We start from the raw sequence: 117,148 nt of genomic DNA on the forward strand, positions 1-117,148 counted from the left end.
TTCTTTTAACTGATGGGCTGTCTCAGACCCCCCACATTGCAAAGGTTAAAAGAAAATTATTTTTATTTGTTTTTGTATTGGGTAAAATTGGGTAAACACAACGATGGTTCGTTATGAACCTTTGGGTCATGTGACCCGAAGGCAGCACGAGGGTTAAATTAGCCTCTCTATCTGTCCTCTCCCCTCCCATCTCTCCTTCCCCCCTCCCCTCCCCTCCCATCGCTCCCCTCCCATCTCTCCCTCCCCTCCCATCGCTCCCCTCCCATCTCTCCCCTCCCATCTCTCCCTCCCCTCCCATCGCTCCCCTCCCATCTCTCCCTCCCCTCCCATCTCTCCCTCCCATCGCTCCCCTCCCCTCCCATCTCTCTCTTCTCCCCCCACTCTGGGTCTTTTTTCCCCCTTTACCTTTCTCTTCCCCCTGCTCTCTCCATCTCCCCGCCTGCTCCCACCCCTTCACTCTATTTTTCCCTCCCCTCCTCCCTCCCTCCCCTCTCCCCTCCTCCCTCCCTCCACCCCCCTTCTCCCAGAGGTATTTCCCCACCCTTTCTTCCAGGTAAGACTACTCTAATCAGTGTTATCTAATTGTAGGGATTAGTCAGGTCATTATTCCCATATGACTCCCTCTCCTTGAGTAAGGCTGATTAAGGGTGGAGGAGAGGGCCGCATTGTACATGCGAGGTGTGTCGCCGTGCGTTTGGTAACGGGAAAGACAAACACACACATCCGCGCGCATAAACACACAAACACACACTCCTAGAGAAGTGGATGGGGAGAGGCATTGTGAGTCCAATGAGATGATATAGTGAGCTGGTGGTTTTAAACGGAGTTACCTTCTTCAGTTCCTCATAGAGCCACACTCATGTTTGACTGTAGGGAATGACCTGGCCATTGGTTTCTGTATTCTGCGACCTGTGTAGACAAACACAAAATAGGGGCTTAATAATGTTTTCGTCACTTTAGGAACTCAAACCCACATTTAAGTATAACGACTGGTTTTGGGTTGTTTCGTTTTTTGGGGGGGAAATAATGAAATAACCATTTAACACAAATTTTATGAGGAGACATTAATCGTTAGTTTGACTATTCCATATCCTTCATGCTGGTGTCTGCAAAACTGAGGAACAGATTTGTGGTGTTGTTTTGTAGATTTTAGATGGCAGAACCAGATTATGGGGAAATGCTTGCTTTTCGTTGTTTTGTAATATTTTGGAATAATGAAATAATGCTAAAACACAAAAAACGAGCCAACGACTCATTCATTTGTTGTTAGATGGTTCCATATTATGCATGCTGGTACACGCGCATAAAATAAGACAAAGAGCCAGGGTGAGGTAGCTCCAGTGTGTGTTAATACATGCCAATGCAAACAAGGCCAAGTGGGGAGACGGGTTTACAGGTGCCAGCATTTAGGATATGGAACAAACGATAATTGTCACGTTACACTATTTGTGTTTGTGTTACTTTATCATTCCAAAGAAAACTAAACAAACTAAACATTCAAAAACAAACCGTTATACTTCGGCTAAATGCGGGTTTCAGTTCCTAAACGCGGATGAAACAATATTCCGTCCCTATATTGTGTTGTCAAGGCCTACGAGTTGAAAAATACAAAAACAAATGTAATACACGAAAAGGGGGGAAGTGTGGCCTGCTATGCTACACTTTTAGACCATATTTATTGTCCTTTCTCAGGATCATCTCATCTGTCATTATGTGCATATGTAGGCTACACTAGGCTATGACAAACACTTTGTTCTTCACATCTCATGTTTGTGTCTAAAGTAGGGTTAATACGGCAAATGCGTAGTACGAGTTGAAGACGGCTTGGTGAAAATAAACCATTGGCTAACTGTAGCTCTTTTATGTTAATCGATGTGGGCTTTCTGTAATATTGATAGTGATTAACGTGAATGTTCCCTTTCTACCTGTCACCACTTAGAAACCGTACACGTGTTGTTTATTGCCGCTGTTTCTTGGTAAAGTCGATAACATCAATTCATTTTCAGAGAAAAAACGGGTTGTCAATCTCAAAGGATATCTATCGAAACAGCCATATGTTGCTCTATCTCGTGTATCTGTGAAATGAGACCTAAACGCAATAATTAGAGGAAACGTACCAGAACTATTCAGCGCCACCTTAACTGCTTCCCTCTGTCGAAAAGTGTCTACCCACTCTGCGATTGGCGGAGAGGGTGACTCGTTTCAACCAATGAACAGCGATTTGTCCCACGTTGGATCCTGACATCATAGGAAAAACAGCCCAATCCTGACTTGGATGGCCGATGACTGGCTGCGGGCGATGGAGAGGGAGTTGAGGAGTCTGGGGATTGTGGGCATTGAAGTTCCAATTATTCTGCACACTCCCCTTCACCGACTCCTGCTGTCAGTCACGCTACATAAATGCTCAGTAAATTTTGCCGTTAATTTCAATCTCACTATTCCTGCTACTACAATCAAACTGAGGGGGGTCAACGTCCCACACGTGCTCACATTCTGAATAAGACGACTCCTGAGAACAGAACATGGCTCAATTTTCAAATTTGGGTTTTATTTCAAGCGTCGCAATAAGATCTAATGATGCACATCTAATGATGCATATTTTTTGAATCTTGAATCTGATTATTTCAAACCCAGTACGGGAGCGGATGCTATGCCCATATGTGACCAACTTTAAGGAGCCATATTTGAGGTTCTTGTGTGTTTTTTTACGCTGGATGCTTGAGACCAAGCTTCAAATCTGTCCCTGTTTGAGACATCTGTTACACACATACACACACCAACACACACCAACACACACATACACACAAACACACACACACTAACACACACAAACACACACAAACACACACATACACACACATACACTGTAGCGGGGTTTGCTCGTTTAAGATTAGCAATACTTAATTTATAATAAAGTATGTAGTTCTTGGGGGCACCACCTCTTATTGTTAAAGGGATAGAGGAAACCTTATTGAATAATATTTAAATAATAGCCTTCGTAATAATCAGTCTAATCTTAAGGAATGAATTCGTTCTAAGAGTAGAGCCAATCGTAACATCAGTGAACACGCACGTCAAAATATCTTTACAATGAATTTATTCAAGTAAGGTAAACAGATCTTATGAAAAGTTGGATTATGGGTTTGATATGAGAGATTGGTTTCAATGAACAGAATGAAATGGTCTAGCTTAAAGAAAGGCAGAAATTGTACAGTCAGTGATTACATCCTTACAAATCATAAACAGAGCTCACGCCAATGCCATGTCGAGGAGGAAAGAGCGTTAGCCATAGTTACGTTTGATCAGGGGTTGATCAATGATGTTGAGGGCGGTTTGCGCCAAAGGTCCATTTGAAGAATCTGAAGTCACAGCGCGGCTGCGCTGGGTCATGTGACTGAGTCTGCGGGATCTCAGTGAAGTCGCATTTGGAATTGCGTTTTTGGTTCTCCTGTTGAAACGTCCCGATAGTGACGCGTTCACTATGAAGTTGAATCTCAGGAGAAGCTTGGCGACGTCCTTTGGAACGCCAATCCTGATGGCGTTCATGCCATGGTCGGTTTCGCTGGAGTCAGAGATTGATGGTCATCTTAGGGCTTTATACAGTTCGAGGGAGGACCCGTCTGGGGTCAGATGTGGATTGGGGGAAGCTGGGTTCTCAACTCCCCCCTCCTTCCTTCACACCTACCAAAGGTGTGATCTGATCTTTGGCTGGTTCATTCGATGGTTCAAATATTGTTCTGGACATCTTGGTACAGTTACAAAATATAGTTGAATGATTGTTTTATTATGATAGCTTCGTGTAGATACCAAGAATGACGTGGTTATCTTTCAGGAAGAAGGAGTTGTTACTAGAATCAAGATTTCAGTGAACACAACATTAAAACAAAGTAACAAACATAACACAAATATCCCTCTCATAATTCTCCACCTTGTACTCTTGTGGTAAAGGTGAAGTCTCAAGACTTTCCTCAAAAGTTCTGATCAAGGTATGTTCTTTGTTCAAATCGCCGCCGAAACGGATAGCAAATGGTCGCTGGAGACGTGTTGTCTAAATCAGGCCCTTTGAAGCTTGCAAGCTAGCAGGAGGGCTGATTAGGTAGATTGGGGAGGCCCCCCCCCCCCATTCTATGGTTCCTTTGCATCGGCGTTTGGTGGGTAATCAGCATACTGAGGGTGTCACAAGGGCTGATTCTGATGTGATTGAATCACTCTTCAGGTGTGGCAAGATGTTGGCTCCGTGTGGTCTTGTGGACCTCACTACATCCCCCCGGATGTCAACTTTCATAGACCGTCGTCGATGAAACTGTTGACATGAAGACAAGAGAAGAAAGACCACAGCAGCGTAACAGCATGTCACCCCCCCTCCCCAGACATTGGCATGGCTATGAGTGATTAAGCTATGACATGACATAGGAAAAAGGTTGAGAGGAAATTATTGAAACAAAAAGAGGCACTTGAAGTGGCTTACAATGGCCGTAGCAATTGAAGCTTTGTGACTAGGGGTCTAGATGAGGGAAAAGTTGTCGGCTTTCCAATCTTTTTAAATCAAACTAGTTTCAATAAACTCATTTAGGTTATGGTTACAATTGACTGCCAAAGACGTATACAAATAACAAATAAAGGTACAAGGTAATTATAGTACATACTTTACACAATTATAGTTACTAAGTAGCTTCTTGAAGTCAACGTAACTAAACCACATTGATGAACTGCATCTAATAATGTAACTTTAGTTTGGCAACCACTGTTATTTTAAAACACAGTTAGCTGTGGGAATAGTCAATGCTCTTTTCGACAAGCTATCGTGGCGGCATAATAGGTTACGTGTAGAAACTGCATTGTTTAGTTGCTTCTAAACAAAAGTCCTTCAGGACTAAGCACTACTGTCTGTTTCCCTGAACTAGACATGTGCACCAACGTATTAGTTGGTTGGTTAATTCACTTAACCAAATAGCTACACTATTAAAATAGAGGCTATAGTAAAGGCTCTTATGCTACTTTCCGTGAAGAGCTGGCCGAGGCAGATTACAACGTAAATGTCGGGGCAGCGGTGTTTCTGAGCACGCGCGTACCTCCGGTCAAACCTAGCCGCTTCCTTTGAGCTAGCTGGTCCCACACACACACTAGCAGCTATTTCACGAAAAACAATTGAATACGCACACAGCCACTGTAGCCCAGGCACAGTAGTATTAAATACATGGTGCTACATACAGTTAGAGCTCGCTCTATTTTAACAGTTCGTTTCACAAAAGTTACGATTGCTCATTTCAATCTATCTTAGCCTCACACGGGGCACCATTATGTAGCGGGGTTTGCTCGTTTAAGATTAGCAATACTTAATTTATAATAAAGTATGTAGTTCTTGGGGGCACCACCTCTTATTGTTAAAGGGATAGAGGAAACCTTATTGAATAATATTTAAATAATAGCCTTCGTAATAATCAGTCTAATCTTAAGGAATGAATTCGTTCTAAGAGTAGAGCCAATCGTAACATCAGTGAACACGCACGTCAAAATATCTTTACAATGAATTTATTCAAGTAAGGTAAACAGATCTTATGAAAAGTTGGATTATGGGTTTGATATGAGAGATTGGTTTCAATGAACAGAATGAAATGGTCTAGCTTAAAGAAAGGCAGAAATTGTACAGTCAGTGATTACATCCTTACAAATCATAAACAGAGCTCACGCCAATGCCATGTCGAGGAGGAAAGAGCGTTAGCCATAGTTACGTTTGATCAGGGGTTGATCAATGATGTTGAGGGCGGTTTGCGCCAAAGGTCCATTTGAAGAATCTGAAGTCACAGCGCGGCTGCGCTGGGTCATGTGACTGAGTCTGCGGGATCTCAGTGAAGTCGCATTTGGAATTGCGTTTTTGGTTCTCCTGTTGAAACGTCCCGATAGTGACGCGTTCACTATGAAGTTGAATCTCAGGAGAAGCTTGGCGACGTCCTTTGGAACGCCAATCCTGATGGCGTTCATGCCATGGTCGGTTTCGCTGGAGTCAGAGATTGATGGTCATCTTAGGGCTTTATACAGTTCGAGGGAGGACCCGTCTGGGGTCAGATGTGGATTGGGGGAAGCTGGGTTCTCAACTCCCCCCTCCTTCCTTCACACCTACCAAAGGTGTGATCTGATCTTTGGCTGGTTCATTCGATGGTTCAAATATTGTTCTGGACATCTTGGTACAGTTACAAAATATAGTTGAATGATTGTTTTATTATGATAGCTTCGTGTAGATACCAAGAATGACGTGGTTATCTTTCAGGAAGAAGGAGTTGTTACTAGAATCAAGATTTCAGTGAACACAACATTAAAACAAAGTAACAAACATAACACAAATATCCCTCTCATAATTCTCCACCTTGTACTCTTGTGGTAAAGGTGAAGTCTCAAGACTTTCCTCAAAAGTTCTGATCAAGGTATGTTCTTTGTTCAAATCGCCGCCGAAACGGATAGCAAATGGTCGCTGGAGACGTGTTGTCTAAATCAGGCCCTTTGAAGCTTGCAAGCTAGCAGGAGGGCTGATTAGGTAGATTGGGGAGGCCCCCCCCCCATTCTATGGTTCCTTTGCATCGGCGTTTGGTGGGTAATCAGCATACTGAGGGTGTCACAAGGGCTGATTCTGATGTGATTGAATCACTCTTCAGGTGTGGCAAGATGTTGGCTCCGTGTGGTCTTGTGGACCTCACTACAACACACACGTACACACACAAACACACACACACATACACACGTACACACACATACACACACACACCAACACACACGTACACACACAAACACACACAAACACACACATACACACAAACACACACATACACACACGTACACACACAAACACACACACACGTACACACACGTACACACACAAACACACACAAACACACACGTACACACACGTACACACACATACACACACAGACACACCCATACACACACGTACACACACGGACACACACATACACACACGGACACCAACACACACACCTGATTCGTGCACATGCATATCCTCATCTACTCTTCCTCTCTCTTTCCTGCGCTCTCTCTCAAACACATCAAGTCTCTCTCCCCTTATCTCACTCTCTTCTCTCTCTCTCTCTATTTCTTTTTACACACACACACATACACACTGGTTCTCCCTCTCTCTCACTCTCTCTCACACCACACATACACAAACACTCTTGTCAGGGAGCATTGATCGGTCAGATGGATGGGATCAATTCCCTGATTGTGTGTTGGCCACCTCTGGCCTTGCACCTCACTGTCCATACAGTCACACACCTCTCTCTCTCTCTCTCTCTCTCTCTCCCTCACCTGGGACGTCTGTATCGAGGCTGTGTGAAGGTCTAGAGGCGTCTAAGCACACCTGTACTGGTAGGTCTGTTTACAGATCCATTATAATAAGGCCGTAGCCATGGAGTCAACATTGGGGGGGCCAAATGACATTTGTTATGATCATTTCGGACAGCGTGAGTGGTTGCCTGTCGTAGCGTAGCACATTTATATTTTTATATCATGTATTGGGGGGGGACATTTTGACCAGATTTGAATATTGAGGGGGATGTGTCCCCCCCAATATGTATTATGATTACAGCCTTGCATTATAAGGGAACTGGCCAAGAGGACTGTATCCAGCAGTTATGCTATAACAGAGCCCGCACCAAATTAGACACTTTTTTTTTATACATACGGGAATTCAACGGTGTGCAATGGGAGGCAAAGACAGAGAGAGAGAGATAGATAGATGGATATAAAATACCATTTGTAATATGTGTACAAGCACGTTTACCTGTCTTGTGTCATGAGTTCTACATGACCTCTGACCCTTCGGTGTAAACATGCGGGTCTCTGGATGTGTTGCAGTGTGTTTTTACGGGGTGAACCTTACTTCCTGTCTGTGTGCTCAGTCATGTGGGAGACTCATTCAGTCACACAGAGCCATAATTAGATTTATCCCACTTGTATCCAGCTGGATTTGGAGGTCGGCTTTTCAAAGTTTAGCTTGTATTTCAAAATATGTGGGTGTGTGGGTGGCAGAATATGTGTGTGTTTGTGGCGCGGCGGAGGGGTGTTGGTCGGGGGGGGGGGGGGTGGTTGGGGTGCAGAACGCGTGGGTGTGTGTGTGGGTGGGTTGCAGGGCAACACCTTGGGGGTGTGTGTGTGAGAATGAGTTTGAATGAGTGGTACTATTCACAGATTCATGCCATGTGTTGCTGTCTTAATCCATGATATCTCCTTTCTGGCATGCTCTGAAAGCCAAATTGTGCTAGATAAAGACTTGCAACGTGGAGGGAATGATCCAGAAACATCCACCCCAGAGATATATGTGTGGGGTACATATACGAACGTGTGTGGATATACAAGCTCTTTCTCTAGTGTGTGAGTGAGTCATGTCGTCGACAGAGAGCTTGTTCTACATGCGATGCTGCGGTACTTTCCTCAGGGCTGTATGCTGCACTGTGATCAGGGCTGCTTGGCTAAAGCCAATTGTGTGACTAATTGGGATTCAAGCAGCAGTGGGGGATAAGCGCGGCTCTGTGTGGCTGTGAGAGGGGCGCTAGGGGAAGGGGAAGTTTCACATAGGGGAGTCAGGTGGCTGAGCGGTGAGGGAGTCGGGCTAGTAATCCGAAGGTTGCCAGTTCGATTCCCGGTCATGCCAAATGACGTTGTGTCCTTGGGCAAGGCACTTCACCCTACTTGCCTCGGGGGAATGTACCTGTACTTACTGTAAGTCGCTCTGGATAAGAGCGTCTGCTAAATGACTAAATGTAAATGAGACGGAACCACCCGGAACCCACATCTGCGTGCTAGCGGACACACCCGCTCGAAAAGCCTTCTAGAACGTTCTCGAAGGTGCGCATTGTGACATGTACGAGGGGTCTGGCACACTGCGTGTAAACTTCTGCTGTCGTCAACTGTAATTAATACAAAGATGTGATGATATTTGCCATGTAATTCTCTTTTTTTTCCAGTGAAGGGATTACTCTAAATGTCTTCTGTGTTTCTACATCTCAGTCAATTCAGTGTTTTTGCTTCTCTCTGTCTTTCAGTATCACACTAGGAGGTATTATGTAAGTGTAAAACGGACTGGCAGGGATCCTTATGACCAGATGCAGTGAAAGAGAGAGAGATGAGAGGAAGAGAGAGATGAGAGGAAGAGAGAGAGATGATAGTGGAGAGGGATAGCAAGAGACAGAGAGAGGAGAGAGAGAAGAGAGAGATGAGAGAGAGAAGAGAGAGATGATAGAGGAGAGGGATAGCAAGAGATAGAGAGAGGAGAGAGAGAGAGCGAGATGAGAGAGGAAAGAGGAGAGACAGAAAAAAGAGAGAGGGAAACAGAGAGAAAGAGAGAAAGGAGAGAGAGGGAAGTGTGTGTGTGTGTGGGGGGGGGGGTGGTGGTGCTGTATACTGCGTATACATGTGTACGTGTGTGTATGTGTGTGTGTGTGCTGTGTATACATGTGTGCCTGCTGGCTGAGAGGCAGACGGTGGATGTCAATGTTGAAAAATTCATGATGCCATGTTTAGAGAATCCTGGGGGAATCTCTGTTGTTTAACTGGCCCAAACAGCTGGGCTCGGCTGAACAAGAGCGTAAAGTGTGTGTGTAGGTGTGGGTTTAGGTGTGTGTGGCTTGTGTATGTTTGTGTACAAGGGTGAATGTTTGTGTGTACGCTTGAGCACGCATCCGTGTGAGTATGCGTGTGTGTGTGTGTGTTTGTACGTGACCGCAAAACTAATCAGTCAGAAGTCTTTTCCCCGCACCATGAGTGTGTTCGGCTAGGCACACTCTATTGAAAAAGGCCAAGTTACATGAGAAAACAGAACACTTTCAACACATGATTCAGGGGCTGCTGTGCAATAGGTAATGGAAACTGGCCTTGGATACTTCAGAATATCACCATATTTTCTTTCATTTCAGTGGTATTAATCCAACTAGTCTTCTTCAGAAGAATATCCCCACAACAACATGAAGTAACAGAGTTTAGAATATTTTCCTCAAATACGTCCTTTCACTTTTGAGTGGAAGGTCTAAGTCAATGAGATAGTTAGCTAAAGAAACTCGTTGAACCAGATGAAGGAAAAATGAGATTTTTTCACCCTGATGATGTTCATGTCTGTAGTCAGAGTTTCTCAGAGTTCATCTTGAGACCAGAGGTTGACCCCAGACAGGCTAACACACACACACACACACACGCACACACACACAAGTAACAGACACACAAGAAACACACAAAAATACACACACACAACCCCAAACGGTCTTATCTTCTATTTTCATAAACAGAACATTCCAGTTCTGACTCGTTTTCAGTGAATGGAACAACAGCTCAGTCAATTGAAAGATAGAGAAGGTGATAAATGAATGATGTGTAACTCTTCCCTACGTCTCTCTCTTTCCCTCTCCCCCACCCTTTACACCCACACACACACAGTCACGCAAACACACAAACTCACTACACGCAAACACCCCCACACACACACACACAGCTGTGGAACGGTCTGGCTGGCTTGGCAGAGTGCCTGGGCCATGTCATGCCAATTAAGTTTAGCAGCTAAAAGTCTTCCATCTGGGACACCCGCCCGTTACCGACAACATTAACCCTTCCCTGAACACACACACAGACATTCACGGACAGACACGCACACCCGCAACACACACCCAGGCGTCTGTCATCAACCTCCACCTTGACATTCCTCCCAAACGAGTCCTCGTCGTCCTCGTCAAACAGAAGGGGAAGGGAGAGTGTCTTTCAGAGAGGAGGGGAGAGATGTGCAGAGACCTCCCAAACTCGCCCAGGAGGAGGGGAGGAGGGAAGGAGGAGTGGAGAGGAGGAGGGAAGGACGAAGAGGGGAGAGGAGGAGGAGGGGAGGAGGAGGAGGAGGGGAGAGGAGGAGGTGAGAGGAGAGGAGGAGGGGAGAGGACGAGGCAAGAGGAGAAAGGAAGGAGGAGGAGGGAAGGAGGAGGAGGGGAGAGGAGGAGGGGAGAGGAGGAGGGATGGAGGAGGAGGAGGGAAAGCAGGAAGCAGAACATAGCAACAGCTACATCGTTTGGTCAAATGACACCATCTGCTGGATGGCTGAGACATCATGGTTATAATGCAGCGCAGGGAGGGGGAGGGTGTGTGTGTGGGGTGTGTGTATGTGTGTGTGTGTTGGGGGTGGGGTGGTCTGAGGCAGAAATGCTGCCTCGGCGAGGCTGAAACCATTTAGTATTTTAGAAGCAGAACTGATGAGTGAAGTCAATAAATAATACGCTTCAGTACCTCCTGCACTCATCAGCCATCAGTGTGAACTGGAGTTCTGCCCTGGCTCAGCCAGCTGGGGTCGGAGCCCCAGCCAGGGCTCTGCTGGCTCTGGAGTTCCCTCACTAGGGGTTGGGGGTGGGGTCCTGGGGGGACGTGTCACTTCCTGCTCCACTCGCAGGTCGTCAGAGTGGGACGCAGCCGACGACTTCACCTTCACGGGATATCACGTGCTGACATGCACCTCCACATCTCTGACCCCGCCCCCACAGCCCTCCCCCCGCCCCCCTGCCCCTCCCCCCCGCCTAAGCCCTGTGTTCCCCACCCAGGGTGAGGCGCCAGTCTGACACCTCTCCCCCACAGCACCCCCCCCCCCCCCAACCCTTACACCCCCCCATCTCCCCCCTCCTCTCTCAAACCCCTGTTCACACACCTGGCCCCAACCTACAGGGCTGGTCTCCAGGGGCTGGGTGAACTCGCAACTCTCCCAACTCTCTCTCTCCCTCACACACACACACTTTCTCTCTCCCTCTCTCTCTCCTTCCCCATCTCTCACTCCACTCCCACCCACACAGGCAAACACACACACACACACACAGACACACACACACTGGGGGATTTGTTGCGCTCCACTAAGTTCTATCAAAAGAGTTAATTTATTTGTACAAACAATTAAAAACAGTATTAACCCTCGTGCTGCCTTCGGGTCACATGACCCAAAGGTTCACAACGAACCATCGTTGTGTTTATCCAATTTCACCCAATACAAAAACAAATACAAATAATTTTCTTTTAACCATTGCAATGTGGGGGGTCTGAGACAGCCCGACAGTTAAAAGAAAATGCTTCACTTTGTTTTTGTATGAGGTAAATTTGTCGCAATACGACAGTGGGTCACAATGACTGATGGGTCAGAATGACCCGAAGATAACACAAGGGTTAAGATCGGTCTTGAAAACCCTGTGCAAGAGGAGCAACAAGCCATTAGAGACGTATGCTAAGTCCCTCTGTTAAATGAACTTAGCAGATCTAACTAGCAGATATATTCGGTAATGAATCTAGCAGGCTCCTGGTACCACCCCTCTCTCCCCGCGGTACCCTTCCCTCCCCCTCTCTCAATCTGCTATACCTCTTCCCCCACTCTCTCCCCCATCCTCCTCTCCCTGACCCCTGCACTCTCCCTGACCCCCTCCCTCTCCTCTCTTGCCATCCTCCTCTGCCAGTCTTTCTTGTGCCCTTGTAAGAGTTGTCAGGGGGAGAGAGAGGACGTCAGTCAGCAGCTGTGGTCTGTCTCTATAAACTATTCCGTGAGGCCCACAGCTAAACCCTGTGTGTGTGTGAGTGTGTTCGTGTGTGTGTATGGCTGTATAATCACAGAGTTCAAGAGCCACAGTGGGGGTTTTAAAGGGAAACGGCAGGCGGCGGTGGCGTTGGCAGACACAGACAGGGTCCGCCACCGCCCAGAGGACAGACGACCACACTGGCAGTGCAAACAGACCGCAGCCCGACCGCACCACGACCACGACCACAACCACTCGCCACACTCCCCCACAGCCCTCAGACGTCCCCAGACTGCAGGGGCAGCGCCGGGGCGGAGGAACTCCGCGCCGTGCAGCCGCCGTGTCGCTCCAATCCGTCATGTCTTCTTCTCTTTCTCTCTTCCTGGGCTTCCGTCCTTCCTCTCCGAGGGAAGAGAGGGGGAGGGAGGTGGGGAAGGAGAGAGAGGAGGAGGGAGGGGAGGTGGGGAAGGAGAGAGAGGAGGAGGGAGAGTTGGAGGGAGGTAGAGAAGGAGAGAGAGAAGGAGGGAGGGAGGTAGAGAAGGAGAGAGAGAAGGAGGGAGAGTAGAAGGGAAGGGTGCATGTGCTAGTGTTGGCCAGGGGCCGTAGAGGGCTGCGTGACAGACTGGAGAGGAGCCAAGCCGGAGAGACTTCTGCATTAGCATCATCCTGGGTGTTTACTGCCATAACAACCAGCCCATTATCTTGTCATTGGCACTCATGGAGAGACAGGAGAACAGGAGAAGAAACACAGAGGTAGGGAGAGAGACAGAGGGAGAGAGAGAGAGGGGCGGTCGGATGAGATAGACAGATAGGTAGATGGAGAGATGGAGAGATGTAAGGGTAGACAGAGATAAGGGGAGAGACACCGAGAAGGAGAGAGCCTTGTGAAAAAAGAAAAAAAGAGTGAGAGACAGAAGAGAGAGAGAAAGAGAGAGAAAGAGAGAGAGAGAAAGAGAGAGAGAGAGAGAGAGAGAGAGAGAGAGAGAGAGAGGGCACTATTGTACTTGTAGCCTGAGGCGTTTCCAGACTTCAGAGCCGTGATGGATAGAGGTTGTAAACGGATGAATAAGTGATGAGGATCAGGATGAAAGTGCTTTCCAGAAACAGCGTAGCCAGTCAGACAGACCCAGGCACGCGGGACCAGCCGAAGTCCCAGTGCCCTGACCCTCAGCACAGCCTCGCTGGCCAGCGGCGGCCCCAGACTCCCAGGGACCCGGGCCTACCTCGACCCGGCCCCACCAGGCCTGCCTTGACCCGGCCCCACCGGGCCCCCACTGGAGTCAGAGCATGTCTGTCAGACAGTCAGTGGGAGGGAGGGAAAGAGAGAGAGGCAGGGAGGGAGAAAAGGAGAGAAGGGGGGGGATGAGGGGAGGATACGGGAAGGAAGGGGTGAGGGGGGGCGGGGATAGGAGGGGAGGGAGGCATGCTACAAATAGAGCTAGGAGGGGGAGAGTGCTCGCTAAATGAATTTGGCTCTCAGCAAGGGAGAGCCTACTCCACTGTGCCAGCAGTGTGTGTGTGTGTGTATTTGTCTGTGCGTGTTTGTTTGTTTCGTGTGTTGTTTTGTTGTTTTGTGCGTTTGTTCTCGCATGCGTGTGTGCAAAGCCGTAGGTGTGTGTGAGACGGAGAGAGAGAGACAGGCAGAGGGGGGAGTGGGAGGAGGGAGCGAGGGGTGGGGCGAGGTGGATTGATGGCGGAGTGTTGTAGCTGTGCTGTCACCGGGATTGGAAGTGACAGGCCGGAAACATCCCAGACAGCCAGGGAGAAGACCTCCTCCACCTCCTCCTCTCTCATCGCCTCGATATCCTCGGCACCTCCTCGTCTTCTATTCTTCCTCCTTCACCTCCCTCCGCTTCGCTATTCCCTCTGCCTCGTCTGTCTGACAACTTCTCGTCTCCCCATCCATCTATCTCCTCCTCCTCTCCCTCCTCAGAGAGAACGAGAGGGGGATGAAGAGGAAAAGACGGGTGGGGTGGGGGTGGGAGAGAAGAGTGAGAAGGTGAGAAGGAATTGAAAAGGGAGAGTGGGTCGTGAGAGACGGGAGGGCCAGAGTAAGGGAAGGGAGAGGAAGGATGGAAACAGAAAGAGAGACGTTTGTGTGTTTCACGACACGCTGTAATGTTCCTTAGTTCTGATCTCACGACGCTCAATCATCAACACAGCTGCTGCAAATCCCAGAGCAAGACATGGACAAGCCTGTCCTTTCCTGCAACACACACACACACACACGGCCTAGCACACAGCCCGCAAAACCGACACACAAAAACGCACAACCGACACATGCATTACCAACACACACGCACTTCACAAAGACACACCATCTCTCTTTATTCCCTTCTCCCACACACACGCGCACACACACACAGTGACAGGAGGGCCAGCGGTGGAGCCAGCAGAGATATGCAGAGGAAGACAAGATGAGAGACACAGACAGGGTTGTCCCAGGGTGGATCTATGTAAGCATCTGCATTAGTCTGAGCTGTGTCAACACTGACTCCTCTGGCAGGAGAGGGGCCATGCAAACACCCCCTCTACCTCTACACACACACACACACACGCACCCGCCTGAGACTGAACATCAGGGGAGGAACACAGAGCGAGAGGAAGGAAATGGATGAGAGAGATTGACAGGAGAAATGTGAGGGTGCGTGCTTGTGTTTGCGTATGCGTGGGCGAAAGAGGAGAGAGAGACAGAGAGGGAGGGCGAGAGAGAGGGAGGGCGAGAGAGAGAGAGAGAGGGAGTTTAGTGCGGAGGAGAAGAAAGAGGGGGGGGAAGGAATGAAGATAAATATTGCGACGTTTCAGATTTTTTTTTAAAAGAGGACGAGAAAGAGAGATAGACCGGTAAAGAAAAGGAAGACAGTAAAAAGGAGGGAGAGTGGCAGTGAGGGAATGACAAGGAGAAGAGACCGACAGGAGGGGGAGGAGGAAGGAGGGAGGATGGATGGAGAGGCGGGGGGGGGGGTGAGGAGGAAGGGAGGATGGAGAGGCAGACAGAGATTGACAGCCTCCGTTCCCCGGGACAGATGAATAAAACAGCACAGCATGTATTGTCCCTGCCAGAGAGAGAGGGAGAGATGGAGAGGGGTGGTGGAGAGACAGAGAGGGAGAGATGGATGGGGGGGGGTTGAGAGAGAGAGGGAGAGAGGGATTGAGAGCGGAAGGGAGACAAGGGGAAAGAGAGAGACGGAGATGGAGAGAGAGGGGGAGGGAGAATGCGTCTCCATAATCAAGCCGTGAAGGGGAGCAGGGGAGAGGGAGGGGGGGGGGGAGCAGGGGAGAGGGAGGGGGAAGCAGCCACATCTCTGAATGAGTCAATCATGATTAATCAAGACGCCTCTCGCTCTCCGTTTAGACACCACGCGCACACGCACGCGTGCACACACACGCACACACCCTCTCTCCTCCTCCGAGCAGGAACACACAACATCCCTGCTCTCGCTCCGCAGCGCCTCTCCTCCCCAACGGACTTCCATGTTTTCTTAAAGGGTACGGTGTGTGTATGTTTGGTCTTTCCTTAAACATCCCCATTCATGTGCAATCTGAACCACGTTCATAGACTCAAACCTACCTTACAGGGTGAGTGAATGGAGGGGGCCTCACCACATCAGTGTATCTCCGAGGAGCTTGTATCCTGCCACAGAAAATAGGGCACTTTCATATTTATTTAAGTGCCGGGCTCAGATCCAGAGTTCTACTGGGGAGAGACGCAGACGGAGAGAGCTGAGGAAGAAGGTAGCAACCGCAGAAGCGCTGAGGTTTCTCACACACACGAGGACACTGCCATTCAACACAGAAGTGTGTTGGTACTGTGCTGTGCGTGTAGTGTGATGAAACTGCGTGTGCAACAGTGTTTCTGCACGAGAAAGAAAGAGCAAAAGTTGCGGTTTCACGCTCGATGAGGACAAACGAAAAGGAACGAAGGGTCCGTTTCCTGTGTGGTCACGGTTCTCTCACAGCTAACGTAAACGACGCAAGGAGTAATCTGCTAATTAGGAGTCACAGTGCTGTCATCTCCTGTACAGTATGTCTAAATATTAGGAGACCTACAGTGGAGGTGCATAAGAACAGATCACGGAAATGTAGCCCGCAGTTTGGACATAGGTTGGCGTTTTCAATCATTTTATTATTATGATTATTTTTTTATTTTTTTAAACAACACTTCCTCCTTGTGGATTGACCATGAACTACAGGGGCCTTGGTAAACTGCCTGTGCATGGACTATGGGACAGCACTGCAACTCAAGATGTTGAAGCTTGTTCCTGGAAATCTCCTTTTTGATTATGCCACGTATTTGAATTTACAATTACTAATCAACCGCTATCCCTGTTAAATTTTAGGCCATGGTTCAGAGGATTGCGTTCAAAGGATCACAAATGACAAGCTCTTGATTTGATTGACTTTATTTGTAAGGCACCTTAAGTACTTCCTTACTGCAGAACATTTCATGTATTTATAGTAAATGTATCGTTACTTTTTATATTTCACCTTTTTGTTTAAATGAAGCTATGATTTCATGACACAAAACATTTTTTTTTTTTTTTTTTGCCAAAGTACACACTTTAGGTTTTACATTATACACAAAATAAGTATTTAAAAAAAGACCTTTACAAAGCTCAAAATGCTTACAATGCTTCACGCTAGGATCATGGCAAGAAGGACAAGCATTAGGATGGGGGTAGGGGGCGGGGCTTAGAGGAGGGGGCAGGGCTTACAGGAGGGGAGGGAGGGGGGGTCAGAGGAGGGGAGGGATTGGGGGGGGATAATAGTTGACGTACTGCAGTTCCTCTGGTGTGTCATAAGTACTGTAGGACAAGAGCACAAAAACCACCCAGGACTGAAACAGAAGATGCAGCAATTTACACATAAAAGCTTTATATGTAGAACTGTTTACACAGACTGGCCCTCCACTACCAAAACAAACACGTAGAAATCATCTGGATCTGAATCTTTAAACGGCCTAACTCTCATTCTATTTCATAGCGGTAATATATATATAAAAAAAACAACAAAAAAAACAAGTGCATCGATCACAGAAAATGTCGGACCAAACTTTTCAAAAAATGTTCTCTGCTAACAGAACGAAGAGTCCCCCCCTCCCACTGACTAGCCGCCCCAGTCTCTACTGTCACCATGGAAACAGCCGTCTACCCGGCCCGGTTCCCCGGTAGCGGGTCAGACTGGAGGACGACCAGCGGGCCGTAACCCCCGGCGACCGCGCTGTTCAGACTCATTGCGCGCTGGCCGCAGACGACTCGTCCAGCGTTCACCTTCTAGACAGTTTCAGTTCTACACACCCTCACAGTGTATACCAGCAAACACGTAGAGAAGAATGTTGGCTATAACATGTGTTTGGGGGGGGGGGGGGTCGTCATGGGAAACGGCTATCATCACATGCTGTATTCACAGGGCGTCACGAAATCAACGGTCGGCCGAAAAAAATTAAATGATACTTAACACACCAATCCCTTTCCTCCTCCCAGACTCACACCAACAATCACAGTCTTTAACCACGAGCCACCAAACACTTCTACCATCACCATAGTCATCATTATCATCATCACCACCCACAGTTTCCATATCACATCTACCTGTCCGTTCTGGCCTAAGGGGTCGTTCTGTTTGAATCTCACAGAGCCATCGTCTTACGGGCAGGCAGACCATCTCCCCCATCTCCCCCAGCTCCACAGGGGAGGGGGGGGGGTGGAGGGGCAATGTCATCCTGTTATTTTACAGACACAGGAGGCCATTTGTGCTTCAATTTACAGGAATAAAATCATTTGGCGGTGGACAGTAACCACACCAAATAGAGGAGAGCGTTTGTGTACATATTCTACACGTACACATACACACACAAAATAAAATCCTGCTCGGCCAAATGATGAAGATTTGGGGCGAGTTTTCTACATCGGGCATTCAGTCTTCCTCTCCTCTGACCTACAGCAGACAGCTTGCTTCCTAAAATAGCCGGGACGCCTCGCGCTCGGCAACATGACTCAGACGACGACACAGAGCCGCTCTCTGAAACACACTCCTCGCCCTCTACTGGTCGACAGGGGGAACTGCGCCCCCTGCCCCTCCTTCCTCCCCCTGGCCAGATGCAGAGCGTGATATGAGGGCACTTTCCAGAGGAGAGAGGACACCACCCCCCGTGTTATCTCTACGTTTAGATGGGGGGGGGGACGGTGGGCCTTTCAGGTGAGGTGCTGCAAAGCTCAGTACCTCAGCAGGATGGATAAGGATCAAGGAGCTATGGAGGGGAGGGAGGTGAATTTGTTTTGTGGACTGATAGCAAAATCTGGGAGAGAAACGGCTTCGAAGCGACGGCAAGAAAAGGGGATTTCTTCTCGTTTTCGCCTTTAGAAACTTCGATTTCTATTATCTCTCGATATCTAGACGTCTTCTTCCAAGAAAATGACCCTGCTTTTCTCGCCGGGTCAAAAGCCAGCGCTAGCGCGTTGCTACGTAAGAGCGCAGCTTCACATCGTATCTGAAGGGGGCTGTTTCTCTCTCTAGGGCTGAGAGGGTCTCAACACAGCGGTGGCGGTCTTGGCTACCTAGCATAAACGTTGGGAACGTCCTTTGGAAACAGTTTACATTTTCAAAAGAACAAAGGGGGGGGGGGGGGGAGGAGGAAATGCATGTAGTCTCATTCAAGCTGTGTGAGCCAAACCACACAACTTTATTTAACCCAAAAACCAGACAGAGGATTTAAGACCTACCACCAAAATCTACCAGCAGCTTGTCTGCTAGTAGCTGCTAAGAAATGTAATGCTCTCATGCGAAATCGGACACAAATGTCAAGCTCTCATTAACCTACGGGCTTGCGAGCTAATTTTGTGCAATAAATCAACTGCCGGGTTTCTTAGCCCCTATAAGACTGTTGATAACATTGTTTAGTTAATTAACCCACTCAAGCTATGTGACATTCATACTCATAGACTGACCCTATAAGAGCGTGAGAAAAAGGGAGAGCGAGCCTGTGAGAGAGAGAGAGACAGAGAGAGAGAGAGAGCGAGCCTGTGAGAGAGAGAGAGAGAGAGCGAGCCTGTGAGAGAGAGAGCGAGAGAGCGAGAGAGCGAGAGAGCGAGAGAGAGAGAGAGAGAGAGAAAGAGGTCCATCATAAGAAAATAAAACCCAAATATCAAAAAGCTTACTGACAGACAGAAACAATCACATACACAAATGAATTATTTCAAGAAAAAAAAAAAGATTGTTATATTAAAAAGAATCAACACTGTACACAATTCTGAGTATGTGAAATGATGGCAACAGCATTGGATAGGGAGAGAAAAAGAGAGAGAGAAGGGGAGAGGGAGAAACAGAGAGAGAAGAAAAAGAGAGAAAAACAGAGCGAAAGATTTAAAGACCGAAAAAAAAGAGAGAGAGAACCAAAGAAAAGTGTAAACCAAGCGCCGGTGAACTTCAGGGAGCTTGAGAGGGGTGAGCGGGAGAGAACAGGAGTCCAGTAACCCCAGCTGTTCCATGCTGCCCAATCTGGAGGTTCTGATGGGGGGGGGGGGGGGGGGGGGCAGACTGAGCGCTGGGAGGGAGGGAGGAGAGGAGGGCAGGGAGAGAGGGGAGCGCTAGTCGGACTTGTCCCCATCCTCCTCGCGGTGGCTGTCGGCCCCCTCGCGGGACGCCTTTTCCTCCTTGGCCAGCTGGGCCTGGGATGCCAGGATGGAGGAGAGGGAGAAGAGCCCGGAGGAGGAGGTGACGGCCGGCAGGCTGGGCTGGCTCAAGCCCAGGGGCAGGGGGGTCATGGGCAGGGCCAGACCCTGGAGCTGAGACAGCTGGTGAGCCTGGAGCTGCTGCTGCGGGCAACACACACACACGCAGCTCAAACACAGGTAAGAGGTACACACACACACACACACACACACAGAGTAGAGATACACACACAGTAGGAGTGGGCAAATCGGCAATCAGTCAACTTTAGTATTTTGACACAGAGGACATTCAAGTGGTCTGAGCTTTGCCCTGAGCTGCTAAAACAAACTCAAAAGATAACTCAACTATTACACCTTTGAGGGAGCTTTTTGTACATTAATTGCAATTGTAGAAAATACAACTTTTTTGTGGACCGGCAAACTGGCTAGTGAATGTTCAGAGGAGGGTCGGCCATCTTGTTTAGCTCTGGTTTCCCTTATCAAGTAGAAAAGCAACTGTTTACAGACTTGGGATGTGATGTGTGCATGCGCAGGATGTACGCATTCTCTAGCTTCATTGCCCACCATGATTTCTCATTTTAAATAAACACGAGGACAGAAGAAAAAAAGGATTGACGGTATCATTCGCGTTTACCGATATATACGTATCAATGACCCAAAAATCTATGTTGGAATCGGAGTGACGATAAAATATCGCAGAAAGAAATAATCGCGATACTGAACCATATCGATTCCCCCCCTCCATCTCTAACACATGGAGGTACAGTACACACAAACTGTACATTATATAACATATACAACTGGTGTCTGGAGTTACCCCATGGGGGGCACCAGACATGCATGGGGCCCCCAGAGAGGGCTGGGGGCCCCAAGACAGAGTGGCCCCTGGGGTCTGGAAGAGGAGTAGCTTACCCTGATGATGGAGTTCATCTCTGGAGGGGTGACCTGCTTGGCCCGCTCGATGGCCCCCAGGACCTGCTGCTGGTGCTGGGGAACAGAAACACCCCGAGGGGGGTTAGATCCATACTCCAACACTGACCCTCCAGGGTCTTCACCCATTCAGTTAACACCACCACCACCACCTCTCCCATTCTAAGATTCCCCCTGATGCAGAATCAATGATCCCGCCCCCCCCTGCCCTCCAGGGTTGTCATAAGGGGGGGGGGGGGGTGTAATCAGTTCAGGGATGGTCCATCATCTCAGCTCACACATGAGTTATGGCTGGATGTATTGGTAGTGGGAGGTGAGAGAGGGAGGGGGAGAGAGAGAGAGGGGAAGGGAGGGTGGAGGAGAGGGTGATTAAGGCACCGACACGGGTCGAGAGAAGGAGAGGGGGGAAAAAGGGGGGGTGGGGTGGGGGAGGGGAGGGTCAGATGAGAATGATCTCATTCCAGGCAGAGGGGGTTGGTAATGGTGTTTAGGTAGGGGGGGAGGGGGTTGGGCTGGGGGGGGGGGTGTTTACCTCCTGGGACAGGTAGGGGAGGACTTGAGCGCATATCCCGTTCAATCTCTTCACAATCTCTGCCTGCGGAGGGAGAGAGGAGGGGAAGGGGGAGGGAGAGAGGAGGGGAAGGGGGAGGGAGAGAGAGAGGGAAGCACAGAACATTAGCCTCATTCAACTCCCTCCACGAACACACAATTTCAAACCCATCGACACACCGGCACACACAGCCACGGGGACACAGGCAGGCATTGAGCTACACACACACACGCTCAGGCGTGGAGCCACACACACACACACAACCGTATCACATCACATTGGGAAAGGTATTACCATAACCAACTCATATATGCAAATCTGTGGTAATTGAGTTAGTTTCTAATTCCGGGTGATGTGAGAGAAGAGGTCTCCTCTCGCTCATTGCTCATGCAGGGCACGGCTCAGATGAACGCTCCCCTTCTCATCTCTCCATCATTAGAAAGACTACCTGACACCAGCGCTCTCTCAGTTAATACCTCTCTGTTCTACTGACACTACACTGCCTCTCTTCTCTGGATGGGCTAGGCTTAACCACACACACACACACACACACACACACAGGTAACGCGCGCGCACACACACTTGCTCACAACGTACTCGCCGAGCACACAGCCCCTTCACAGACGCGCACCCTCACAGTCACACAAAAGTACAATGGAGGGAAATGAAAGAAACAGGAGAGAGAGAGACAAAGAGAGAGAGTGAAAGAGATTGAGATGGAGAGAGATAAAGGGAAAGAAAGAGAGAGCGAGAGAGAGAGAGACACTGTACGAAACGGATGAAAAACAAGGAGACAAAGACACTGCAACAACAAAAAACCCAATTCAATACATCCCCGGTCCAATCCTGCACTAAACTGTCTCCAGATCCCCTGCTGGAGGGGCCAGACAACATCCATGGATAGATGGAGAGATAGCGGGAGGGAGGGAGGGAGAGAGAGAGAGGGAGGGGAGCTGGCTGTACACAAAGCCCAGACTTGAATGCTGCTCGACACTCGTTTCTACACATCCCCTTCAATTTCAACTCTCTAATGGAACTAGCGTTCATCTGAACCCACTCACACGGCAACGCACACCCACACGCCGTAAACACATGCACGCGCAACCCATACACGGCAACACCACAAAAAAAACACATGCCCACACACCAACGCACAGACACACCAATACAGAAACACACCAACTCCGACACACACACACACACACTCCTCGCCTCTGAATTTCTAAATATTTCATCCCTGTCAGATAAAGGAAGGGGGGGGTGGGGGTGTGCGTGTGATGAATTGTGCTCATGAGGCTGAGCGCGGCTGTGTGCGAGTGTGTGTGTGTATGCGCGCCTCCATTTTTCACTGCGTGTGCAGGTCTCCCAGTATGGCTGTCAGCATCGAGCCGTCAATCTTCCCCCGGAGCCGGCAGCGCCAGACGAGGTCAGAGATAAGGCCGGGCCCGCGGAGGCCCATCGCTCTCCTTCAGCAGCCTGGGCATAAATTACTCCCCTGGCCCCAGCCCCGCTCCCTGATCTATGGGCACCGGGCTCCGGAGCAGCCCCCTGACAGCAGGCCCCTGACAGAGGCCCCTGTCCTGTGTGGATGGTGTGGGGCTAAACCTGGAGCTGTTAGCTGGGCCGGGGCAGGGTGATGAGAACATGTGTTCAGACGGCCGGTGTTGGAGGAGGGCAGATGAGGGTCTCTTACCTGCTTATGCATCTCTATGTTCAGCCCGTAGGACATCTCATAGTACTGGAAAACAAGCAGAGATGAGCCGTTACAATACTGAGACGACGATCACACCATGTGCATGGCTTGTGTGGTGTGTGTGTGTGCGTATGTGTGCATCTTAGAGTAAGTGCATATGGTGTGTGTGTGTTAGTGGGTGTAAGTGTGTGTGTGTGTGTGTGTGTGTATGGTGTGTGCTGTGTAAATGAGACAGCCACCAGCTAAGCCTGTTAATCACCCACTCTGTCTGTAGGGGCATGACTCTGCCACTGTAAAACAAACAACACTGAGATCTCTCTCTCACACGCACGCACGCACACAGACACACACACGCGCACGCACAGGGGTATGAGAGGAAGAGGGAGAGAGACTATCCAAACGGCACGTCCCTAAAGCAATTACAGCGCCGGGGAAATGGAGGTGCGAGCGTTCACTGGCGGCGGAGAGGGGGAACACGATAGGCTATTAGAGGGGGGGCGGGGTGGGGGGGGGGGGCGGGGTCGGGGCGGGCCCTGCCGATGGAGACGCGAGCCGAGCGTCACAGATTAGATGAGATTACGCCAGTCAACGGATCAATTAGAGGCAGAATATCAGACAGCTACACGGGCCTCACCAGAGACAATGAGATTAGTTGAGAGGTGGAGCGTGTGTGAGGGAGTGTGTGAGGGAGTGTGTGCGTGTGCGTGTGCAGGAGGGTGGGGGAGCGGGAGGGCACTCGACACAAAAGGACCAGAGATGAGGAGAGAGACAGAGAGAGGAGGGCGAGAGACAGCCGCAACAACCGCACATGAAGGAGAGAGTGAAAGACAGAAAAGGAAAGAGTGAGTGAGTGAGTGAGAGAGAGGCAGAGCGAGAGAGAGAGGCAGAGCGAGAGAGAGCGAGAGCGAGAGCGAGAGCGAGAGCGAGAGCGAGAGAGAGAGAGAGAGAGAGAGGGGTTAGAGAATGAAGAAGTGTGCCAGAAAGCAGGGGAGATGGAGAATAAGAGACAAAAGGTAGAGAGACTTTATCTATGTCACAATAACACACACACACACACACACACTCTCACCATGATATAATGGCGCTGCATCTCTGACTTCTCGCTGGCCAGCTTGTCACACTCCAGCTTCAGACTGTGGAGGGGGAGAGAGGGGGGAGGGAGGGAGAGAGAGGGGGGAGAGGGGGAGAGAGAGGGGGGAGGGAGAGAGAGAGAGAGGGAAGAGAGAGGGGGGGGGGTGAGAGAGAGACGACAACCTTGTTACAATCTCCGGAGGAGCGTTCACCTTCTGAGAAGACGAGGACGAACACTCCACCATCATCCTCCTCCTCTCACCCTCATCATCCTCTCCTCCCCCACCAGGTGTCCTTCCGGGAAGGACTGTCATTCGGAATAACTCTGGTGTGGGAGGGAGGGCGGAGGAGCAGGGCAAACGAGGGAGAGAGAGACAGAGAGAGGGCGAGAGAGACACAGAGAGAGAGACAGAGAGACAGGGAGAGAGACAGAGAGCGAGAGAGAGAGAGACAGAGAGAGAGACAGAGAGAGAGACAGAGAGAAAGACAGAGAGAAAGACAGTGAGAGAGAGACAGAGAGAGAGAGAGACAGAGAGAGAGAGAGAGACAGAGAGAGAGACAGAGAGAGACAGAGAGAGAGACAGAGAGACAGAGAGAGAGACAGAGAGAGAGACAGAGAGAGAGAGACAGAGAGACATAGACATGGCATGTTTAAATATAGTGTGTGAGTGTGCAGTTATTCAGTGACTCCTTACAGCCATTAGCTGTAATCATGTCACGCGGCGCGCCGCTGATGCCACGCGAGGTGACAGGACAAAGGAGGCCGTGTCAGCGCTGTCACACCGCTTGTCACAAACCAGGGGACTCGGGCGTTCCCTGCGCTTCCACGGCCGCCGTCGCCCCGGGAGACGAGCCGATGAACGCAGATACGAGCCGGGGGAGCGGTCCTGGCGAGGGGGGGGGGGGGGAACGTCAGGAAACGGCGGTTGGATGTTCTGCGGGACGGAGCGTGCGGCGCGATTAAGAGCAGGGTTGGTGGGAGTCGCGGCGTGGCCACCGGCCGCAGGCGGCCTAACGTCGGGGGGGCCAATCAGGACGAGCGGTGGAGAGGCCGCCCAGGTGAGGAGATCAGAGAGTAACGACCTCATTGTCATTCTACGACTCTTCCCCCGTTTTTACCCAGACCAAACCAGGTGCCCAGGGGGAGAGCTGGATAGAACCACATCCCCCCCTGACCTCCTCTCTCTCTCTACCCCTCTCCTCTCCCTCTCTATCAATCTCTCCCTGCTCCCTCGCCATCTCCATCTCTCCATCTCTCTATCTCTCAGCCTGCAGCCTCCACTTATCCAAATCGCTCTCTTCCCTCAAAAAAAAAAAAAAAAAAAAAAAGGGGGTCTCTGGAAGCAGCCAGACCCACATACATATGTTGCCGTTGTCATGGCGACTGGCCTCCCCGCTGCCTGCCTACCTGAGCCGTAGCGGGGGGGGGGGGGGGGGGGGTCGGCTTTGTGGGGCTGTGATTGGCTGAGGCAGCCCTCCGCCTCCCCCCTCCCCCCCCCGGCTCACAGGAGCTCTCAAACGACACTTTGATGGAGTTTTATTGCTGCTCCTTCCGCCTCTAAATCGCTCCTGCTGTCATCTTTATTTTGATTTATGTATTCCCTGATCTATTTATGCATGTGAGGGGGGCGGGAGCGACAGTTACAACGTTGGCTGCGGCGCTCAGGAGCCCGCCCGCCCGCTTCCTGTGAGAAGCCTGAACACAGCCTCCTACAAAGCCCTGTGTCCCTCTCCAGTGCTGCAGACATCGTCAGGCTGCGCCAGACAAAAAGGTATTCTCTCAACTGCCGAGCCTTCTGAAGGAGGAGGAGGGGGGGGTTAAACGACAGGCAGGGCCACCGCCGCCCTGGGAATCACACACCAATGGCCTGGCGGCCGTGCTGCAACCACGGAGACAGTTGTCAGACCAGCGGGGGGGTTCAAACACGGCCCCCTTCCCTCCCTCCCTCCCTCCTCTTTCATCTGGCTCCGAGGTGCAGGGGGGAGTAACCTAACCCTCTACAGGTGGAGGGGGGGGGGCCTGTGGAAGGCCCGCTTCAAAACCCAAGACGCCAAACAGGAAATGACTCCCACTGATGAAAACGCCTCCAAATGGCCCACGAGGCAGCGAAAGGAATCAAACGGAGCGATTGGAATCTGGATTTTTCAAGCACTAAATTAATTACCAGGTCCCTGACGAGGACATACTTGTTGGGTTCTGGCTTTGTAAAATAAAAATATATATATATCTACTCAAGGACCGCCGTTAATACGACGGTTAGAAACAGCTGGTTTCTGCCTCATAGGAGAGATGCAGGGTTCCAAGTGGATCAAGTCTGTTCCCAAAATAGAGCCCCCCCCAAAAAAACTGTCCCACTTTCATCTCCTTGTCTTCCCAACTGACAACTACAAGGTGTCAGGAAGTGTCTTTTTTCAGGCGTGTGGAGAGACGGTTCACTCTCCATTGCCCTTGCGTCTTTCCTCACAGACATCGGACAAAGTGCTTTTCTCTGTATCGAACCACACGCGTTCGGTTATCGGTCGTGTACAAATTTGTCCAGTTGCGTGGGCCTGCCCTGTGTGTGATAGTTGTGTTGTTATGGATCAGGTTGTCAAGGGTTCAACCGTTACTCCCTTAGATCAGCATGCTGTCTGAGGATGAGGGTTAGGGTAAGGGAGGGGGTTAGGTTGAGGATGAGGGAGGGGGTGAGGATGAGGGAGGGGGTGAGGGTTAGGATGAGGGAGGGGGTTAAGATGAGGGAGGGGGTTAGGTTGAGGATTAGGGTAAGGGAGGGGGTTAGGTTGAGGATGAGGGAGGGGGTGAGGATGAGGGAGGGGGTGAGGGTTAGGATGAGGGAGGGGGTTAAGATGAGGGAGGGGGTTAGGTTGAGGATTAGGGTAAGGGAGGGGGTTAGGTTGAGGATTAGGGTAAGGGAGGGGGTTAGGTTGAGGATGAGGAAGTGGGTTAGGGTGAGGCCCTACCTATGGTACTGTGCTTGGAGAAACTGGAACTCATCCTTGATCCGGTCACACGAGTCGGAGGTCGTGAATTTCAGCTGCTGCGATGAAGCCTGGATCAGGAAGAGAGAGAGACACACACACAGAGGAGGAAAGGTCAGACACGTGTCCATGACATTGAACACCTTCGTATTCCGTACATGTTTATGGTATACAACTTCCTGCCACAGTCGATTCCTTGTTTGTGCGAGCTTGCATGGCGAATAAACCCATTTCCGATTCCGATTCCAGTTGGAAAAGACGACAAACATTCGTCAAGTCGGCGGTTTGGATTCACCCCTAAAGATGGCGGTGGACGGCTGTGCCCGCAGAGACAGCCACACACCGCCTCAGCACAGCTCAACAGAGGCCAAATCTGGTTAGATATTTCAGCACGCGGGCAGAAAGCCTCCACTTGGGTCTGACAACAGGAAGTATCTGATCGCCACTTTTATGGAAAGTGCTCAGAGCGGGAAAGAAGGATGTGTCACACTGCCACAGCGGACACTGTTACAAAAGAAAGCACTTTCCAAACGGCTGTTATTAAAACAATAACAGTCCCTTTGGTCCATCCTAGCGAGTTGGCAGTCAGGATTCTCCTCTTAAGCACTGCAACTTCTTTTTTTTCCTTTACGTTATCAGTCCAAACGGCCATGATAAAACCAGTGCAAACAGCAGTGGACGAGACAGAGTTTGTGTCAACACAAGACACTTAGAGGGAGGCAGGCAGACAGGGAGGGAGGCATGCAGAGAGGCAGTCAGGGAGGGAGGGAAGAGGGGGTGAGGCAGGGTGGAGGGGGAGGCAGGGTGGCATGCAGAGAAGCAGGCACGCAGGGAGGGTGGAGTGGGGGTGGCAGGGTGGAGGGGGAGGCATGCAGGGAGGGAGGCATATAGATAAGCTGGCTGGCTGGCTGACTGACTGACTGTTCCGTACTCCAGCATGACTGCTCCAGCTGAACCATGGAGCCAGCCTGCGGGTAGCCTCCTGCGCTGGGAGGGGAAGTGATTTCCTCCCTATGTAGCACAGCATGCTAACGTTTAAAATACCAAAGGTTCCCTGAGTCAATAGCCTCAGGTGGAGCGCACTCTACTGCAGAGACAGACAGGGGGGGGGGAGGGGGGGGTAGAGGGGGAGGGGGTGTAGAGGAGAGAGAAAATAAACAAAGAGGTGAGGGGAGAGGGATGGAGAGAAGAATTATAAAATGAAGAGGGTGGATAGAGAGACAAAGAGAGAGAGGGAATACTGAAAGAGGGAAGAAAAAAGAGGGCGAGAGCAATTAGAGGGAGGAAGGGAGAGAGAGAGGAAGAGAGAGAGAGAACGAAAGAGAGGAACAGAGAGAGAGAACGAGAGAGAGAGGGGGTAGGGGCCATGCTGCCTGGCCTCTCTGAGCGACCCTCCACCCCAGCACTGGCTCCCAGACCCTGGCCCTAGACAGCTCCAGGGCCCCAGAAGCATGTGTTCCACCCTGGCACTAACACGCCCGTTTCAAACCATCCCATCACTGCGGTTCGTTGAATCATCGCTGTTTAGCTCTGTCTGGGCAGACTACATCTGTGCTCGCGCTAGTCCAGGACGCCAGCTAAAGCTGCAGACCTAAGCATGACGTGTCTGGTTCCCAAGCATCGCTACTGAGATGTCCGTTTGTTCCTATAGTTACCTGACTACTGTTTCCTGCCAGTAGACTTGTGCTGACCAGAACTAGCTTGGCTGTGGGGCTTTGGAGGCTAAGGCAGATGGATGCACATAATGTTAATGAAATACAGCTGCAACACAGTGACACGTGCCATCTGGTGTGACAGAGGCAAGTGCCTGCACTCTGTGTGAGTGTAAAATTGTGTGTGTGTGAGAAATAAAGGGGAGGGGGCCTGCGTGCGTGCGTGTGTGTGAAGAACCACGTCACGATGCAGGGCAAGATAAGCCACCATAATACGCTCCGTTACCAGAACAACGAACACACAGTCACTGCCATGAATCGTACACATGCATGTGTGAGCCCACACACACACAGCTCCAAGATGTAGGACAATCTCTAATTTGATTCTGCCCCATTCCTTTGAGATGCAATTAAGAGCATTAAAAAGGTTTGAGCGCTGGTGGGCTGATTGAGACAGTCTTCAGTGAATAAATGGGATTCATCGTTTCAGTAAATTGCTGCCCCCCCCCTTCCCCCTCCCCCTCCTCGATTTGGAGAAGAAATCTCAGTGTTCAATCCATGTGAAATCTAGTACAAACCATAATGTCCATCTTAAATAAGGATTACTCTCCAAATCCTGTGTTTCTGCTTTGCGGATCACACTACAAAAGGCGGGTGGAAGACTGGGAGATTACTGCGTGTGTGTGTGTGTGAGATTCTACTGCTTCTCTCTCACTCACTCACACCATCATTGGGCATCATCTGAAAACATCCTAGACTAAATCCTGCCTCAGGGAACAGCAGCGCTACGAAGCAAGGACCAACTGTTTACATCTCTAACTAAAGGGAGTGTGTGTGTGTCTGTGTGTGTGTCTGTGTGTGTGTGTCTGTGTGTGTGTGTGTCTGTCTGTGTGTGTGGTAAGAGATTGAAATCGGTGCTGGGCGTTCTAATCATTTACTAATGACAGGATGTTATCAAGCTCCTTAACTGAAGGCAGAGGATTAACAACACCCACAAAGACAGTATTTTCTTTCTGCCTCCTTATTATAACCCAGCAGACCCAAATCAAATCAAACGCTTTTCAGCAATACAGCGCTTTTCAGCACACACACACACACACACACACACACACACATCAGGTAGGACACTATTGATATACTGCTACAGTGGAATCCACCTAAATATCCCATCTCAGTAAGCTGTAGTAGCCCTGCTAACACAAGGGCCCAGGCCAACACAGGGCCCAGGCCAACACAAGGACCATGGCTTACACAAGAACCATGGCTAACACAGGGGCCAGGCCAACACAAGGACCATGGCTAACACAAGAACCATGGCTAACACAGGGGCCAAGCTAACACAAGGGGCCAGGCCAACACAAGGACCATGGCTTACACAAGAACCATGGCTAACACAGGGGCCAGGCCAACACAAGGACCATGGCTAACACAAGAACCATGGCTAACACAAGGGCCCAGGGGCTAACATTAAGGCCATGCTAGCACAAACAGGGTGCTAGGATCAGGCTAACACAGAGGCCATGCTAACGCTAAGGACAGCCCGGGCAAGCTGCTAGAAAAGGCTGTGTAGAAACTTGAATTGCGTCTCGAGCGCCTGACAAGGTTTTTCGCTACAGCACAGGGAATCTAATCCTGTTTGGGCCAGGAATTTGATTTTGATTGTTATCTCCCCGGACCAGCGCAGGGCTTACCCTCATTCTGAGACAGTGTTATCCTCCGCCCTGAGCCCAGCTGATTTGACCTTGTTAAGATGCTTTAAAAGGGATTACGCTGCTTCTCTCACTTCCAGTGAAGTGCGCTTGCAAACACAAGCTTGGCTTCCCTGCCCAGCGGAACACGGGCCAAGCCTGGAAGTCACAACACACACACACACAGCTGTAATTGAGGGCATGCCGACACACACAAAACACACACATACACTCAAAACACACACATACACCCGACACATAAACAGACACATGAGACCGTAGCGGAGAGAAGGGGGGGGGGGAAATGCGAGTGGCTGCGAGGCGAGAGGAAATGGGCAATTTGTCAGAGAGAAGGGAGAGTGGTGAGGGCGACAGAGCTGTAGGTTTGGAAACCATGGCGCAGATTAAAACTGGCCGAGTCGAGGGGGCTGTGAGATTACAGAGAACGCGGTTGTGTTGGTGATTGATGCCTTGTTGTAAAAAAAACCCAAGGTTGTTACTTACAAACGTCCAGAGGGAGGCAAAAGGAGGGTGGACTCCCAAGGTTTCACGAAACTAGTAAGTGGACAAAGAAAGCAGACCTGATGCTCACGTTGACAGGGAGTCCCTCCTTAACCCTTGTTCTGTCTGGTAAACAAGGGCGTAGTGTAGGGACGCTAGCTGGCGAGCTAGCTACTTGGCTAAGCTAACAGCCCAAACTAACTGATTCAGTTTCAAGCCGGTTCTGTGTCTCAAACTGTAGTTTATTGGCAACAATAATCCGCGCCGAAAGGTTTTGGTCTCACGTTACGTGTTTGATATTTGCAGTTGGACCGGTTCCTGCGGTCGCTGTCTCAGACACGGAGAGACCTCTACGATTAGCGTTAGGCTACACTGACCAGTCTGGTAGTGAAAGATACAGCATCTTGAATAACACCCGTGATGACAGCATCCTTCAGAAGGGATAACACAGAGTTAATGTAAAAAAAAATCTTGAAATGAAAGTACAAGCATGTTTTTTTGTTTGTTTTTTTTAACTTTTTTTTCTCCAAAAATGTCTTTAAAAAAAAAAAGGGAAAAAAGATCGGTAGGGAAGTAGATGTGTGTGTGGGACTAGGTGTGTGTGGGACTAGGTATGTGTGGGGGACTAGGTGTGTGTGTGTGTGTGTGTAGTGTAAGAGCTGTAAGAGCTAACCGCAGCCCTGAGTGAGTGAGGACCACTGTGGATCTCCAGGTCTGAATGATGCAGCAGGATGAGGCGTTTAGTTGTCCCAGGCTCTTTCTCCTGCCCCCCCCCCCCCCCCACAGTCTCCAGGAGAGAGGACAGCTAATTCTCTTGTCTGGCCTCTGCAGTAGTGCTGTTCTGGCAGGTCTGGGGCCTGGGTTGGGGTTGGCCAATCAAACGCTCCCCTGCCAAGGCGCTTTGTTCCAGCCCAGCGCCCTGCTCAGGGGTGCGGTTGCCCCCCCCTTTGCCTCCCTCGGCGCCCCTCCTGAATACTGATGCTGCCGCTCCACTTCTGCTCCCCCCCTGCTTGCGCACACACACCCCTCCTCTCGCTCCCACACACACACACACTCAATTTGCTTGTGCCCTCTTTAACACGCACACATTTTTCACCATCCCCACTCTCACTCTCTACACGCCATCCTCTGCTTTGTCCTTTACACACACACACACACACACACACACACGGAATAATGTATACAGACAACAAAAGGCCATCCCACACAAACAAGGCAGGCAATCATTTATGAATTCATAAAAACCAGGCATGTAAACCCACCCCCACACACATCCCCCAACACAAACTGGCTCTCGCTCAGACATCCAAACAAGGCAGTAGATGCGAGCCTGTAACAAGTGTCTACAAATCGTAAAGCCCCTCCCCTCCTCGTTTCCACACAAGCAACCCCCACCTCATGTGGACTGCAGAGAGAAGCGGCGGCCATGTTGCTCCAAACCATGGCAAAACACAGAGCTGGAGGGTGGAGCAACTTTGTGAGCTCTAAACCTCAGCATGAACCCAGAGAGGAAGGGAAAGGGCAGTGTGTCTGTGTGTGTACACACAAGAGCAAATGTTCTACCGTGTGTGTGTAATAGGGGCTTGGAAAGTGTCCCAACCCCCCCAACCCTGTAGCATTTTTGATAATCAGCCAGTGTGGCCCTCTGCGAAAATCAATATCACCTGTGACCCATGGCCTCTGTTCAGCCCCTCAACGGGGCAGCCCCCCCCCCACGGTGTGTGTGTGTGTGCTCGCGTGTGTGTGAATGTGTGTGCTCGGGTGTGTGTGTTAGAGAGAGGGGGGGGGGCTGTGTTTGTCATGGTAATGAGCTGCCCTGCCCTTAACGACCCAGACATCTGTTGGCCTGTGTGTGTGTCAAGCTCCACATTCAATTTGTTCCCCAGAAACAAAAAACAGATAAGACCCTCGAGGCCAGTAAGGATGTGTGTGTGTGTGCGCGCGCTGGCACACACGCAAGAGCGTATAAAAAAAATAAAAAAAACTATTTGCCCATGTTATGGTTACCGACTGAGGGTTTTTGTTGGGTTTCCCCTGATGCAAAATTTTTTATCTCGGTAATCACTCTTAAAAGGGTGGTCGATGTAAGCTACGAGAGAAGGTGAAGGGTGTGTGTGTGCGTGCCACTCCGCGCACGTGTGTGTGTGTGTAATAGAGCGATTGAGCGGGGGCGGGAGGGAGTTTGTTTAATGGGCGAGACAAGGGACTGTGGGGATTAGGGCCCCCCCCTCCCCCCCCCTCCCCTCCCCCCCTCCCTCCCCCTCCCCTCCCCCCCTCAGCTGGAGGCTGGAGAGAAAAGGCCGGGGGCCGTTCTGTTAATTCAAGTGGGCTTAATAATGCCTGTGCCCCCTCTGCCCCCGGCCCCCTGGCCTCCATCAGATCTGGGAGGAAACGCATGATAAAGAGAGACAAGGAGGGGGAGGGGGGAGTGTGTGTGTGTTCTTACAACCTGTGGACATGGACGTAGCTATAAAAAAAAAAAAAAAAGGTTCCGTCTTCCAAACCGCACATGTTCCTGCTAACTCTGGCACCATTCCTCTGCTCCTTCCCAGGCAGCGACAGCTTTGTTGATTACTTGGATTAATCAACAACAAACAAACAATATGGGCAAAGGAAAACCATCTGGGTCAAACACGAGAGCAACTAACCAAATGAAGCTTTGTTTAAAGCCACTGGCCGTTCCCAACACACAAGCACGTTCTGCCCACTGGAAGATTACTGTGCAAACATTCTAGTAAATGGTTTGTAAAGGTCATACAGCCACGTCAGCTGTTTATCTGTGCCAGTCACAATGTGTATGCAGTAAACCTGCTCACACTAGGTGCAGCCAGTCCGAACAGGCTGGAAGAACCGCCCGACTGTTTATTTTTTTTAAACACATCATACATGTTAAACATCAGCTTTCCGTTCGAAGGACAGAAGGCGTCACTTGTGTTCCCGGGGGGCCCTTCTCAGATGGGAATATTCAAAGATATTCTATGAGGGACTGGACACACACACACACACACACACCTCGACATGCTGCGTGCGCCCCCCCTCAATATGTGAAGAGTGAGCAGGGAATGATCCATCTCCTGTCAGCTCACCATCCTGGAGGTTCTACTCTGTAACGCTCATATCTATGGCTGTCACCCCACTCCTAGCCCAGGGCTCATGGCAGCAGAGCCAGCAGTACAGGGGGGGTTCTGATGGGGGGCGGGGGGAGGAGCAGAGACGACTCAACTGCTTATTCTGGGGATGTTGAAATAACTGCTGCAAGCTCTTGCAAAGCGTCGCACTAAATCCATAATCCCCGTTTTTAATCCTGTGTGTTGGGTCTTAATACTCCAATCAAGTAGCATAAGGGCACTCAATTGGATTAGAAAATAAGGTGGGGGGGTATAGAAAAAAATTACAAACCCAAAAGATGAGCATAAATGTTCAGGGTTTCACCTTGGGAAAGGGTGAGGGTCTGGTGAGGAGTCTGGAGGGTCTGGATGCTGAGCATTCGAGAGCCCAGCCCAGACTCACCCCAGAGCCCAGCCCAGACTCACCCCAGAGCCCAGCCCAGACTCACCCCAGAGCCCAGCCCAGACTCACCCCAGAGCCCAGCCCAGACTCACCCCAGAGCCCAGCCCAGACTCACCCCAGAGCCCAGCCCAGACTCATCCACTCCCTCACACGTCCCCTGGGGTGATGAACACCTCCAGAATAATGACAGCCTTGCATTGACATGAATATGGATGTTTTAGTCTCGGTATCTGAAGCCTGGCACTGGGTACTTTGTCACACTTTCACATTCTCCCCTCCGCCCCCCAGATCAAACCGGCCAAAACAACTCGTTCATAATTTTTTTTCACCAATTCATGAGAAAGGAAAGAGGGTTCTGGGTAAGTCATTAGTTGATTTGAGGCTTATCCTCTGAGATAAGAGTACCCGTTCGTGGTTGTGATTAGAGATGAGGAGGGGGGGTCCACATTCCAGCATGTGGACCCCCCCCCCTCCTCATCAGCATGTGGACGGGGTTTGAGAGGAAATCTGGGTGAGGTTGGAGGCAGTTAGATCTCTTGCACCACAATTAGGAGCCCTTCTCCTTTTTCTGTGCCGCACACTGATGAGGTGTGAAGTGGACGGGAACCTCAGAGGCTGGGCTCTCAGCCTCGAGGCCGCCTACCTCACGGCCTCCTCCAGAGCCCAGCCAGGCTCTCTCCAAGGGCACACCATTCTCACCCCCATTCATGTCACCAGACATTCAGGCTCAGGTCTGAGCAAACACAACTGTTCCCCTCCTTCTGTGTCTGGAAACAGCGTTAAATTGTTGCTATGGAGAGACGGCACCGTGGCAACATAATAGTCTTGAAATTGTGTTTACCCACATACAACTCCAAGCTTTCTTTTTTCTTCCTTTTACATCACGACCCCCCCCCCCCCACACACACACACACACACACACACACACAGGTGCAAAACGACAACACTGTCCTCCCAGGCGACATTGTTGGTTGCGAAGCAAAGGATATTTTAAAACGGCAGGTTAAATTACACCTGCATATACAAAATGTGTGGGTTTCATCCAATGGCCATGGGGTTGGGAATGTTTACCCTAGATACATGAAAGCCACTGGACTAGAGTTTCTGTAACCATGGAAACGGGAGATTTAGGGGAAAGAGACCAGATGCAGGCCTTGAGACAGAAACCCACCTTGTTTCTAGGCACGGTCAAATCCTCCTAGACTTATGCTGAAGCCTTGCCAATGCAGATGCAAGCCACAAGAACTACATACATCATCTCAGATACAAGCAAGTCACGTCACATTGCTTTGTTGATAAAAATTAATATGTAATAACAAATACTAGTGATTTAGAGGTGCTTTTGAATTCAGAATTTGAAGTTGCACCAACAAATAAAGTTACAAAGGGATGGTCTGCATTGAATGTCGACAAATCCATCCCAAAATGCACAGATCACAGAAATTTTACTAATTCATGCGTAGGTCAACTTTACTTCTGGACTAATCTGAATGTGGCATAGACGATCTTTGGCCTTGCATTTGGTTAAGCCTATGTCTAAATTTAATAGGACAATACCATTATTTTACAATTCGATAATGATGCAATCCACAAATAAATTCAACTATTGCTAATAGTGCATCTTTCTTGTGACGATAAAGTCATAGTGCATTGTTCTCGATGGGTAAACACGTCAGAAAATAATTTAAGATTTTGATCAGCATTTTCTTGTAAACCCAGATGTGCCTGGAAGGTACGCCATTCAAGAATTCTGCAGGTGGGTCCTTTCAAAAGTAGTTAACTTGTTTATTAGTTGCATACATGCAATTAACATGAATATTAAATTCACTTACTGAATGTCTGGATTGTGGAAACATCATGTCAATTCCTTGTTTATTGTTTTCCTTTCCAAATACGATGAATGAGTCAGGCCCTTGAACGCTGGCTTGTGACGGTCCTCTTTGTCCGCAGCTAGCTAGCAAAAACGCAACCTACCCAAATCAAAAAACACACGAGCTGGCCAGATTGCTAAAAAGCTACTTGTACTGTTAGCTCTCGTCTCATGCAGACGGGGAAAGCGGCGCTCTGATTTTGGTCGATTAAGATTAGTTAAGAATGTCTTGTCCAAGTGACGTTAAACAATTAAACATAGATGCAATGTTAGTCAGCTAACTACCTGCTCGAATCCCGTTGCAAGCACTTTGTTGATGAACTGCGAACGTCAAACACACAAATGGCCCGTGCTAGCTAATTCTTCAAAGGATGTCGTCGCTCAAAACGATTCATTACTGTTGCTAGCTTTCAGCTAGCTATGCATGTTAGGTAATTTAAATCCGAATGACAGTAATAGCTAACGTTAACTCTGATTTAGTCGATCGAGGCTCACTTAGTGGGCTATAAAGCCAATGACAGAGAGCTAAATCTATGCTAGCGCTGTGTCAAAAAACCCTGCTAACACACCACGAAGCATCAGAATAAAAAAAGCTTGATTCTCAAAAATAACAAAATGTCTCCGGATTCGCTGAAGTTGATAGCCGCTTCTTCCTAACAAATAAAATAGCTGGCTAGTTACCTCGTGATATTACACAAATAAACGAAGCAGAATATAAACTAGTCTGAGGCTCAAAAAAGCAAATCATATATAGCTAAATTTAAGCTAAATAGAAACACCCGTAGCTGTCAAATGTTGTGCTATGTTCCTCGTTGAACAGTCAGTCGGTGGTGCCTGGTTGTGAAGAGGCAGGCAGTCCATTCCTAGGGTAGGCGCAACGTCACAAAACGCCCCACATAGAAAAGCGACCACAAAGATTTTCAAGCAAACGTCTCCTCTATGCATAGCATTTCTATCTGACCTTGTACATGTACCATCGCCGTACTTATCCTGGAACAAAGTAGCTAGCGCCTCTCGTGGAACAGTGAGGCACTTTATAATTCGACCCAAAACCTCAAAACTCATCAGTGTGATCTAAGATAATCGATATATCTTTCTTATGGATATCGGTAACTGCCCATTTATGACTAGGACATCCATTAGTTGGGCATTCTTGCATGCACTTGGAAAAAATGGTGGTATCAGAGCAAAATGGAAATAAGTCAGACAAGACAGTATAGGAACAAATTTTATTCCAATTTAAAACAGAAAATATATTCAAAGTAGAAGGCTATGAAATCCATTTCATGTTTGAATGAGGTTCAGGCAACAGTGGTTGAAATGAAACATACAAAAGAGAAATATGGCTAAAATACTGTAAATCAATTACCATTAGGACCCCTGCAAGAGGGCTTTGCTTTAATACAATTTTCACCCACCTACCCTTCCTCCCCACCTAAACAAACGCATGCAATTAAAATGACATATCTTTTTAAAAACAGCAGTTCATAAATTTTAAATACAGAATAAAATTGTCCTTTTTTCATTTATATATCGTAATCACATACTTAGTGTTTATTTGTTTTAAAAATTGGACCATGAAATACACAAGTCCTTTTTATGATTTTCACAACATTGGCACTTGTTAAGAGTCTCTACAAAGAAAGAGGATTGGCACACTCATTATTGTACATAATTTACATTTGGTTTACTTAAAAAAAGAAACAAAAAACAAAATGCATTACTTTCAATGTATACATCACTACACAATGTTTATTTCAACCTCTTATTTAAAATAAATCATAAGTGGTCCTAAATACATGTGTTCAGGTAATGTCAGCCTTAAAAACAAATTTAATAAACAAACAAAAAAAGATGCAAATATAGCTTCTATATTTCTATGCATCCATTGCATTAGAATGGACCTCAAGCATTTACCATCAAAAGTGTATACACGTCTCATAGTAGCTTGAATCGAAATGTAAGTTGCATGAATGCAGGGCTGTCCATTGCCACAGGGTTAGGTTCAGTGCATTGATCCAGGAACAGAATGACAGAAGGGTTAAGAGGACAGTGGACATTCTAGAACACCATTATCAACCGTGGACATTCTAGAACACCATTATCAACCTTGGACATTTTAGAACACCATTATCAACCGTGGACATTCTAGAACACCATTATCAACCGTGGACATTCTAGAACACCATTATCAACCGTGGACATTCTAGAACACCAATATCAACCGTGGACATTCTAGAACACCATTATCAACCGTCCATCCATTCAACGTTTTCTCAGTACCTTCAGTTAGCAAGCAATATATATATCGAATAAATAAAGCTGAAGTTTTTTGAAAAACAGGCTTCATTTCAACGCAAGGGACCTTTGCGGAAGATGGGAGGGAACAGGCCATGCTCTTAGATCTACGGGCCTGTCCTCGGTAGTGCATCCTGTAGACAATCAATGCTGTACTGGTGTAAATGCCAGAGTGTGGACAATACTCTCAACAGCCACTGTTGTATGTTGTAGTGTTTACGGGGGGGGGGGGGGGGGGGGGACCTTATGTTACGAGTCGCTCTCCATAGCCCACAGGCCCTATATACAGAACATAAAGACACCGGCCAAATACATCTTCCTTGGCAGGTCTGTCTTTCAGCCAAGCAATCATCGACCATCAAACACCCGTCTCCATCCCTTTTGGCATTACCTTTTATCCACCAGCCACACACGATATGCAAAGTAAATATCGAGCTGTTTTAGTTTTTTTGTTGTTTTATTTTTACAATAACTCCACTACAATTAAAAAGAATCAAGCCCTCCCTGTCTTTTATCTAAGACCATGAGGTGGTCTACCATGGAAACTTTCCTGACCAGGGGATGGAAACACAACCGTTACTGACCGCAAAGTAGAACCAAGTGGACGAGGACATCATGGATGAGATGACTGGCAGGCTGGTAGGGTACCTGGGACACTAGAGATGGACTGTGGCATATGGATGAGCTAACCTCTACTTATGTTGCATTAATAGTCTTCCAGCCCCATCACAGAGGTGGCATCTGCATGGATTCTTAAGGATTTAATACGACAGGTGTTGACATGTCTAACCGATCCTGTTCTTTGAAATCAATGTTGGGGAGTGCACAGGTAAACCGTTCTGGAAACAAGGGAGTCTAAAGATTCCATATTTCTCGTCTCAAAGCGGACTGCTCACAAATTCAAATCATCCAAAAATGTATGCGTGCCTGCACACCCGACTGGCCTTCGAACCTGTGCGCCTATATTCTCTAACCCCAGACGAGCCAGCCTAAAGCTTCCGGCCCAACCTCAACACACCCCAGTTTCCTGATTCAACACTCGCTAGAATTGCACCTTTTTGCTCCTTTTGTCACGCACAAAGTACTTTCATTCCATATCAAATTTAGCTAGTAGTAGCCCTTGTTATGAAGTTATGACAACCCACCTGAATTACATACACAAAAAATTATGACATATTGTGAGCTTTGGAATCTTAAGAATAACTATCAAGCAGGAGACAAAGTATGGGATTATAACCAAGACCCAACAGAAGTCCTTGAATTACAAAATGCAAGCATAGACCAGTAAAAATGTAACCACTGATATATTTTTTTGTCTGTTTTCTTTTTCCTTCATTTGCATAAAGCAACACCCTTAAATAAAAACTCATCTTTTCCATTCTCAAGCAAATTCATAACTGATATAACTACATATACAGTAAAATAAAAATATCAGCCCATGACTGTTTTTCTCCTCCCCCTACCAGCAGTGCAGAATCTCTCCTTAACGGGAGATAACAGAAAGACGTCCAGACTATTAAAATCACCCATGAATCTGATCCATAAATTAGTTTGAACAAATATATACTTCTGTTTACTTTGCCCGTTTCAAAATATTAGAAAATAATATATCCGATCACTCATTAAGAACTGCTGGGCCATTTTGTGACTTGGGCCAGCCGGCAGCAATTAATCACTAACTATTGCTCTATAATATTACATTTCTGTCATCTTCAAAACACATTTATCACGTTTTTCCTTCAAAGAAAACAAAGAAGAAGCTACAGAATCACAGTACAAAATAAATCTTGTAATTCATTAGAAAATTATGAGTGGCAAAATTAAATGTAAAACTGATTGCTAAGCAGTATGTGAACCAATATTTTAAAAGAAATTACTACTAAACAGCACACAAACGTACACATTTGGCTTCAGTGATCCATCATTTTTTTTCTTCTTCAAACGCGTCGGATTGTTCGTCATATCTGCAGATTTAGGGAGGAGCGTCGGAAAACCGCTAACTTGATTGTATTTACAGAAAACAAAAACAGATTTTTTTTTTTTTTTTTAATTTGGCAAGTCTTAACAGCAACAGATAACATCGAATGAGATCCAGAGAGACGTGTCGTCTGCGTCTTCTGAGTTCATATTAAAATACCAATGTGAGGAGGACGGAGGAGGAGATAAGCAGAAGAACCATCGGGACTCTGGGAAACGTTGCAAATCGGAAAGATTCCATCTTGTTCATTCTGGAGAACATTTAGATTCAATTTACATAGGAATTCCGAAAACGGCAACGTAATCGAAGAATGAAAAAAACATCTTTCATAAACGCAGATCAATATGGGGCCTACTTCTTCTTTTCCTGCCTCCTTTTGTGTGTGAGGTTCCACTTGATTGACGCTCAAACACAGTTACATTCACCAAAGTGACTCGACGCTGGGGTGAGGTGAGGAAACAGCTCCGCCCTCCGCCCCCCTGGAGAGTCACGTTGCTCGCCGCGGCCGCTGACATACTCTGTAGTGCTGTACACCCAAATAATTACCCAGAATCCCTTGCGGCGTGGCAGGGCCACAGCCCCCCACCCTGACCCGCAGACCAGAGGCATGCGGGAGGCGGGACAGTCTGGCTTCCCTCCAGCTCGTCTCTCCTTCAAATTAAAACCCACCAGGATCAAAGCTGCCCACCCCCAAGGGTCTCACTCCTGGCCCCCCAGCGCACCAGCGACGCCCTGCCAATCAGCCCTCCGCCTCCCTCCCCCTCTTCCTGTCAGACTGGTCAGGGCCAGGTCTGGGGACAGGCAGAGGCAGGGCAGCCCCTGGTCAGGGCCAGGTCTGGGGACAGGCAGAGGCAGGGCAGCCCCTGGTCAGGGCCAGGTCTGGGGACAGGCAGAGGCAGGGCAGCCCCTGGTCAGGGCCAGGTCTGGGGACAGGCAGAGGCAGGGCAGCCCCTGGTCAGGGCCAGGTCTGGGGACAGGCAGAGGCAGGGCAGCCCCTGGTCAGGTGGGCTGTCAGGAGACCAGGGAGAGGGCAGGAGGGTCTACGGGGAGGGACAGGGGATGGAGAAAAAACAACAACTCACCCAACCCGTCAAGAACAATAAAAGAACAAGAGGCTAGAAGATGATGGGGGCTGGATGATGGGGGCTGGATGAAAGGTGTTGGACGGTGTGTGGGTATGTTGAGTGCGTGCGCGTGTGTGGACTGTAGTGCCTTGTACGTAGATTTCTCTCTCTATATATATATATATATACACATATATATGTATATATATGCCAGTGTGTGTGTTTGTTGTGTGCTTGTGCACTCTGTGCTGTCTGCGGCCCAGGGTTCCTCCCCTCCTCAGACCAAGTTGTACCCCCTCCTCTCCTCCTCAGACCAGGTTGTACCCCCTCCTCTCCTCCTCAGACCAGGTTGTACTCCTTCAGGTTGAGCTGCAGGATGGTGTCCTTGACAGCGGCGAACACAAAGCGGATGTTCTCGGTGTCCGTGGCGCAGGTGAAGTGGGAGTAGATGATCTTGTCGCTGTCGGGGTTCAGGTCCACGAACATCTTCAGGATGAACTCCCGGCCTGCCTGAGCATCTCTCTGGGGCCCTACAACACACACAAACAAACACACAGATGTGTATGGAAACACACACGTATAAGGCAAGACACATGATTTTACAACATGAAGCGATTCCAGAATACCCAACTTCTGAGTGCATGTATAATACTGTAACAACTCTGATCTGAACCTGAGCAAAATACTTTTTTCACACAAATCAACAACAATGGTCATTCAGTCTATGCGTTGATGCCAGGTCTCGGAACTCGTTTTAACCAATCGCATTTACATTTACATTTAGTCATTTAGCAGACGCTCTTATCCAGAGCGACTTACAGTAAGTACAGGGACATTCCCCCGAGGCAAGTAGGGTGAAGTGCCTTGCCCAAGGACACAACGTCATTTTTCACAGCCGGGGAATCGAACCCGCAACCTTCTGATTACTAGGCCGATTCCCTAACCGCTCAGCCACCTGACCCACTGACGCATTTCTGCGTACTCGGTTGCAAGTAAACCTTCCTGCCACTAGATGTCCCTGTGCACTCACATTACCCCAGCAACAACACATTCAGCCCACACATCTCCAAACCTTCCCCAGTGTTCAAATTGAGGACACACACCATGCTCGCAGAGTCAGGTGGCTGAGTGGTTAGGGAAATTGGGCTAGTAATCTGAAGGTTGCCAGTTCGATTCCCGGCCGTGCTAAATGACGTTGTGTCCTTGGGCAAGGCACTTCACCCTACTTGCCTTGGGGAGAATGTCCCTGTACTTACTGTAAGTCGCTTTGAATAAGAGCGTCTGCTAAATGACTAAATGTAAATGCTCACAGATTCAAATGGTCTTCATCAAGAAAGGTCAGTATTTTGGCATTAATACTACCGCAGAATATTTTTCCAATGTTGCTACTTACAGACACCTCTATAATTATCGGTATTGAGCTGGTCTCCATGTTTAAATATTGGTGTAATAATGCCTTGGTTCCCAATTTTTTTTTTGAAGGTTTTGGGACAGTCCAAGGACTCACCATCAAACTCAGGGAAGTAGTCCACCAGATGAGAGTAGACGATCTTCTCCTCAAGGAGGTCTTTCTTGTTGAGGAAGAGAATCACAGAGGAGTTCTGAAACCAGGGATACGTGATGATGGTCCGAAACAGAGCCTTGCTCTCCTCCATCCGGTTCTGTCCGGTCAGGAAGGGGGGGGGGGGGGGGAGAGAGAGAGAGAGAGAGAGAGAGAGAGTGTGTGGAAATACCGAAAGAGAGCACGAGAGAGAGAGAGAGAGAGAGAGAGAGAGAAAGAGAGAGAGAGAGAGAGAGAGGGACAGAGAGAAGACGAGGTCATACAGAGTGCATTTGGTGAACTGTAGATTTTCACTTTTAGAGTCAGGTTGTTAATTCACGTGTGCTGGGCAAGCTAAATCAAGTGTGCAGAGAGAATGAGGTGTCTGGACTCTGGTCTCGAGATCCTAACTAGCTCTCTGATGTGAGCAGGGAGATGCAGAATATCCCGACTTATCCTGGCAGCTAGGCCCACTTTATAAAACCCTGTCATATGACAAACCGGAATGTTTGTTGTCCTGGAGCGAACATGAACAGGCTTATCTTATTATGCCTAATTTCATCTGTCAAAGGGTTGCTAGAAACCAAGAAACTAGCTCTCTGCTTAGGGAAATACATCTTGAAAACTTTCAACACAAACAAGACGGAAAGTGCGTCTCTGTGTCTGCGTCTCTGTGTCTGCGTCTCTGTGTCTGCGTCTCTGTGTCTGCGTCTCTGTGTCTGCGTCTCTGTGTCTGCGTCTCTGTGTCTGCGTCTCTGTGTCTGCGTCTCTGTGTCTGCGTCTCTGTGTCTGCGTCTCTGTGTCTGCGTCTCTGTGTGTGTGTGTGTGAGTCTCTGTGTGTGTGTGTGAGAGTCTCTGTGTGTGTGTGTGAGAGTCTCTGTGTGTGTGTGTGAGAGTCTCTGTGTGTGTGTGTGTGTGAGAGTCTCTGTGTGTGTGTGTGTGTGAGAGTCTCTGTGTGTGTGTGTGTGTGAGAGTCTCTGTGTGTGTGTGTGTCACCTCGTTGTCAGACTCCACCAGGACCTGGTCGTACTCGCTCAGCGCCACCAGGAACATGATGGAGGTGACGTTCTCGAAGCAGTGGATCCACTTCCTCCTCTCCGACCTCTGACCCCCCACATCCACCATCCTGGGAGGAGAGATGACCATGCAGGAAGAGGGAGGGGCTAAAGACTCAGGTTTAACACTCATCTGCCACCTATACGGTGTTGTTCCATTTCTTAACAAGGGAACTGGGGATTACATAAACTACAGTAGAACTCCTAGGGAAACATCCGGCAATGCAACCCGCACCCGCACCCACACCACAGGCAGACAAGACGAGAAGTCAATCTTCTCAGACCGTGCCTAAGGACAACCCCAGATCGTGGCTCTCCAAGAATCTAAATGGTTATACAAGCCGAAAAACGGGCAAACAATTGAGTAATTCATGGTGCGTTCAGATTGACGTCCATCCTGTCTGCCTGGAGACGTAGAAAGCATCAGTGCGTAGAAGCGTTTGGCTCGAGGCAGCATGAAAGGGAAAGAGAAGGAAGGAACGCAAATGTTCATTTGCACATTTACAGCTCAAAACACCAATCGAAACCCACGACTAAATGTCCTGCGCGGTTACTGCAACTTGTACACAAGGATTGCAGGCGGAACCGCATACAACTGCACTCGCAAGCCGCCGGCCCTTTTATCTGACCCATCATACGGCCGATGCAACATCCTGCATACTTCCTGTTTGGCCTGGGCGCTTCTTACACACCAAGGCACCAAATCCCAGTCAACATGACAGGGAAAAGCCCCAAGCGTGAATCAGAGACAGCACGGGGGGGGGGGGGAGACTTTCCCTTCCCTACTAAGTGGATGCAGGTGTGCTGGAAGGGCCTGATCCTTGACACGTTCGGCCTCGTGGGGGAAAGCACCTCTGAGAGGAGCTAGAGGAGAGCAGCCGTGAGGGGTGCCAGGGCTGACGACATCCTAAAACCGGAATCAACTCCCAGGGCTGCATCTGGGCTGGCGTAGAGGGGCAGTGGATGGGACTGGGTCTCAGGGGAAGAGGGGCAGCGGATGGGACTGGGTCTCAGGGGAAGAGGGGCAGCGGATGGGACTGGGTCTCAGGGGAAGAGGGGCAGTGGATGGGACTGGGTCTCAGGGGAAGAGGGGCAGTGGATGGGACTGGGTCTCAGGGGAAGAGGGGCAGCGGATGGGACTGGGTCTCAGGGGAAGAGGGGCAGCGGATGGGACTGGGTCTCAGGGGAAGAGGGGCAGTGGATGGGACTGGGTCTCAGGGGAAGAGGGGCAGTGGATGGGACTGGGTCTCAGGGGAAGAGGGGCAGTGGATGGGACTGGGTCTCAGGGGAAGAGGGGCAGTGGATGGGACTGGGTCTCAGGGGAAGAGGGGCAGTGGATGGGACTGGGTCTCAGGGGAAGTGGATGATGGAGGAGGAGGATGAGAGGAAAAATGGTTTGCGAAGACGTAAAGAGGAGAGGCTCTCTTCTGACGGACTTCAGACCAGGCCAGCTCGCGTCTGCTCGGGCCACACACACACACACATCTCATCTGGGATCATCAGTCAACTTTGACCTCCATCCCTATCCTCGCAGACTGGACCCCCAAAAAAATGACCGTCGACCACGCACGCTGCCCAGGAACCGTCGGTAAAAAAAAAGAAGACACATTTCTGCAAGATCACGCAAAGAGAAGCAGACATTGTGAGGTGTCTCTTCCCCTCAGAGCATCCATCTACATCCAGCCACGTCCTGCCTCTCCCTCTACACAGCAAAGGGGGTCCTGATGAGGGCGGGGGGGGAGGGTCCTCCTGGTTTTGCCTGCGTGAAATAAATCTGTCAGCCCAGGTCCCTCTTCCTCCAGCAGGGACGAGTGACCTGGTTTCCAGGACAGGCGGCTCCTGGAACGGAAAGACCCCAAAGAGACGACGCCTTCTACTACTTCAAAAAGGCAATTAGGAGGACAGAGCTGATGGGAGACGTGCTCTGTGAAAGGGGCTGTCGTCTACAGCTGTCTCCCAGGCAGCCAGCCACCTCACACACACACACACACAGCCTGTAGTCTGTCATTAAGAGAAAACCTCCAGCATCACAAAGTCTCTTTCCAAAACGGAAGGCCACAATCCCCTCGTTCCCTCTAGCTGCCATGTTCCTTTCGCGGGGTTCTCCGTACGTTCACTCTAGAACACGAGAACGTGTCTGCAGTGGAGGTGGATGCCTGGGAGCAAGCAGTGATTCACACCCCAGGTCACCTAGCGGGTTCAGCAGCTGCGGAGCGCTGGGGTCCTCTCCAGTCCAACCTTCCTGTGAGCCGCCAGTTATTTGTAGAGCCGCCGAGCGTAGGAGGGGTGACACACTGGCTTCCTATCGATCGGCACTCTTTTGTAAATCGCACTCTCGTTCTCCAGGCTCCCTCTGTCTCCCTCGGATTCCTCTCCCTCTCTCCCTTGGATTCCTCTCCCTCTCTCCCTCTCTCCCTCTCTCCCTCTCTCCCTCTCTCCCTCTCTCTCTCTGTCTCTCTGTCTCTCTCTCTTTCTCTCTGCAGGAAAACGACAGGCGCTGTGTGCTGCATCCTGGCGACATGAGCGCCGGTTTTCCCTCCCCGTGCCTGGTCCTGGGGGCTCCCCTCGCCTCCTCCGTCCTCCTCCTGTTAGTCTTCCTCCTACTCATCCCCCTCTCTCCCTCTCTCCCTCTCTCCCTCCGCCCTCTCCACTGGTCTTGAATAACCACACGCACACCGCCGATCTGCTTTGCTGTATAGTTTTGAACCGCGTCTAGCAAAAAAGGGGCCGAGTCTACAGAACGCCATCGTTTCTCGTTGCAGAAAAAACACACACACTGGGAGAAATGTCAGATCTGCCCGGTTCACTTCAGAACGCCGTCAAATCGAGCTGCCAGCCAATCCGGGAGCCGTCTGGGGCTGAGGGTCGGCGACATGGTTTCTGTCATCACAACAAACGGTTCACATGGACAGAGATGGGAGGGGGAGGACACACTGGGGGGGAAGTTAGTCAAAGAGAAGTTCTCTTCTACCTGAAAATGATGCTTTGCAAGTCGAAAGGGTACTCTATAATCCCTGTGGTGGGGATGCGAACCCTAAGCACATCCTGCTGGGTCGGCAGGTAGGACGACTCGGCGATACGCTCCAGATCACTAAGGTAGCTGGAGACAGGGAGAGACAGGGATGACAACAAGAGAGGGAGGAAGAGAGAGAGAAAGAGAGAGAGTAAAGCATGTCAGCTGGTAACCCCCCTGGAAGAAGTCCTGTGGGCCCTAGCAGGAGAGCTCGTTCCTGAGGGCTCTGGAGGTGCTGTGGGCCCTAACAGGAGAGCTCGTTCCTGAGGGCTCTGGAGGTGGGTTGCCCCCGCGTCTCTCTCAGAAGGTTAGTACAGTCCCTGACGGCAGCTTTATGAGACTCGATGTGAACAATCGTCCGATCTTTACAAACCTCATCCCCCCTCGGAATGGACCCCCAAATGGAACAATCCATGTTCTAGAACCCGGAGCTCGGTTACAGTTGTGTGTGTGTGTGTTCTAGTCTGTCGTCTCATACAGCGTGCCGTCAGGGCTCTGTGCAGAGCGGAGGTGGCGGGGAGACAGCGGCATCGACGAGGGCAGCGGCGGCAAGGGGGCGGAGCCTCACACCAGTACCTGAAGATTATAGTCTCCAGGTCAAAAGGGTACTCAATGATGCCGGTAGTGGGGACTCGAACCCGCAGCACGTCCTGCTGCGTGGGCACGTACCCCGCAGTCGCTATGCGCTCTAAATCACTAAGGTAACTGTGGAATGAAGGGGGGGGGGGGGGGGTAGAGGTGACACCCATGCTAGATGCTGGACAATCACACACACACACACACACACGGACAGCAGTTTCAAGCTAATCAAGACCCTAACACATTTACAATTGAGCTAGCACGACGACCTGTACATTTAAAACGCAGACATTGCTGTTGTTGAGCTATACTCCTTTCATACAAGATATCACGTCGGTGCATTCAGGTACAGTTTCATGGGTTAGCTCAAAGACATTGGAGAGTCCGAAAGAAAGTTGGTTTTTGGCCCCTCTCTCTCTCCACGCGTCTGGGTGTACGTACTATTTGGTGGAGTCGGACAGCTGGTATTCCCTCCTGCGGTCGTAGGCTTCCTGGATGCCAGGGTCTGTCCAGAGCATCTTTATTGCACTGATGTAGGGCTGGTCGAACGAAGACACCTTCTCCACGTCCACCTCGCGCACCAGCAGTGCGTTGGGCTAGAGACAGCAGGGGGGGATGGGGCAGACAGCAGGGGGGGATGGGGCAGACAGCAGGGGGGGATGGGGCAGACAGCAGGGGGGGATGGGGCAGACAGCAGGGGGGGATGGGGCAGACAGCAGGGGGGGATGGGGCAGACAGCAGGGGGGGATGGGGCAGACAGCAGGGGGGGATGGGGCAGACAGCAGGGGGGGATGGGGCAGACAGCAGGGGGGGGATGGGGCAGACAGCAGGGGGGGGATGGGGCAGACAGCAGGGGGGGATGGGGCAGACAGCAGGGGGGGATGGGGCAGACAGCAGGGGGGGATGGGGCAGACAGCAGGGGGGGATGGGGCAGACAGCAGGGGGGGATGGGGCAGACAGCAGGGGGGGATGGGGCAGACAGCAGGGGGGGATGGGGCAGACAGCAGGGGGGGATGGGGCAGACAGCAGGGGGGGATGGGGCAGACAGCAGGGGGGGATGGGGCAGGGGAACAGGAGAACAGCTCAAAATGTGACGTTTAACTGCGTTAACCACAAGCTGCGTTATTTTGTTCAATCGCAAAGACTCGCTGAAATCGCAAAGACTCGCTGAAATCGCAAAGACTCGCTGAAATAAGCCAGCTATGCTTCGTCGTTTCCCGGACGATGCATGAGACCCTGTCTTGAGACCGTCCTGATCCAGTTTCCAGATTCAAAAGAGGCCTCGTTTCAGCATGTGCCCTGCCCTAAGCTCCTGGACTGAGTATATTGGAGAAGCAGTCCATTATAATTTTATGGCTTGGTTTACAACCGGTTTTACGGTCTGTTTGAATATGGTTTGCATTTGATGATGCGAACGTATAAGCTTTGACTGGACAATTGGGCGCCGAGATTGCCTGGCCTGCCAGAAAGGAAGGGAATTCAGACAATTCAAGGCAGTACGATAAAAGGTTAGTACCCTCTTATGTAGGGGGGGGGGGGGGGGGGGGGTATCAACATTTTTTATTTATTTTTTGGTCCAAAAATTGACAGCTTAAGCTGGTACGCTCACCTTGTTCTGTTCGTACTTGAACTGGATGTTGAGGTTCTCGGTGGCGCGGATCATGGACTGCATGGAGGTGAAGATGTTCTGGTAGACCAGCTTGGTGAAGCTGCGCTTGTCCTCGTCCGTATAGCCCGTCCCATGGATGATACGCATCTGCTTGATGAAGGTGCTCTTGCCACTCTCACCCGTGCCTGAGTTAGGGTAATACTACTGATTAGCTGTGTCTAGGCTTGGACAATACTTGTGGTTAGCTGTGTCGTCTTGGCCAATACTACATTTACATTTAGTCATTTAGCAGACGCTCTTATCCATAGCGACTTACAGTAAGTACAGGGACATTCCCCCCGAGGCAAGTAGAGTGAAGTGCCTTGCCCAAGGACACGTCATTTGACACGGCCGGGAATCGAACCAGCGACCTTCTGATTACTAGCCCGATTCTCTAACCGCTCAGCCACTCAATACGAGCGGTTAGCTGTCTAGTCTTGGACAATACGAGCGGTTAGCTGTGTCTAGGCTTGGACAATACGAGCGGTTAGCTGTGTCTAGTCTTGGACAATACTAGCGGTTAGCTGTGTATAGTCTTGGACAATACGAGCGGTTAGCTGTGTCTAGTCTTGGACAATACGAGCGGTTAGCTGTGTCTAGTCTTGGACAATACGAGCGGTTAGCTGTGTCTAGTCTTGGACAATACGAGCGGTTAGCTGTGTCTAGTCTTGGACAATACGAGCGGTTAGCTGTGTCTAGTCTTGGACAATACGAGCGGTTAGCTGCGTCTAGTCTTGGACAATACTAGCGGTTATCTGTGTCTAGGCTTGGGCAATACTTGTGGTAAGCTGTGTCTAGTCTTGGACAATACTTGTGGTTATTTGTGTCTAGTCTTGGACCATTAGACATTATGGAGTACTCTATCGTGTTAATTTCCTGAATGACAACGGAAAACGCTTGAAAAGTAGCCTCAGCCTAGCCCCCACATGTTTTGAAACCTTAGTCAGGTTCTACCATGGTACAGTCAGGGAGAGATAGGGAGCAGGCTCTTCGATCCCCCGGCCTTTCTAGCATGACTTCTGCATTTCCAGATGCTTCGGACCACACACATACAGCAGTAACAATCAAGGGAAACGTCATATGGATTACTCTCCACCCACCCTTAAATACCCACGCCAAAACAGCTAGATGGCACTACCTGTCCATGATTCTGGAACTTCCTGAACCCTTTTCCAGTCAGTACCCTTTCCTTGTCCTCCTCTCACCCTACCCCCTCCTCCCTCCCTGGGCTGAGTACTATCCGCTCTCTGTGTTTGCTCTCCAGCCTTGGCACACATGCCAGGGCTGGAGAGCTGCATGAAACGTTGCGTAACGCGTGTTTTCCCCCGTCGCTGTGGACCTGCCTGCTGTGAGACGCCTGCCTTCTTTTAAACCTAGACAACCTACAGAGAGGTAGAGCGGAGGGGAGGGAGGGACCTACTGTACGTTCGGACGACGCTAGTCAGGAGAACCGCTCACGTTCCGAAAAATGCCGCCTACACATTCTGGAATTAAAGTGACACGCTTCGAAAAAAGCTTTGTGCTAGGTCGCTCCCGAAAGAGTCCTGAGCGTGTCTCTTCCGAGGGCCGAGCTGCATCTCGTCCTGCATCGTGTACTGGGTCTGATCTACTCTAGGGGTCGTCGCAACAGACACGTCTTTGTCTGTCTGTGGGGGATCACAAGAAGAGGGCTGGAAAGCAGACATCCATCTAGTCTGTGTGATGGCTAAGCATATCAGTGCTACTTTTCTTGCTGAAACTGCATGGATGAGTGCCTATACTCCCCCCCCCCTCCCCCCCTCCCTCCCTCCCTCCCCCTCAAGAGACTAGCTCTGAAAAGGAGGTCAGGCAAGACTGAGAGAGTTTCCTTCAGTCCGACATCAATGAGCGGAGGCCACAATTAAGCGAGGGCCAGACACGGCCCTGGAGAGAGGGCTCTCATTGTCTCCCTCTGAAGGAACAAAGAGGAGACACGTCCATCAGCCCTGGAGGAAGCCCCCACACGGGAGGGGGGGGGGGGGGGGCAAGGACACAAGGTCATTATTGCCATATCAGGTACAGTATGTATGTGTGTATACTCTGTGTTTGTGTGTGTGTGTCTGTGCGTGCAGTCACAGGCAAGCACTGGGTCAGTCATGAGAAATCAATGCAGGCAGCCAGAGGGGTTCCAGTATTTTCCAGGGAACCCATCGACAAACACACAACCAGCTCGGTTAGGGTCTACCCCACCTTGGAAGAAACGATCCGTGGTGGCACAGCGCTATCCTGTCCTTCACGGAAAAACACATTACGTTGGTATACGGGCAGGCTATAGCTTGGGGGAGGCGCGAGCATGTGTGTGTGCACGCGAGAGAGGGGGTGTGTGGGTGGGCATGTTGGTTTCCATGGCAACTCCTCTATCGTTTCTCCAGGAGAATACCGACAGACAACTGGACCCATCCCCGAAAGACGCAGCCCTAGTGTGTGCGTCATTCAACTGACGAAACCGTTGCATGTTTTGATCCTGCTCTTGACCCAACCGACATCGGTAAACAACTCTTACCTCTACCTTTAACTCTTACCGGTTAAAATGGTACAGTCCGGCAAAGGGGAAACGAACCACACACACCCTGGTCTTTTCTGGATCATTCTTAACAACCACTAGCCCTGCTTAGAACGACCAAACTAAAAAAACATTATAAACACATTTCCATTTTAGCCGGGCCGGTGACCGGTGGTGTGTCGTTTCTCCGAATGTGGACGGCAACCTGAGCGAGCCGTCGGTTTCCTTCCCTCTCTCTCCTGCTCTCCTCGCCTTCTCCCGCTCTCTCTCTCGCCCCCTCAGGGCACCCGGTGTGACAAAGTAGAGGAGCTAGGCCCCCTTTTTTGTAAATGATTCTCTATCTGCTATGCGGAAGCCAGCTCAGCAGAGACACACCGGCCACAGCGCTCGGTCCTGCGGCTTCTCCAGGTGCGGCGGCGAGTCGCTCCGGAGAGAGACCCCACCTCCGCGCCGCTCGGAGGGATGTGTGTTTGTGCGTTTCGCCCCCCGGGGGGCGCTGTGATGGTGGACAAGCCCGCTAGCCCAGTCCACAGACATTAAATTCTTCCTTCATTAATTTCCCGTGACCCTGTCACAAGATGGACCCCCACCCCCACCTCCCCTCCCCCCCTGGCTGTGTGTTGGGGGCGGAGCCTGGCCCAGCCTGCTTCCTGTTCTTCCACACAGCAGACTGGGCAGGCTGTGTGGGCTGCACACGGGCTCCCTCACCACCTGTTGCCACGGCGCCTCCTCCAGCCAAGAATATCCACGGTGTTGTTAAGATTTTTTTTCACAGGTTTTCCTTTGAACAATAAAGAAGGACAATCTAGGTAGATCTGTCTCTCTGCCTGCCTGCCTGCCTCTCTGCACCTGAATTGTAGGTTCAGTAGTAGGTTTCCTGACTGTGATGGAAGGAGAGGTCTGTGTGTGTTTGTGTGTGGAGGCTGACCGAACATCCATCTCTACAGCGACAAATTCTCGATTCCAGTTCAGAAAACATTCTCTGAATTATTTTCCCTTCTACAGGACTTCAATATCCATTTAATCATTTTGCCTATTTTGGTTCCCATCTAATCTAAACCCCTGTACTGCACTTGTCCAATATTCCACACTGGGAGAAGTTCTGGAGTTTTCAACCCTTCCTTGGGAGTAATCCAATTATTATTAAAAGTGTAACTTCTCACTTTTCCTCAGATATTTGCTGTATCTAAAAAGGTATTCACCCAGACATTTTCTAAAGATTTATTTTATACCGGCTGCTCTGAAGCTGAAACCTCAAGACTTAAACACACATCACGGAGTCTGACTTTGTAGGTCAGTCTTCATGCATGTCGCCCTCGGTGCAGAGGCCTTGCTTGTGTATCATAACACCCCGGAACAGCCATCATCACCCCCCAAATCCTCCCTCCAACACAGGCTAGGCCGCCCCCTGAGATCCAGCCTCGTATGGGGACATTACTACAGAGCAATATCCTGCTGATCCTGATGGTGAGCCGAGCAAAAGGTTGCAGGTTCGAATCCCCCCTCCGCACATCAGCACATTGTTACTGCTGACATGCTTGGGAGTGACGGGGGGGGGGTTAAAGCTCTCCACAGGCACAGACTGTCACATAACTGCCGAAACTCTGGGTGTGTCAACATTAGATGGTGTTTGCTCAACCAACAGAACAGATAAGGTTAGAACCACGAGTGTCGCTACACTGACACGGTCAACCGATCCACAACTTCGACACGTTATCGCAAATCAGCCGACAAGTTTTAAATATATCAATCCGCTCGCTTTGGCGGTCTAGCCTGGCGGTTCACCTTTACGAGGCTCCTGGAAAGCGCTCTGTGGCGCATGGAAATCCTGTGGCTTCCCACCGATTTGCATGCCGATATAACCAGACCCCACATGCAAAACGCAGCCTTTGTCTCGCGTAGCACCAGTCAGTCAACAAGAACGGCGGCACGGAGGTGTTGGCGGTGAATGACGATACACCTCTAGAAGGAAAACAATTCTCCTTCCTCTTAACTTTCTGTATCTATACATTTAGTGAGTGTATCTAGTGGGTACACACACACGCAGTAGAGAGAAGATAGGTTTGGGTCCAGGACCAGACCACCGTCTGCAGACAGCGAGAAGTTGGGGGATCCGTTCTGGGTTCGAACCTCGCAGACCCCGTGCACACAGGGGCACCTGAGGGCGACATCACATGCGGTCACCTCAGTCAAAGTGTCCTGCGAGCCACAGCCCTGTGTGTGGTGTGTGGGCGTGTGGCGCTTCTAAGAAAACAGGCGGACTCTTGAGAAATCCCTGGATGTAATGTCATCCCCAATTCAGGCGTGTGGATTTGTCGACAAGCAAAGCCGTGCAGATCAAGACTGAAACCGAAAGCAAAAACCACCAGATTGTTCCACCAGGACCAGCCAGAAAGGATCACCCAACCAGTCTTGCGAATGAACGGGCCCATGGGGTCAAAGTGTAACGTCTCAAAAGCCTTTTAGAGCTTGGTGTGGGGCGAGGCAACAGCTTCCATCGAAAAAGGCGCAAAAGTGCACCACTGCTAACTTCACTAGCTCATTCACAGCTATAAATGTCTAGATGATCAGGTGAAATTGATTTATTTCCGGTCCAAATGATGCGTGACAGATAGCTCCACCCATTAGAGGAAAGATGGGGATATGAATCATTGCAAGTGAGAGCCAACTGTGGCTACACGCAAATCAAACGCACATGGTGTAGCTGGAGTGGATGGGAAAACCCATAGCCGCATGTAGGTCTAGGCTATATAACATTGATTCGACGAAATAATTGACAGCGAGGCACCATAAACCAAACGATAGGTCAGATGCCCCGAACAGCCCCGCCGAAGATTTTCTAGGAAAACGGGGTAAGCTGACAAGTGATTAGTCATCGGATGTACCGATGTACTGTAGGTGTCCGGGTAAGGGTGCAGTAACAAAGGGCTAGCATGTTTGTCGCAGGGAAAACATCTTGAGCGCGAGCTACATCGGAGATATTTGGGTGTGCCGAAAACCAAACACACAATCCACACCACCTGACCTTGTGGTGAGCATCTCAACAAAGCCCAGCTTGTAATATATGTATTAGGCAAGAGAGGCAGCAAGCGTGCAAAACAAAAAGGAATTAAACGCCATGTTTTGTCAAGGTAAATATTGGCTTAGAATTGAGTATGTTTTTCCTGCGCACACTGGCCTAGACTGAGCGTGTGTTCAAGGTGTCATCACCAGGGCAAGGGATAATTAGGACTTGGTTTACTGGATACAACCAACACCAACCAGGAAGTAAAACACTGCCACATTTACACATTAAAGACAGTGAAACTGTGGGTAAGGAGTGCACAGTTCAGACAGCATTTCAGTAGTTTCAGTAGCCAATTAATGCTCTGCATTTCACCCGGCACAGTGTAACAATGATTTAAAAAATGTATTTATAAAAAATATTAAAAAATACGATTAAACCAGTTTAATCTCAGATCTCTCAGATGCAGGAAGCATTGATCGGGGTGTTCCTGGAGGGGAGACAGGAGATCAGGATGTTTGTGGAAAAGGCACAGATGACTGACTCTTCAGGACACAGCGTTCTGCTAACAGGCTAGGCCGACACGCACGGCCTTCCCTCCCTCTCTTCCTTCCCTCCCTCTCTTCCTTCCCTCCCTCTCTTCCTTCCCTCCCTCTCTTCCTTCCCTCCCTCTCTTCCTTCCCTCCTTCCCTCCTCCAGCAGGCCCACTACCACAGTTGCATCAGCTGGTAGGCTTAATCACATTAGGCCCAAATTACTATCACATTTCAACTCCCAGGAAATTTCACTTTAGGACAGCCATCAAGCAAGCTCCCAGTGAAGGCTAATCTTGTAGATGTTTTCAGTTTTCTTTTTCCTTCTTCTCAGCGGAGATCTCCACACAATGGCCAATTGTATCGTGGCAGTGCTTAGGCTACTGGTGTTGTCTGAGGACCCTGTAAGAGGTGTAGTAGCTTGTGTTCAGCACTCAGGCCAAGGCCACGCACAGAAAACCAGCTGCAAAACTAAATTGATTACAAAGTCTGAGCAAGACTGGAAGCAAGTTTGCACCTGGATTAAAACAGGAGGCGCTGGCTAAAGAAACAAACACCACGTTAACACAACTGCGCTGTCCTAAAGAGCTTCAACGTGAACTGATCCTTAAATAAAAAAGTAATTTGTGCGTTTTGGAATTGAGATACATGATCTCTTCCAACTTCAGAATCAAACCTAACAGAAAGCATTCCATAGGAGCGGATGACATTGTGGATTCTCCCTTTAATAATAATTTACAATAATAAGAGAGTCACAAGGCCATTATGAATTTACTGACGTATGAACCAGAGTAAGGTAGAAAAACAGGTGTCCTAAATAGTGACCACATGTCAAACTATGGTTCGCCAAGTAGCCTAATATCTTCCTACACTACCTGACCAAAATCTTGTTTGATAATCCAGGTTATCCAGATTAAGGCCTATCGTTTTAATTCATTTAAGTAAGGCTCGCTCACAAATCTAATTACCACTATAAACCAATTAACATGTGCAACTCAAGATCAACATAGAATCCCTTTGAAAGCTCCAAACAGTAACTTCTAGTCGATGGGTCTGAACTCCTAGACACACCCACCATCTTCAGTCAAATCTATCAATCTACTCCTCAAGCCTCCTCACTTGGCACAGCTACCCAGCTATGTTTGACAGCAGCCATTCGCTTAACCTACTGCAGCTAAGGCTAGGTTATATGAATTACAATAAACTTAATTTTAATAGTGTACAATTTAGGTTTGCATGTGCAGTCAAATGAAACGGTGGTCTGAATCTGCCACTATTCTCTTGTGTTATTACTGGCACTTTGCTTGGAGTGCATCGAATCATTATAGGGCAGCAGTCTTTTTGATGAATGTGAACTGTGTGTATTCGTGGGCCTGCATGCTACATCCATTATTTAATCTCATTGTTTCATTTAAGATAATGCATGTACCAGAGCAACGAGGTACCTTACCCAACAGAAGCAGTTTCAGCTCCCTCCTTGCATCTCTCTTGTCTCGGCGAAGCTGCTTATCGATCTCAGCGTTGATTCGTTTTGACTCCTTCGCCTCCTCACTCAAGCAACAAGCCATCATGGATTCTAAAGTCATCACCGCAAAATGTAAAAGCCCGATTTACATAGGGAAAACACCAAAAAAAACACTGCCAAATGAAAAGCTAGCCAAAGGTGATCAAAAAAATAAAGAATCGCTTGAGCGACGCTACAGGGGCTAAGTTTGGCCTACCCTGCAGACGCGAGCTGTCACTCAATCTGACAGGTTGCGTGCAAATCTTGCGAACTACCTGGCTGCATACATTTGCAACCAAACCGGGACAACGCAAACAACAATCCAGAAAGCACAAATATATTTATTGCCAGTCGTCCGGACTGGCTGTCATTATTCTCAGCTAACAAGCTTCCAAAGCTAGTAACCCTAACGTTACAAGTTACAGTAGCTAGCAAGCTATTGTTGAACAATTGATCTGCTCTTTAGGGTATCTAACCCTGGCACTTGTCCAACGTATTAAATCTGTCGTGTACTTATCTACTGCTGCATTGCTAGCAGCGTATGTCCCAAAAATGACAGGACAAAGTTGCGTGCCACAACATCTGTACAGCCCTCCGTGCTAGCTGTGCCTAGCCGCCCCAAAACCAGGACTGAAAAGCTTTAACTACCGTTAATGACAATGAACGCCTGTCAAATTGTCCATCAGCCAGCGGACCAAAGTACTGGTGCTAGCTGACCAGCAGGCTCGTTTTATTACGTTACACCCCAAACTAGAATTTGTGCAACAAGTTGTTAGCTCCTCCGGCGGGGAAAAACACTTTAGCCTGATCCTTTCTGGCAAGCAATACTGACCTGGCCAGTTATTAGCCTGGTAGTCCGTGAGACTGGCTAGGCAGGCTGTTTAATGTTAGCCACATTGATAGTCAGCTAGCTAGCTAACGCAGCTAACGAAACGCCCCATTTGCTCCAACCACGACAGCCAATATTCTCCGAAAACGTTGAAAATGTCAAATCATCCAAAACAAATAAAAACCCAGCTGACATCGAATGGGCCTTTTCTGTTGGTGCGTTTATCGCCCCTTTTAATTTTTTCCTGGTGATCGCGCGTCACCCTCTTCAGCCCCCGGTGTGTGATACACACACTACCCTGTTGATGCTGGCAACTGTAGGGAACCAGTGACTGACAACGGGAAGGCAAATAAAAACCTAGCATGAGGTAGGATTAAAACCCAATGGCTGTGGTAATTCGTTTAGATGTCAAAGCCGGCCCTCAGTTTTGCCGGTTTGGCACTGAATGCAGTCAATGTAGGGCTGCTGAACGCACTATTTAGACCTCACCACGTGATGACCAATTACTCTTTTGAACCAAAACGAGTCCATTTCTGGGCGGGATTTACACTAAGAAAAACTGGTTGAACCAAGTTCGGTAGAGCGGCCATCACACACTCCGTTTGGAGGCGTGACAACAACCACAGAATGGACAAATTTGAATGGACAACGCCCATCCCCTGTCAAATGTCTTCAACTACTTCACTCACAAATTCACTTACTGTGGTGTAGGGATATACACACGAGTGGATTTAGTTTGTCTTACTCTTCAGACTATGCCAAAATGTAGAATGTTTAAAAGTGTGTCCAGTCTAGTTAATATCTATAACCAGTAAAATCCTACCATATTTCCTACAACGATACTTTCGTCCGAGGCAAATCGACCGTACACATCCATGCCCAAGGGCAATCCTTTCCTCTTAACTAGTTGTGTTCAGTAAGAAAATAAGCATGACTTGTCAAATAAATTCCTTGGAAACATTGGTTATGTCACTCCTAATTTAGTTGAGTAGTGCGACGCCGTGTGGAGTATAATGGTAACTGCAAGGCATAGTAATTTAGTTCAAATCACACATGGCTGCCATTCAGGGCCAGTTTAGAAAATAATTCAGACTGTCCTTACACAAAAACATATTAAACGTTCACACACATCAATGGACTCTATTGTACTCTATTGTATTCTGCTCTAGGCTTCTTGTTCTCCTCTCCCTTCTCCCCCTCTCCTTCTCTCTCATATCCTCTCATTTCACTTCACGTGTTAATTTTGTTTTATGAAATGTTGAAAAAATGATTACTTCTTTTTGAAACTTCACGTGTGGGGAAAAAAAGTTTTGAAAGGTTGAAACAATATTTTTGAAAATAAAAAAAGTTTCGAATGGTAAAATATTTTCATCAATTATTTCAGTTTGCATCATTGATTAACTTGATAAGGACTCTGCTATACTCTACTCCGCTCTAGGCTGTTCTCTTCTCCTTCCTCCTATCCACCTCTCCTCTCCCCTCGGGTATGTTTGGGATTTCAAACAAACTTGTGATTAAACGCATTGTTTGGGCATTGTAATCTCTTCATTCATCACCAACTCTTGTTACAGTCTGGGTGGACTCCACTCAAAGGGTGTGGTTGAAGACAGGTAAAGCAACACGAGTCTGTAATAAAATTGGATGTAATTACATTGTCAAACAAGAGGTCGCTTCAACGTAATTTCTCTCTCGCTAAACTATCAGCTAGTTTCAGTGTCCCAGACTAAGGTAGCCTACGTTTATTTATTTATTTGCAGTTGATTATTTGAATTCATGCCATAAAACAATAAAATAAGACACAATCGTGCGCAGGTTTAACCGCATGAGGGAGTTTCGGTTGAGTGTTCTGATTAATCATTTACATTGTTCAATCTCCAAAGACGGAGAACCTTGTTGAAGTGGGAAGATTTCCTCTTCCTCTCAGTTCCCAGAATTTCAGTTGTCGCTGATAATTGCACTTCAGGCGTTGCTTCTTATAAGCGCTCACCACTGGCAATGGCTTATCACTACTGGTTCCTAATTTCCTGTATTTGGCAGAAATAGGGGACTTTCCTGTTGATGTCAATCCCCACCCCCTCTTCATATCTCTCTCTCTCTCTCTCTCTCTCTCTCTCTCTCTCTCTCTCTCTCTCTCTCTCTCTCTCTCTCTCTCTCTCTCTCTCTCTCTCTCTCTCTCTCTCTCTCTCTCTCTCTCTCTCTCTCTCTCTCTCTCTGTCACACACACGACCTCTAGCTCTCTCTTTCTCGTTCTCTCATAAACATATAGTCTATATAAGTCACGAGATAGCCGATATATCTCACTCTCTCATTCACTCCCCCTCCCTTTCTCGGCAATGGTGCACTCCACCTTGTTCCCATGGCAATACGGAGCTCAGGCAATCTTAATATCTGAGACTTGTTGGCGAGACCATGAAAGCCTGGACAAACCGGTTCTCCTGGCCGAGACAAAAGATTGACACCCATAGAGTGGGAGACAGGGACAGCAGCGACAAGTACCTGTTGTGCTCTTCATATCTTTTTGAACAAACTTTTCTCGATTTAGTTGGCCTATATGAGTCTGAGACGGAAATATTATAAGTAGGAGACATATTGCCAAGTAAAAAAATTAAAATAAACTCCTACAGGCATTCACCAATTCACCAACCATTTGATCTCTCAATCCATCTTTGTATTCGTTCATTAAACCCTAGATTGAATCATACATTTAAACGAGTCATACGTTGAGTTCTAATGTTAGTCTCACTTGTGAAATGTATAGATATGAAGCACGAGGCTTTGAAATAGACTCCAGCGTGCCTCGAGGGAATGAGCCTCCGTCGAAACTTTATACGCAGCTCAGCGCGCTCTCTCTCTCTCTCAGGGCGCATTCCATTCACTGAGTGCGTTTTCACAAAAGTGCATACCCAGCATAGTCCACAGAAGACGTAAAAGACTTTCACGGGGATCGGTATAGGCGATTTTTTGGGGGACAAAGTATCCACCGATCAACTGATCGAAGGCGAAGACTGTTGTGCACTTTTACAACCTAATGCAGGTGAATGAACTGAATGAGGAGAAAAGGATCACTTGTCAATATGATGTAACTCATCGTTCACAAGGCGTGTGACACATTCAAGGTAATTTGTTATCGATATTTAAATAGCATAGGCTATATACATTTTTGTATAATAACTTTGTGCTTCAACGTTTTTCAAAAAGCTTTATATAACCTGTGTGAAACGTTGCCCTAAGAAAGCTAATTAAGACTAGTTTTTTATTAATATCAAACCTATATGCTTTTTGTGAGGAACCTTTTATATCCAAGTCTGTAGTTAACATCCTTCAATCTTATGTTTCCGACAACAGATGGGAATTTCCAGATGACAACAAAGATTTAGTTGGATAACTCACGCGTCGAACGTGGGCCTTATGAAGAACCTAACAAGAAACATTCCCAATAAGCATTCATAATATATAAACGGATTATTCATAAACAAACTCAATCAATCGTAGTTTGTCATGGAGGGCTGCTGGTCATGGTGTCACCGAACCTGCGTCTGTTGCCTAACTGAAGAGGAGAGAGGGACCATCGCTGTTGACAAGGAAATTCAGAGGATACTGCGACAGCAAAAGCAGAGAGAGAGAAAGGAAATCAAAGTTCTTCTACTCGGTCAGTTCTGTTGACTTTCTGTTGATTTATTTTACTCTACAAACAGAATGTCACTCTTCACTGTCATGGCACCGCGAATAGCTGTTGGACACTTTGGAAACGCCTTAGGCCTATGTTAAATGTTCAGATGATATGAGGATGACGTTCAAATATCCTATTATCATTGAGACAATGAACCTGTGCTTGAAACCTGACCTTTTCTTGAAAAGTAATTAAGGAATGTGGGAAGTATCCATTGCTTATGTCATTAGTTTATGACAAATAAGCATGACATGTGTCAACATGCATGCCGAGAAGGAGGTAGAGTGAGAGGGGGGAGAGAGAGAGAGAGAGAGAGAGGAGAGAGAGAGAGAGAGAGAGAGAGAGAGAGAGAGAGAGAGAGAGAGAGAGAGAGAGAACCTGGCTTATTCGGCTATATGCCTTGTAAATTAGCCTTGCTATACATTTTGCAGGTTGGCTTGGATGAACCAGTTGATGTTTTACTCAGACAACAATACAGACGTTCCTCATCTTCAGCAACAGCTGATGAAACCGATTGCAAAAATGACTACAGATTACACATTGGCTTTGTGTGGTATCCAGTCAGCGGTCAGCTTCTTAGACGGTCACTGTCCGTGTGAGGCAACACAGGAAGAGTCTGTCCCACAGCTGAAGCTTTTGTAGTTGTGTAACCGTGACCTACTTTTAACTTCATTAATTATTCCATTCCATTATTCCAACCTGCTTGTACTTTAACTTGTTGTAAACGACAACAAAAAAAAACGTGAAACTTGGCACAGTTCGCTAACATCAATAACTTTAATGGCCAATGGCGATGAGCTCTATCTTATTTCCTGCATGCATCAAGCTCATGTATTCTCACGGGGAATTAACGTTTGAATCGTTTAGCAGCGGCCTTCATCCAAAGCGAGAGACAAGGAGTGCAGCTGGTTTTGTTGCACGATAAGAGTCGGTCATGTTGTCTCTGTTGTCCCGGCATCTTCAGGCACGGGAGAGAGCGGGAAGACCACCTTCATCCGCCAGATGAGGATCATCCACGGCAGGGGCTTCTCCGAGGAAGAGAGACGGGCCTTCGCCAAACTCATCTTCCAGAATATCTTCACGGCCGTCAAGGCCATGACGGGCGCCATGACCACGCTCAAGATACCCTACTCCAACAAGGAGAACGAGGTCAGGACGAGGTCACGGCGACACGTCGATGTCACAGTCTGACCGATGAATTGTCCGATTGTCCGATGAACCGTGCATTGTCGTACGGTCAACCCGTTAGGCATCACAGTGCAACCACAGTGATTCAAACAGCAAATCCAGTTCTTGGAAGTGCAGTACGTGACAACGAGCCTGCGTTTGTGTGTGTGTTTGTGTGTGTCTCTCCTCTCAGATGTATGCTAAGTGGGTCCAGGATGTGGACACGGTGCAGGTCACCCAGCTGGACCGGGGCTATGCGGACGCCATTCGACACCTCTGGGCTGACGCTGGCCTCCGGGCCTGCTACGGGCGCCGCAGCGAGTACCAGCTCCTGGACTCCACAGAGTAGTAAGGACTCGCTGTTCACACCCTCCAAGCACTAGCTTTCTTAAAAAGAAAAACACACACAAAAACATCTGAAAGTGGCTGTGGTTTTATTCGTGGTTGTATTTGTGAATTCTGTGAGGTGTTTGTCTTACGGACTGGATTAGACTTTGGTTAGACAGCGTTTTAAAGTTTACCTTCATAAAAACTGAACTTGTTCTAGATTCGGTATTCTGTGGAATGTAGCCCAGGGTGGTTTCGTCTGCCTGGTAACTCACCAGGGAGGGTTCAGCGGAGAGGTCAGGGCACGGTAGAAAAGCTAGCTGGCTGACGTAAACCTGTTTTTGTTGACGCTTGTGGAGATACCTAGTTCACACTAGCCCAAACCTAGCCCAGAGATTTTCTTGTCGGGAGGTTAGGAAAGGCTGGGAACATAGAAAGGATGCATCCCAATGTTTCCCTGTCTTTTGACCACAAGGAGGAGCTGGTTGTCAACAGATGTAGCTTCCAGATTCCAGTCATGTTGCAGTCTAAGGTCGATAGAAGATTCTAGTTACACAAACTACTCTTCTACTTTGTAGGTGTAACCAGAACGACCGCTGGATGGAGTTCTGTTTGCAGACCCTTCAGCAATCCTTCAAATTCACGTCTGTCTGTCTGTCTTTCTGCCTGTCTGTTTGTCTGTCTGTCTGTCTGTCTGTGTGTGTGTCTGTGTGTGTGTGTCTGTCTCTCTGTCTGTGCTGTTCTTCCTCTGTATACCCAGCTCCACTATTTACCCAGATAAGACAGAGTCAGTCAACATTCAATTAATGAGAGGTTCTGTCAACAGGGCCCAGGGAAAATGATCCTGACACATGTGATAAGGAAGTCATCCCTCTCTCTCCTCCAAAGACACTCTGCCTCAGCTCGCTCGCCCCGCAGAGCACAAGCACAGCTAACTCCCTGACAATGACGTGTCTATCACACTGTGTTACAATCAATTCCACATACAGACCATAAGGAGAGGAGCTGACGGTGGTGGACCAGCGGTTGATACCCAACGTTTGAGTAGTCTCTTCCTGGTTTTTCTCCTGATTACTCACTGTCCTACCCAACCTCCCTCCCTCCCCCCTCCTCTCCCCTCCCCCTTCCTCTCCTCCCCCCCCCCCATCCCTCAGCTACATGAATAATCTAGATCGTCTGGCGGCGCAGGACTACATCCCCACTGCTCAGGACGTGCTACGGGTCCGCTTCCCTACCACCGGTATCCACGACTACGCCTTCAACGTGAAGGCCATCACCCTCAGGTGACTGGAGCGACTGCGGCCCCCCGGGTGGGGGGGGGGCCTTGTTGTTCGTCTCCCGACAAGTTGCCCCGTGTTAACAGGAACGATCCAGCTGAGTTCAGGTGCTGGGTTGTTTTCAGGACTGCTGTTAGGGGTGGACCGCAGTCCCCTCTGTGCAATCAGCCCCACGGTGACCAGCAGGGTGCGGTGGGGCGCGTAAACCATGGGGTGCTAATTGAAGTTCTCCAGAGCCAAATATATTTGCATGAGGACTTGTGAGACTAGGTTGGGGGTGTGGGGGAGGGGGGGCGAGGGAGGAGGGGAGAGAGGTGAGGAGGGAGGGGAGAGAGGTGAGGAGGGGAGAGAGGTGAGGAGGGAGGGGAGAGAGGTGAGGAGGGGAGAGAGGTGAGGAGGGAGGGGAGAGAGGTGAGGAGGGAGGGGAGAGAGGTGAGGAGGGAGGGGAGAGAGGTGAGGAGGGAGGGGAGAGAGGTGAGGAGGGAGGGGAGAGAGGTGAGGAGGGGAGAGAGGTGAGGAGGGAGGGGAGAGAGGTGAGGAGGGGAGAGAGGTGAGGAGGGGAGAGAGGTGAGGAGGGGAGAGAGGTGAGGAGGGCTGTGTGCAGAGGCTGGTGGCAGCTTCACAGTGTTAGCTGCACTCCTCAGCCAGACACTGCTCATTACACACCCTGACCAGCTGCCTCCTTGAAAACCAGGACACAGCAAACCACTGTGGTACAAATACCTTGCTGATAAAGGGCATGTGTGTCAGTGTGCGTGTGTGTGTTTATTAGTACTGTGTGTGTGTGCCTGTGTGCATGTGTGTGTGTGTGAGAGAGAAAGAGAGAGAGGGATTGCGCGGAGGGGGGGCGGATATAGTGTGTGTGTCTCAGTTATTTTCAACCCAATGCCCCCCCCCTCCCCTAACAGGATTGTGGATGTGGGTGGACAGAAGTCAGAGAGGCGGAAGTGGATCCACTGTTTTGAGAATGTCACGTCTCTCATCTTCTTGGCCTCCCTCAGCGAATACGACCAGGTCCTGGAGGAGAGAGACACTGATGTAAGAACCTGTATCTCTACCTGCCTGTCTGTCTGTCTGTCTGTTTATATGCCTGCCTGCCTGCCTGCCTGCCTGCCTTCCTTCCTTCCTTCCTGTCTGCCTGTCTGCCTGTCTGCCTGTCTGGCTATCTGTTTATCTGTCTGTCTGTTTATCTGTCTGTCTAGCTCACCTTGAACCCTGTCTCCCTGAAGCCAGACAGTTTCAAGTTTGCAGATCTTTACTACCCCCAAGCAGATCTCACTAAGCCGGTTATCTCTTCTGGCCACTTCTAAGTCCCTCAGAATTCATTAACCTCCATTCCCCCCCCCCCCCCCCTCCTTGTCCCTGACTGTCACCCATCCTCCTCTATCCACCAAACCATGTCCCTTTTCTCTATCTCTTGCTCTGCCTCTCTCTCTCTCTCTCTCTCTCTCTCTCTCTCTCTCTCTCTCTCTCTCTCTCTCTCTCTCTCTGTCTCTCTCTCTCTCTCTCTCCCTCTCCCTCTCCCTCTCCCTCTCCCTCCCTCTCTCTCTCTCTCTCTCTCTCTCCCTCTCAGAACCGGATGGAGGAGAGCCTGGCTCTGTTCCACACCACCATCCACTCCCCCTGGTTCCTCAACACCTCCATCATCCTCTTCCTTAACAAGACGGACATCCTGGCCGACAAGGTCCAGACGTCGGACCTGCACAAGTACTTCCCCGGTTTCTCAGGTACGGAGGGTTCTCAGTTAGGGAGGGTTCTCAGGTACGGAGGGTTCTCAGTTAGGGAGGGTTCTCAAGTACGGAGGGTTCTCAGGTAGGGAAGGTTCTCAGGTACGGAGGGTTCTCAGGTACGGAGGGTTCTCAGGTACGGAGGGTTCTTCGGGTACGGAGGGTTCTCAGGTAGGGAGGGTTCTCAGGTACGGAGGGTTCTCAGGTACGGAGGGTTCTCAGCTAGGGAGGGTTCTCAGGTACGGAGGGTTCTCAGGTACGGAGGTTTCTCAGGTAGGGAGGGTTCTCAGGTACGGAGGGTTCTCAGGTACGGAGGGTTCTCAGCTAGGGAGGGTTCTCAGGTACGGAGGGTTCTCAGGTACGGAGGTTTCTCAGGTAGGGAGGGTTCTCAGGTAGGGAGGGTTCTCAGGTAGGGAGGGTTCTCAGGTACGGAGGGTTCTCAGGTACGGTGGGTTCTTAGGTACGGTGGGTTCTCAGGTAGGGAGGGTTCTCAGGTACGGTGGGTTCTCAGGTAGGGAGGGTTCTCAGGTACGGTGGGTTCTCAGGTAGGGAGGGTTCTCAGGTACGGTGGGTTCTCAGGTAGGGAGGGTTCTCAGGTACGGTGGGTTCTCAGGTAGGGAGGGTTCTCAGGTACGGTGGGTTCTCAGGTAGGGAGGGTTCTCAGGTAGGGAGGGTTCTCAGGTACGGAGGGTTCTCAGGTAGGGAGGGTTCTCAGGTACGGTGGGTTCTCAGGTAGGGAGGGTTCTCAGGTACGGTGGGTTCTCAGGTAGGGAGGGTTCTCAGGTAGGGAGGGTTCTCAGCTAGGGAGGGTTCTCAGGTACGGAGGTTTCTCAGGTAGGGAGGGTTCTCAGGTACGGTGGGTTCTCAGGTAGGGAGGGTGGGAGGGCTGGCAGGGCTGAGGGGGGAGGGGGGAGCCTCCACACTAACACCATGACAAAGACACCCGGCACCATGATGAGCACTGGAAAGGCACTTTCTGAGTCACATGGTACACATCATTCTGTTTGGCTTTTAAATGACTCGGATCGCCAGGTATAAAAAAAACTAAAAAACAACCTCGAACTAGTGATGAGAGTTGTGACATCTAGGGTATGTTTGATACGCGTCACCATGCCAGCCGTCGACAACAACATGACGGTTCTGAGTGTCTAATTGATTCCATCTCCTCAGAGGTGCACCGCTGGGCCACGTACCCGGCTAATGATCCCCCTGCACTCATGTGGAAGATTGTGCAGCCCCAGACTCTGCCTCCCCCATGCTCCTCTCCACAGCTTCACTGTCACACCCCCAACCCCCCCCCCCCACCCCCCCACCACCCCCAGTTACCCATGGCAACCATAAATACCCTGCTCTTTGCATGGCCGAGCCTTCAGTCAGGGCGTCTGTGGAGTGTGACGGGAGGGAAGGGGATGGGATGGGGACATGGAAACTAACCGGGAGATTGTTGGCATGCTGGTCCCATGCCTGGCCACAGCCTGCAGAAACTCTGGCCTCTGTGGTGGCGGTGCGTGTTGGGACGGCTATTGTGGCGTGGGGACATTTCTCCTTTCACTCACGCACACGCCAACATACAAACCACACGTAGACGTTCTCCTAATCCGCCTCTCTTCTCTTCCCGTCGCCTCGAACCTCGACCCCACCCCCCTCCCTGACCCCACGCAGGCAAGAGACGCGACGCGGAGGACGCCAAGACGTACGTCCGCAAGATGTATGAGCAGCAGGCGCAGAGCCGGGAGAAGAGGGAGAAGAGCAAGACCCTGTACCCCCACTTCACCTGCGCCACGGACACCAACAACATCCGCAAGGTGTTCAGCGACGTCAAGGACACCGTGCTGCTCAAGTCCCTCACGGACTACGGCGTGATCTGAGGGGGGGAGACGCCAGGCGGGGGGGGGGGGGGGGGGACGGTGACAGAGGGGAGGGGCTTGTGAGTGTGTGTGTGTCACACTCCTCCACCTCCACCTCTGGGCCCGTAGAGCCTCTCCTCCACTCGGGGCTGGAGAGACACGCCCCCACCCCTCCTCTCCTCCACTCGGGGCTGGAGAGACACGCCCCCACCCCTCCTCTCCTCCACTCGGGGCTGGAGAGACACGCCCCCACCCCTCCTCTCCTCCACTCGGGGCTGGAGAGACACGCCCCCACCCCTCCTCTCCTCCACTCGGGGCTGGAGAGACACGCCCCCACCCCTCCTCTCCTCCACTCGGCACTCGGGGCTGGAGAGACACGCCCCCACCCCTCCTCTCCTCCACTCGGGGCTGGAGAGACACGCCCCCACCCCTCCTCTCCTCCTTTCTCCGCTTTGGTGGGGAGGACTTCTGGACATCAGACCTGGGTGGAGCCACCCTGGACGGGGGGTCTGGTGAAGGGGGGCCCCCCACCCCCCTCCTCCACCCGGCCTGTTTAGTGCACCTAGTCCTCTTCGTTCGCTTGGCATCTTACTTTGACCACGGACATCGTAATGAACTGGACCAGAGATGTCTAAGGAGCTGACGTATGGGAGTAGTCCTGGACCTATATGAATAGTCCTGGACCTATATGATTAGTCCTGGATATATGAATAGTCCTGGATATATGAAATAGTCCTGGATCTTTATGAATAGTCCTGGATCTATATGAATAGTCCTGGATCTATATGAATAGTCCTGGATCTATGAAATAGTCCTGGACCTAAGGGAATAGCGATTGATCTAAGTGGAGAGAAATATGGAACCTGACCTCTCCTCTGTCCTGGGTGTGGAGTCCTGCATAACCTGACCTCTCCTCTGTCCTGGGTGTGGAGTCCTGCATAACCTGACCTCTCCTCTGTCCTGGGTGTGGAGTCCTGCATAACCTGACCTCTCCTCTGTCCTGGGTGTGGAGTCCTGCAGAACCTGACCTCTCCTCTGTCCTGGGTGTGGAGTGCTGCAGAACCTGACCTCTCCTCTGTCCTGGGTGTGGAGTCCTGCAGAAACTGACCTCTCCTCTGTCCTGGGTGTGGAGTCCTGCAGAAACTGACCTCTCCTCTGTCCTGGGTGTGGAGTCCTGCAGAAACTGACCTCTCCTCTGTCCTGGGTGTGGAGTCCTGCAGAACCTGACCTCTCCTCTGTCCTGGGTGTGGAGTCCTGCATAACCTGACCTCTCCTCTGTCCTGGGTGTGGAGTCCTGCAGAACCTGACCTCTCCTCTGTCCTGGGTGTGGAGTCCTGCAGAACCTGACCTCTCCTCTGTCCTGGGTGTGGAGTCCTGCATAACCTGACCTCTCCTCTGTCCTGGGTGTGGAGTCCTGCAGAACCTGACCTCTCCTCTGTCCTGGGTGTGGAGTCCTGCAGAACCTGACCTCTCCTCTGTCCTGGGTGTGGAGTCCTGCAGAACCTGACCTCTCCTCTGTCCTGGGTGTGGAGTCCTGCAGAACCTGACCTCTCCTCTGTCCTGGGTGTGGAGTCCTGCAGAACCTGACCTCTCCTCTGTCCTGGGTGTGGAGTCCTGCAGAACCTGACCTCTCCTCTGTCCTGGGTGTGGAGTCCTGCAGAACCTGACCTCTCCTCTGTCCTGGGTGTGGAGTCCTGCAGAACCTGACCTCTCCTCTGTCCTGGGTGTGGAGTCCTGCAGAACCTGACCTCTCCTCTGTCCTGGGTGTGGAGTCCTGCAGAACCTGACCTCTCCTCTGTCCTGGGTGTGGAGTCCTGCAGAAGCTGTCTTGAATGCGGAACGTTGCACTTCCACATGTCTACTGCTACGGTCTGATACGAGTTTGACTTGGGAGGATTTTATAGAAACAAATCTGAAATTTTACTTTGAATGTACTTCCCCTGATGGGTGGTTCTAGTGTGACAGTAGAAGACTTTGGAGAAGGTGTTATATAATCTGTGTGGTGACGCTAGCAGGTGTGAAACTGGTAGCGCTGGGATCCCAAAGCACCACTGATTGTTTCTAATTGCCTGGTGAGGTGATGTAGAGGTGTAACTGAGGTTGGAATTTCACCCAAACATGTTTATTCTTCAACCCAGCAGCCAATGAGACACCTGCAAGGGTTTCGCTCATACATAAAACCTGAAGGGTCGTTTTTGACCATGGATGCAGCACACTGCCATCTTACATTTTCATCCTTCTTAGCCCCTTGGTCTTAGGGTAATCTTTTCCTGTGTTTTCCCATGTCACGATAAAACCCGTATCGAGGCTTCAACCTCGAACAGATGAGAGTGTTCAAGACCAGCCGAGTGCCAGGTTAATGCTAGCTGCTGGGCCTGCTGTTCAAGATGAAATATAATAAAATATCTCATTAAATTCCCAGGACCCAATTAAGGGTGCAATTAGGAGGCTGAGGGAACTGTGCAAATGAAAGAACGGCATTGTGGGAGGTACAAGCCTCGAACTGATAGCTTCAAATCAACGGGAGGGAGGGAGGGATTGATGAAAAAAAAAAAGCAAATCTATTTTTGAAAAGAGGGCAGTTGCTGTTTCAGCCCTCTCTGTGGGGCGTTGATGTTTCAGATTGTTGGACGAATGGGAGAAAAAATAGAACACCGTTTCCAGGCAACATTATGCTAACGACACATCTTTATTTATCATCGGTTTTACCTGTTAGGTTTCCCACTCTCATCTCTCACATATTTATGTCAGATCAGTGTTTTGATTAGTGGGTCATGAACCATTTACAAGCTTGGTAAGATGTATTTGTCGTGAAGCGGATTTTCTGTCTAAAATTAAAAGTGTAATATCTATTTGACACATGATAATATTGATGTTAGCTGTCTGTGCGTCACATGGCAGTTGGACACGCCATCCAATTATATTTCATTTTGCATCTCCCCTGAGATCTTGTTCTGTAGTGCCTGTTTGTATTCAAGTTCCAAAAAAAAACTTTTGATACCTTTGAAATACACACAGAAAAGAGTACTCTGAAGTGGTTGTACTTTGATCATTCAATTTCTTGTGTCTTTTTTCCTCTTGGAAATAAGACTCACCTGCTGTTATGTTGATATGGCTGTGTGCTACATGTAGACTGCAACCTTTACACAGTATAATCCAGGGCATTGGGATACCTCTTTTTTGGTGAATCTCTGATACTTTTAAAAACTGTGGTCAGATGTGGGAAAATATTTTCAAAGGATAATAAATCACATTTTTTTTCATGTTTTACTCGACTATTTTGTTCCAGTGTTGTGCTTCAAGCACTGTTTTTTACAGGAAGATGTCCTATTTAAATGAATACATTTTTCTGTTCAGTGTCTTCCTTGAGTTTGCTAAAGAAACATCCCAGAATGCATTGCGAGGTGACTGCCCTACTCTTTTTGCTCATTTTATTCTCAGCTTGACAGGAAGTTAAAAGAGGATTTTCATTGGAATATGTGGTGTGTGCTCAAGGCACAGCTGAAACAGCAGCTAGATGAGTCAGGTCTGCCGAGTTGAGCACAATGTATCACTAAACGTTTTTGTCAATACCAAGCAAGATTGATCGGATTCCATACAGGTGAGATCTAGAACAAGTTTGTCAAGAAGAACTCGTTGCTCGCCGATTGTGTGTGTTTGTTCGTGTCTTATATTCCAACCCAGGCACACACAGCCCTGCCTTTTCAAAAGAGTCAAACTTGGACACGTTTCGCATACCTCTAGTTGTCTAAATAAAGAGATGATGGATGGATCGGCTCCTTTGCACACTAACCGCTGCAGTGTACATATTGACTAGTTGTTCTCTAAAACATCTGGCAGTGAATCGCGTTTTGACGTCAATGTTCCTGCCTGGGTGACATTTACCGTGAGTAATTTGTCTTCAGAAGGGCCTCTCTGTACCAGAAGGGAACTGTTGAACACTGAGGATTCTCTGAAGTGATCTCATACATACAGTCACACATGACGTGATTTACGTCTGAAACAACATGCAGTCTTGCATGCAGTTGTTCTCTCCCTCTCCCTCCCTCCCTCCCTCCCTCCCTCCCTCCCTCCCTCCCTCCCTCCCTCCCTCCCTCCCTCCCTCTCTCTCTCTCTCTCTCTCTCTCTCTCTCTCTCTCTCTCTCTCTCTCTCTCTCTCTCTCTCTCTCTCTCTCTCTCTCTCTCTCTCTCTCTCTCTCTCTCTCTCTCTCTCTCTCTCTCTCTCTCTCTCTCTCTCTCTCTCTCTCTCTCTCTCTCTCTCTCTCTCTCTCTCCCTCTCCCTCTCCCTCTCCTCTCCCTCTCCCTCTCCCTCTCCCTCTCCCTCTCCCTCTCCCTCTCCGCTCTCCCTCTCCCTCTCCCTCTCCCTCTCCCTCTCTCCCTCTCTCTCTCTCTTGCTCTCTCTTTCTCTCCCTCTCTTGCTCTCTCTGAGCTAAGACTGAGCAAACATGAAGGAAATTCCTGTCTGTTTTCGAAAGGTGTGGGAGCTCCAAACTGGTAGGGTATGCTTCCAGAACACACTGCAGGAAGGCTAGTGCTTCCAGAACACACTGCAGGAAGGCTAGCTAGGTTGCCAGGCGTCGGCGTGTGGAGAGAGGAGAGGCTAGCTGTGGCTGTTTGAGATTGTCTACTTGCTGCCTCTCTCTGTGCATGTGTGTGGGTGTGTGTGTATGTGTGTGTGTGTGTGTGAGTGCTGTGACTGCTCTTGCTGATAAGAGACAGTCAAAGCCTTCCATTTTCATTAATGTCCCTCAAAGCAGACAGATTCATGCCAGGTGCACTAGCTCTGACTCACACAGACACACACACTCACAAACAAACACACACACACACACACAAATGTATATGCATCAATAACAGACAACCATTTAAATAGGCACTTTCTTCTTTTCAGTTTGGAATACGTTTGCGAAATAAAACTTGCAATTCATGGCTATCATCAAAACTCGAACACACAAACATTCATTTCACACCATTGAAGAGTGTTTTTTCATCAAACCGTTCCAGTGAACGCAAGACCAAAAAAAACTACAACATTTTTATCAACGCCCAAAAAGGAATCAATTTACCAGCATGGAACCCACGCTTGGTGTTTTTTCTCAAACAGGTCCAGCATTTGTGGAGGCAGCTGGGTCTTTGTGCGCTGCCTACTCCTCACGGTGCCCAGACGGTCCACAGACCCACAGCCGAGGGAGGGGGGAAGGAGAGGGAACAGCCCTGTGCATACTCTGCATCAATAACTCGACCAGAAAACTAACCTTTCGCCTAGCCAGAGTCCAAGTAGAGCCTGACACACCGGCAAACTTTTCAAAATCTTCTCCTTAAAAGTCTCTCACAATCACGTTCTCCCCTTCTCAGCCTAACTCATCGTTAGATTGGTTCTTTTCCTTCATTTATCTCCACATCTTTCAGAGTCTCCCCTGGGCTATTGTGTTGCTGTGTTCCCCACCCACCACCACCTACACCACACACACAAACACACACACCCCCCCCCCCAACACCTGGTCTGGACTGCATTAATATGTTTTCATCCGAAACTGCTGTGGGCCCTTGGTTTATTAATGTGGAGGAACACCGAACACAAAATGTCCCCAATTAAAATGAAGATGAATTACAGGTCCAAGTCCATCGAGGCTGTGCCTGTGTGTGTCTAAACCTCTGCTTGCAGACAGCCTATTAAACACTGGGTCTTGACAGTGCCTCCTTCCCAGTCTGCGAAGGGGAGGTGAAAAAATGTCTGTCTGGTAGGAGAGCAATGGTGCCACAAGCAGTTCCAGACCGCATTCCTTCCCTAAAGCGTGTCATCTGCTGTCAACAGTTTGCGTGCTGTTTGATTCCCCCCCCCCCACACACACACACACACAAACAGACACACACACGCACAAACAGACACACAGACACACAAACAGACACAAACAGACACACAGACACAAACAGACACACAGACACACACACAGACACACACAGACAGACACACACACACACACAAACAGACACACAGACACACAAACAGACACTCACACACACACACACAGACACACACTTAAGCTATCTCCGCTCCCCAAAACAGGTAGTTAGTTTTCCGCAGGTGGGCAGGGCGCAGAGAGTTTCACTGGTTTCCCCTCCGATTCAGTCGATGAGGTCACGCCTGTCGACACGGAGGCTAATGGAAAAGCAATCCAACGTGTGATTGTTCCAGGGGGGTCCCCCCTGGAGCCCCACCAGCTCTGCTCCTGGGGGTCCCCCCTGGCAGACCTGGGAGCCCCACCAGCTCTGCTCCTGGGGGTCCCCCCTGGCAGACCTGGGAGCCCCACCAGCTCTGCTCCTGGAGACGGTGTTCAAGCTGCTCTGCTCTGACCCCAGGGGACGGGACGCTCTGACCAGGTCTGTCTGCTTTGAAGAAACCGCGCCATTGTTTTCCTTCGTCTTGGAGGACGGAGCGTTGGGGAATAAGGACCGACGTGACTTGGAGAGGGTGGAGGGGAGAGCGGGAGGAGGGGAGAGGGTGGATGGGAGAGGGTGGAGGGGAGAGCGGGAGGAGGGTGGAGGGGAGAGGGAGGACAAGCGGACGGCGTGGCGGCGATTCTCAAGCACACATCGATGGGGGCCTTTGGTCGCTGCCATTGATTTGCACACAGCAAGACGAGCCGGAGGGTTCCGGAGGGTTCCGGAGCGGCTGATGGGTTCCGGTCCTGCATGAGCAAACATTTGATTTCTCTCTTTCCTCTCCACCCTCTACATCTCCACCCCCTTCTTTAAATATATACATATACACATATCTATCCATCCATCTTTCTCTACCCTCGCCTTCTCTTCCCTCCCCTTGACACCCCCACTGCCACTCCTGTCTCATATTTAACCCTTTGCCCCCCTCCTCCTCCCCCACACCCCCGCAGCCCCACACATCCTACCTCTTTAACATCCCAACTCTTCCTCTCGTCTCTCTCGTTCGCCGCGTCTCCCTCGCCCCCTCCTTCTCCCCCCTCTCGTGAATGAAGGAGGGAGGGTGAGCTCCGGAACAATGAACAGCCAAGTCTTTGTGTGCGGGGGGCCGAGAGCCCAGTGTGATGGTAATGACCGACGTTCTCCTCTCAAGGGCTGAGAGCAGCGCAGGCCTCTAATGGGGGAGAGAGAGAGAGAGAGAGAGAGAGAGAGAGAGAGAGAGAGAGAGGGAGAGAGAGGGAGAGAGAGGGAGAGAGAGAGGGAGAGACACCATGGCCCTGAAAGGCAGGCAGACTGAAAGCCACAGAGACTGACTGTTCCAGGACTGTCAGAACCCTAACCCAGGATGGAACAAATGCACACAATGAAGGAAAACGATTCGCCAGAGCCACTCTAGCACTCGGGCGCACGCACACCTGGGTGTGCCGCGGGGGAACGGGGTCGGGCATCTGGATTTAATCACGGTCGCACATGTTGGGATGAAACCTGCACACAAACACGGCATGGCGATCGCACGACAGGTTCAGCGCGACTGCAGCAAGTCTTTTCGCGCCTCAGAGCTGAGTTGATCAAATATTCCGATGACGGAGCGAGATGTCTAAAGGTGTAATTACCTGTGGAGCAGTTGTTTCTTTCCGCACAGAAATGTCCAATCAAAATAAAAGCCTCTTTTCCCCCCGAAATGACAAAGTGGTTGAATTAAGGGGTTGTGACAGGGAGGTGATGACCTCTGTGCTTCTCCTATTTACATTTTGCATACTAATAGCTGTTTGATTAGCAGAGGTGGATGAGGGTGACCTTTTCAGCGTTATGGAGACTGCAGTGCGGGTGCCACATTGGGCAGCAGTCTTAATTGTGCCCAGAGATCCGCCCTCACAAACACACACGCGCGCGCACACCTCCTAACACGCGCGCACACACACACACATCACACACACTAACGATGCACATCCAATCGCAACCACTAAAAGGAGCACACACACAGACACACAGACAGACACACACACAACCAATCTGAGTTTCGGGGATATACATGACCAAAGGTGAGCCCGTCGTTGCCAGAGAAGAAGCCGAAGATAATATTCGCATCACAAAGTAATTTTCCACTTGATGGAGCTGAGAGCGATGAGCCCTGCTCAGTGCTGTGGGGGCCTCATGGTGAGTTGGGAGGGGGATGCACGGAGGGATATCTCAAAGCACGCTCCACCTTTCAAAAGAGACATTACAGAGCACTTACTGTAGCCTCCCTGGATATAATGATATTTTCCAGGCCAAGGATAGGCTCAGCAAGACCGTGTTGGTGTGTGTGTGTCTCCTGGAGACCCAAAGACCTCCATGTGTACCTACCTTGAGAACTTACACACAGTTGGTGATCCTGATTATCTGCCGATTCCTTTTAAAGAAGATGATTATTGTCTAACACTCCAGATATAAGATTTGACAAACCCCTTTTTGGGGGTTTGTCAAACCATGGTCGAAACCTAAAAGAGCTCCAACAATGAGATTGAATTGTGCAAAATGAATCCCTCACATTGTACTGAGATGGAAATGTAGGAATTATCAGTCTCCCTTTTCCTCTCCACTTTTGCTCTCTCTTTCTCACTGTCTTTTGTCTCGCTCTTGTTTAGACTCCCTCCCTCCCTCCCTCTCTCTCTCTCTCTCCCTCCCGTCACGTCACGGCAACACCGTGATAAGTCTCCATGACATTCAGTGATGTCCTGAGCGCTCACCGTGCGGCAGGGTAGAGGGATCTAGGCTGGTTCAAGTGAATTATTCAGTCCCACTCAGGGCACAGCTCTCCAGGGTGGGCCCGTAGAATTATAGATCTGTTGATGCAGAGCGGAGAGCCTCTTGAGGTATAGAGAATCTCCGCTGTACGGCCTGACAGCACGTCATTACTGGATCCAGAATATTGCAGTTTCCTGCGCAGAATATTACATGAACCCAGACAGAATATGACAGCCACCAGACAGAATACGAGAGTGACCCAGGTAGAATGGGACAGTGACTCTGTCTACAGGCCTGTGGAAGGTGAACAAACACATGTAGGATGGCCAATGGAGACATTAGGCTAATAAGACTAGAGGCACAGGTCTTCTGGTCTTCTAAGATTGGAGGACCAGATAGCCTTGAGTCCACGGAGATGTAGGATCTGGGTGGCACCGGTCCACTAAGATCCAGATGGCTTCCAATCCTCCACCATGTCCACCAGAGTGCTCTGTTGGGATCCAGTCCAGATATCTGTGACCTCGGCTCTGATTGGCTAGCCTTCAGCAGCCTCCCCACTGTTGTCAGAGGGGTGGAGCTGGACGTGAGGAGTGAGAAAGGAGAAAGGCCCAGAAGGAAAGCAGATGGAGGGAGAGAGAGAGAGAGAAAGAGAGAGAGGGAGAGACTGAGGGGGGGCAGAGAGAGAGAGAAAGAGAGAGAGAGAGAGAGGGAGAAGCTGAGGGGGGGCAGAGAGAGAGAGAGAGAGAGACAGGGAAAGACAGCGAGAGAGAGAGAGAGAGAGAGAGGGACAGGGAAAGACACACAGAGAGAGAGAGAGAGAGAGAGAGAGAGAGAGAGAGAGAGAGAGAGAGAGAGAGAGAGAGAGAGAGAGAGAGAGAGATAGACAGAGACAGAGACAGAGACAGAGACAGAGACAGAGAGAGAGAGAGAGAGAGAGAGAGAGAGAGAGAGAGAGAGAGAGAGAGAGAGAAAAGGCGGAAACTGAACTTTTTCTGCTCCTCTTGACATACACAATGAGAGACAGAAATAAATTGCCAGCCAAACTTCCATAAATACCTATAATCTTCACAACTCTCTGGTAAACACTCTCATGACTCATTCTGATTATTGCTGAAAAACAGCTGGCACAACATTAAAGCCATACTCAGGTCACTGGATTTCCTAAATCCAATTTACTTTGTCATATGGATAACGAATACCGCTCTGTTTTGATGCAAATACGATATTACAGTAAGATACTTTACACTGCATGAAAATGTGTGATAAAAAGTCAGACCAAGCATTGCCTGGGAACAGAGATCGGCTTCAAGAGTGTGTGTACCTGCTGTGTCCGGAGGAGGTCAGCGAGGAGGTCAGCGAGGTCAGCGAGGATGTCAGCGAGGCTCCCAGACGAGCGCAGCTGGTTTCCCCTGGCGAGGGAGCACCCCAAGAGGGAGTCCTCAACAGGGGAGCTGAAGAGGACTGGAAGGACAGCCACATGGGGGACGAGGTAGGAGAGACACGTGAAGGTGTCTGTGTGTGTGGTCAGCGAGGCAGCGAGGCAGGAGAAGCAGAAGCCCACACCAGGTGTTCCCCCCTCTGGAGAAAACCAAACTGAACCCAGAGGTGGGTCCTGCCAGCAGACACTAAGACAGCCTTCAACCTAGAGCTTGTTCTGTTTTCTTTGTGCCTAAGTTGGTTAAATAAATTCCCTCACGGTCTTACCCTTCTACTGGCTGTGCCTCACAGTGCGTTTGTGTGTAAACGCACATTTCGCACAGGGAGTCAGATGGCTGAGCGGTGAGGGAGTCGGGCTAGTAATCTGAAGGTTGTCAGTTCGATTCCCAGCCGTGCTAAATGACGTTGTGTCCTTGGGCAAGGCACTTCACCCTACTTGCTTCGGGGGGAATGTCCCTGTACTTACTGTAAGTCGCTCTGGATAAGAGCGTCTGCTAAATGACCAAATGTAAATGTAAATTTCTGTGTGTGGGTGTGTGTCTGTGTGGAGTTAATTAGGGGTAGCTGAGCTCATTTCTGGCATAATTGAGCGAAATCATCTCATCCTCAAAATGGCTGGAAAATCAGCTGTGAGGACACAAGGGAATTCCGTTGTTGTCGAGAGCGACACCATCAGCAAATCGGCTCCCCTCCCACCCCATCAGATATGTCACACTAGGGACTGTGTCCCCTCTCAGCCCCTCCCCCTCAGATGGAACGGTTATTCAACTCATTGGCCAACGCGACCAGCTGCCTTACCTCCTCCCCATGCCAGGAGAAACGGCACTGACCTCTGACCTCAGACCAGGCCTGGTGGGAGGGTCCAGGGGAAGACCAGAGGCTGGAGAAACAGCGCCGACCTCTGACCTCAGACCAGCCCTGGTGGGAGGGTCCAGGGGAAGACCAGAGGCTGGAGAAACAGCGCCGACCTCTGACCTCAGACCAGCCCTGGTGGGAGGGTCCAGGGGAAGACCAGAGGCTGGAGAAACAGCGCCGACCTCTGACCTCAGACCAGCCCTGGTGGGAGGGTCCAGGGGAAGACCAGAGGCTGGAGAAACAGCGCCGACCTCTGACCTCAGACCAGCCCTGGTGGGAGGGTCCAGGGGAAGACCAGAGGCTGGAGAAACAGCGCCGACCTCTGACCTCAGACCAGCCCTGGTGGGAGGGTCCAGGGGAAGATGATGGATGTGTGGAGATGCCCTGGCTACAACGCAACAACAACATATGCAGTTTGTCATCTGTGTTGAAGAGGAGGAGGAGGGGGGGGGGGTGAGGTCATGCTAACACCATGTATTCTGTGCCATGAGAGAAAGGCATTCTGGGTAACTCATAATAGCCAGAGACATGCATGTTTGCGGTCATTAGCGGGGAGATAATGGTGATTGGCTAGGTGGTGACTCAGGTTTCTATCTAAGGAGGCTGTATTGGAAATCTATTCCCACCGCCAGTCCTCAGATGAAGAAAAAACTGCAGCTAATCTAAAGCTAATCCTCTCGTATCCTCCCTCAAGTCGCACATCATAAACAAGATATGAGCAATGGGATTGGGCAGGGGGGGGGGGTGAGAGAGAGAGGAGAGGCGGGAGGTGGAGGGAGGAGAGAACAGCCGGCTCATAAGATACGTAGAGACAGAGGGAACATGTGTGTGTGTTTGTGGATGCATTTGTGTGTGTGTGTGTTTATGTGTGTGTTTGCGTGTTTCTGTTAGCATTCGCTAACAGAAGTAGTGTGTGAAGGAGTGTGTGATCAGACGTGACAAAACAAAGCCAAGGCCGGCACCCAGCACCGACCAAAACACTTTTCCCAGCATACGTCGTTAGTTATAGACATAACTCAATAAAGAAAAAGCAGCGACAAAAATGGAGATATTACAACAATCAATCACTGAACTATACACGGAATTTCTCTAACGATGTTTCAGTAATTACGGGCACATTACGCAGGCAGGAAAGAAGACCAGGAGGAGACGGAGAGACGAAGACGACTGATGACTGAGAAGTCCAGAATGTTCTGGCTCCTTTTGTCTGTGTGGAGGTAATTAGCCGCACAGGCTGGCATGTGTGGGTGACACCAGACCAAGCAGCTCAGAGAGAACAGAGGGATATCTACCCTGCCCTCCTCCCCTGCCCTCCTCCCCTGCCCTCCTCCCCTCCCCTCCTCTGAGGACAAAGCTCTGAAATGTGATGCACTTTCATCTTGGACTAATCGTGGCAAACACAGCCATCCATAATTAGACCCCACAGGCAGCTCAGACGAGACAGGCCTGGGAAATCAGGGCTTAAAGCGGGTCTGTTGAGACAGACAAAGGAGGAATGAGGAATCGTCCATTTAGCCTGCATCAACTCAAGAGAGACGCGCAGCTTCTGCAGGCTTAACGCACAACACGCAGTATACGATACACATATGCAGTGTATGAACGGACACATTGGAACTCTGCCCCCTTCTCAAGCAGAGTGAGACACAGTGGAACAGCCCTCACCCACCCACTCAGAGGGCAACGAGGGTAAAAGGGGAGAGTGGGGTGGGGAGGGAGGGAGGTGGCGTGGTGAGGGAGGGAGGGGAGGTGAGGGGAGGTGGCGTGGTGAGGGAGGGAGGTGGCGTGGTGACCACCAGGGGTCTGGCTGGCCTTGGGGCTCAGCTGTCGGTCTGCGCTCCGTGAAGTCAGCCTGGACAGAGCCGGCTCCGTGGACGCCACACTCTCTGACAGGAGGGGTCGGGGGACGTAGAGCAGACCCGGGCCAGCAGCAGCCGGGAGGCAGAGAGGGAGGGAGGACGTGGATGGAGAGGGAATGAGAGAGAGAGAGAGAGAGAGAGAGAGAGAGAGAGAGAGAGAGAGACAGACAGAGACAGACGGACAGACAGAGAGAAATGCATGCAAATAAACAGAACCAGACATCCTCCCCTCGTGGCTCGGTCTCTCTCCCCGCTGGTGTCATCACGCTCCTGGCCTGGGTACAGGAAGTATTCAGACATCCTCCAACGCAGCTCAGGATGAGTGTTAAGACCCAGAGACTCTGGGAGGCAAAGGACCTCCTGGTGATTGTTTATTTTAGATTAGTTAACCGCCGAGGCTCATGGGAAGCCTGAAGTCAGACCACGGGTATAGCACACCTTTCATTGCACACAAACTCAGAGCCCCTCCCCCCCCTCCCGGTCACAGCTCAGACAAACAACGCCGGCCGCGTACATAAACATCTGTCCGCTCGAATACACATCACAGCCTTTGCAAGCCCAAGCGTATGCACACTATTAAGGGAGACGGTATTAGCGTCAAAGGGCTCTCAGACAGGTCCCGGGTGTTCCAGGAGACGAGCTGTAAACGGCCGGGGCAGTGACAGTGAAGAGCGAACGAGGCAGACGGAGGTGGGGATGGAGCCCTTCTGGAGGGTTCCTCCACCGCGCTCGTCTCCTCGTCCGCCTCTTTGTTGTGGTAATCACACCGCACCACCTCCCGACCCCCTTGTGATCGGCACAAAGGTCCGCACCCTCTACCTTAGCTTCACCGGGCCGTCGTGAGACGCGAGACCGAGGTAAAACCCTCCTCTGCTGGGTCACATGGGACCAAAACAGCCCCACTCTCTCTCACACACACCAACACTGAAGGAAACTCACAACTCAACAGAAAGCTTTCCCAGACCAGACAAATCCATACGGACATACGCATGACTAGGTCTTACAAGGCAATACCTTGAGCATTAGTTGGTTCCTCAACCTTTCCAGAGTGGTATGTCAACAATGAGAGGCCTGGGAGATCTTGAGCAGTGCCAATATCGCTCTGTGTCCCGAGGGACGCGCATGTCCTGAAATATTCCCGTCAACCTTTAGATCAAAATTCGATCACGAAAGGCAGCCTGCAGGCGCAAGATCTTCGTCTTTTCATCATATCTCTTTGTCTTCACATCTCCCGTCATCAGTTGATTGCAAGTGGTGGTGTAGTGGTAAAATTAGAGGTGGGTAAACTATGAATTTTATTATTTATTTATTATTACGTTTCATTAGGCCTATTTAGATGGAACCGGTAAGGTTGGCTTGTACTTGCATCATCATATTTGAAAGCACGTTATTAATAGTAGGCTAGCCGCTAGCTTTTGTCCCTGTCTTAGTGCGATGTTGTGCGAAGGAAAACAACGTTTACAAACGTGAATTGATCTTACTCTGTACTTGAGGCCTTTTGCGGGCTTCTGTGAGAGTGGGAGCACTCGATGGTCTCTTCAAAAATCGGCTGATATCCATGGCTAATTAATCCATTCCTAACAGGTAGGCTAATCCACAACGTGTAGGCCTATGTGTTTACATACTTCGTGGATCCTGATTGGTGTCGCCGCCGCCACCGCAACGCATTGATTGGAGGGTCACAGACCATATAGGCTACAGCGCAGATACAATTATTCAGACTACAGCGTTTATATGTTAAAAAATATGAACTTTAGTCTTTGGTGTTTACGCAATTTAGAGGTGGATAAACGCTATTTCCGAATTTCGGGAGGTGCGTAAACGGCGTTTACGTGCATTTAGCCTCCACTAGGCTACATCCCTGATTGAAAGAGACAGAATCAGGTATCGCACGCCTCCAGGTTCACCTTCTCAGCTCAGGGATCTGCCCCGCGTTTTCTTTTTTTTTACAATATGGAGCTACTAACCCTTCACCTTAGAGTCTGTGACAAACAGTGCCAACCGTTTCCTTGAGAAGTTTCGTGTCTTAATAAGGTCCAGAATTACTCGCCTTGTTTCTATGAAAACCCTCTCCACATGAGCTTCAGCGTCAATTTAAACTGTCTCCTGTTGCTCATTAAAAAGGAGACGGGTTCGATTTAGCCACACAACTCCTGACAGTGACTGATGCCTGATGTAAAATTAGATCTGGAAAATCCTTCCCTCCACAGGTAGTGTGACAGTATCGAATTTCACTCTGTTTCGCTGGCTGTTCTGGCGTCATAGGAACCTGGTTATCTAAATCTATCATTTTGCTCAGTTGGAAATGAATTTCTGTTATCCTGCGGTGGATGTTTTATTTCCAGGGAGGGCAGTAAGGTCATTTCATGTGGTCTAACTCTCTGACGGGGATCACAGTGGCTTGAGGATTTTATTAGAGGAGGTGAGCGGGTGACGGTTTCCTGCATGCTGAGTTTGGGTAAACATCGTGACGAACCCACGGAACAAAACAAGATGGAACAGTGGCAGCATTAAAACTAAGTGACTTCTGCAATTATGAGCTTTTACATGCGCAGGGAGGTAAGGAGAGAAAGCACCAGACTAGGGGCCAATTAGAGAGCTAGCAGCATGAGGCACAAGCAGTTCAAGGAAATAAGAAATGAACAGCACAGGGAATGATGGAGAGGTTAAAGAAAAACCATAAAAGAAATCTCTCCATTTAGCTTCCTAATGATGCTGCCCTGAAAACCATCAAGGAGGAGAGCTAAATGTGTCAGAGGGGGACTATATCGGGCAGCTATAATTGGTTTACAATTGACGTTCGGGGTTTTCACCGCCTTGGTTGAAGTGGTCTGCATGCGCCGCAAGGCTGAATGAGTGAAAATCGGCATGTAGTTAGGATGACCAACTGTTGATCAGTGAGTATTGTAAGGGAGTCAGTGTATGCTCATGTAATTGGCTTAGGAAATCTTGACAACAAGGTATTCACTTGAGAAAGCCCTGTGATGCCAGACATATATAAGTTGCATAATAATAAGTGTTTGATTGTTCATGGTCCATTCTATGGGTGTGAACAACCGGCCAGCACGCGCAAAACTCCAGAATTGTTCTGTATTTTGATTCGTGGCTGCAGTCATGGAGAAATATAGGACAGTAAACCGTAAAAGGTTCACACCTATAGGGTTACCATCACATGAGTGCACACACACATACACAAACACACACATACACACACATCGCCATCCTTATGAAAGACTCACACTCGTTGATTGTATTCAATTTTGAGCAGCAAAAGTCAACATTTGATGTTCATCCAACAATCCAAAACAAACAGGACACCAGGTCCTAATTTCCGACATCTGTTGCCCTCTATGCGCATGATTCAGTAATGACTTTAGAACAGATGTTTTAGATGATACACCAATACAACTACTAACAAACCTTACAGGCCTGGGTAAAACAGGCAATGTTCTCTGAGATCATGTTGCTTGATAAAGATGTGGTGGATAAGAGCTGACTTCAGTTCAGAGTTCCAGTTAACCAAACCAGACCGCGGCACTGCCCTCAGCGTCCATCTCTCCTATCTCGCTCTGTCTTGGACTCCTGTTCATTTTAGAGCTCATTTTCTTTTGATTTTATGGGAGGCGGGTTGCGTTGATAAAGGAAAGGGGTATAACGCTGAGCCACCGAGCCTCCTCCTGCACCCTCTCTCTACGTCTAATTAAGACCCTGGCGCTTGGCGCGCGCCTCCTGTCTAATGTTAATACACCGGTTTCCGTAGTCGGCCCGTCGCCATGGCAACGCCAAGGTATGCCATCTAATCCCCTCTCTCCTCCTCCCCTTCCAGGCACACACATTTTATCAGGACTGATTAATCTGGACAACAAACAGTGCCTGCCTGGCTCTGTCTGCTTCACTGGCCCAGTGTGCCTGATTCCCTGATTCCCTGCCTGTCTCCCTACCTGCCTGTCTCCCTGTCTTCCTGTCTGTCTGTGTATCTGTCTTCCTGCCCGACAGCCCCCAACACTCAGTCAGACATCACTTAGGTAGAAAGAGGGGATTGGATGGGTTCGACATCACCCAACCAATGAGAGGACAGGGGGAAGCTATGATGACATATGGCAGATCTCCCCATTACAGGTGTGTAGAATCAAAGGCCTCTTCTGAACGACAGATGATGTTGATGTAGGTGTGTGCAGGTGACCCACGCTGGTGTGATGTTTGACAGCTGGGTCCTCATCCCGAGACATGGCTGTTGTTATCCCCTCGACCACAACGGTCATGCTCAACTCTGGACCTCCCATTGGTTCAATTTAGCCAATGATTTTTTTTGAAAGCACTATCGATGTTGATTGTACAATGTGGACGTTACCGAGGCTTTTGTCTTTGACTGAACATGTCGTGTAATCACGAGCATTCAAAGAGCCGCTTTTATCCCGGCTCCTAGAGAGAGGCAGCCCCTGGACTCATGCCCAAGTGTCAATCAGTGAGTTGTTTTCACCGGTGTTACACTGAGAGAGGAAGAGGGGAGGGACTCGGAGGCAGAAGAGAAGAAGGGATGGTGAGCTGGAGAGGTTGGGGCGAGTAAATGTTGACAGATCATTCTGTTTATTCCCTTTCCCACAATATGTAGGCCTAGCTTTTCCTTGAACCTTTCAGGAAATGTGAAATTATTAATTATACTTTATTGAATAAATTAAATTGCGTGCCATTTGTTATCAATGACCTTTCAATAATCTGCGAGTCACTGTTTTCATATATTTGGCATTAGTCATGATGGAAACTGTTGCCGCTTATGAAATTGCATTCATCACTTTGGTTCCGGCATACAGTTTTTTATTACTAGAATAGGAAGTTATGACCATTTCATTTGCATAATCGGATGTTTTTATGTGTGGATTTAGCTGTGTGTCTACACTCCACTGACTATGCAGGGTGACATGACCTTCTTCGCCACAGTTCTCCAGGGAAGTGTCTGATCGTTTAATGACGTTTCCTGCGATGCTTTCGTTGGGAACGGATGTCATCGGTTCCGTTCTGTCAGGTGACTTATTTGCCCCCTTATTACTAATATATGGGAGTCAGATGGCTGAGTGGTGAGGGAGTCGGGCTAGTAATCTGAAGGTTGCCAGTTCGATTGCCAGCCGTGCCAAATTACGTTGTGTCCTTGGGCAAGGCACTTCACCCTACTTGCCCCCCCCCCCCTACTTGAGGGGGGGGGGGGGTTGAATGTGACAAAAACAGAAAATTGTAAAAATGGACTGTTATGTGCAACTCCACTATTGACTTCCCTGACTGCATGTCTGCCAGCGTAAGGAACGGTGCGGCCATCAAACGCACACACACGCACACACACACACTCACACACACACTCACACACACACACACACACACACTACTAGAACATCAAGTGCCCCTAGTGCCTCCTGTCACACCAGGCTTCCTGCTGTGCTTTTGTACGACTCCTGTTCCTCCAGGACTCCAATAGATTGGCGGCACAGTGAGGCTAATGACGAAAAGACAGCAGCACAGTGTAAGAGAAATTCAGGGGAGTCTGTTGGCTGAGCGGTGAGGGAATCGGGCTAGTAATCCGAAGGTTGCCAGTTCGATTCCCGGTCATGCCAACTGACGTTGTGTCCTTGGGCAAGGCACTTCACCCTACTTGCCTCGGGGGAATGTCCCTGTACTTACTGTAAGTCGCTCTGGATAAGAGCGTCTGCTAAATGACTAAATGTAATATTGTTTATTTTCATTTTCACCACTTCCAGAGTTGCTATGGGAACATTGCTGATTTGATAATACGGTTGGTGACTCCAGAAATATGTCTCTCTCTGCTTGGTTTGATCCATATTATGGTTACTGCTGCTGACTGAAATGTTGTCTGCCTGTCTGGCTGACACGCTGGCTTTCTGGCTGACTGGCATGCTGCCTGGCTGTTCCTGAAGTGACAGGCTGGGGAGGTGGAGGTCACATGGCCTTCTGAACAAAGGCCCAGTTGTTGATCATCACCAGAGTTGGCTGCCTGGTGAAAAACATGAAGGTCTGCCTGAGCTCCTTTAACACTCTCCTGCGTGCCATCTACTGGGCTTGATTACAACAGAGGGACTTCAGTGACCTGCCCCGGTCATAAGCACCCACAGACTGCCTGATTGCCACACTGAGGGGTGTAATTACAGGGCTACTTGGGTCTCACATAATGGACCTGGGTATCTTTGTCTTAGTGTTGAAAGGTGTCTCTCTGCAGTAAGCAGATCACTCACAAAGACCAAGGTTCACATCACCTCAAACATCTGCATCCTTCATTCCTTCAAAAATAAATGCCGTTCCAGGTTATACAGAGTGGAGATGGAAATATTCACCTCTCTCCTTCTCTCTATGTCTATTCACCTCTCTCCTTCTCTCTATGTCTGTCATTCCTTAACTCAGCTCAGCGAACACACTGCTCTGTATTTCATGCTCTCTGGTTGCCATAGTAATCCCAAAGCCAATAATAGCCCTCCACCTTGACTTCCACAAGTCAAGCAAGCCCAGGGATGAAAATTACCCCCAATCGAATTTAGCCCCTAGAGTGTACTGTTTCAAGGCTGCAACTCAAGACAGACGCACCAAGTCAGGCCACCTCAACAGATTCAACCTTCGTCCAACACTCACTACAGCTGCATGGCAATACATCCGTTTATCAACTCTGAGGGACTTCCGAGTCCTGATGGAAATGCAGAGTGACAGATGAAGGAAATTGGACAGCATGGAAACAGACAGCTTCCTGTCGGCAGATTGCCACTGCCGTTTAAGTGAAACCCGATAGCATCCGTTATAAATTAACGCCGTGGGATTTCCCCAGTGAGTGGCACTTGTTGACTTCAAGTGCAGGACGTGGAGAGCAGAGAGTCGACGGTCTCGGTGTCAGAACCTCTGGACCCTCCCTGCAGCCCTCAGAACAATCTCCTGAAGCGAAACGGCTTCTTTCCGTACACCACAGGAAGATAACGGACCTCCTCTCTCCTGCCGTCAATTATGTCGGTGTTACAGATGTGAATGTGTCTTTGAAACAGCTGCAGTCTCGTCACCAGTCTAAGACCCATCTCCCCCCCTTGCCGTGTATCCAACTGGGACTGTCTCTACAATCCCCAGACAACGTCGAGAGCTCTGAGTGGGTTGCCAATTAAATAAACAAAGAGGACTAGGGGATGGAGGGGGGGGGGGGGGGCTGGAGGGCTGCTCCTGTTTACGAACGGGGGGTCATAGCTTGCAGCCAATCAGAGACCAAGCGGGGTCAGAGGTTCTGTGATAGGATGAGTACCAGCTAGGCCAGAACAGCAGAGAGAGGCGGTAACAAGCTCTAGAGCTAACGCGAGGGAACAGGCGTGTTGCACTAGCATCTGACTGGGTCAGATAATGAGAGATCGAGCCGTGGGATGAGAGAGCGAGCGAGAGAGAGAGAGAGAGAGAGAGAGAGAGAGAGAGAGAGAGAGAGAGAGAGAGAGAGAGAGAAAAAGAGAGAGAGAGAGGAAGGGAGAGACAGATCACATTAAAAGGCAAGTGTACATCTACATTAACTTTTGTTTTAATCAGGGCATTCCGTATATTCAGAAACAGTCAACAGAACTCACAGGCGTCTATCATCATTTACAACACAACAAAAAAGACTGTACCAAGAAGGACTCACACCAATATATGACAATAGAATAGAAAGAAACGAAATACCATCATTTATCTGACACCTGGAAAATTTGACGTCAAGTACTGAGGATTGGCACTTGTTACATTTTTCTAAACACCTGTCGTAACAGGAAGACTAGAGAAACATCCTAGCATATTGAAACAGCTCTGCAGAAATGTGATCAGTGAAATAAACATACCCATTGCTACATTAATTTTCTCCCAGCTCTAAGAGGTCCATACTCTCATTTTAAAATGTTGTCAGTCAAACCTCTTTACCCCTTACGTAATTGAATAGCTATTGAGTGCAGGTTAACATGGAAAGCTAATGGGAAAGTTAATTTTCTCAAATCCCTCAGAGACTAAAATGAAGTTTGGCCGTCAAATCGACTAACTCTGTGTTTAATGCGTCAAGTGCGGGAAAAGTAATTGTAAAAAGCAATTTAGTTTTATTACAGCATGCCCATTTCAAATGAAGAAAAAAATAGATAAGAAAACACCTTGGCACATGAAGGCATTCAGCACTGCACAATGAGCACCGAGAGATCGCAACCTGAAAGATGTAACACCCAAATCAAAGAGGAACCACAGACATCCCTCTGTCTAAACAGATTACAGTAAGCATTAGCTTCTACCATGTTCCTATAAACAGCACCGATGAGGATGTGCTCAAATACTAGTGCAGCATTTGTAATGATCATCCCTCTGGTATACTATGTCGGGTGTTTTAATACGTGATTTAACTGAAAGGTCTGCCATGAGAGGACACACATGGGCAAGCAGACTAATTAGTGGCAACAGGATTCCGGTATTCAACCAGGGTAATGAAGCTCGGAGTTTGCAGGCTGTCTGTGAGGGGGATGACTGTGGCTGAAGACACGCCTGCTTCGGCCCTGCTGCCCGGTGATAGCGGAGCCTTGAGTGGGAAAGATAATTGAATCCTTTTGAACCGGCTTGATTATCCTCTCTGTGCATATCAAAAACCTGTGGGGGTGAAATAGCCGGCGACATGAATTTGACTTTTGTCCGAGCGGCGTTTGTCATTTCAAATCTATTGTGCTAGACTTTCAATCTGAGAGAGAGATGGGAAAGACTTTCAATTACGAAAATAGACCTCCTTTAGCGAACCCCAAACCACATTTCCTGACAAAACGGAATCTACGTCATTAAAGCACTCTTTCATAAGTGCATACAGTACCAGTCAAAAGTTTGGAAAAATGGGAAAACGTGTCCAAACTTTTGACTGGTACTGTACATGAACCCTGTATAGAAGTAATCCAGGGCCCAAACTTCATAACTACCACTGCACAGTACTCATAATCACCAACAATATGAAAATATTCCAGTCATGCTACGAGAGGTGTCTACCAAGGAGTGACTATCAATAAAATGACCCAATGAGCAGGCACTGTACACATAGGCTACTGTTTATACACAGATACCAATTATGCAACAGGATCATATCACATAATCACAGCTACATGTACAACATTGTAAAGCTTTATATAATAAGTCAACAGCCATTGGTTTACATCGAGAGTAGCTGTGCGTCATATACTAAGGTATCTCAGGTCAAACACCAGGCGACTGCACTTCCACAGGTTTGTGTCTCTACTAGCTGCACAGGAAACACAGGAAACATCCACATTGTCTGAGCAAATGGCACTTATTAAATACGGTGACCTTTTTCGTTTTTTTCCATCTGCAGAGAAGCTTCCAGAACTATAGCTAGCACTCGCGGCTGCAATCACATGCAATTTATTCTAATTCCTTTTGAAGGAGCGCAGAGCAAGAAACAGAAAGATGAAGACTTCCCTCACGTCAAAACTCAGAAGCTGTCCTGTTTAGTGTACCGTTGCCTATCAGTGGTCAGGCTCACATCTGTGGTTTGCGCGCAGTAGAGAAGTGACTCAAATGATCTGCCATGCGGTAATGAAGTAGAATGGCAGTACCAATCACCAATCATTAATTAAATTGAATACGTTATCAGTCATGGACATACAAAAAGTGTTATACAAATAACACATCATACATAGAAAATCGTGCTCAGCAGCATTAGGAAAGTGGCATTCTCTCTCTCTCTCTCTCTCTCTCTCTCTCTCTCTCTCTCTCTCTCTCTCTCTCTCTCTCTCTCTCTCTCTCTCTCTCCCTCCCTCCCTCCCTCCCTCCCTCCCCCCCCCCTCTCTCGCTCTCTTTCTCTCTCTCAACCTATAAGGCTTGTAGGTTTTACGAAACTACATATAAAATGCAAATATATATCACTCACTGCCTTTATATATTCATGCTGAAGACATCCAGATGGCGATGTCATGGTTCCATTCTCCACACACAATACCCTGCGATCACATGGCTCTGTTTGACCCTCCCCCTCCACCATTGGAAATTACACAGAGCGGTGGTTAGGATCAAAGGATCATTTGCACATCAGGTTTGCGGTGCAACTTCAAAGACACACGCACGTATAGACAAAAGCATCATGGCCGCTGAATAAACAAGGCATTGTGGACCCATTTCCTGGTCTGTCTACAACAGAGAGCGAGTCACATGACGTTACGATCATGCCACATAAAACAGACCCCCGGCGAGACAGGAAGGGGGAGAGACTCACTCTAGTCTCCTTTTCACCTCACGATGAGATTCATCATGTTCAAAAGGTGGAACCGTGAAGGCCTATGGATCAGGGATGTCCGGGGGGACAAGGCATCAGAGAGGTGGATTCTTGATTTACCGGGGATAAATACGCAGTGCAGCACCTCTCTGAGATGTTGCCGTGGGTACGGGTGAGGAGGGAGACAGTTTGCGGACACACCGACCGGAGGGGGGAGGGGGGGGGGGGGTACCTACTCCCGTTGTCGTACCTCCAGACCTACACCCCGGACAGCAGCTTCCCCAGAGGAACCTCTCTCTCCCCCAGCAAGGTGTCCCTCTTCAGGCTGGTGCCCTTGTTCACCACTTTGATCTTCAGCGCCAGCGTCTTCACCTGGGCGGCGGCCACGCCGTCGAAGAAGAAGTCCTCGTTGAAGATGGGGTTGCGGCTGTTCTTGATGATGGTGCTCCTCTGCTTCTGCTGCTTGCCCGGGCTGAGGTAGAGCGACACGCAGCAGTGGATGCTCTTGATGTCCACCAGCTTGTCGTAGAGGTCCTTGGCCGCCAGCACGCGGACGCGCAGCCGCGACGTCCCGCCGTCGTACTCGGCACTCAGCCGCACCGTGCCGCCCTTGTGCAGGTTGACGGTGTGCTCGCGGTGCAGGCGCTCCGCCCCGGGCTCCGCCCCGCCGCCGCCGCCGCCGTGGAGGGACGGGGAGTGGAGGCGCCGGGGGACGTTGGGGCTGGGCTCGGCCGAGCTGCACTCGTCCGTGGAGAGGGAGCTGTGGCGGGCGAAGGTGCGCTTGGCCTTCACCACCTTGGCCTGCGTCTCGTGGGTGAAGACCTTCAGCAGGGAGGCGGAGCGCGACAGCAGCGGGGAGCTGAAGGGCGACGACTCGGCCGAGGAGCAGGTGTCGCTCTCGCCGCCGCTGAAGTAGCGGTAGGGGTTGATGTGGGAGGAGTTGAAATCCGGGGGGTTCAGGTGGTTCTCGCCGCCGCCGCCGCCCGCGCTCTTGCCCTGGCTCTTCCTCTGGGCGTTGGGCGAGGTCACGGGGCTGGCGTGGTCGCAGTGGAACAGGGACTCCTTCCGGCGTGTGTGGGGGCTCTCCATCAGGGTGGCAAAGCCGTAGGACGTCTGGGTCTTGGGGACGTAGGGCAGGGACATGGCCGTCTGGGACTGGGGGTCTGCGTTGGTGTCCCCCGCTACCACGTCATCGGCGGTCTCTATCTGGATGATGTGACGGTTAGCGGCCCTCAGCAGGTTCTTGGTGTCTCCGGCCAGCTTGCTGACCAGGCGAGGGCTGCGGGGGCTGTTGATCTTCTTGCCGCTGCTGGCGATGGACTGCTCCGAGGCGGACGGACGCAGGAGCTCCTTGGGCTTGACGTCAGGGGGCTCTGGCTCTGGAGCGAAGCTGACCAGCTTGGGGGGGATGAAGAAGTCGGGGATCTTGTCCGGGGTGAGGACGTTGCTGTACATCGGGGTCTTGCCCTGCTTGTCTCCGTTCTCAGTGTGTCGCAGCACGTTGGTCTCCACGGAACCGCGGATCTTCTCCAGAACCCACATGGTTCCACCGGGTTCCACCAAGTGGGATTCGTGGGAAGGGAAATGTGTCTGTTTGAAAATAAATGCAGTAAGTGTATCGGAATAAAGTGATCAGATAACAAACACGATATCTCAGTTCACGTAGTGCATCAGTGACTCTGCCTCATTCAAACCAGTCATAAACGACGTTGTTCAATACAGATGAAAACTACTATGACCTGACAAATATACCACAAAAATACATTGTGTGTGTGTGTCTGTGCGTGTGCGTGTGTGTGTGTGCGTGGAGTCTTGTTCGGTTGTTTTTCAGCAGAGAACAAAAGACTTCTACACTTGGAATTCAGTAAGAGTATGAATAATGTATTTGTTGGTTATGGAGGATATTAATCTGAATATAATAAACTATTTCAAATTAAATGTGTAATATACGGCTGCGACAGACATAACTCCATAAAAAATAACATGATAGTCATATTGTTAAAAAAGAATACAGCATACAGCATGTCCGTGCTTATCTCTGAAACGCAGATGTGGGTAATAATGCGCAAAGCTATATCTGACAAAATACTATCTACTCGGCATGTAGCCAATTCATTTGCAATTCCCCAAAACATAGTCTATTTCGCTTAATTTTAGTAGAAAGTCGTTCTCATCATTGTTTAAAGGGGTTGCGTCGACGTAAAGTGCAAAACTTTGCATGAACATTGAATATGCTACAACTGCTAGCCTACACCGCAAAATAAGCTACGTTTGAACAATTTTAATATTTAGGTTTTGGCTCTGAATAGTTTTATCAAATAATATATAATAATATGAAGCACAACAAGTGACTGTAAGTCAGCAAGCAATCAACACTGGTGGTCAAATAGGCTACTTCTCAAATAAACAAAATTCAAGCGAAACCCATGGATAAATTATATGACCCCTTGTCATAAAGCACAGGTTAAGGTTTAGCATTTCTTGCTCACATGAGACACGCAAACTCCAGAGGATCCGATCCCGTCTTGCTTTCTTCCAACAGGTGTTTCCTCCGGGAGACAACTCCTCGCCTCTCATGCGCGCGCCTCTCTCTGCGCTGGTCGCGATGGACTTGCGATCTGTGCGCCTATCATGGTTTTATATAGGCTTCTATCCCCGGCGGCGATGTTTCGATTCGACCAATGAGATAAAACGATGTAGCCTGCCCAACTCTCAAACACAGCGAGTCATTATTACCGGGGCTCATACGCGTCAAGACACTACCGGAGTGTTGTGAACATTTAGAAAATAGCTCAAAAAGTATAGATGAAGTCATGGCATTATTTCATATTAAATAAAGCCTAATGTTGAGAGATTTTAGACAACCCAGTGTTATTGTTTAACAGAATGTAGCCAACAGGTGCATGTGTAGGATACACTTTGACTAGACCGAATATTTCCGCATTCTACAGTGGCAGTCTAGCTGCCTATCCGGCAGTATACTTTATTTAGCCTACAAATGGATTTCTGTTTGACTTAAGGTTGAGATCTACCAATTTGTTTCCCTGGATACTTTGCTATGGCAACAAATAGATTTCCCCTGACTAAAATTGGGACAGCCGATAAAGTAAATTGAATTGGCCAGGTGGACAGAAGAGGCTCATCGCTTTATTTCTCGATTCCCACAAAACCCGCGTGTGGTTGTGGACTTGCAGGTGTCACCGACGGTGACCTCGACATTTTATGACTCACTCGGTTCACTGTAAACATCTGACAATAGGAGCTGATGTAGGCCTATAGGCTATACCATGCCGAACACCTTTGTGTACTACATGTGGGAAATGATAAGCCATTAATCTTGGATTTTGAGTGATTTTCTTTTAAAAGGGTAGTTAACCATTTCCGATGGATGCTTAGAAGTCGAACAGTGTCAACACTGATTAGTCTTTAAAGGGTCACGATTTCTCAGAAGCGTTGCTTACCTCTTTAATATCTTAGTGTGCAGCAGGCTTACGATATGAACTATGTTTAGCTTAAGTGTCCCATGTAAGAAAGAAACACAAAACGACACAGGCCATTCAGTGTTTTGGGCAAGGCACTTCACCCTACTTGCCTCAGGGGAATGTCCCTGTACTTACTGTAAGTCGCTCTGGATAAGAGCGTCTGCTAAATGACTAAAATGTAAAACATTTAAATGTTTTCAAAGTTAACCATCGAAAAATGAGTCTAGAAGTCTAGGATGACAAAAGTCACAGATTCATGGTTGAATCTTCTTCTTCTTAACCAACCCCTGCATGTCTGAGCACTGTGATAACGTTTATTAAAAAAAAAACGATTTTAGACTTCCTCCTACCACCCAGTTATAAAAGGTTTAGTGGGATGTTATAGAAAAATGGTATAAGTGGGGAAGTTATCAGAAGGAAAGCAGTCAGGAGTGAAACAGCTTGAATTTACATTTACATTTAGTCATTTAGCAGACGCTCTTATCCAGAGCGACTTACAGTAAGTACAGGGACATTCCCCCGAGGCAAGTAGGGTGAAGTGCCTTGCCCAAGGACACAACGTCAGTTGGCATGACCGGGAATCGAACTGGCAACCTTCGGATTACTAGCCCGATTCCCTCACCGCTCAGCCAACAGACTCCCCTGAATTTCTCTTACACTGTGCTGCTGTCTTTTCGTCATTAGCCTCACTGTGCCGCCAATCTATTGGAGTCCTGGAGGAACAGGAGTCGTACAAAAGCACAGCAGGAAGCCTGGTGTGACAGGAGGCACTAGGGGCACTTGATGTTCTAGTAGTGTGTGTGTGTGTGTGTGTGTGAGTGTGTGTGTGAGTGTGTGTGTGTGCGTGTGTGTGCGTTTGATGGCCGCACCGTTCCTTACGCTGGCAGACATGCAGTCAGGGAAGTCAATAGTGGAGTTGCACATAACAGTCCATTTTTACAATTTTCTGTTTTTGTCACATTCAACCCCCCCCCCCTCACCTTGTCAGTTGCCTTGGAGACTTCTCATACCCCGACATACGCCAAGGAACGCCCCCCCCCCCCCTCCCTCCGCCATCACTTTACCCTCGTCACCTCTACAATCTGTGACAGTTAGTACTCTTTGTGCAGTGGACTGACCTTTTTTCGCCTCTCTCTCTATCTGTCCCTCTCTTTCTGTTGGTGTCTATCTCTCCCTCTCTCGCTCTCTCTCAGGGCAGACCGAGGGTCAGTCACATGGGCAAGCAGAGCTGCTGCTCGTATCGAGGACAACCAGAGCACGTGTGACTCACACAGCCCCCGTCTGGGCATGTCCGCCTCAGTCAGAGGCAGGGGGGGCGGGGTGGGTGGGGGGATCTCCTGCATGGAGGTGAAGGGGGACCACTGGAGAGGAGCGCAGCAGGAAGGAGAGTGTGTCGAGGGTGGAGGTGAGGAGAGTGTGTCGAGGGTGGAGGTGAAAGCCCCTGAGGGCTAAGGAGAAGCTGGAGGAGACGTGAGGCAGTGTGGTGGCCAGGGGTCATGATGGCTGGATCTCAACCACGGTCTCCATCCTGCCAATGTCAGGCAAACAAAACAAACTCGATTTTACAGGGAAATGTGCTACAAATCATATCCCCATCAGCCTACACGTAGAAGTGGATATTTATTACTTTCACATGAAATGGAATGTAGAATATATAGTGTTTGACTGTTGGATAATAAAGAATAATCTAATTCTGGAATATGAAAAACATCTGAAGAAACAAAATATACCAGTCACCACGAGCACACAAAAGACCTATTGGAGGTACGCCTGTTGGTGGCGTTGTGGTGAGAAGAAACCAACTTCGTTGAACTACAAATCAGCAAAAGTCTCACACAATATCTTCTGTGACCAAAGCAATGACGACAACTCAATCACTCGACAAACCACAGAAAAAAAATTCTACACTTCAGTAACAAAAAATCCACGTACCCTTAACCAGAGAGCAAAATTCTGCTGCCCTCTAGAGGTGAAATGAAAGGTGACTGCAGGGTGCTGACCTCATCACACAGTCCTCAGGACTCCGCCATGACACCTGGGCGCAGCAGGCATGCTAACAGACAGAGGCCTTACCCGAGTTATCCTAGAACCACACTCAGTCCCAGAGTGTCTCTACAAGAGCACACAACAGGGGGCGTGTCAGTTATAATTAAAAATCTAAACAACGTGAAGCGAGACTGCCGTGAATTCATTCGGTGTTTCAATAAAACTAAAAATGTCTAATAAAGATCTTTATTTGAGTTTTTGTTTTAAATAGATTTACAAACCATAAGAAAAAAAAGAAAATACAAACAAGAAAAAAAAAAACACATCAAATATCCACATGTGCATATCAATATCAAGGTCAAGATTGTAAACAGTCTTTGAAGCTGAGTTGAGACACAGGGATCAGTTGATTAGCAGAAAATCAGTCCACAAGAATACAGGTGGTCTGATTCCATCTCTAATCAAAAGGGTTAGGTGTTGTTTTGATTTTGTTTGTTTTCCTGAGGTGGTTCGTTTCCTTGGACACGACTAGGGATCCTTCGGTGATGTCACCACCAGAGCTCATAGAGCATCATGGGAAGGTTACGGAACAGAATGAAGAATATAAACAGCAGTTTCACCTGTTGAAATCCCGGTTACCCAAACATTAAACGAGGGTCATTCATGAAACAGGCTATCGACCACCTAAACCGTTGATAAAACCCCCCCCAAAAAAACAATTAAGAACAGTGATGAAAACCAAAAATCATAGAGTTCTGTTATTTTGTGTTCTTCTCTAGTTTGTGGGAACATTTACTGCTAGTGTAATGAACAACCCTCGTGGCATTTAAAACAAAAACAAGAAAATCAAAACTAAATACACATGAATGAAAACATTGTCTCTAACCTTAATTCGGAAGTAAACCGTGAATAGAGACATAAAAAAAGGAGCCAGTTCACATTGTTACCATGGTTACAGGTCACCGAGATTCTGACTTGCTAATCCCTGGGCATTACGCCGAACCCGACACCACGAACCCAGCGGTCAGGAAGAAAGTATGTCAAGCCTTCCCCTACCCACCTGTCCCATACGAATAAGCCCTTGAACAATCTAAATCCAATCATCACATCTAGCCATCATTTGATATATCGTACATGAAGAAAAAAATACAGTTTAAACGGTTTGAATTGTGATGTCAGCGCCTCACCGGGTTTACTGGGAGCCCAGAGGGGACTCAGGTAATTCAAGATGGCCGCTGCTCTCACTGTTTCTGCTGCTGTGTTCTCTCCTCTCTCCTCTCTCCTCCTCCACCTCACACAACACCTCACACCAAGTAGTCCTGCTCGACGCCAAATTAAAACATGGAACCCCCGACCTACGCAAACACTGGCATCCGGACGGGAGAGGCAGGGCACCTTCCCTCCACAGTGGCCCTACGCAAATCTGGTTTGGGGAAAACACGAGGGAGCGGGGACTTCCGCCATGTTGCCCCGGCAACCGTGGGGCGAGCCTCATTCCTCCAGTTCAGAAGACAGGACGGCGTGTCACACTATGGAGACACGCCCCTCCGTCAGGCGCTTCCCCACCCCTTTAAACTAACTCGAGGGTGACCCTCGACAAGAAAGAAAAACGCAAGAAACCAAAATGGAAACAAAACTCTGTAGCTTTCTCTTTCTTAAAACTGGATCTGGATTCGGCGTGCAGGCGACGCCGCCGCACGCAAGTTAGCGAGGGAGTCTGTGTGGGCGTGGCTAGGGGGGAGGGGGGGACTGGAGCGACAGTTCAGTTTATGGATGAGGGAGAAAGGGTAGGGGGGGGGGGGTGCGTGTGGGGAGGGGGGGGGTCAGGGGCGGAGGCAGGGGGGGCGGGGAGGGGGGCGTCAGGACTCCTCGGTCCCGGAGTCGTCCTCGTCGTCGTAGCAACACTCGTCCTCCTCGTCCTCCTCCAGGTCGTCCTCGTCGTAGTAGTCGTCGTAGAAGAGGTTGGAGCCCTCGTCGGCCGGCGGCACCGTGGTGCGCACGCAGTACTCCGCCAGCGTGGTGGGTACCTTCACGCCGTCGCGCTCCGCCTCCGCTTTGGTGACCACCACCTGTTTCCTAGGAGACGGGAGACACCCGGGTCAGAACAGCCCTGGCTAAGGAACATTTGAGGGGGGGGGGGGACATAGTTATCTGGCTTTCTATAGAGCCGTCTCTCCTGCCTCCGTGTGTGTGTGTGTGTGTGTGTGAGGGCGGGGGGCTACCTGATGATCTCTGCGTACTCTCTGTCTTTGCCCTTGCTGTCTCTCCACTTGCGGTACATGACGGAGGCGTCCACGTTGGCGGGAGAGAAGGTGTTGGGCTCGTTCAACAGAGAGATCACACTCAGCAGGATGGTCCTGGAGAGAGAGAGAGAGAGAGAGAGAGAGAGAGAGAGAGAGAGAGAGGGAAAGAGAGAGAGAGAGACACAGAGAGACAGATCGAGAGACAGATCGAGAGACAGAGAGATCGAGAGAGAGATCGAGAGAGAGATCGAGAGAGAGATCGAGAGAGAGATCGAGAGAGAGACCGAGACAGATCGAGAGAGAGACCGAGAGAGAGACCCGAGAGAGAGACCGAGAGAGAGACCGAGAGAGACAGAAGAACATCAGGGTTATTCCAGGTTCTAAACCCCAGTGACTCTCAGCAAGTGAAGAGGCTTATTGATCTCCCAGCTGGCAGGTCTGGTCGTGGGGACCAAACAACAGGGCCTAGTCTTGTGTCAGGGCAGACAGGGAGCACATGGACATGTGTGCTGCTCAGGTCAAACAGCTGACACAGCGCATGGGGAGGGGCTCCCTGGCAGAGCGGCACTCCCTCATGATCCGTCCTCCCTGCCCTGGTCTCTCTGGGACAAACGTGGGGCTATTACTGACATCTGTTGTCATGCCGCCATGGAGACCCGAGAAAAGCAATAGTACTGTGTGTGTGTGAGACCCAGGAAGAGAACCACAGAAGGCGATGATAGAGCAGTGGGAACGTTGAGAGAGCCTGTACAACGACACAGCACAAGCTCAACGCTTTGTTTGGCCTTCGATAGTTTCCTGTTGCAATGCTGAAGTATGGGAGGAGGTGCGAGGAGGAGGGAGGAGGTGCGAGGAGGAGGAGGAGGTGCAGGGAGGAGGTGCAGGGAGGAGGTGCAGGAGGAGGAGGTGCAGGGAGGAGGTGGAGGTGCAGGAGGAGGTGCAGGGAGGAGGAGGTGCAGGGAGGAGGAGGTGGTGCAGGGAGGAGGTGCAGGGAGGAGGAGGAGGTGGTGCAGGGAGGTGGTGCAGGGAGGAGGTGCAGGGAGGAGGTGCAGGGAGGAGGAGGTGCAGGGAGGAGGAGGGTACCTGACGTTCTGTGTGGGGTTCCATCTCTCAGACGGCAGCTCTCCGCTCTGGGGGTCGTCCACGGGGGGGTGCAGGATGGAGATGCAGACGTCACCGTTCTACAGAGACACAGGACGCCGTCATGACATCGTCAGTACTCCTGCTCCCTGCACACACGCTGACTTTGTATCGTAAACATGTGTAGACTGTCTGTGACACTGTATACAAGTTTTATATCCCCACAGGAAAACATTTTGTTCATTTAGCAGTCGCTTTTATCTTTGTCTTTGTTGTGCACGCAATTGTCAAACTTCTGAACCAGACTTTGTCCTCTGCTCATCAGTGCATGAGAAAACAGTCAGTGCGGGAGGAAAGAGTCAGTCAGTGCGGGAGGAAAGAGTCAGTCAGTGCGGGAGGAAAGAGTCAGTCAGTGCGGGAGGAAAGAGTCAGTCAGTGCGGGAGGAAAGAGTCAGTCAGTGCGGGAGGAAAGAGTCAGTCAGTGCAGGAGGAAAGAGTCAGTGCAGGAGGAAACAGTCAGTCAGTGCGGGAGGAAACAGTCAGTCAGTGTGGGAGGAAACAGTCAGTCAGTGCGGGAGGAAACAGTCAGTGCGGGAGGAAACAGTCAGTCAGTGCGGGAGGAAACAGTCAGTGCGGGAGGAAACAGTCAGTCAGTGCGGGAGGAAACAGTCAGTGCGGGAGGAAACAGTCAGTGCGGGAGGAAACAGTCAGTGCGGGAGGGAGGCCCTACCTCGTAGATGTTGGGGTGCCACATCTTGGTGATGAAGCGGAAGGCAGGCGGAGAGTAGGGGTAGTCGATGGGGAACTTGATCCGTGCCTGCAGGAGAGAGAGAGGGGGAAAGTGCCAACCCATCAGTGAGTGTGAGGACGACAGCTTTCCCTGCTGGCAGATCAAGACGCCACAGAGTGGATCCAGAACGTCCGAGGGCACAGCCGAGCAGACAGACACAGCAGAAGGGGGGGACTCAACCCTATTACCTAGAGCACTTAGGTCTGTGTTGGTGTTGGACTCCAGGAGGGACTAACTAACATACATCCACAGCAGGGGGTGATCCACTGCAGGACGTAGAGAAGCCCAACCGTGCTGGTTTAGGAGTGGGTGTGGTGGCGCTGAGGGGAGATGGGTCTCTGGCTGGTGGTGTAAGGGATAGAGGGCCGGGCCGGGGGTGGGTGGAGAGGGGCTGGAGGGGGCAGTGAGGAGAGAGGCTGGAGGGGGTGGGTGGAGTGAGGCTGGGTGGAGAGAGGCTGGAGGGGGCAGTGAGGAGAGAGGCTGGAGGGGGTTTGGTGGAGACATTGTCCGAGTTGTCCCCCAGCAGTCATCACTACACAAACCGCGAGTCACCATCCCCCCCCACACACACCAGACGCACACACACACACACACAGAGTCAGAGGTGGGTAGAGCATAGCACCCCTCCTGCTGTTCAAGAAGGCTCCAGGCATGCAGGAGAGGGGGATGGTTATTGGCTCTTATGCACACAAACACTCTCTCTCTCTCTCTCACTCACTCACTCACTCACTCAACCCCCCCCCCCCCCCCTGCTGATACACCCCCCTTTCCACCGCCCCCGTCACACACACTTGCTGATTCGACACCCGTCAGCTGGTGCTCTCTGCTCTGAACCAACTCCCACAGGGCTGGGGCTGAGGACTGGAGGCTGAGGACTGGAGGCTGAGGACTGGAGGCTGAGGACTGGAGGCTGAGGACTGGAGGCTGAGGACTGGAGGCTGAGGACTGGAGGCTGAGGACTGGAGGCTGAGGACTGGAGGCTGAGGACTGGAGGCTGAGGACTGGAGGCTGAGGACTGGAGATTAGAGATGGGGGTGGGGGTCTAGAGGCTGAGGACGGGTGTATCCAGCAGGAGTTGGGGGGTTGGGCACATGCACTTCTCCATGCCAGTGTTCCTGGCCTGTGCTGGCTCACTAATGGCAGCATTACTAACTTATTAATGGGAGACGAGAGCTGTTGGTAAACCTACCCTGGTCCCTGGTCCCAACTCAACCAGCTCTGGTATGGCAGGAAAGCCCGACTAAAAACAACCCTGTTAGCTGCTCATAACAAAAAGAAGCTATCCGAGGCCATGTCTCCGAGCTGGCCCTTATCCAGGGGGCACAGGCCAGCCCTGTGCACCCTGACGACAGCAAAGCAGGGACAACAGGCCGGCAGCTAAGCGCTAACCGCTAGCCTGCTGAAGAGCATCGCCAGTCCCTGAAAGGTGGCGTTCTCAAGCAGGCTGCTTACAGAGGCCCGGCCAGGGATCCCTGTGAGAAGGGAATGGTCTTCGGTTTCACCATGCAGGCTTATATAAGCCCTTCAACACTTTGCACTGACACGGCAACAAACACGTACACACACACACACACCAAGGTTTACTGTGGCTCACTGGAGGGCGATAATAAAAGGGAACATTTCAGGAAGAGATTTACAGAACGGTGACATGGTCACCATGCAGCATGGCCTGCTACTGAGAGAGAGAGAGAGAGAGAGATAGAGAGAGAGAGGTGGGGAGAGAGTGAGTGTGTGAGAGAGCGACAGAGACAAAGAGAGAGAGAAAGAGAAACCCCTGACCTACCTCCAGAACTGGCATGAAGAGAGGGAGGGATGATCTGATGGATGGGAGTGAGAGAGGGGGGGGGGATGCAGGCAGGGTGCCAGCAGGGCAGAGAGCGCGAGGCTCTTATGTGTGACGGCTCGTTCACACATCAGAACGAGCCGTCACGGAAGGGGGAGGTGGGGCCGGAAGGGGGAGGCGGGGCCAGGTGGGAGAGGCAGGGCCAGAAGGGGGAGGCGGGGCCGGAAAGGAGAGGCGGGGCCAGATGGGAGAGGCGGGGTCAGATGGGAGAGGCGGGGCCAGGTGGGAGAGGCAGGGCCAGGTGGGAGAGGCAGGGCCAGAAGGGGGAGGCGGGGCCAGGTGGGAGAGGCGGGGCCAGGTGGGAGAGGCGGGGCCAGGTGGGAGAGGCGGGGCCAGGTGGGAGAGGCGGGGCCAGGTGGGAGAGGCGGGGCCAGGTGGGAGAGGCGGGGCCAGGTGGGAGAGGCGGGGCCAGGTGGGAGAGGCGGGGCCAGGTGGGAGAGGCGGGGCCAGGTGGGAGAGGCGGGGCCAGGTGGGAGAGGCGGGGCCAGGTGGGAGAGGCGGGGCCAGGTGGGAGAGGCGGGGCCAGGTGGGAGAGGCGGGGCCAGGTGTGAGAGGCGGGGCCAGGTGGCAGAGGCGGGGAAGCGCACGAAAAACAGGATCTGCAGCAGTTCTGCCAGCCTCAGCAACTGTGTTGACATGTTGTTAGCGTGAGCAACACTTCAGCCCCAATGGGCTTCTGAGCAGAATTAAGAGCACAGGTGAGGCATTTTAAATAGTTCAACCCAGGCAGTGGTGCTGCAGTCCTGGGCGACAGACGCATGCAAATAGTCTTCAAAGCTTGTTACACATCGGATACCACAGACACATTTCCTCTATTACAAAAAAAAAAAAAAAATACACTTTCTTGGACTGTGACCTCAAAACTTCCCCTGTCTGAGACACACAGAGAGAGAGGGGCAGAGAGGGGCAGAGAGAGGGAGAGAGAGGGAGAGAGGTGGTGGGCAGTCAGAGCACAAGAGAGAGGCAGTGTAAGAAAGACAGAAAGAGAGAGGAGATGAGAGGGAGAGACAGACAGAGAGACAGAGAGAGACAGAGGACACACCCTGTGGAGGCTGAACACGGGGATAAGTAAACCAGGTCAGCACAGCTAAAACCCTCACAGGACAAATCATTTTGTTCTCCCCGAGCACCTTCCTCCACAGTCTGATGACCCCCTTCTCCCAGTCCACCAGCTCTCCCTTCCGGATCTTTTCAGAGCCCCCCCTCCCCCCATCACTGAAACTCTATCTGACGTGACATCCACGTGCACTCTCCCTCCCTCAGCCCGTCCGGCCCTCACCAACACCCACCCCGCTACCAGAGAGGGTGAGAATGGAGAGAGAAAGGAAAGCATGCCCTTGAGAACAGCAGTGCACCCCGGCACACACAGGCCCTGCACACACACCCACACAGGCCCTGCACACACACACACCCACACAGGCCCGGCGCACACACACACAGGCCCGGCGCACACACACACAGGCCCTGCACACACACACACAGGCCCTGCACACCCACACACAGGCCCTGCACACCCACACACAGGCCCTGCACACACACACCCAGGCCCTGCACACACACACACAGGCCCTGCACACACACACACACAGGCCCTGCACACACACACACACACACAGGCCCTGCACACACACACCCGAATGTGAGAGATTATCCTGCCCAGCCTCAACAGGCCCCTACCTTATTAACAGAGCTCTCAGTATGTGGTGAAGCATTAGGAGGAGGGAGGTGGGGGGGGAGGGTAGGCGGGAGGGGTACTGTACTGCTAAAAGGCACAGAGCCCTCTATACCAGAGCCTCTGTTGAGTAGAAACAGCAGTCCACTTCACAAACGCAATTAGCCTAATTCGAGTCTGCCAACCAGCTTGACACAATGGGCCAAGACTGGGCCTGCCAAAAACAGGCTTTAGCAGAGACAGGAATGCACACACACACACACACACACACACACACACACAAAGACAGCGAAATGAAACCCCACCAGCACACATCTAAAAACGCTCCTGCCAGAACACACGCAGGAGACGGGCACAGACTAGTTCTGTCCACGTTTAACTCTCCCTTTTCTGTTAGAAGAAGGACTTCTTAAGTCCAGTTCCCTGTGGACCCATGTTCATTTATTGGCAGGGCTTGATTTTCAAGCCCCCCCCCCCCCCAGGCCAGGAATGGCACTGCCTCACCCCCACTCTCTCTCAGCTCTCATTTCTCCCTGACATCCAGCCAGCCGACTGGAAGGGGAAACACGACTCCAGAAGGCCCAAGAGGAAGAGCCTGGCCTGGCCTGTACAGCAGCCCCCTCCTCCTCCACACCTCCAGCTGCCCCCACCCACCCACCGACCCACTCGCCCCCCAACCTCCTGCTCCAGAGGTATGGAGATCAGGAAGGAAGGAATATGTTTGTTTTTGTTTTGGGGGGGGGGGGATAAATTGGAAAGATGATGCAAGTCCTCAACCATCAGTCAAAAACGCTCTGCTGTGGTCTATGTTTTGTTTTCCATTTCGCCTCTCTAAAAGGTTTTTCACAAGTTCCTTTAAAAATAATGAGTCATGCTATCAGGTCCCACTGGGTGTGTCTCGTCTGACAGAGCCGACAAGCTGTGGTGCAGCGTGAACAGTGTCTATCTTCACTTCTGAGAGAGACAGAGACAGAGAGAGAGAGACACGAGAGAGAGAGAGAGACAGAGACAGAGAGAGAGAGAGAGAGAGACGCGAGAGAGAGACGCGAGAGAGAGACGCGAGAGAGAGAGAGAGAGAGAGAGAGAGACGCGAGAGAGAGAGAGAGAGAGAGAGAGAGAGAGAGAGAGAGAGAGAGAGAGAGACGCGAGAGAGAGACGCGAGAGAGAGACGCGAGAGAGAGACGCGAGAGAGAGACGCGAGAGAGAGAGAGAGAGAGAGAGAGACGCGAGAGAGAGAGAGAGACGCGAGAGAGAGAGAGACGCGAGAGAGAGAGAGACGCGAGAGAGAGAGAGACAGACAGAACAGAGAGAGAGACAGACAGAACAGAGAGAGAGACAGACAGAACAGAGAGAGAGACAGACAGACCCTAGTTTCAACAGGTTGGACACGGCACTGTCTGCTGTCTCAAGCTTCACGAGACGCCTCTGGCTCGTTCAGCCAGGACGCAGAGGACCCCGGGAACGCAGCAGGAAACCTCACAACGGACAAACAGGAGGAGGCGGCGGGAGGGATCCATTTTGTGTGTGACTCCTCTAGTTCCTCCATCTCAAAAGTAAGTCACTGCGCCAACTGCAGAGGCCATCCCCGGGCCAGCATCAGCCACCCCACAGAACAGCACGTGAGGGCTGGTAACGTGCCGATGTTCCTCTGGGCCTGCCTGGGCTGCAGCCCTGCCACTCTGTCACCTCACGGGGGGGACAGCTCGACCCCCTGCCTCGGTCTAACTTCCACCCCCCTAACACCCTACCCCCCCCCCTTCCCTTAAAGCGCTGTGGTGCAATGTGACAGGGGTGGAGTATGAAAGCCATGAAAAGTCAGCACAATTAGCCAACGCACTGCCGCTCCTCGTGTTTGTGGCGGCCACGACCGCAAAAAACACCCGAGTCAACAACCTGTTGCCACTTACGTCAACGCGGGAGCTGCCTCTTTTCACTGCCTGCATGAAAGCATGGAGGGGCGAAGTGTTTGGCCTAACCCGTTTACAACACACACAAAAAAAGGGGGGGTGGGGGGGTGGAGCCTTAGTCAGGATATAGCAACTGTTCTGTAGGAGATGGTAGCGAACAATGAGTCACTGACTGGCAGTGTATTTCACAGCACGGCTGTGCATTCCTGGCCCCAACAATGGAATCTCATACCCAGCGCCCACACCAATGCTTACCCCGGTCACGACCGTAGCCTTGGACTCGGATAAACACACGGCTGAATCGAGAGAAGCACTAAGAGTTGACACAGTGCAGGCAGAGCGCGGTGATCCTATCCTGACATGACACAACAAACATGGACTCTCCGAATACTAACATGAAGCTGAAACTAGCGGGCGGGCCAAAATAAAACTGGAAAGGGGAGAGGCTGATTGATACGGTGGACTAGTGACACACATCCACAGGAGTCGCTCTTATCGTAAAGATCATGTCATTATCTTTGTTCACAAACCTATAAAAACATGTTGACCTATTTTCCCCAGACTTTCTATCGTAACATAGTCCTTAGCCTACATATGTGAAGGAGGAAACATTTTCTGAGAAATTGTGATGGAAATCTGGCGAAATCATCTTGTAATGTTTGTTGTCCACTGCTCGAATACCTTGAATTTCTAGTACAAGTGTTAGGGAAGGCCCAACTACAGCCTACTGTTGCCAACCCCTTGGTTAAAGCCCTGGTGTTTACTTCATGGACATCTTAACTCCCGCACCTGCCCAAACAACGTGACAGATATGAGCAATGTTGTGTACAATTTACGTTCTCCCCCTATTCCCAACATAATACTAGATATTTCAGCTTTCAGGCTGATGCAGGGGTACTCAAAAAACTGGCCTTGCTCAAAGTTTTAGTTCAGCTTTTCTTCTGTACTTTTCTTCTATTGGCTGGCTAAATCACTGGGGGAAAAACTCTCTTAAGCGAGTTCATTCATACACAGCAAATTAACACGATTTACGACGTAATTAACCGTGAGAACTAATAGACTATTAAGCATGCTAAGTGGTTATATTGACTAGTTGCCAGATAATTATGTAGCCGATACAAATTGGCAGGCGGGTGATTGATCAGTGATAATTGAGAACTCAGTGACCACGAAGAAACTATATTTGGGGACATATAAGGTCAGCTTCAGACCAAATTCCAGACCAGTCGTGCATGACTAAAGCATGATAAAAGGTTGCCTTCCTAAACTGACTCAAGTGCTCTAAAACATGCCTTTCCTCAAAACAAGGGAAATGACCTGCAGTGGCTATGTGAAGCAACAACATACAATCTTGGCCAGCAAGGGGTCGGACAAGTGACTCAATGTGTTAACAAACAATTCAAGACGTACAATACACGTCCATCCTAAATGTCAAAATGTAGGAAAACATTTGGCTGGATTAAAGCTTAGGGTAGCGATCTGAGGCTACCTAGGACAGCATTAGGCTACAGCCTAGCGACTCAAATAACGATGCGGGACAAATGATTTTGCATTGCGCCATCAAAACTCTTAGATAACTGCCAGGAAACTAATTAGAGTTGGGTGGCATCCAACGTGAAATGTTTCATAATAATTATGACGTTAACTTTAGCTACTTACCTTAAAATATCCACCTTCATAATGCGTGTTAGGGGGTCCAAATATCGCTACTTCCCAGTTGTATAAGTCCGACTCGTCCACTAAAGTTATCCTGAACCCTTCAACTGGTTCATCCTGAAGACTTTTCATTTCTAGCATTAGTGCTTTTTGGGAACTGGCTACATGGTGTCCATGTTGAGCCATATTCCGCGACGATTTTAATAAATAGAAAAGCTATATCGAGCTTCCTCTTAAGAGAACAAAGCGAGCTAGCTATCTATTCTACCACCGAGAAGCCTTCGATTGTTCCCTCGATTCCTCCCTAAAACGCTAAAAAATGTGTTGGCTTTTGAAGTGCTCTGGTTCTATTCAGTTGTGACCGAACAAACAAATTAACCCTGCGTTCAAACTGTTTGTGAACGACCCACAACACAAGACAAAAACATTTAATGTTGCTAGCTAGCCTGTAAGCCAACCCTATCGCGGATATGTTATTCTTCCTCTGAAGGACAAGGCAACGCGTGTCCTCATAGAATCCGAATCAGTTAAGAGAGACTGTGGCAATCAGACATTAGCTGTGCATTTCGTTCATCTAAATACTGATAGAAAGCAAAATAATCAAGGTTTCGGGATGAGGAAATCTCAATCGGACTGAACTCTACAGAAATGATAGCCAACTGTGATGTCCCTCACTGGCTTTAGTGTTAAATGCCTCGAGCACTAGCAAAGGTTTCTGGGAATTGAAGTTACAAATAAATTAGAAAGCTTGCGCTCACTTTACACTTAACGCAAGTATTATCTGTTTTTATCTGTTATTTTTTATAAACGGCACTCATAGGCAGATGAAAAGACAAATAATACACAGCAAAGAAATCCTTAACGTGGGAGTTTATTGTTTCACCTTAACACAAGGAGACTACAGCAGCTTAGCCTTCATTTCGATTTGGGTAGACTTCACTTTTTGTAAACGGAACGTTAACAGCTCATTGCGTCTGCCGCGTAGCCCCTTCAAATCTGTATATTACATCTTACAGCTTGAGAGTGGGGAATGAAGGTATTGAAAGGGACTTCCAAAAAGAGCAATGATAATTTCAATTTCACAAGCCAAACTCAGCAAGATATCACTACAATTCACCAGAGAAAAGAGTTAAGACAAAGTGGGTTGCTTCTCTGAACTGCATCGCATGACCTTTCGCACAACGAGTCCTATACATGTTGTTATGGTACCAAACAGAACCTCAATTCCCAATGTAGAACAATTTAGAACATTCATTTAAAGATATTATTGTTGTATTGTATGAACTTAAACAGATAAAATACAATCCTACCGAACCTGTGGAATAATGAAGTCAACTTTTACTTCCTAAAAAAATATAAAAGTAAAGACAATCAAAAGGAATGTTATGGAATCCTGTGTATGACCTGGGAATAAATGAAAAGTAAAAAAGAATACATTCCTACTCATGCAAGATACAAATTTTAATTAAATACTTTGCACAATAAATGTTAATTAGTACAATTTATGATTACAAGCGTCTCTTTCGGTTCCATTCTCTTTAATTCACATCAGTCAAAGAATGTTCAGTCAAAGAATGTTCAGCAACAGGAAGAATATTTTCTGGATTTGTCGATATTCCTGACATCGATCCATATTTAAAGTTTATTACAGAACAGAAAAACAATCTAGGCTAAGCTGACCACTCAGGCAAACGACACCATCATCATCTACGTTCGAGAAACCGTAATGAGGGGTTAATTGGGATACAAACAAAACTATTTATAACTTGCTACTTTTAAGTCGTGCTGGACCAGATTGTGAGACAGCAAGTGCCCTCTGAGCAAGTCATGAAAGGAATCCATTTAAAATGATAATTCTTCTTTACAATGTTCTCAATGCACGAGGAAATGGCAAGGCAGTTCTGAAAGGATATAACACTGGAATCTAAATCTGTATACCAGAGACATGTACAGTGGGATAATCAGAGTGGCACAGGCGCAAGAGGTTCGGATGGTTTCACGCTCTTCCGTGACTGACAAGAGTGGATGCTTTCTCAGGACGAGTGACAAGAGTGGATGCTTTCTCAGGACGAGTAGGAGGAGAAAACTAGAGTCACCTCGACTAATACTGCTTGAGAGGAAAACAGACACAACCTAGCACCCACTGGCCTGGCCAAGTATAAAGACGACGTCCTACAACCTTGTCCGTTTCCAATAGCTACTGTACCCCTTAGCAACAGAAAGATCTTTAACCGTTTGATATGCACACTACCTGGTCAGAAGCTAAGCAACAGTGAGCAAGAGGGTCTAACTCTGCTCCTGTAAGCGATCGCCAGCCTTCTCAATAAAGAGAGACAGAGGCAGGCCCACAAAGCAGCAATATTTTATTCCACTTTATTCTTGTTAGTCACTTCAGATATATTGTGGCAGTGCCCAAGGCAGTGAGACACACACCACAGCACTGCAACTAAGCAGTACAATAACTGAGTCAAATAAAACCATTCGAAAAACAACTAGGCCTACACCATCCTATCGACATCTTTAATAAGGAACTGACAGCATAGGGCTCCCTATTTTCGTAGGTGTGATGATACAGCTCTGGAAAAAAATGAAAGACCACTGCACCCCTTTTCTTTCATTAAAAAAAAAATTGAGAAGGACAATTTTGAGTGAGGAACAGAAGGGTAAAAGGCCATTGCAAAGTTTACCCTTCTGTTCCTCACTCAAAATTGTCTTTCTCAACTTTTTAAAATTTTTTATTAAAAGAATAAAGGTGTAGTGGTCTCTCAATTTTTTTTCTTCCAGAGCTGTATGTGAGAATCAAGTCTGTAAGGCTGCTACGCAACTTGGTCTGAGTAAGTGAACCTCGACTCTCCCGAATAAATATACTCTCAGAACAACACCAGCTCAGGCTTGTCAGATTCATCCGAGGATTGATATGTTCCAGGGAGTGGTCTCTTACTGGAGCACAGGAGGAACAGGGAGCGGGTACTACTCTAAGGAAAAGGTGGCGTGCGTTCCTCACGATTGGCCGAACAGAAAAGCTTATGCGCAAAAATAGCCTAATATGAAGATTGAGCAGATGTACACAGTGTCTCTCTCTGGGCTGGTCCTGGGGCTAGCTGACACCCTCGTCCAGGCAGCTAGTCAGGAGTTTAGAGTCAGCATGTTTCCAGCCGAAGGCCGGTCTGACTGGGAACTGGTCACACTCTAACAGGGCTAAACACACAGGAGGGTACACACACACACACACACACACAGGAGTAAAAGGCGCAGATGGACATCAGAAACTAACAGAACGGCAACGAATCAAAACAACGCGAAAACAGTAAAAACACAATTCAACATCACCAACGAAAAAGAAAAGAAAAATAAAGTCCAGTTGTCAGAGTTACATGACATGATCATCACAGACTGACCAAGAGGAGAGGTGAAGGTTCCCAGGGAGAAGCATCAAGGATGACATCAGCGTTTCAGAGGTCGAAGGGAAAACAAGGTGAGAAGTGGATAGGAGGAAAAGGAGGAGGGAAGACAGGAAGTGAGCGTGAAGCAACAGTAAGACAACAGCAGGAGGAGGAGATCTGGGGGGGGGGGAGGACCAGGGAAAGACAAGGAGAGGTCGAACCTTCAAGACAAATAAATAGGGCAAGACTGGGTGTGCCAGCCGCAGTGTAACATGATTATGTCTGTGTGGGGTTTTTCAGATCGAGGTGGCGGGGGATGGGGGTTGAGCAAGCGAGGGGGGGGGGGGGGGGGGTACACAGGCAAACTGTCAAACACAATCAGCACTGAGAAAATGTCTGCTTGATCTCATCCAGCACGTTCCCAAGCAGCGACGGCTCGTCACATTTGGCGTCGATGGACACCGTCTGGTCAGCCTGGTGGATAGAGGGGGAGGTTAGAAAGTTCTGGTTCACGGTTCTGGAACAGGTCGTCCATCTTTCTCTGTGGCTCTGTGTGTGTGTGTGTCGTGGGGAAGGGGCGCAGTACTTACGGTCTTGACCAGCAGACACACGTGATGCCCCTGGATGGACCTGCTGTACATGGAGGCGCACGAGTCTATCCGCTCCACGACTGTCCGATCGACAAAGGAAGGGACACAACCAAATCAGCATTACTAAATCTCGAAAGCCTTCCCACGTGATCCTACTCTCCACTCGACAGAGACCCACGACCAGACCTGTGAACGAGGAGGTGCTGGGGGGGGGGGGTTGGAGGCGGAGGGATACGTACCAGAGAAGTGGTGGTGGAAGCAGATCCGGGCCAGGAGGTGATGGAAAGGCATGCCGATGCCCTCCAGGCGGACAGAGCTCGACTTCAGGTCCCCGGACTCCAGCAGCTTCGCATACGCGTCGCTGTAAACGTCCAGACAATCAGAGAACAGCAGGCCCAAACAACAACATTAGAACCTCACCATTCAGATGCGTCGTGTTTCGTGTTTATGGAACATGAAGACAGATAGGGAAGATGTCTTTATGTACACGGGGGGGCGGGGGGGGGGGCTGACCTGTAGCAGGGTGTGGTGATCAGGTATGAGGTACAGGTAAAGTGCAGTTTGAAGTCCAGTTTTTCATGAGTCGAGGAGTCTTCATTCTGCGGGAAGACCACAAACCAAAGACTAATGAGAGGCTGTGGATGATTTGAAATTCTCTCGTTTTTATTTCGAATTTATTTCTGAAAATTAAACCTCTAAATTGTTTTGTTTTTTTCAAAAGAAAACAGCTTCACAGGGCCCAGACGGAGCCGGTGACGGGGCTGTCGCTCGACACGAACCTTGACGATGAAGGTGAGAGTTCCCTTCAGCTTCTGGGGCATGACGATGCTCTGCATGGTGAACACGAAGCGCGCCTCGTTTGACACCCCTGCGGAACGAGACGGGACGTGAGCGCCGCTCCAGTCAGGACGGGTGTGTGTGTGTGTGTGTGGGGGGGGGGGGGGGGTACTGACCGGGGGGCAGCTGGAAGGGCACTGTCAGGCCATCGTGTGGCCCCGCCCCCTCCGGCCGCTGCAGTTTGGAGTTGAGGGAGTCGAGCACGTTGAACTCCATGGACTTGAGGAAGCTGTCGCACTTGTTCTCGAAGATGACCGACACCACCACCTGACTGCCGTCCTGTAGGTTGCCCTGGATGTCACACACCTGGGGGGAGGAGGGGGGGGAGGGGGGTGGACCGGGTCACTATGGGAACCCAACAGAACCTCGCCAAATCTCTCAGAACGCAGAGCCACAGCAAGTCCACTCCACCAGCCCACACCCCAACCTCAATCACACGACACCGTCCTCAAAAGAGCACAAGAAGCGTTGATTGGACATCGAAAAGAAAAAAAAAAGAAAAAAAAATAGAAAGAAAAAAGGCAGAGTCATACTCAGAAAGTGTCCCTGGCTTAACTACGTCCGACCGCCACATTTAAAACCAGACGTTCCTGTTCTAGTTTGGTTATCTGACAGGATAAGCCAAGGGACATTCCGAGGAGCACAAGAGCACATCTAGCAAAGGTTCTCAAACCGAGAACAGGGTGTCCGTCCTAGGACGAGGGCCAGTACCTGATCAGCATCCTCCATCATCTTTAGAGAGAGACAGAGAGAGGGAGAATGGAGAGGTCCGTATACTAAAACACAGCAACGCTCCTTATTTTGCTTTACACGGCGCTACAACCACCCTCCTAAGCACCACATATCGGACAGCGAGTCATGTTCTTCCTGGTTCTGGACGCAGCTCGCGTCTGGCCCCACCGGCCGGCCGTGCCGGCCCAGAGCAGGACGTCACACTCACCACTTTGATGAAGGAGTTCTCGGCCAGCAGGCTGTAGTTGGACATGGGCTGAAACAAGAAGAGGACGCGTCCACCAATCAGCTGAGAGCTGTCACTCAATATGCAGATCACATGACGCGGGTCCACCAATAAGCTGAGAGCTGTCACTCAATATGCAGATCACATGACGAGACCCAGGCCTAGCTACTGGCCACGAGGGCGGCGGTACGCGGCGGTGACGCAGGGGGGGAGGGGCTTGTCACGGCTTGTCACTCACCGGCAGTGGCTCCTCCTCTTCCTCTTCCACGGTGCCGTTCTGCACCGATTCGTCTCCGCCGCCGCCGTCGCCGTGGTGACGGTGGTGGTGTTTCTTCTTCTTCTTCTTGTCTTTGTCCTCCTTCTCCTTCTTCTGCTTCTTCTTCTTGTGCTTGGAGGACTTCTGGAGTAGAGGGGGAGGGGGACAGTCAGGAGGGTCTTTACACAAACGTACGGCGGACAGCCTCAGACGACCTGCATTTTTTTGGTGGTATTTTACTAATTACAAATATTTTTTACATTTCAAATAACTAATTCATTCGGAGCCAAGATGGCGGCCACCTCGGAGCCAAGATGGCGGCCACCTGTAGTGTCACTGTGAACCAGCGTCGTCAGCCAAGCCTAGGTGTCTGTCTCGTAATGATGACATCATCAGTGGTGACTCACCGTCTCCTCTGGTTCAGTGTCTTTGGGTTCATCTGCCTCAGAGTCTGGAGTCGCTCCAGAAACTGCCTCAGGGGCCGAGGCAGGGGCTGAGGCAGGGGCCGAGGCAGCGGCAGTTACTGCTGCCTCCTGAACACACACACACACACAGACAGATGTACACACAAATCATGCGACCCGAACACAAACAATGTAGTAACTGGTTCTATACTAGCAGTAGTGAGGTTTGTTAGTCAATTAGTTCAAAGTTGTCTGTGCTGTTATACAGTAGCTCACTGCTTCCAATACCCTTCAGCAAGACACGTCGTAACAAGATGTGAAAAGCCATATTTCAGGAACAGACACAGTGTTTTCCTGAGGCAGACATGTCGTGAGACGGGAACATACTGAACCCCTACGACGAGTGGAATTCAACATGAACAAAACAAAAACAATCTTCCCCTCACAGTGATTCAGGGGATATGAGCTGGGCAGGTCACCATTGGTGTCACCCCGCCCTTTTGTGCCATACACACATACATACACACACACACACACACACACTTGCTCTGAACAGCTGCTTAACCAGTGAGATAGCCTGCAGTCACATACACCCAGGTCACACACATTCATCGAGGTGACACAAGAAGAGTATGTGGGTCACACTCGATACACACCCAGCGGCGGTTGGACTGGAACTACAGGAAGCGACGGCAAGATTCCAGAGAATCTGGTGCCTCTTAGCCTCGACAACATCACCCACGACAACAACTGTGACCTTCCCCACCGCCGAAACACCCGAGAGGGGACAACACATGAGCCGAGAGGGGACAACACATGAGCCGAGAGGGGACAACACATGAGCCGGGAGGGGACAACACATGAGCCGAGAGGGGACAACACATGAGCCGAGAGGGACACAGAGACTGGAAGCAGCACGCAGATGAGGAGAGAGGCACAGCGAGAGAGGGGCGAGTTAGGTGATCTGTGAAGAAATGGACGGTGACGTCGGGGAGAGATGAGGTTAGAGTTGATGGAGAGAGAGACAGTTAGAGAGAGAGAGAGAGAGAGATAGAGAGACAGTTACAGAGAGAGAAACACGTGTGGTTTGAGCAGAAACCATGCATTGATCAGTGCCGTGAGAACACAAACATAAAAGAGGAAGAGAGCGAGACAAAGAGAGAGAGAGAGACATAGAGAGAAAGGAGGGGAAGACTCAACCTGGGAGTTAGAGGGCACTGGTGCATTTGAGAGCCAGAAATCCAGATCCGAAGCCTGGAACAGGGAGGGGGGAGGGGTTACAGGTTCAACATTGGAGCTATATTCATGAAGATTCTACACAGACATTTAAACCTTTCATGAATAAATCAAGTATTTTAGAGAGACTAAAACCGTTTTTCAAAGGAAACTGATACTTGATTGAATTATTACTGCTGTAAAATGTAGAGAGGGGGCTTAGAAGAAGCAATGAAAATGTAAGGCAAATGTAAAAATGAAACAGTTTGTGTGCCTGAAAGTGTGCCTGCAATGTCGTCTTAACTTATAACTAAGTGAGTAAATCACAGCTCTGCGTCGCGTTCTGGAGAACACCGTTGCCACGTCTCTACCAGGGAATTTTCATAAGCACATCCTCTAAGCACTCCCCGTGATGTCATACCCCCGTGATGTCATACCCCTGTGATGTCATACCTCTGCAGGGGTGGAGGCAGGAAGTACCGCCACCTCATTGGTCTCTGCTGATTGGACGGGCTCCTCCGCCTGAACTTCCAGAAGGTCCTCCTCCCCTCCTTCCTGTTTGTGTTTCTTCTTCTTCTTCTCCTCCTTGCCCTTCTGCGGCACAGAAATACCCGCCCCCCCCCTGTCAACGAGTCATCACGCAGGAGCACCACAGAGGAAGAGTCGAGGGAGCCGTCGCCGAGCCCGGAGGCCGTCGCCGAGTCCCACGAACAAACAAATCGGCGCACGAAGGATTCCGAGTGCGTCTGTGGGGGCCTGAAGCCCGAGAGCCTCACCTTCCTGTCCTTGTCTCTCTTCTTCTCCTTGACGCTCTTCTTCTTGGGTTCGGCCGGGGCGGGCTCCGCACCCCTGTCGGCCGCGGGGCTCTTCAGGAGCTCGGGGGGACGGTGCGTCCTGACCGGAAGCTTCTCGCTGTCCGCCAGGGGCCTGGGACACACACACACACACACTTATAAACCCCCACACCGAACCTGGGATGGTGCTCAGACCGGAACCACTGGCTGTGTCTCAATAGTCTCATCCAGCTCTGTTGCTTTTTTGTGTGAGACGACTGCTAATCCGGCAGAGATCGGACTCCATGCTCTTACCTTAGGCTAATTAGGGGGGTGGGGGGAGGAGGAGGAGAAATCTAGGCAGAAGTATTGAGACACAGCCACGGAACCAAGTGCATTGTGCTTCAGCAAACCAGAGTACTGATCGAAGCCATTCCTCAGGCACGGCAAAGTGCACCGGCGAGCAGACAACCAACCGCCACCTCACAGAACACCCCGGAACATCTCCAGGCCCACAGTGACCTGGGGCGGAGGGTTCTCCGGACCTTTCCAGACCGTGGGCTACTACAGCCCAGTCTGCTGGCGCTGTACTGTTAGGAGCTAGAGGGAGGGGAGGGTTAGAGGGGGGGGATCGGGGGAAAGACTCGGGGCAGCTAGGGAAGCTAGCGGAACCTGGAGGACTACAGGTTCATCATGAAGACTTCAGAACATCAGCAATGCTCCTCAGAGAGGCCAGCTAAGGACACGCCGATAATCAGCGGTGCTTTTGGTGGAGCCTTTGAGAGAGACA

General features: G+C 49.8%; 6 protein-coding genes and 1 long non-coding RNA gene across 11 annotated transcripts in view; 1 reads left to right on the top strand and 6 right to left on the bottom strand.

The window, feature by feature from the left end:
* Window positions 1–17,001: 17,001 nt before the first annotated feature.
* On the bottom strand, window positions 17,002–37,559 carry tle5 (TLE family member 5, transcriptional modulator). Of its 2 annotated transcripts, XM_062452371.1 has the most exons (8): window positions 36,927–37,559; window positions 36,604–36,741; window positions 27,403–27,491; window positions 24,440–24,503; window positions 23,371–23,415; window positions 21,660–21,722; window positions 21,110–21,184; window positions 17,002–20,341 (listed from the first exon to the last, which is right to left on the bottom strand). In XM_062452371.1, the coding sequence occupies exons 2-8, from the start codon at window positions 36,628–36,630 to the stop codon at window positions 20,114–20,116; spliced, it is 591 nt and encodes a 196-aa protein (XP_062308355.1). In that variant the 5' UTR covers window positions 36,631–36,741; window positions 36,927–37,559; the 3' UTR covers window positions 17,002–20,113. The 2 variants fall into 2 exon arrangements, with proteins under 2 accessions (XP_062308355.1, XP_062308356.1); XM_062452372.1 differs by having other exon boundaries at window positions 17,002–20,338; window positions 36,604–37,548.
* A 292-nt stretch (window positions 37,560–37,851) lies between these two features.
* On the bottom strand, window positions 37,852–41,871 carry LOC134013128 (uncharacterized). The gene is made up of 2 exons (XR_009928677.1): window positions 38,838–41,871; window positions 37,852–38,750 (listed from the first exon to the last, which is right to left on the bottom strand). It is a non-coding gene; the product is annotated as an uncharacterized LOC134013128 (long non-coding RNA).
* An 11-nt stretch (window positions 41,872–41,882) lies between these two features.
* On the bottom strand, window positions 41,883–58,534 carry LOC134013127 (guanine nucleotide-binding protein subunit alpha-11). Of its 4 annotated transcripts, none has more exons than XM_062452915.1 (8): window positions 58,211–58,534; window positions 57,325–57,450; window positions 49,778–49,962; window positions 48,610–48,764; window positions 47,548–47,676; window positions 44,518–44,647; window positions 43,489–43,642; window positions 41,883–42,511 (listed from the first exon to the last, which is right to left on the bottom strand). In XM_062452915.1, the coding sequence occupies exons 2-8, from the start codon at window positions 57,443–57,445 to the stop codon at window positions 42,321–42,323; spliced, it is 1,065 nt and encodes a 354-aa protein (XP_062308899.1). In that variant the 5' UTR covers window positions 57,446–57,450; window positions 58,211–58,534; the 3' UTR covers window positions 41,883–42,320. The 4 variants fall into 4 exon arrangements, with proteins under 4 accessions (XP_062308899.1, XP_062308898.1, XP_062308895.1 ...); XM_062452914.1 differs by having other exon boundaries at window positions 58,027–58,534; XM_062452911.1 differs by lacking the exon at window positions 58,211–58,534 and having other exon boundaries at window positions 57,325–58,019.
* Window positions 58,535–61,007: 2,473 nt separating this feature from the next.
* LOC134012831 (guanine nucleotide-binding protein subunit alpha-11-like) lies at window positions 61,008–68,272 on the top strand. The gene is made up of 8 exons (XM_062452456.1): window positions 61,008–61,323; window positions 61,553–61,856; window positions 62,842–63,026; window positions 63,238–63,392; window positions 64,526–64,654; window positions 65,557–65,686; window positions 66,222–66,375; window positions 68,038–68,272. The coding sequence occupies exons 2-8, from the start codon at window positions 61,706–61,708 to the stop codon at window positions 68,241–68,243; spliced, it is 1,110 nt and encodes a 369-aa protein (XP_062308440.1). The 5' UTR covers window positions 61,008–61,323; window positions 61,553–61,705; the 3' UTR covers window positions 68,244–68,272.
* A 22,589-nt stretch (window positions 68,273–90,861) lies between these two features.
* LOC134012885 (C2 calcium-dependent domain-containing protein 4C) lies at window positions 90,862–93,887 on the bottom strand. The gene is made up of 2 exons (XM_062452551.1): window positions 93,773–93,887; window positions 90,862–92,873 (listed from the first exon to the last, which is right to left on the bottom strand). The coding sequence occupies exon 2, from the start codon at window positions 92,823–92,825 to the stop codon at window positions 91,542–91,544; it is 1,284 nt and encodes a 427-aa protein (XP_062308535.1). The 5' UTR covers window positions 92,826–92,873; window positions 93,773–93,887; the 3' UTR covers window positions 90,862–91,541.
* Window positions 93,888–96,983: 3,096 nt separating this feature from the next.
* On the bottom strand, window positions 96,984–108,629 carry cdc34a (cell division cycle 34 homolog (S. cerevisiae) a). Its single transcript, XM_062452442.1, has 5 exons — window positions 107,946–108,629; window positions 100,805–100,891; window positions 100,078–100,175; window positions 98,974–99,108; window positions 96,984–98,827 (listed from the first exon to the last, which is right to left on the bottom strand). The coding sequence occupies exons 1-5, from the start codon at window positions 108,126–108,128 to the stop codon at window positions 98,611–98,613; spliced, it is 720 nt and encodes a 239-aa protein (XP_062308426.1). The 5' UTR covers window positions 108,129–108,629; the 3' UTR covers window positions 96,984–98,610.
* A 165-nt stretch (window positions 108,630–108,794) lies between these two features.
* Window positions 108,795–117,148, bottom strand: part of ap3d1 (adaptor related protein complex 3 subunit delta 1) — a 20,458-nt gene continuing 12,104 nt past the window's right edge. The window contains exons 21-32 of the mRNA XM_062452256.1: window positions 116,362–116,534; window positions 116,039–116,179; window positions 115,571–115,624; window positions 114,374–114,499; window positions 113,949–114,110; window positions 113,693–113,740; window positions 112,869–113,058; window positions 112,695–112,783; window positions 112,429–112,514; window positions 112,155–112,276; window positions 111,916–111,995; window positions 108,795–111,799 (exon numbers count right to left, since the gene is read on the bottom strand). Coding sequence (XP_062308240.1) covers window positions 111,704–111,799; window positions 111,916–111,995; window positions 112,155–112,276; window positions 112,429–112,514; window positions 112,695–112,783; window positions 112,869–113,058; window positions 113,693–113,740; window positions 113,949–114,110; window positions 114,374–114,499; window positions 115,571–115,624; window positions 116,039–116,179; window positions 116,362–116,534 — 1,367 coding nt within the window. The 3' untranslated portion in view covers window positions 108,795–111,703. The remainder of the gene's footprint in view (window positions 111,800–111,915; window positions 111,996–112,154; window positions 112,277–112,428; window positions 112,515–112,694; window positions 112,784–112,868; window positions 113,059–113,692; window positions 113,741–113,948; window positions 114,111–114,373; window positions 114,500–115,570; window positions 115,625–116,038; window positions 116,180–116,361; window positions 116,535–117,148) is intronic.

Source organism: Osmerus eperlanus, chromosome 26, assembly GCF_963692335.1.
Source record: "Osmerus eperlanus chromosome 26, fOsmEpe2.1, whole genome shotgun sequence".
In the NCBI taxonomy this organism is placed as follows: domain Eukaryota; kingdom Metazoa; phylum Chordata; class Actinopteri; order Osmeriformes; family Osmeridae; genus Osmerus; species Osmerus eperlanus.

Bases quoted from the DNA above. Each gene is read 5' to 3' on its own strand.
- tle5 (XM_062452371.1), bottom strand. From the start codon at position 36,630: ATGATGTTTCCACAATCCAGACATTCA. The intron at 27,492-36,603 runs GTAAGTGAATTT...TTCCTGATCCAG, and splicing joins TTCCACAATCCAGACATTCA to GCTTCATCGCAGCAGCTGAA. The intron at 23,416-24,439 runs GTGAGAGTGTGT...CTTGTTTTCCAG, and splicing joins TGCAGCGCCATTATATCATG to TACTATGAGATGTCCTACGG.
- LOC134013127 (XM_062452911.1), bottom strand. From the start codon at position 57,460: ATGACTTTAGAATCCATGATGGCTTGTTGCTTGAGTGAGGAGGCGAAG. The intron at 48,765-49,777 runs GTGAGCGTACCA...TGCTGTCTCTAG, and splicing joins TCAAGTACGAACAGAACAAG to CCCAACGCACTGCTGGTGCG. The intron at 44,648-47,547 runs GTAGAAGAGAAC...CTCTCCTCCCAG, and splicing joins TTGCAAAGCATCATTTTCAG to GATGGTGGATGTGGGGGGTC.
- LOC134012831 (XM_062452456.1), top strand. From the start codon at position 61,706: ATGGAGGGCTGCTGGTCATGGTGTCACCGAACCTGCGTCTGTTGCCTA. The intron at 61,857-62,841 runs GTCAGTTCTGTT...CGGCATCTTCAG, and splicing joins AATCAAAGTTCTTCTACTCG to GCACGGGAGAGAGCGGGAAG. The intron at 65,687-66,221 runs GTAAGAACCTGT...TCTCCCTCTCAG, and splicing joins TGGAGGAGAGAGACACTGAT to AACCGGATGGAGGAGAGCCT.
- LOC134012885 (XM_062452551.1), bottom strand. From the start codon at position 92,825: ATGTGGGTTCTGGAGAAGATCCGCGGTTCCGTGGAGACCAACGTGCTG.
- cdc34a (XM_062452442.1), bottom strand. From the start codon at position 108,128: ATGGCTCAACATGGACACCATGTAGCCAGTTCCCAAAAAGCACTAATG. The intron at 99,109-100,077 runs GTACCCTCCTCC...CTCTCTCTCCAG, and splicing joins AACCCCACACAGAACGTCAG to GACCATCCTGCTGAGTGTGA. The intron at 98,828-98,973 runs GTAGCCCCCCGC...CCCGTCTCCTAG, and splicing joins GAGTACGCAGAGATCATCAG to GAAACAGGTGGTGGTCACCA.